A 144,179-nucleotide genomic window follows, 5' to 3' on the forward strand; every position below is an offset into this window, starting at 1 on the left:
TGAGTCAAATTGTGCGTACACAATACAAGTGATGGGTTGTGTTAATGACTCTTTGAATGATACTTTTAAATTAACGGGAGCATCGCGTACAACATCCCAAGTAGTATCATCCAATGTAGCAGTAGGGGATAGAATAAATGCATAAAGAGTGTATCCATGTGGATATTCATCATAGATAACAGTATGACCATCATCTTTATAAAATATTCCTGTACCGGAGAACAGAGTCTGGTAACTTAGAACGTATAAATTATTTGAAAAATCAGGGGTGAGGGGGTTGGGAGGAAATGATTTTGAACCAACTTGTAGTTGCAACTTGTTAACGTTAAAGTTTTGGAATTCAAAAGGATTAATTTCTGATTTCCCATTAAAGGCTGCGTTAGAGACAAATCCGATAACGATTGCTTTAGGTACATTTCCAAGGAACAGATTATCAAGATTGTAGGAATTTACTTGTTGAGGTTTTGTATATGATCGAGTTTCAACTCTTGTAAGAGGTAATTTGGCCGTTTCATGCACCATACCTGAATTTATTTCCATACCAACATGTGCAGATGTGTCAACACGTCGTGCATACAACGTAACTTCTTGAAGCACTACTTTATAAGATGTATTTGGAGCATGCATTAAACAAAACATATCTTTTGTTCGGTGTAATTTAATACGAAGACCAACTTTGTTTGGAAGCACACGACCTAAACTTGCAATATCAACATGAATACGTCCGTACATTTCAAATGGTGTACTATTCTTAACAAAAGCAGCACGTTTATTAAACCCTGTATTTGTGTCATCTAATGAATTAAATTGTTTTGCGGTATCTTTGTACCATAAAGAAGATGTAAGATGAGTTTGCGAAGCATCATTTGAATAATTTAACAAGGTTTCAATATATGCGCGATAAGGATAAGATCCAGATGATGAACTAATTAATTTATCATTTAATGAAATATCAACTTGACTAAATAATGAATGTAAAAAGTTATTTACTGGTGCAACTACATCGTTTGCATCTAAATTATTGCCATTTGATTTTGTAATTTTACAACGTACATAAAGATAAAGATAAGCAGGATGAATAAATTCACCTGTTTCACCAGGAATAACAAATTCAATAGGTCCTTCTGAAGTTAGTGTAGAAATAGGACGATATTCCACATGAGAAGTTGCTTCTATAGCAGTTTGTGTCATTGGAACGGAAAATAAGTCAAATTCTGAAGTACAACACTCATGGCTATTTGAATTAAGTAAAGCCATTATGAATATATATCTTTAGTCTTCCTTCTTTTTGTTTTACGTTTAACAGTACGAGAACGTTTACGTTTGATTGGTGGTCCAATTCGTATTCCAGGAGCTTTACGTTTTCGTGGCCGTCTCTTACCGCTACCAGATAGTAACTGACCAACTTTATTAACAGCTTTTGTCTTTAATGTTTCACCAGCCTCTTTTACACGTGCGCGAACGGATTCTTTTATTGGACGATTTTCTAATACATCCCCTGCAACTTGTATACCTGTTTGTAATGCTTGACGACCTAATGCTTTGGCACCTTGTTTAAGGAATGGTAATGCAATACGTGCTAAACCTTTAAAGAAACTACCGATACCGTGTCCACGTTGATAAACTGGTCCTGAAAAATAAGGTATTCCACGACCACGTTGATAACATATACGTCTAGATTTCATTTCTTTTATTTAGGAGCAGCGCGTTTAAAATGAAGTGTTACCGTCAATGTCCCGGAACGAAATGGCAAATTTCGCCCTGCATGGTCCTTTAGTAGTACTTCGATATTGTTAAAACAAAATTTTGAAACTGGTAAATAATGAATATCTTGAAATGTAATTGTTTGCACTTTTCCGTATTTCACATTGCAAATTGTTGCAATACGTAATAATGGTGCCTTGGTATCACCTAAATATTGATATTGTACAATATCACTATACACAAAAATTTGATGTGGATAACCAATATCAACGTAAGGTTGTTTAAATCCACGTTTATGTAAAACAAGATCTTTATTTTCAGGAAATCCTAATTGTAAAGACAATGTTGGTCACAATGTAAGTGATTTAACGCGTTGATCACATTCTACGAATACTGTATTTGACACATTAAATCTTATGAATTTGGAAACTTTATTTAATTCTTCAATTAAATGGTACACGGTTGAATAATATCCCGGTGTAATTTTACTTTTCTGAGGTTCCCCATCTTTTAATGTAAACCAAACAACATTTTCACCATCGATAACATTATGACATGTTAGCGGAATGTGTATTTCACTTGTTTAATGCTGTACGTTGTTGAGAAAGAACTCGCAAGATCTTTTTATGTCTACGTAATCGTTGCTTCTGACGAGAATTTAAAGGAATGTTCCCTTTTATTGTATTTTTAGCAACTTGTGAAATGGTTCGTATTAAATCACCCGAAGCATTTTTCAAAATATGTTTACGTTTTGCCGCTTTGCATTTACACAGAGCACGGAGTGTGCTAAAGTGTTGTTTCACCTTCAACATCTTGATAACAACTAAACATAAACTACGATTTCATCGTCTTTTACGCTTGTGTACACGTACATTGTTTCATCGGGAAATATGTTTGTACGAATTCGTAATGCATCATTTGTTTTCTGTGTTAAATCAAATAATAAATAAGTATGAGGCGAACGTGTTACTTCATCAAATACATCAACGATATGTTTACTTTGACGTGGCATGATTTGTCTAGCTAAATATTGAATTTGTAATTTATCACGTGGATTTTTAAATACTATAATATAATGTGCATTTAAACTAATATCACGTGCATATTTTCCTTTTGGAAACAAATTTTGTACTATAAATATTACAGTTAATTTTTTATGATGTGCATATTTTGTAAATAAATTTGCGACATCACCATTGGTTTCAGACATTAAATCATCTAATATTAATAATGAATTTTCTTCAATGTAAAAAGTATTCATATCTGGAATTCCCTCTACGAAACGAATATTTGCATGAGAATCCAAGTGTGGTATTACTGCACCGTAACACCATACAATTTCACGAAATGTTGTAGTAAACATATGTTCACGTTCGTTAAGTAATCGATTTACAAAACAAGTTTTACCAGCCCTTGATGGACCAGCAATTAAAATCGTAGAGGGATGATTAAACTTTAACATCTCGTTATCAAATGAATGCATGGAATAGAAAGCTCACCTTTTTATACATTTGCACACACACTCTTACTCAACAATATTAAAAATGACTAACTATTTAAAATGACTAGAATATTTAAAATGACTAGAATATTAAAGTGACTAGACTATTTAAAATGACTAGAATATTAATATAATCACAATCAATAAGAGTCAATAAATAAATAAATAAATAAAGCTTCAATATGAATTTTAAGGAAGATATGCATTTGGCGTTCGTGGGTCAAACGTTAAGTCTCTTGGTAACCGTATGGTATAGTCCTAGTCTTGTGTACGTCATGTAAAAGAATATCGTCTTCGTCATCAATACGTTTACGTTTTTTGTTAACCATACGGTGTGTTTTGGTCTCACGTCTTGAAAAGATTTGGAACCCACGTTTGCGGATAATACTTGTAGGATTTTCTATTACTACAGAATCAATTTCTTCTCGCACTAACGCATAGAAGCTCTCAAAATTATTTTTTTCAGAGGTTCTATGGTTCAGTGTTATCCCCCGAATTTTGTAAATGTGCCGAAATTCCCCTGCAGCATTTCTAAGCCGCATACTATAGTTTTTGGGCCCTAAAGCTATGAGAGTGATAAATTCCCACCCTTCATCTACTTCATCAGTTAAATCCCCAAGATAATTACCCAACTGTAACACGGGTTCCTCATCTTTCCGTTGTAAAAACATAATACTGTCCGTATCACAGTAAAGTGCTCGTTCAGGTCCTACAGCAGTCAAAAGGTCATAAAGTTTAAGTCTGGCCCACGAAGTAATAAATGCTGCCAAGACGACATTGGAAAATCCTAACGGGGTGTTATCATTTTCCAAGTCCTTGTAGTTCATTAGTAAATGCCTATCACCGACTGGAATCACTGAATGAACTTCATATCTTGCCGATGAAAGGTATCTAAGACACTCTTCTGAGTTGTTGAGGATTGCACACTTCATCGTGTCCGGGCGTTGACCCCATTTCCCATACAGTGAATTAAGGTATAATTTCGCTGTAGCGCGCAATCCCGGGTTCTTCCTTATATTATCATAATTTAATTTAATGCCTTCATGGGCATAATATTCATCGATGTATTTCTTTTTGTCTTCTTCGCTTTTGCAAGAAGCAGGAAAACCTGAGGCTTCCTGTTTCATTTGAAGAAAGGAATTCACGTAATTCCCGAACAGACCACCTGAATTCCCTTCTTCTGGGTCCATGAGTTCGAACTCCCAAATTTCGTGAATATCGATGATCTTATAACCTTTTTTAAGAGCAAGGTGTAGCTCTGGAGTACAAAATGTACTTGTTATTGCACGCTCCATTCCTTCATGTGTACATTCCCCTACAACTTCAGTTCCCTCTTCTTCCATACATGACCGGCACAAGCCAAAAAGTAAGCGTCCACCTGCCACATATGGGAGAATAGGAAAATACATGTTTTTAGGAGGCATAATGGTGCATTTCACTAACCCATGAGTATTTTCTACTTCTGGAAAATCCGGCCCCCTGTGAATCTTAGGCATTCCAATCGGCATTGGTCTACGTGCCATTACCCAAGGATACAGAGACGTAATATCGAAATATTGAATGGTCTCATTATCCTTGCAATTAACGTATGATCTAAAGACTTCAGTACGTCCACCTTGATATGCCATTCTTGGAACAATAGGATCCGCTAGATGTGTACAATGTTCTTTAATGAACTTTTGTAAATCTTTATCTGTCTTCACCTTATGGTCCCAAGTACGTTCCCAGATCTCGTGTAACTTTACACCAAGATTTTGAATGTATTCTCGGCGTCTCATGGTTTGTTCGTACCTTCTTGCATACGTATCGCAAGGATCCTGAGAACCATGAATGATTTCATCACGGTTATTAGGAACACATGAAACACACCCGTGGAAATTGCATCCATAAAATTCATACACTGTATTTGTACTTGGATCATATCCATCAACCCTGTATTTACCAAAGCGTACCTCCGGACCAGTACCGCGGTACTGGATATTCCTACCAAGTTGATGCTCAACATATTTTAACCACAAGAGTGCTTTTGCACTTTGTCGCTCATTATGTTGAAATCCCTTTGGTGGAATAACAGCAATGGTATTCTCCGGTAAGTACAGAGTACGGTACGTTTTCATACTTAACCCTGCAACCGTGGAACAAGCAATAAAACATTGGAGACCATTCGTCTTCTCTTCTATGATGTTACTAAATTTGATGATAGCTTCTGTAAGAATTCTAACATCATTTTCACAGTAAGCCAACATTTCCTTTTGGAGATCATACTCCTCGCCACTAGCAGCACGTTCTTGGTGCCAGGCGATTAGTTGTTGTCTTTCTTCCGTGGATCGCGAATCAGGATCAAAATATTCAATAGCGGGAACCGGACCTACATAATTTTGATTTTCCAAAGTGTTAAATAAATATGGGAAATCTCCCTTTTTCAAATTTCCAGATAGACCTAACGTTTTCGGAAGTTTACTTAGTTTGCAACCAATGAACAAATAAGTGTCACGGAAGAAGAATCTATTTGCAATATTCATACAAAATATCTTTTGACCCTGTATTAGAACATCAGGAATAATATGTTGCTTCTCAATTAGATTTCTTAAGCAGAAGATACCATCAAAACGCCCAGAATTATGAGCCAAAATTACTATGCGTTGAAACTCTGGACGCGCCATTAACACGTGTTTAATGAAGTCATCCATTGTTTTAAAAGAAAACGATCGATTTCCATTTTTATCACCGCAAAAGTTGCAGGGATCATCCAGAGATTTACTCATACAGTATGAACATGTATGTCTGCTACAAATCAGGGCGACTTCATGTTTCCTTTCACCATTCTCATTTTCAGGCATTAACATTGTTTCTATATCATATGCAATGTACATAAACCTTTTGATATGTGTAAGCTTCAATTTTTGCACAAAGCATTGATGGTTAGGTTCAACGTGAACCTTACACGTGGCACAAAAATGTTCACCACACTTATGTGCAATTTTTCGAAGTCTACTATCAGTCATGCGATCACAATCGGGACAAACCCTTACATAATGACACTCACTAAAGCCAGCTTTATTACGTGCCAAATGATTATTAAAACATTCACCCTCAGAAAACTTTCTATTACATGCATCACACTTGATTTTTCTTAATGTTGGGTTTTGGTAGTGCTGCTTATTGCAAGCTAAACACCGCAATTCGCATTTGTGTTTATGTCGACGCTCATCGTATGCTTCCAAACACTTAGTGCAATACTTTCTATTTTCTAGGAACGATGTAATACACTTAATTGGTGCGAAATGGCCATCTGTATTACCTCTTTCATAATAAATATACATTTGTTTTGGTGCAGGAGTTCCAGGGACAAGTACCTTATATTTACGTTCATTAACGGATTCATCTCTTATATAAACAACAATTTGATACTTTCCTGAAAAATATTTCTGAAAAGTATCAACATCGCTTAGATCGCAACCATTCTTTGCTTTAACATTAACATTTGCATCATTACAAAGTCGGTCTGCTTTGCTGTTCCAAATTTTCTCATTATCTTTTTTCAAATTATACACTGTAAATTTACTTCCTTCATATTTCTCCAAATACCAAACAATACTCTTTGGCAGACAGAGCATATCAGAGCCGTTAATATAAACAATGTGACGGTTAAGCACTTTTTCCATGTCTTCATAACGGGCGGCATTACATCTTTTTGGTACACCTTGCCCGCTTACGTTTTTAACTATATAGAATCGAAATTGGAGTTCATTTCCGAGCAAGAATTCTTCATTGGAATTTAGTATATTTTCCAATGAAGTTAAAATGACCTCAGCACTTAAATCGCTCTTTTTTCTCCAAGGAATATTCGCTGGTTTTTTGTTTCTACTGTTCGAGCTATCGATACAGAGACCAACGTAATCCTCTGCTCGAGCGTCAGCGAGAACCTCGTCTAACGCAAAGTTAACTAATTTCTTAATATATCCTTCTGGATTTTCAATATTGTTTTCACCAGAAGGACGAACAGCGATTTCTCTTCCACGAAGATTAAAATTCGTGAAATCTTTTGTGCTGTCTCTTACGATTAAGAAGTTACCATCATCTGATTTTTTAAATTGTTTGTGACCAACTTGGTCGCGCATATGCAACACATTTCCGTGAGATGGTCCTGGTTGAGGAGATACTGATCCATAGCCAATAGTATCCCGTGAACATTGCGCATCTGGATGAACATTGTTTACAGGATTTGTCCCTTGAGTTATTTGAGCAGATGAAACTGCATCGATACCCAACTCTTCTTCTAAAAACTTACCCAGTATCTCCATATAATCATCATTATTATCAACGGAATTTTGATTATATTCTTGTTGTTCAGCATCATCAACAATCATTCTATTATCCATCATATTACCCAAGTTTGAATTTCCTTGAGGGGTATTGACTATGGAATTGTTACATGATGATGCTAGAACATTACGTTGGGCCAAAACAAAACGCGAGCCATACTGATAAAATTCAGATACCTCTCTATCATTCACTCTATCAAGTTGTCCTTCTCCCCTATTAAAATAATGAATAAACCTCTCGTGCGCTAAATGATACATGTTCTCCCCTCTGAAAAATCCTGCAGAAAAAAAGATCTAACACATCTGCAGAGGAAAGACATGTATTCAAAACTGCGTGTTCATCAGAAGCAAAATACTGGTGTAATAATGAAAACAAATACTCACACCTTTCACTCCCTCTATGGCCATCCTTCTGTAATTTAACAATTTTCTGCCAAGCCGCCAGGACTCTTTCAGCATTATGCAATCCCTTCAACTCTTCCTGGAAGAGGGTTTCATCGACGACGTTAAACTCCAAGTTGAAGAACTGCATCTGTAATCAGGAATTGAGTTTCTTCTTAATATAAATATAATAATAATAATAATTTGATGTTTCTGTATATCTGTTAATACAGTCACTTTAACTTCAATATATCTACTTGTTTTGTCGTTTTGTTTTTCCTTAGCACAATAATTTCTTCTTATGTCCAATTTTTATCTTGACTAATAATATACAATAAATTTAAATTTGAGGATGTAATAAAATTACGTCATGCATGTATCGTCGTCAGCATTCAAATGATTATAATTGTACAACAATACGGTATATATACAATACAAAGTATGACGTCACACAAATATAAAGTGTTAAAAACAAGTTTCAACAAGTTTTGCAATTATCCTCGAAGTTTGCAGTGCAAACGATAGGTAAAATATGAAAGGGGCGGAAATCAAAGCCATGCCGCCTACAGTGGGAGAGGAAATCAAAGCCATGCCGCCTACAGTGGGAGAGGAAATCAAAGGAGTGCCGACTGAGTGGGAGAGGAAATCAAAGCCATGCCGACTGAGTGGGAGAGGAAATCAAAGCCATGCCGACTGAGTGGGAGAGGAAAACAAAGGAATGCCGACTGAGTGGGAGGGGAGATCAAAGGAATGCCGTCTACAGTGAAATTATAAGGGTTGCGTTACATAAACATTTTTCTTGAATGTTAGTGAAAATATTAAATTAATATGATAAAATCATAATAGGAAATCCAAAAGTTAGAAAAACATAAATGAAGAAAGGAGAAAAGTGAACATGTCCGTTTGGACATTAGGAATAAAAATATTTCAACAGTATAGTGAAAATCAACATAGGGACGCCAGGACATTGGAAAAACATAAAATGAAGAAAAGGGAAAAGTGAACATGTCCGTTTGGACATTAGGAATAAGAATATTTAAACAGTATAGTGAAAATCATCATAGGGACACCAGGACATTGGAAAAACATAAAATGAATAAAAGGGATAAGTGAACATGTCCGTTTGGACATTAGGAATAAAAATATTTAAACAGTATAGTGAAAATCAACATAGGGACGCCAGGACATTGAAAAAAACATAAAATGAAGAAAAGGGAAAAGTGAACATGTCCGTTTGGACATTAGGAATAAGAATATTTAAACAGTATAGTGAAAATCATCATAGGGACACCAGGACATTGGAAAAACATAAAATGACGAAAAGGGAAAAGTGAACATGTCCGTTTGGACATTAGGAATAAGAATATTTAAACAGTATAGTGAAAATCATCATAGGGACACCAGGACATTGGAAAAACATAAAATAAAGAAAAGGGAAAAGTGAACATGTCCGTTTGGACATTAGGAATAAAAATGTTTAAACAGTATAGTGAAAATCAACATAGGGACGCCAGGACATTGGAAAAACATAAAATTACGAAAAGGGAAAAGTGAACATGTCCGTTTGGACATTAGGAATAAAAATGTTTAAACAGTATAGTGAAAATCATCATAGGGACGCCAGGACATTGGAAAAACATAAAATGACGAAAAGGGAAAAGTGAACATGTCCGTTTGGACATTAGGAATAAGAATATTTAAACAGTATAGTGAAAATCATCATAGGGACACCAGGACATTGGAAAAACATAAAATAAAGAAAAGGGAAAAGTGAACATGTCCGTTTGGACATTAGGAATAAAAATGTTTAAACAGTATAGTGAAAATCAACATAGGGACGCCAGGACATTGGAAAAACATAAAATGAAGAAAAGGGAAAAGTGAACATGTCCGTTTGGACATTAGAAATAAGAATATTTAAATAGTATAGTGAAAATCATCATAAGGACACCAAGACATTGGAAAAACATAAAATGAATAAAAGGGAAAAGTGAATATGTCCGTTTGGACATTAGGAATAAGAATATTTAAACAGTATACTTAAATTGAGTATAGGGGCTGTGGAATAGTGGAAAAACCATGTTCTAATCTTAACAAAGGAAATTTAACATTTCGGCTATCATGAAAGATACTTCCGTCAATACTTTATTATAAGTTCCCGTAAAAGTTTGTAGTTTACACTCAACTCTGTTAGCACTCTTTTCTTAGTACTGCATAATACGTAACTATATCTTCTGCACCTCCAATTTATTCATATTTAGCTTTTGCGCATAAAGAATGCTATAGTTTGTGCGTGGGGGGAAAATGTACAAGTCCATCTTAACACTGGTTGTTCACTAACATATAATATACCTACTGCGCAAGCATGTCACGTACTGTTAGCCTTCGTGCAAAAAAAATAAACAAATTTGTGCTTGGCGGAAAAATGTACACGTGCACCTGAATAGTGACTGTCAAGCTGTACACAAATCTAGCCTGTGTTATCATTTACTGAATGTGTTGTGTACAAAAAACAACAAATAGTACATATCGTACCTATATGAAAACCACTATGGATCTCTTGCGTACAGGAGTGCTGTGTATAGATACCATATGTTGTCTAAGCATTATTGATCTTCGCGTAACACGTACCTGTCCGCGCGCGTTACATTATAATGTTCGTCTTCGCATTCGCGTAGGCGTTCGGACGTGTTTTCCATTCGCGCAGCCCGCGCCGCGCCGCGTTTTCCGCTACCGGGCACCCGCGTTGCCGCAACCGGATATTAATAATTACGTATTCACATCTAAGACAGTTTCCTACTTGTGCAAGCAAATATGTCTATGCTGAAGCCATTAGGTAAGTGACAAATTGTTTGTATATTCAAATGATATTAAAATTGAAATTGTGTATAGGTATAATACATACAAGACAATAGCACATATAAATCATGTGTACCAATGCATGACACAAAACAGTGCAACAGCACAATCGTACAAAGTCATACATACGAAAAGCTACAATACACATCCACACATACAAACATATACATGTACACACACCCTAATGTTTCACCACATACAAACACATATATATGTAGATCTAGAATAATGAACTCCCACAGATAGAAACATATGTACATACAGGTAAAAGGTTGTCTACTATCAATAGGATAAGGCACAAACACACATACAGACACACATATGTACACACATGCATGTTAATATGTCACCACACACATCACATACATATGCAAAATCATAGTAATACACCAGGAAACACAAAACGGAAGCCTACCAAGGCCTACAGAGGTAGACCTATGTATATGCATGACAATGCTCCACCACACACATCATATACATAGGCAAACAGCAATAATACGGCAGCAAACACAAAAGGTAATCCTACCAAGGCCTACAGAGGCAATGCTCCACCACATACATCACATACATAGGCAAACAGCAATAATACGGCAGCAAACACAAAAGGGAATCCTACCAAGGCCTACAGAGGCAATGCTCCACCACACACATCACATACATAGGGAAAACAGCAATAATACAACAGAAAACACAAAACAAAAAAGGCTAGCAAGGCCTACAGAGGCAAACCTATGTACATGCACGGCAATGCTCATCCACACACATCACATACATAGGCAAAGCCACAATACTACATCAGGAAACACAAAGGGAAGCCTACCAAGACCTACAAAGGCATGCATTTGTACAAGCATGATAATGCAGGATGAGACACACACACACACACACACACACAGACAGACAGAGAGAGAGAAAGAGAGAGAGAGAGAGAGAGAGAGAGAGAGAAAGACACACACACAAACATACATACATACATACATACACATACAAACATGCAGAGAAAGAAAGAGAGAGTGAGAGAAAGAGAAAGAATGAAACGGATGTCTATCAACGCACAAACAAGCAACAGACAGATATACTTGTAAATAGATGCCTACATACAAACATATTTACATATAAACAGTTGTGGGCACGTACATATATACATATATACACATATACAAGCAATATATATGGCCATAAACCAAAAAACATAATCAAATACCCTCAAATAACGGATTCATATCAAAAGTTCATACAAAATATGCTACAAACTTGTCTTGATATCGTTCTCCTCCCCTTTCTCATTCTACCATTTCACTCATCATAAAGAAAACTAGAATAAAATAGCTCAACATGTGTATTCTTGGGACGTAAAACTATTAAATGTCATTTACATGTATGTAAGATACAAATATACCAGTCACCCCACCGTAAAAATGTGTTACTACACCCCTAAAATGCATATAGAACGTTTTATCCTATCTCTTTCATGAATATTTAATCTTTTTAGCCTAATTTTTTAAAAAATAAAAAGATTCCAATGAATGAATGAATACTGGTTCCATTTTATTCAGTCAAAACAAGAAAAGTCTTCCTTTTTACGGCCGACCGTCATAAAAACATCACTTGTCATTCAAGGGATTCCGGCCAGGAAGGAAGAAGAAAAAAATGTCAACAAAAACAAGTATGTTACCCAAAGCAGTTAGACTTGTCTCATTCATTGATAGTTTCGTAGCCCGGAAAAGGGAGTTCTAGGGGGAAAAGGGAGGTCTGGTTCATTCACAAGTTTTGCTACTATTTTCTTCTTCTTTTTCTATGGATGTAAACAAACCCTTATACCTATTTCATTCACAAACTTAGAGGATTACCTGAGTCTCCCAAAAAGAGAAAGTAAACCTCCTATCTGGTTAGAAGAGCCTGGTCTATAGGAACACAAAAATGCTTGTAATTCACGTATATTTTAGCATAAAATGAATAAAATTAACATGATTAATTCCATTTTTTATTCTTTTATCATTTCCAAATACTTTTCACATCGCAATGAATTGTAATAACCCAAAAATTCAAACATATATTCGTCTCATAATAGTAGTTTACTCTTATAGAAGTCCGTATTTACATTGAAAAGTCTGTTAAGATATGATTCTATCATTTATATTTTCAATACAAGAGTTCAAACACCGATACCTACAATCGATAAGTGTGTTTACTACTGCTAAAAGTGGTACGATAAGTCAGTGAAAAACGTTTACTCTGATCCCGGGTTCAATTTATGTCCATACAAAGTCATGTTGGACAACATTATGTGTAAATTTTTCTCGGAATTCATCCCGCTTTCATTAACTGCAATTTATAATCTAATCTATTATGTTAGTCTAACTGACATAATTGTGGGACGTTACACTGATTAACTTCATTTTGTTTTTTGCATTCATTATATCCACTACCATTTACTTCAAACGATTTCCAAGTCGTAGCAATTTCATTCCATTAAACATCAAGGATATCATATGAGTTCCCGCCGGCATCAAACCCGTGTCTCCCCTCATACAATCAAGTGTTGTTCCCTATAAAACATATAAACAAATACTCGTTGATTCAAAGATATGTCTGCTAAGAAAACTGTTTCCCTCCTTATGTCCACATTTCAAATGCATAAAAAATAATAAATATTCTTACCTTAATGATGAACTAATCACAGGCGTAATGAATATATCACCAGCAATGTTTCATACAAAAACAATGACAACGAGTAATATCACACAAATAATATCAATCAGCCAAGAATCACCAACTCAAAGAAACAGAGATCAACTCTGAACGGAATACTTGTTCAATAATAAAATGTTCGTTTCTCTTCTTACCAATTTTATAAACCCATCTTCCCGCCAAAACAAGTTTAGGCAACTCAGTCCCCCGCCCTTCCAGCCTTCCGTTCCAACATAGAATCCGGCGCGTCTTTCTTTTCCAGCGGTCATAAGCAATAAAAGAAAGAATGTTTCGTTTCAATACAATCTTTGCAAAAAATCGAGGAAAACAAATTCATGTAACAACCTAACTGTTACGTAAAAGGGGAACAATACATAAAGCTTTTTCAAAGTTCAATGTCAACTTTGGGTTTTATTTTCTCTTTTTTTTCTGTAAGGGAGTAAAATATTTCTTGAAGGACATTCACATTCCTAGAATGCAATCTTCACAAAGCTCTCTAAAAAGTAGACAATAATCCCTAACAGTTTCTTTTTTAACAGTAACTAGATTGCACAATTGTGTTCCAAAAATCTTTTTCAGGGGGACTCTGGTATCTATGTGAAGGTCACACTGTCTAATTAAATCTGATGGTTGTATCTAACGGTGAATCCTAATTTTTTCACGGTTCCTTTCGGCTGAAGGACAGGATCTCCTCATAAATACCAACACAGAATCACAAGTATATCCTATAACAAAATGGGTAAATCTTCAAAGAATTCTTCAAAGAATTCGTATATGGGCAATAATAAAGCGTTACTTGGCCTTGCATCAACTCTCAAAAAACCTTCAGGATTCATTTCTGAGAATTCAGGTGTCAAGGATTTTTTCCAACATCGTTTCACGTATTGTCAATAATAAATGATAAAAGAACGTATCAAAACACATCAATAAAGTTTTATTTTTCAAGATAACCTTCAGTCAAATTGTATTTTCTACGAATTTTAACTTTCACAGCCATAAATTGTCAATAAACACATATTTTCAACGCAATAAATAACATAAAAAACACTAATAAATAGCAGACACCCCTCTAATCATGCAATAAATAGCATTAACTCAATGCCAGAAGTCTCAATTTGGACCTAAAGGGTTGAACTACTTGTTGGTCCTACCCCTACTCACGTCTTAATTTGAAGAAAAAGAAATTATGTATTCTATTTCACTTGCTAAAAAATAAATGTACAAAAACATGATTCTGTGTTTTATTTCACATCCTAAAATCAAATTCTTTTCCTGTACTGCGATTTCAATTTCTTTTTTTTCTCAATCAGTTTACCGATAAAATAAAATTTCTAAAAAAATGTTTTATGAAAAAAAAATCAAACTAAATTTTTGTTTCAGAACTTTTTTCGTGTACGAAATAAAAAAAATGTGTACAAAATAAAATTCTGTTTCAGAAAATTTTTTGTGTACGAAACAAAAAACTGATTCAGAAAATTTTGTGTACGAAAAAAATGTTTTCAGAAAAATTTTTTGTGTACGAAAACAAAATTCTGTTTCAGAATTTTTTTGTGTACAAAACAAAAACTGTTTCAGAAAAAAAATTATGTACAAACAAAATTCTGTTTCAGAAAAAAAAATTGTGTACAAAACAAAAATCAGTTTTTCGTCACGAAACTGCTCCGACTAAATGAATCGATTCATTCTGATAGTGTTGGCAACACTGGAAAAATCTCGGTAAGTATCGCTCAGACACTGAGTTACAGCGAACACAACTAGATTCGAACCAACATCCTTAAATGTCTGATTCATCTCTAAATACAGCCAACTAAACAATAAGATTATGTGTATACGTTTAATGCCAATGCTTAGCACTGAGTCAGCAAGGTTTTCTTCAAGGTCAAAGTCGCACACGAAGTAAAAAGATGACAACACAGATCTTCTATCTTTCTATTTGAAACATAAACCTAGTGTAAACTGCTCGCACTGAAATGTGTAATGTAACATAATCTGCTCGTCTTCTTTTCATACGCGAAACTGTTCGTACTGAATGGAGTACGGCGGCTCAGCGCTTGTCTCTAACGAGTGAGGTTCCTGCTTCAATCCACAATGAAGTAAGTTCATGTTTCCTCCTATCATTTATCATCATCCTTTCAAGGGGACGTTAACATTTCCTGAAACTAGCACCAAGAATCAAACTCGGGACCATTGCATAGTAACCAACACACGTGTACGGTCGCTTAGCGCTTGTCTCTACTGTATGAGGTCCCTGCTTCAATCCTCAGTCAAGTAAGTTCATGTTTCGTCCTATCATTTCTCACCGTTTTCGCGGGGACGTTAAATTCAACATTTCCAAGAATCAAACTCGGGACGATTCGAAGGTATCCATGTTCACCCCTAAAGCGGAACAAAATGGCCCTCTAAAAGAGAACGAGGTGGACCACTGTATCCATGTTCACCCCTAAACCGGAACAAAATGGCCTCTAAAAGGAAACGAGGTGGACCACCCAAATTTATCATGATACATATTAGGATCCTATACTATAATACCAAATGTTTAAATTTGGCAATTTCTAAAACTTAAGGGGTGGGCCAAGATACCATTCCCAAAAAATTTCAAGGGGTGCACAAATGTACCTATGTCTTATGATAGGAAATGAACCTATATACATGACCATATAACCATATAAGATAATAAGACCACATCAAAGGGGATAAATTGGGCCAAAACCCAAACACGTGGTACAACGTACTGCTTACGTTTATATTTTTGGCAATTTTTGTACCCCTAAAAAAAACGAGGTGAACCACCCGAATTTATAGTAATACATACTAGGGTTCTATACTATTGTACCAAATGTTTAAATTGGTCAATTTCCAAAATTTAAGGGGTGAGCCAAGGTACACCTCCCAAATTTTTAAAGGTGTACACCAATATAGCCATGTCTTATGGAAGGTAATAAACCCCTGTATACGACCATATAATCATATAGGATAATAATACCTCATCAAAGGCGATAAATTATGTCAAAATCCTCCGAAATTTAAATTTTTGGCAATTTTTTACCCATGAAAGGGAACGACATAGACCCCAATACTGATAGAGGTACATACTATGATCCTAGGCTACCATACCAAATTTTTAGATTTGGCAATTTCCAAAATTTAAGGGGTGGTCCTATGTACCCCTGCCAAAATCTAGAGGGGTGGTCCTAAGTACCCCTAGGTCATTGACACGGTCCAGGGACCATGGGTCCTGGGGGGTGGTCCTATGTACCCCTGCCAAATTTTAGGGGGTGGGCCATGGTACCCCTAGGTCATTGACCCCGGGCCATGGACCATGGGTCCTGAGGCAGGGACCCAGGGGCCAAAAAGTTTCCTCAGGTGCTGCAATTACTACTGTTATATTTTAACTTTGAGTAACCATTGGCAATTAGTTATTGAAATTTTGTTAACAAAACAAACTATTTAAAAAAATGTTTGGAAGAAACTTCCTCTAAAAACTGTGAGCAGCTTTTAGACGACAAGATAAAGATTTCTTGACAATTTCCTGTTTTACCAAACAAAAGCAAACATTTGAATTCATGTTTCAACTACATACTATATGTATCCCAGTAACTACCCTTCAGTTTTGTATAAATTATCCCGATATTTGCATTTCCATCATTAATGTTCGTAAGTGCTGAAAGAAAGTTTTGGGAACTGTAAGAATAAGAGTTAATTCCTTTAGGTAATAAACCATGATGATATTCTTCTTCAGGAAGAAAGCTACGAAATTAACAAACGGGTAATCACCACGAAGAACAGTAATCACAGATCCTGTCAAATTTTTAAGTTCAAAACTACTTTAAATCAAAAATAAGAGATAATAATAATAATAATAATAATAATAATAATAATAATAATAATAATAATAATAATAATAATAATAATAATAATAATAATAAAAGTTTTTGAGTCGATAATGAATGCTAGCTGCAAGAAGTATAAATTCAATGGTGATGCGAGGTAAATTGATTTATAATTTTGTTTTCTGGCTATGGAAGTATCGAGACTGAAAAATGTGTCAAATAACTTGTATTTATTTTTTCAAGCAATCTCTCTAAATTTTCCCTGTAGTCTAATAAATTAAACTACAGCAAAATGAGTCACATATTTACTCTAAAATACAATATATTCATTGATAAGTTTTTCAAACTTTTTTTTTTCGTCTCTCATTTTAAAGACTAAGACGGAATTTCTCTGCTCTTTAACTGCTGGCTAGCCATGTGTAAGGTGTCACTGAAGCTTGATTTACAGCATCTCCTCCTCCCAAATGATCAGAAGGGAGCATTTCTTTGGATTTCACACAAACATGGCATTCACCATATACCTGGAAAATCTGAGAAAAAGTTTGCCTTTGGAGAGTAATAAACTATCGGAGTTCGGCAGTGGCTGTTATAGCGGATGCCTCGTGTCTGGTGGTGCTCCGAGAGGAAGAAGGTTAAGTGGGTCTTACTATACACAAACACTACACTTACACTTTTTGTTACATTTACACGTACATACATTCCCTTCTTTTTTATACACTTTCTTTTTTTCATTTTATACTTCTCACTTACCCTTAATTGTTTGTCCTGTTCATCTTGGCTTTTCGCCCTCTTTCCCTGTCTGAACTTCTTTCCAGATGTTGACCTTTCCCTGACTTTGACTATTTTCCTGACCTATGTCATTTCTTCCCGATTGTGTCCTGCATTTTATTCAATTTTTCTTTTGAATCATAAATCCTCTGTATGAGGTACACATTTGACCATTTAGCATTTGTAGCCCATACGACTTGAGAGCTGGTGCACCTACCTATTTGACTGATAATAGTCATAAGACAAGACAAGATAAACTATCGTAGAAGTTTTCAGAGGGCAACAACTACATCCTTCTGTTCCCCGCTTCCTCAACCGTACTTGTATTCTTCCCTGAAGGGGACATAACTTATCTACTCTATACTATAATTCTTTTGTTAAGTAATTCGCTTTTATAATTTGTTATACGCTTAATACACGTAATAACTGCCCAATGGTCTTTGCTACCTGGTACATAAAAATTGTGAAGAAGAACTTACTGTTTTCAAACTGCATTTATTATGTATTTTATTAAAATCTGATCGTACGTTTGATTGCAAGTGTAAAGTTGCTGTGAACGGTCTTATCAATCATTTCATTAACACTGGCAGCTTAAAAGTCAAGGGAAGTATAAGAACAGTGTCAAATTCTTATTACATTTGAAGTCATAATGGCTGGTGAGTCACCTGTTAAGTTGGAATTGATGTGCAAAGAAGAAATTGATTATGACTTACCTCAGGTAGATCCACTCGAAGGGAAAGGGTGGACATATGAACTGATGACTGACAACAAAGAATTAGTATTATCTACAACGGAAGGAGAGCAAACAATTGAGAAGGATGCAGCTATGTATTCTTTGGATGAGAAACTAAACGTTGATACGGTGAAATCAGAATTTGCCGTAGAACATCCTGCATTTGAAAGTGATATAGAAACGCCAAGAAAACTAGTGGTTCAAGAGACTTGCGCGTCACACTCAAAGGACTCCCAACAATTAACAACAAATAGTTTAAATTCAGTTCGGCCAGAAAGGTAATATTCAATTTTGCATAAAGTAATTGGCTCAGATTAATAATATGGATACATTGGTTCGGAAAGTTTGCAAGGTTAAAGGCAATAATTCATGAATAATATTTAGGTATGGGAGATATCTCGAATGTAGATTACTAATCTCCAATTTGGAAATGAGATGGCACACATAGACTTACTGTATACAAAATTATGATAATAAGATCGATACCATCGTTACAAATCTTATGTAGTTCGAAACATGATAAAATAATAATTCTTTATTATTAATTACGAATTTCTAACCAAATTCTTTACTCTTGTATACATTTACAATATGGGTGCTCGACGATAGTGTTTTGTATTTTTTTTTTTTTTTAGGTAAAATGACCGATCGTGAGAATGAAATTTATCTTGAAATGTTCGAAATCTTAATGCAAAATGGTTATACTGTAACAAAAACTATGGACGTTTGTTATTTTATTTAGGATTTATCTCCAATGAGTCTACCCTCTCCTTTCCGGAGGGCTTTGAAAAACATTAATAAAATGCAAGAAAAAAGAGTATTCTATCCAACAATGCATGTTCATTAGTTGTAGATGACCATACATACATAAATTCGGCAAATTTTTACTTTGAGCCAAACAGTGACTTCAACCGATTCATGTGATCCGATTCCGGGAGCAGTTTAGGAATCATTCCTAAACTGCTCCCGAAACCGGATCACATGAATCGATTACAAATACTAACACAGTGAAAGTAATGCACGATGTTAAGAATTATACTATAAGTACAAGTGCCACAATGTTACTAAACGATGTTAAGAATTATACTATAAGTACAAGGGCCACAATGTTACTAAACATCAATTCAGGTGAAGCGGTGACTATGAATTTTCAGATCTAAATGGGGGCTACCGCCCCCCAACCCCCCGCTCAAGTACCATAAAAACATCCAAAATAATAATAAATAATCACACCACTACTATAAAGCTAAGATAAGAAGGGAAAAATTAAAAAAAAACACACTCGTCTCTAATCATAAATCAGTGCATGACAAAGAAAAAAAAATACATCTCAACAAGACAATAGGACAAGCAGCAGCAAACCAAATACTTTGCCTAATACTCAAATGCAAAACAAATCAAGAATAAAAATAATATGAATTAAAAAAAGAAAACACTCACCATTTCGCCATAGGAGAACACTCATGAATAATGAACTCATAACTGCTGATTCCACACACGAAAAAATATGATACCAAGAACACATGCACAATACTCAACATTACTGAAAAATGTTCCTTTCCGCACACACGTCGTTTTATTAAACCGAGCACACTTGCTATTATTACAAACAAGAAACCAATAAACGTCCACTTTTACAATACGTCGAAAATATCTTCAGCTTAGACCACAACTATGATAGGTTTTCTCTAACTCAATTCAACCCATTCAATTACGAGCTTCGCGCATGCCACAAACAGCAGCACACACATACATGCACACAAAACATGTGATATCACACTAACCAACTACCATATGACTACACAAACACCTAGTGAGAAAAATATGAACTAAGACGTCACACCAAAGGCACGAACAGTTCCAGGAAGTAACTGAACCTATAAGAACCGATTAAAGTCACAGTTGGAGTCAAAGTAAAGACTTACCATAAATTCATTTCATACCGGTACTCATTTCTTTCAAGAAAGTCGACTTTAAATGTATTCAGCAATCATTTCTAAGATATGGACATATATTTCTCCATACAGGCTCACTTTAAGGTCCTATTGCACGTAGGCGATACAAGAATTATTGTACAGCGGTGGACACTTCTAAATGGTACAGCCATATGGAGATTTACGGCGAAGGTGTACCATTTAGAAGTGTCCACCGCTGTACAAACAACACTAACCAATATGTGCTTGATGGTCGGTAAAAGAAAAAGATTGCTATGTAAATTAGTCAAGGCTCAGGATGTTGGTCTGATTGGAAGCAAAAGGATGCGTTGGTTAGTACCAATTGGGTCAACGCAAATAAGTATACACAAAAACAAGGATAGCGCAAAACACTGTGTATAGCATAAACTTACATATCATACGTGTAGAATATGTATTTTTACTTTCCAAAAGATATTATAAGTAACATCCCGAAATGCTTTCATTGCTTGCATATTTGTGTTCCAGAGTAACACAATACATTAGGAACGTAAATATGTTACTTATGTGGATTCCTTAACTCCCAAATATTTTTTTCCGTGTCATGATTTAGCTTATTGAATTTTGTTTTTCATGTAACTTACAGTGGTTGCTTGCTACTTTGTGAATGAATTTATGTACAATACGGTATTATTTGAACTGTTATTACGAATTAGTTCTCTATCTTTTATAGTAAACATCGACCGAATAATGTTTTCATATTGGCTGGTCTTGTATAGAAATTCAAACCGTAGAGTTTGTATACTTCAAAGTACTTTTATGCAAGACATCACAGTTTTGAAGAAACTGTAGGCTATGTATCATTATTTGGTTTACCAGAACAGGGAAAATGGAAGTGTTAAAGATGATGTTAGAAATTTACTTTCTCCCTCTCTTTCATCATGTAAGAAAGGTGAAGCTCGGTTGATATACTAATTTATAACAGCAAGTTAACATGCACTTATGACTAACAATATGTAAAAGAGTACTATAGCGGTGAAAGAGCCCAAAATATTGCGAAGACTAGAGAAGAGAGATTAATCAAATAGGGCTGCAATTAGTATCGAATACATAGTTTTTAGGCTCAATAGTTCTCGCTCATTGGTATTAATTTAGCGCAATTTTTGTAATAATATTTATTATTATAATTATGACTAGAAGTGGCAATTGTATCGGCAATGGACATGGAAATTGCAAGAACGTTGGTCTTCATATTTATTCTCATCAGTTCCTTATTTCAAAATATTTTGTATATGCATTCTTTTTTTCTGAAGCTAGTGCTATTTCGCCTGCTACAGGAAAAATACAAGTTTGTGCAGTAAAGTAATTTTTACATAGACTTCTAAATATATATATATATATTAGTGTTTGAACATAGCATACAACAAGAAAAATAACTGCAAAATATACATTATTAGTAATAACCTATTGAGTAATCCAGGACAATACAGGGTTATTCCATGTGGCTAAGCGGTTAGTGTACGCGCCTTTGCCGTGGGAGACCCGGGTTCGATTCACGGCGGGAGCTCATATGATTCGGATTCCACGTTAATCAGTAGGTCCACGTCTCATATAGCTTTGCTGCTGAACGGGACGTTAAACTCAAAATCAACTCCACAGTTACTCCACTGATGTATAAAAGTATTTATAACAACTTTTAGGCATCAGTGCTCCCTACAATGTCGAAACACGTCTAAAATAAATACAAAAGTAGGAAATAATTTGTGACTCGTATTTGGGTACGTTTTCTCTTTAAGGTCTACCAAAATTTAACGTCATTTCACTTACCTTACAAAATGGCGTAATTCCAAATTGTAACTCCTATGTTTAAAAGCCGAACGCTCGCCATTAATAGATCCAGATTCAAAACATGTTACAGATAAAACGATTTGGAAGATTTTTATAGCTCATACCTAAGATATTGTTATCCTTTGTTAGATTGTAGAACATTATAGCTAATTATTTCACTCATCGAATACCGAGAACGTTATTTAAAGTAAGACCGTAGTTCCTCAGAGCGCGTAAATGTGATGTCAAAATTTTTAATAGGTAAGAAACAGAAGAAATGGATAATTTTAGTTTCTGTTATCTGCGAACATACTTGTATCCTTTATATTGTATCAGATAACAATAAATAATGCGTTTCCCTCAGTTAATACGGATAAGATAATTTCGAATTATATCCTTCGCGTTGAGAAGCGGAAAAACTAGTATCAACTACAAGATCGATGGTATTTCAAGAATAAGATTTACAAACATTTTCGTAACATGTTTCGGATTTGTACCTTTCAATTGCAACTATTCCACAACCAATCTTGAGAAAGGAATAATTTATTTCTTTTCATTTTTAGCAGTTAAGTGTAACAAATTTAGAGTTTGTTTTTTCTTAGAATTTAGACATTTGTAAGAATATCCCTAGCTGGAAGAAAGTTCTATTTCGTTCTATTTTTAGCGCTTTCCGATTCGAAATTTTTGTTTGCGTTGCTCTGAGCCTATCTTAGAATTCTGTTTTTGATATCGTGCTATTCCTACTAGAAGAGGGAATAAATCCTGAGTTTTTTTTTAATGAATGAAGGGGGAAGTGTTATAAATGAAAAAAATGAAATGAAATTTTGAGTTTTACGTCCCACGGTTATGCCGGTTAGGCTAAAGGAGACGGTGATAATGAGTAATGAATGAAATGGTGGAATGAAGAAAGTGGGAGGAAACAGGAGAACCCCGAGAAAACCCACGCACACGGTGTTTGTCCACCACAAAGTTCACTTGGCGGGAGCAGGGTTGGGAAGTGTCATAGTCCGTACTGATAAACAAGGATAGAAATCTTGATCGTAGCATCAACTTGTTTCAAACTTTTTAATCAGAACGGGTCCTACTCTGATTATAACTGCAGATAATATAATTCTGAGATCATTCATTCTTTTTAGGCGACTGAAATGAATTGAGATCTTATTTGAGAATATAAAGGAATGTAAGAATATCCCAGGCAAAAAAAGAATATGAAAAATGCCTAATCATTCTATTTGAAACATGTTTCGAACTTTAACAGCTATTGGCAGTTACTTTGCTTCTACCTGCAGAGGATGCAATTTGAGATCAGGTCTTCGTTACTAAGTGAGTGAAATAAATTTTGTTACTCTGCTTTTAGATTTTAGACACATATGAGAAAGGCCGTAGATACAAGTACCCCAGGATTTTTTTTTGTTTTTCTTTTAAGAATAGTTTTCAGAATACAAGATTAAGAATAGATTTATCAGTGCAAAAAAACTACGCATTTTTTTTTTTTTTTTTTTTTTACAAAATAGAATCCTAATACCTTTAAAAAGTGTGTCCGACGTTGGTTTCCTCTTTGTGGGTTTCCTTTAAAAGATGGTCATTATGACTAGAAATCCATTTCAAAGCAACGTTAGAGTCAATTTTTGTTAAGAGCAGCAGCATTTTCTCAGAGGATATCCTCTTAGTACATTTGAAAAGTGTATTTTTTAACGGGTTTTCTTTCTTCTATATAGTACTCCTGTAGGCTGAGATCACGATTATTATTTAGATTGATTTCAGAGCTATGTCAAGTTAATTTTATTGCGGTGTACTGTTGTACTCACAAAATGCCAGCAAAACGTTATTTATTTAATTATTTGCGTGTAAATTTGCCCTCTACAGCCCATATTAGGAATATAATCCTCAGTACAAATTTATTAAGTACATCCCGCCTTTTGAACAACGGTTTCATAGTAGAATGGAAAAATACACCTTCTAAGCAGCATTTCATTCTTGTATGCAGGCTTACGTTAGAAAAGCACAATGATGACTGTTTTAGGAAAAAAACTATTGTCTATTTTATGAGATTTCTTGCACATTGGAATATATTTTATGATCCAATCGAAAGTGCAGGAGCGTGAGAGTACAAGGAACCAAGACAGACGAAGATGTTATGGAGCCAAGGGTTTATAGTTTACTTGTATATAAGTTTTTTAAATACATTTTGTGTTTCCACGTATTTTTCCCTTTCTTTAAATTGCATAATTTCTTAACTTTTTAAATATTTTTTTTACACTATTTTTGACTGTATTCCACCAGGATCAGTTTTCTATTATCTTGTCGGTACTCGTGTATTTATAGCATTTACCCAACTTCAAACTGGCTTTTTGCACATGTCCATACTTTTTGCAATTGAAGATGTAAACTCTGAGCTATTCGATATAAAATCAGGAAATTGAAGGTGAAGCCTTAAAAATTAAAGTTAAATTTAACAACTAGCATAACCTACTCTATTTTCCTGCATATAATTAGTACTTCTGGTTTGAAAATTGATTTCCGTAGAATGAGCATTGTAAAAGCTCTCAGGAAGTGATTTTTTGCCTGGGATGAAGCATCTCAAGCATATGTTCCATCTTCTGCGTTGAAATCTTATACAAATAAAGCCTGGTTAATACTAGCCACTACCGATTTAAATTTTATCGCCAGAGAACGAAAATATAGCAAGAAGAAAAATTTCAACAAACAATTGAGTGTCAAACATAACACGATCCTTGACAATACTCTACCAAATCAAGAAGTGTCTAAATTTAATATTAATCTAGGTTTCAACAATTAATTCTACATGACAATCGCGGAATGGAATTGCATTTTTACAATGAGAGATACACTAATGGTTTAGTTTAGTACTTCCGTTGTAAGATAAGATGCCACATTTTTACACTAACCGCTATTCAACCAGAAAGATTCAAATTAACCATTGTGGTATTAATATTTGTCATCATAGGACGAAAACGGTAACAGTCAGTAGTAAACGGTTTGTACAACCGATTGAGTGTTTGGAATGGCCATATAACAACCCACAGCGCTTTATCAAGTCGGAATATTTTGAAAGTTTCTAAACGGGTAATTTCAATACTGATTTCTGTAGAGTAAAGACTATAAGAGATATCGAGATACGGTTTCGTACAATCCATTCAGCTTCTTAAGAATAGGTCTATCTCCTCTGTTAACCCTCTATTCAAACGGTAAGCATTTCAAGTTAGCCATTTCCCGTTTTAGCATTTATCCTTGCAGAGCAGAAGAGGTATCATATAGCAAAAGGCGGCTTTCTGCAAACAATTGAATGTTTAAATTGAACATATCATGATTACCCACAGAACACTACATGAAACGAACATGGTTCAAATTCACTATTATAACCGTTTTCAATATATTTTTCAACTTTTATTGCCATAGAACAGAAACGATAGCATATAACCAGAATCAGTTTTCTGCAAGCGATTGAGCGTCTCAATACAATATATAATGACAATTCCCGACACTGTCAAATAGGGAAGTTGTATAAATTAACCATTAGATTCAATTTTAATACTTATTTTCTCAGAGGAAGAATGGCAAAATCTATCAGGTTGCTGTTTCTTGTAATCGATTCTCTATTTAAATATTATGTTCACTTCCTCCGTCCCAACGATACATTCTATTTCCTTCCATAACTTTCTGTTCAAATTGGAAGTGCTTCAAATTAACGATTTTTTAGCATATCTAGTTAGCATATTGTGCTGCGGAGAGTACATTTCTGAATATAAATAAACCTTATTGGAAACGTCATGTATAACTTAGACCCCTTTTATTATGGGGTTCTCAGGTGAGCTGTGTGAAAGCAATTAAATTAATGCACTTTCGAACTATCTGTAGCCAGATTGAACTATGTAGTTTTTAATGATTTTTGATAAATTAGCGCCTTTGAAAACAGTGATAGATAAGCTCACATTAAAAGATAATGTAACAATATAGCAAATTACCTTTTTTTGTGGTATTGGAGATACTGGGTTTAAAGTTTCACTCGTACTTGTTGACACCTCGAAAATGCAGTTATGGTAGTTCAATTTGGCTTCAAACAGCTTGATTACCATTGGTGCAGTGCCACGTTATATATATATATATATATATATATATATATATATATATATATATATACCATTTAACTTTTATCACTTTGATCTGTTTACATGACAAGAAACAAGGACATTGTTACCTTAAATCATGAATATTTTCAATTCTGTACTATCATGACAGAGTTTGTTAGTTATGACACCTTAATTCACTTTGTTTAGTATATCCATTTCATACTGCATTAACAGAAACGATTCAATGTGGTCTTGACTGAGGTTCGCCCTTAATCTAGATTCAATAATCTTGAGTTTGAAAAACGCTCGTTAAAAATTTACATATGGTAGGGGGATCGTAAGGAGGAATTTGTACACTTTAAAGAGCTATGTATAACATAAGACATACATGGGACATTCGTATATAATTTTGATCGCACCCGTGAAGCAAGACGTGCTAGCCGTCTTAGAGTTGATTTTTTACATCTCTGGTTCAATATCGTCTCACCATGTTTCCTCTTCATACTCACTACTTATATATTCACTATCATATTCACTCACAAGATCTCGTTTCGGTTTTAGATCGAACCTCTGCAAATAATTTTAGTTCGTCGATAACTTTTCCTTTCTCTAGTCGATAAGTTCCCCACAGATTTGGTTCATTGCTTTTTTAGCGTAGTTCGAATTTTAAATCAGGAAGCCGCCTTGGATCGGAACACACCAATTCATGGTAAGAGATTTCGTGTTTCGAATACCAGTTAGTCATACTTTGATTTTGTCAAGGACATCATTGAAAACACACAGTGTGAAACTTTTCTCTTCTGTATTTCCTATTATTTCATGACATGCCAATTCAGTTCACACAGTTACATTCTATGGAAAGAAATGTTTCAAACTATCGCAGGGAAAGGTATGCACAGTTTTATATGAGTTGTTCACAGAGAAACTTAAGCCCCCTCATCGTGTCTTCGGCAACTTCCTCTCACCAGCTGCCACTATCCCTACAACGTCGTGCTCCGCGTGACACGCAATATGTTGCGCTCCTTGTGGCTTACAACGACATTGCTCTTGCTAAACCAGTTTTATCTTATTGTTAACACGTTGTGTGAAATGCCCCGTAGGTAATTTCTCCGTGACTAAGAACGCAGTTTCAGAACTGGAGCACACTAATGGATGCAACATAGATGTTTTCAATTTTGTATCCAACAGAATCGTCTAGGAAATTTAAATGAGATTTTTATTACTTGTTTACGGTAATGAAAAATTTGTTAATCAATTCCTTTATTTTTTAACTGAGTGTTATGTGAAAAGTAACTAAATATCAAAAGTGTATCGTGACATGTCAGCATATGATTCTGGTACTACTTTCCTAGTGTAATCATCAGCGAAACTGACACCTGCGGAACAATTTGCAATCAAGCAATGGGAGGGAAATAAATAATATATACTCAGTGCCTTCACGAATCGTACTACAAACAAATCTTGAAAGCTACGGTTTGTAACTACTCTTTACAGCTCTTATACGATACAACTTCTATACATTATTCATCTTACCATCTTCTTCCAAAACAAAACGCAGTGAACGTAACGAATATATCATAATAAGCTACAATGTTTTTAAATTTATCTTAACACAGGTACCGTAGCGAGTCATCAAAGTTGCCAGAAGGCTGTTTTATAACTTTTACGTTTGAAACCAAATGTTTAAACGAATATTTCTGATTAAGGCCTACACATCCAGGATAACAGTGTTACCAGCTTCAAATCTGAAGAATATTGCTAGACAACCAAATATTTAAACATGTACAAATTTTGGCCTGAAATTCAAATTGAAATGTCGCATCTAATACAATCCATAGAGATAATAGTGTCATACATCGATTACTTTATCTGTGTAGATTAAAACTTCACAAAACTATCATGTGTCAATCGAGTCAGCTTGCCGAGGAAACGATCTACCTTACTCGTTGAAGACCTGCTCAAACTTGAAGCGATTAAAGTTATCTGTCTCCTGTTTCAACATTTATCATTATAAAACGAAAGTGGTAACAGGATCGAGGAGCTGTTTTCTTGCAAATCATTAGTATTGTTATTATCTGATTTTCATATAGAAAAATTGTATAAGATGTCGAAAAGCTCTTCTGTGTTCGGGTCAGCGGCCCAACGATACGTTCTATTTCCTTCCGTAACTTTCCATTCAAATTGGAAGTGCTTCAAATTAAGGATTTTTTTCAACATTCATCTCTATAGAAGTGAGTTACGCATAGCTAGTAATAGTTTTTGAGCTAAATCCAGCTTCCAAGGAACAGATTCTATCTTCGATCTTCTTACTCTATATCAGCAAGTTGTTACACATGTATACTTGGAATTTAAGTATTATATTCGCATATTTCGGAAGTCTTAGTTTCACACTGTGAAACGATATTCAATTGTTTAAGGGGGCGCGGTGGCTCAGTGGTAGAGCGTTCACCTCTGGTGCTTGGGGTCCCGGGTTCGATCCCAGCCCCCCCAAGTGAACTTTGTGGTGGACAAACACCGTGCTCGTGGGTTTTCTCGGGGTTCTCCCGTTTCCTCCCACTTTCTTCATTCCACCATTTCACTCATCTCTCACCATCACCGTCTCCTTTAGCCTAACCGGCATAACCGTGGGACGTAAAACTTAAAGATTTCCTTTCATTTCAATTGTTTAAATTGGGTACAGGATAACCCTTGTAATACACCGCACCAGGTTGATACTGTTAGTTATCCATTAAAAAGTTGGGCTATGTAACAGATATTTGGGAGAAGTTATGTGAATAGTTAAAAAAAAATAATGCCGCCTTCACAGTTTATCCTTCACTGCCATCAGTTTAAACCTTTATCCTGGTTTGAAATGTTATCCTAGTACAAAGGAATGCTGTTATTTTGATCTTCAGTCAATGAGGTATGACACGGCAAGTTTTTACTATTCCGACATTTACGTTGGGATACGGCTGTTTCGGTGTAGGACGTTTTGCTGCAGGGCGTTTCGGTGTAAGGTTTTGTCTGTGTAAGGACGTTTAGGTGTGAGGCTGGTTCGGTGTAAATGTTCCAATGTTTACAACGAAACGTCCACTCTTCAAAATGAAAAATATTCGTTAGGGAGAAATAAATTCATGAAGTAGAAAATATAAATTAATAAATAAAATAAAAATTAAATGCTGCTGTAATTGACATTGGTTACTTATATATAGTGAGTCCCCTCGTTTCACTGTATGTCAGAACTTCTTATATACTCAAATGTTATAATTATGAATTGATTGGGAAAACGTTTTATGGTAATGATATATAGTAAAAAAGTGTCATGCATAAACATTGTGTACACCACACACACACCTTATTACGGCAATAACTGCACAAATCGCAAAATACTGCACAATCTTTGAAAGGAAATGTTCAAACACAGGTGGTTTTTCTTTCAAATAACCGCTTTTATATCATGCATACCCAATAAAATTAGCAAATCTAGGAAAAGAAAACTGATTATGTATCAGTGTTGAGATCTTAATTATATTATTACGGATATATTAATTTATGTTATAGTTGTAGAGGACAGTGTTAGAAAAAAGCCTCAAGAAAATTTTTAACGGCCTAAAGAACACAAGAAGAGGCTGAATTCTACCAGTCGTTCCTGAAGAAATGGTTTATATTATGAGTTACTCTTTTGTTCTTAAAATAGGTTCAAAATTGATGAATTGTGTCCACTCCACGAAGCTAATAACAAAATGGACTTTGCATTAGACGCTTGAAGAAAAATCTGTTAATGTTAATTGTCCCGGATTTGACGCTTTCACAAGGATATTTTCAAATTTAAAGAGGTTGTGTTGGACTATAAGACCAAATGTTCCATTGTTTTCCTACAAAACAATTAACAGTGGTGATAACAAAACACTATTTGCAGAAATTAAAGGCTGTATGATGTAGCTACGAGGCATAGAATGTATTGACTGTGTCACACTTTCTACTGTTTGCATCCCTGTAAATACTAGAGTACGTCCCGTCTGCAATTCCAAATTAAACCGTATTGATCAGAGTTATAAGTATATTCTTTTTCAATAACACGTGTTGCTTCACATTCGCGACAAATGCATTGGCACTGGCTTCTAACTTTTTGGGCTATAGATTTAATCAAACGTCCTTTTAAAATAAGTACAGAAAGGGTTTCAAATCAGTCTGCACCTTCTCTCAGTACTCCCTGCCAATTATAATTGTTCTTAGCTAACTGGAGAACATTTCAAACCAGAAGACTATTTGCAATGGTAATCATCATATTAGATCCGCCAATTTGAATTTTGTAATTTTAACGTCAGGTTCTGAATCAGTCCTAAAACCCCTTGGCAGTAAGCTGGCCGTATCATTTAATCTTCTATTTTAATAATTATTTTCTGTTTATGCTTGGAGGGTACCTCTAACGTTTAAAGGGTGGTTTCTACCCTTAAACCCGCACCATTACCAAAGTAAAAAAAAAAAAAAAAAAAAACGTGACGATTATTTTTTGATATTCTACAAGTATGCAAAGTTTCATTCAAATCAGTAAATTACACTTCAGTAAGTCTCCTTGCTAGTGCTGTTCAAATGGAACAAATAAGTTAATTGGCGGACATGGAGTCAGAAAAACGAAAAAAATACGCCAATGTTACGAAGAGATTGAGCAATAACAATGAGACTCAATAACAATGTTAATCAGTTTACACTATTGCAGAGTGGCTATAATATGACATTTCATGACTGTTCATTACAAGCATATGATTAATGCAATCAAATATTAGGCTATACACCGAAACGTCCTTTACAGCCAAGCGTCCTTACACCGAAACATCCGTACACCGAAACATCCTACACCAAAACGCTCTATATCGAAACATCCTAGACCCATTTACGTTGGTTATTTCACTCATTCCGCTAACACGGTACCACTTCTTCATAAATGCAAATATTTTACCAATTTTTTTATCATCTTGAATTTGATCATGGTAGTTGTCTTAGCGTAAACAGCGTGTTTCTGTGAGTTGTTAAACACTTCTTTACTTCCATTTGCAATACTTTGGCTGATTCATCCCTGTACTAACTGGCTTATAAAGAATAGCTAAGGATATTAGCTCTCTGCTAAAGCCGAGGTCTTATGATGAAAGCGTAAGTTCATGAGTTTCATTCCGGTTTGGGTCAATTTTCTGGTATATAATGATATATCCCTTAGTGCATGAATAACTGTTTCCATAAAGTTTCGTCCAGTTCATTAAAATTTATTTTGCATGCATGTCCTCTAAGTTTACTAGTTTTTAAAATATTATGGATTAATACCAGTAATATCACTTTGTGGTAGACATTTGCTTTGCATGTATAATAATGTATGTAATTGTTAGCTGTTGCTGTAATCAATGGAATAAGTTATTAGAATAGACCTATCATGCAGCCACAGTTTTACTCGCAATCGATCAGAATTGTAAAAATATCGGTTGACAAGATTTACAAAATGTCATCTCAACTGTAAACAATCCTCAAAAAAGACCAAATTGAAAAACGTATGATTTTTTCTTCTATCTCGCCTTCAATTAAACTTAATTTTACAAGTTGAGGGTATCGATTCATATCCATTTCCATTCGTACGACTTTCCTTTTTAAAAAAGAAAGGAAACAGAACAGATTTTTACTAATCTAGTATGATCTACCGATCTTCTTAAATGTGGTTTAGTTTTCTTTTTTAAACTAGTAGCTTTCGGAAAAAGTAACCTGAACAATTGTGCGTGATTTGTTGATATTGGATATACTGGCGACTTTATGTGTACAGTTGAGTACGTGAGAGCTGAAACGGTTAAACGTGCTTATTAACACGCAGGAAACAAACTCGTTAAATTTTGAATAACTTACTTAAGGTGATATGAACTAAAAGAAAGTTTACGTTGTTATATATAGTGAATATTTACAATAGGAAGACATCACATATTTTTACACATATAATTAAATCGATATGTCTATGATTGACGGGTCACGTCACTCATGTCACTAATACGCAGGGGAATTGTAAAATTCTTGTGAAGGTTAGTAGGTCAAAAAAAAAAAAAGGATAATATTATACAATACGATACTCTAAGAATGGGAATACTGATGGATGTTTGCATGGTTTAGTGTAGGATGGTATTCTGTAGAGAAGTTAAATTTATGAGGTTTGGAATTTCGGGTTTCGTTAGTCATGTGGTGAATGAATTGTTCTTTTCTTATTTTACTTCAGAAAAAATAGGGTTATTTTTATATTGACGTTAAGGCCTAAGGGCAGTGTTGGGTAAATTCCCGAGAAAATATTTATCGGGAATATTCCCGAGAAGATTTCCAAAAATGCAAACTTTCTTGGAATTTATTTACAATCAGAAATAAAATTGCATTATATTACTATATTATAATTTCGAAGTTAAATTCGTTTAAGACAGTATTTTATTACTTTTGTCCCCAGAGGAGCATTTAAAATGTATATTCTGAACGATGTTATGTTATTAACATTTTATTATAATTAGAGAGTACGCATAAATGGATATTTATTTACAATATGTTCCATGAATGTAAATATGTTTAAAAAATGATATAGTAAGTCCACATTCTTTCAAAACGCAAAAAAGTTGAAATTTACATGTAAGTGGATTTTCTAAACTTGACTCTGCTACTGAATTATACATATTAAATTTTTAAATGTTATAAACAGAATAGGTTGGGTAACTGCCAGAAGACACATGTCCCTCCATTTTGTCAACATTTGCCATAAATATGTACGTTCACAATATTTCCAAGATACTTTCTTATGTTTATAATTTAGCATTTAACATTGCCACACTCGACCTTTCTTGCTACCATTTTTCTCGAAATTTCATGCGTTATTTCACATGTAAGAGAAGTCCGAGTACCTTTTGAGAAATTCGAGTCAGAGAGAGGAGACAGACTGACGTATATTACTAACAGTGGTTCAGGGCGTATTAATAGTACTTGATCTCTATTTCTACGTAATTCTACATTACTTTACAAAATGGTTCCTGTTCATCGTTTGTATTAGTACTTTACTAATTTGGCTATTGTTTAGCTTTGGCATACTTTTTGCGTTATTCTGATCCAATGCGGTTGTTTTATGGTTTCATATGTTACATTACGTTACAAACATTAAAATCAGACAGCATTGATGAGCGAGCGTTAGCAAGTGGAGGTGGGGTAGAACCCCGCAGGGCACGTTGTTTTCGATATTGGTGTTCGATATTTTCTTTACTACTTGAACACCACTATCAACTAGTTTTGACCCCCAATACTAAACAACTGTCGTACTTTTCATTGCACATGAAAATGGAACTTAAAACTCATATTATTAGTTATATAAAGTACAGTGAAAGAATTTTAAATTTTTTAAGCTCAAAATTCTTTAATACCTAGAAGTAAATCATAATATGTTAAAATAATGTAATTAGTCATAGGGTTATTATATTTTGGAACGTAAAGTAAAGAAATGGAAATAAGCTACTTCCCGTGAATTTATAGGCCAGGAAAAAAACCGTGAACATTCCCATTTTTTAAATTCCTTCCCAGCGGGAATATTCCCATTACCCATCACTATCCATGGGGTGCCTCGGAGGCACCCTGTTCAATTTTAATCCCATTATTCTTAATAGATATTTCGTCCCGTGTCCTAAAATTCTTCTATCTCTTTGTAATGCACCCTCTGATTGCGTCTCCTAAGCAAGTTTTTACTTCAGGAAAAATAGCGTAATTTTGTATACTAATGTAAAGGCCAAAGGGGTGCCTCTGAGGCTCCTATTGAAGTATGCACTTTTCTAATTATTTGATACTGCTCGTTGTTTATTACCATTGACAAAGGATTTCATAGCAATGTAGTGACTAGTCTTTCCTATTAATGACTGAAAATACAAATGGTCGCTGTGAGTTCAGGTAGCTTGTATATGCAGCAGGGAGCCTCAGAGGCACCTCTTGTGGCTTTTAAAGTGAAAACTAGCATAGGCTTTCTTGTGTTAAATATAAATTACTTTTGTAGTTTTTATGTTGTGAAGATTTATAAATGTCCAGTGTTCATGTTAGTATTAGGCATATAGTATTATATAATTTTTGTTCCGTCGAGATTTTGTTTAAAGAAGATATATTACGTATAATGTCTTTAAAACTACGTAGACATACTTAGTGAAGAGTGCCCATAGTCTTCTCCTTTGATTATTTTATTGTAGTAACGCGGTAATGGAACATGTAATGTTAATGTAAATTCCGGAGGAAGAAGTAGTGATTCCTCGATGTTGTTCCCATGAAGTAGAATGCTCCATATAAGTAAAGAAGTACGTTCGAAAACTATAAAGGCGTTATTTGAAAAAGAAATAATGAAGATGCTTTGCTTCCCATTAGTTATTTCGTAAGTCGTATACTACAAGCTTTTTTGCTGTTTTTGAGGTTGCATGTGTTAAAACATATATATAAGTTAATTTGAAATTACATGGATTTACAGGGTAATTTCACAACATCCGCTTGAAAACATAGTTTTCTTAAAATTTTTGTATGCTAGCAAAATTGTGATCACTTAAGTGCATCAGGGAATACATTACATGATGGAGTTCTATACATTACGTATTAATTTTATATCATATGTTAAATTTATATATAAAAAAATCTACGGAAATTGCCCGTTTAAAAGTCGTAGGGCGTTAATCACATGCTCAGTGGTATTGAGTAGAGTTTTTATATGACAAATTTAACCTCCCTACCATAATCCACTCGTCAGATACATTGCTTTTCGCCTAAAATTTAAATCTGTCCTCTTACACGTAGGATCTTCTTTCTGATGACAGTAACGTATAAAAATAAGAAAAGAAGTTTTCTAGCTAAGATACATGTATGGCTAACCGCAGTACAAAATCTAATTTAAATCGGTTTACCCATTTCCGCAGCTAATGCTACATTAGCTAGATGTCGAGCTTGTTTGCTGAGATATAATATCGTCGCATGAAAACCAGAGGAACGTAACTTCAAAAATGCGGTTTTCATTTTCTTCAAGTTTGGACACAATTTTGAAAGCCCCCTTGGTGTAAAGGGAACGTAACGCCATCTGTTCTTTTTGTCGATTGTCTTCTGTAATATAGCTGAATTACCATTTGATTAAATTCACATCTTTCTAAGAAAACAATATTTTTGTCTTCTGACTTGTATCCCTTCGAAAATGGAGTTACGTACCTCTGGTTCTTGTGCGACGATATGCAGATTGTTCATCTTCTCCTTCTTGAATATTGTATTTCCCAAAACGCTAGTGCACGCGACAGTTTTTCAACCAAAAATGCTAGTGTGAAACTGTCCTCTGTCTAGAGTCCCGTCAAAATATAATTTTACACGTAAAAATTTAATTTTCTTCCCATCCTTATGATAACCATTTGAATGAACGTTACATGATAAAATGCCCGTTAAATATTGACACTCAACATATTACATATTTTATTTCATCCAGTTCAGCTTCCTGTCTTATGTAATGTGGTGCATAACATATTTCTTGCATTTTTTGCTATTCATCGTGTAGCATTTATCTTTAAACACCATTTTAACTTTTAATGATAAAAAAGACAATAATGACTAAAGTGTTTCACGATGACGTGAACACTCCCGGGCATTGTTTAAAAAAAAAGTATTAGCATGTTTACAAGCCGAGTATAGAATTTTGATTTCTCCGAATGGAATTACACCAGGTTAATAGAAATTTATTTTTTTTTTTCAGCAGAAATTTCAATAGCACTAATCCAATTAGGGTGACGAAAGTGCTAATGCTTGTCCACGTTACCTTACGTGGACTTCTGGAATCATAATATCACGTATTTCAAATAAACAGATAAAAATTACAAGAAATTGAATACTCGCCGTCTCTCAAAAATATATACATAATAAGAGGACTTAATTATGAATCAGATGTAACCGCGTTGCTATATATCAATAGACGCAAAGTTTGTATTACGTATTGAAGTTTACTATCTCAAAGGATCAGATTATATTTAAAACACACGTAGAGATTGGTGTGATGATTGAAATGACATATTTTGTGCAATATTGTAAAAGTTGTTATACCTTTCCTTTGTTTCTTTGCTATCATCACTTTTTTTTTTTTTTTTTTTTTTTTGTAGCGGCAATTGCAACAAGTTCTTCCGATTGTTAAATTTTGTGACACAAAAGTTAATGATATATAAATATCTTAGTGATAATGGATCTGATAATAATGAAATATTTATTCCATAGCATAACATATGCATATGTTCGTATGCACTTAACTCTGATATTGTATATATAAATAATTGAACAATTTGATATAGTAAAGCAAATTACACGCTTTAAATTCGAGAAAAGAGAGATATGGTATTACCTCGATACTTCTCGGTTCCATATTTGTACAATATTTCATGTAACAGAACAAAAATAAAACGTAATTTTAGCTCGAAATATAATGTTTGATTTCAGTTTTGCTTTTTACTGATTAACTCAAATTACGTTTCCTTGTTTATTGAACCTGTTCCAGGCGCTACAACGAATATGATCTTCAAAGAGAAGTGAATAGGTGTATTATGTTAAAGGAACCAATTTCTCATTCAGATGACAAATGTGATATTACGAAGCAGTTCGGCAAAGGAATTATTCTGTCACGTATAGCAGGTAATATGTTAACACATAAAAGTGAAAAGCGTCATACGTACCGGAAGAGTGATAAGCGCAATACCCAAAGTTTAACTTCGTCAAGTCGTAAGTCCATGCATACAGCTGAGAAAACCCACCTGTGCGAACAGTGTGGTAAGGGATATAGCATACGTTCAAGTTTGGATACACACATGTTAATTGACAAAGGTGAAAAGCCTCTCGCATGCAAAGAGTGTGGAAAGGGATATAGAGACCGTTCAAATTTGACTAAACACATGTTAATAAACACAGGAGAAAGATCCCACACATGGCAAGAATGTGGAAAGAAATTTAGTCAATGTTCAAACCTGGCAAGACACATGACGATACATACAAGTGAGAAATTTCACACGTGCAAAGAGTGTGGTTGGGGATTTAGTCAACGGTCATACTTGTCAAGTCACATGCTAATTCACACTGGAGAAAGACCTCATACATGCCAAGAGTGTGGGAAGAGATTTAGAGTACGCTCCAGTTTGGCTACACACATGTTAATCCACAAAGGTGAAAAACCTCACATATGCAGTGAGTGTGGAAAGAGATTTAGACAACGTTCAAGCTTGTCAAGTCACGTGTTAATCCACACAGGAGAAAAACCTCACAAGTGCAAAGAATGTGAGAAGGAATTTACTAAGCGTTCAACACTTTCAAGACACATGTTAATCCACACAGGAGAAAAACGTCACGCATGCGAACAATGTGGAAAGAGATTTAGAGTACATTCAAATTTGGCTACACACATGTTAATCCATAAAGGAGAAAGGTCTCACACATGCAATGAATGTGGTAAGGGATTTACTCAACGTTCAAGCTTATCAAATCACATGTTAATCCATACAGGAGAAAAACCTCACAAATGCAAAGAGTGTGACTTGGGATTCTCCCAACTTTCAATTCTTTCAAGACACATGTTAATCCACACAGGAGAAAAACGTCACACGTGCGAACAGTGTGGAAAGAGATTTAGAGTACGTTCAAATTTGGCTAGACACATGTCAATCCACAAAGGAGATAGGTCTCACACATGCAATGAATGTGGAAAGAGATTTAGAGTACGATCAAGTTTGGCTACACACATGTTAATCCACAAAAAAGAAAGGTCTCACATGTGCAGTGAGTGTGGAAAGAGATTTAGTCAACGTTCAAGCTTGTCAAGTCACGTGTTAATCCACACAGGAGAAAAACCTCACAAGTGCAAAGAATGTGAGAAGGAATTTACTAGGCGTTCAACACTTTCAAGACACATGTTAATCCACACAGGAGAAAAACGTCACGCATGCGAACAGTGTGAAAAGAGATTTAGAGTACGTTCAAATTTGGCTACACACATGTTAATCCACAAAGGAGAAAGGCCTCACACATGCAATGAATGTGGTAAGGGATTTACTCAACGTTCAAACTTATCAAATCACATGTTAATCCATACAGGAGAAAAACCTCACAAATGCAAAGAGTGTGACTTGGGATTCTCCCAACTTTCACATCTTTCAAGACACATGTTAATCCACACAGGAGAAAAACGTCACACGTGCGAACAGTGCGGAAAGAGCTTTAGAGTACGTTCAAATTTGACTACACACCTGAAAATCCACACAGGATTAAAGCTTCACAAGTGCAAGGAGTGTGGAAGGGGATTTACACTACGTTCATGCTTGTCAAGACATATGATAGTCCATACAGGCGAAAAACCTAACACATACCAAAATTGTTGAGAGGTATTTAGTGTACGTTGAAGTCAGGCTATAGATATGTTAATCCACACAGGAGGGAAGGGTTATACATGCGGCATCTCCCGCAAGGGATATAGAGTGCATTCAAGTTTGGCTAATCATATGTTAATTCACACAGGAGAGGAACCTCACAAATATCAATGTTGTGGCTTGATTTACTGTGCGATCGTGTTTGGCTACTAACTAACTCTATAGCCGATGGAACCCGGAGTTGAGTTCCTCGTTCACAAAAGCACTCTACTGACTTCTATCCTTAGCTAACTGCATCCAGTTTCCACTTTGTATTCCGATCTCTGCAAGATCCAACTTAATATTGTCCTTCCATCTGCGCCCAGGTCTTCCTAGTGGTCGTTTTCCGATTGACCTTCCAGTCAAGTCTGTGAGAGTGTATCTACTTTCTTCTATTCTAACTACATGACCTGCCCATCTAAGCCTCCTAGACCTGACGACCCCAACAATGTTGGGTAAACCGTATAAATAATGTAGTTCCTCGTTATGAAGCTTCCTCCATTCTCGTTCCTCTTGGGTCGGAATATTCGTCTCAGGATTTTGTTCTCAAATACCTTCAGTCTATGTTCTTCATTCGGAGTAATCTACCATGTTTCGCAACAAAACAAAATAACAGGCATGATTATCGTTTTGTATATTTTAAGCTTCAAATTCCTCGACACACTTCGCGATGACAAGACATTTTGAACCCAATAGTAACACGAGTTCCTTGCTTTCAGTCGACACTTAATTTCTTCGTGAATATGATTTTCGTATGTTAATTTTGATCCTACATATTGGAAACTATCTACTTCATCAAAAGTATTATTTAATATTTTAACGCATCCATAACTTGGTGTATTACGGTCTCGAAGCACTTCTTTGTATTTAGTTTTCTCTGCATTTACTTCTAAACCCATGTCCCTGCAACCGTTTAATAAAATCTCTGCATTTCTCTCTATTGTTCTATTATCCTCCATCAAATTTACATCATTAGCTAATGCCATAACCTGGTGAATACCGTTCAACTGTCGGCCTTGGTTGCTATCTTTGATTTTCCTTATAGCGTGTTCAAGAAAAAAGTTTATTAATAATGGCGACAACGCATTTGCTTGTTTCAGGCCATTTTGGATGTGAAAGCTCGTGGACAGAAATTGTCACTACCCGGTCGTAACTTTGGGATTCATATATCCCCTATTTTATGTCTGAAATTTTGTCGTATTCTTTTGTCTTGTTGTCTCACAGACCCGAATATCGTAGACTGTATCTATATTGAAAATTACCACTAACACTTTAATATTAAAATTTACAATGACCATCTTAGACTCTATCAATATTGAAGATGACTACTAACAATTTAGAATCAAAACTAATTGACCTTAATCTATTATCATAGACTGTATCTATGTTGAAACTAACGGCTAACAATTTACTGTTAACATTTACAATGACCTCTAACCTAACCTAACATTTTATTATTTAGCTTAATATTGATTTAAAAAGCAAATCCTCTTCTGTTTTACAATTTAATCTTTATTAAGGCACAAAATAGGGTGAAATGCACAGTTATTGGCCAGTTAAGGAAAATTTTGACTTTGGTGTTTAGTGGTACCCTTATTTCTTGCAATTTAAAACTAATCTTTTTTAAGTGGGCTTATAGGGATCTTAGCTTTCGATTTCGGTTATTCTTTTTGCTCTAAGTTATACAGCATTTTTACAGAATCTCTTTTTGTAAAAATATGCGAAAATGTACAGTAATTGGCCACATTTTTTTGTGATTGGCCGGGGTTTGTACTAGTGATTGGCCACTAAACGCAATCAAAAATTTTTGAGCTTAATTTGAGTACAATTTTGTTCTACAGGCTAGAAATTAAACACCAAGGTCACTATTATATTGACAAAGATAGTTTAGGATTGTGAAGATGAAATAATGCATTTTGTAGTTATTTTTTTAAAAAATCTATTAATTTCTAGTTAACAAAAAATTAATTTCTATGTATTATGTTTCTTTTACAGTTTTAATAGTTTACAATGTAGAAATTATGAGAAATACAAAAGTAACTTTACTTGAAAAATATTTGAATATTATATAAATTAGGCTTATATAATATAAAAATAAATAAACAGTTCCTACAGTTAGTCCTTCTTTCATATCATACTTTTTGTAACACTCTTTCAATTAGCTTTTGCAATTAGTTCCAATATTTCAGCCAATGACTCTGTATCACTGTCACCAATCTCGAAGTTGCTTTCATCATCAATGTGGAAACACTTGTGGCATACATAAATATCATCATCTGGTGAGAGTGGAATGTTTGGTTGATGATTTCTGGGGACACATGATTCATGAGTCGCATTATCACATTCGCTACAGATTAACAGATGCTTAGAATCGCTACCTTTACAAACAAAACATTTCTTACCACTTTCGAATGTGTTACTGAGATCTAATTTTCTTTTTGTTCTCTTTTTTGGGGCTAGTGACTTCATCGTTGCTTTGGATTTTCTAGTTTCCTCTCGTTCTCTCTTTTTGCGTTCTTTGTTCTAATTTAATTTAGCCTTTTCTGTTAGCTTCTTTTCACATAACATCCTGTATTTTTCTGACGTTATTGCATAAGGCATTCTTTCTATGTTCCTCTTTCCTTTTCTTTTAGGGGTTTCGGGCCAGGCCAAGTATTGAATTATTTTGGAATGCTGGGTTTCCAAAAGAGAGCTTTCTGTTTCTTAGGTGAAACTGCACTGCTAGTGCTTGATAAGGATCGATTATTCCAATGTTTTCACTCTGTTCGTGAACAATTTCATCTTGCACATAACCATCGTTCTCAATATTCGTCTGTATTTGTTGTGTTGCATTCAGGCTCTTTTCATCAGCACTATTAGTTACGCTCAAATGGTTTTGATTGAAAAATTTCCATATATTGTACAAGATGACAAAATTGTTCTCTTCATTTACATCTTTCTGTTGAAGGCCATTTCTATCGTTTTCTTCAAATTTTTGAATTTTATTTTTACCTACAATACTGCAAAATTTCTCAAATGAAAGAACGGGAGTGTTTTCTGTTAACTTTGTGCTCACTTTTGTTCCTGAATTTGTTAGACATTTAGAATAATTAACGGCATTAGGATCCCAAGGTATCAACCCACATGCTCTAAAACCGTTAATGATTACTGCAGGTCTTAAATAAGTTTGTATTACATTCTTTAATACTTCGGCAAAGGTTACCTTTGTGAGTACACAATTAGGATTTTTCCTGTACCAATCGCTAACGGCTTTCTTCCAACCAGATTTTATTGGTTTAAAAGCAGCTACATCAGCTAGTTGCAAAATACGTGTCGAATTTGGGTAAAGGGCAGTAAGTTCTATTCCTAGTTCTCTGCAAAGCTGGCTTAACTGATACTTCAAGTGAGTTTTGTGGTCATCAACAAAGAGGATGACAGGGAGCTGAATCCCTTCTTTTACAATATAAGGATAAAATATATTTGCTATATATTGATAAAACACTTCAGATTTCATCCAAACGTTTTCACTTCTGCCAATTCCCCAACCTTTAGGAACAGAGTTTATTATTGCACTTGGAATTGTTTTATATGGATAAACAATCATCGGCGGCAGCGAACCAGAACATCACTGTCAGATTTTCTTTGGAAGGGGACGTTTTTACGTCGTAAATGTTTTTATCACCTTTGAATGCAAGAACTTTACCACTCGAAGGGCAGACATGAAAATTAGTTTCATCTCCGTTGAACACTCTCCATGGCTGTGTTAGGATGTCTTGCAGTCCTGATTCCTGTAAATAACTGTATATTTCCTGTAACCAACTGCGAATGTCTTTCTCACTTATACAAGCACTGGCGTACGTTACATCTTCTGCAGTGCGCTGACTCAGTTTCGGATGTCTCTTTAGAAAAGCCTGCAATATTGTAAAAAGAAAATAAATTAGGTTCTCTAATAAACTAGAAATAAAGTTTATAAATGTAGGCCCTATCATTAAATTTTAGGTTTCCGATATAAATTTCTAATCTGACAACAACAACATAAGAAATCACGTTTAATAATGCTATGAATGTCACCAATACTAATATTGCCATCTCTTAATGGTCGACTAATGTTTGATTCCATGCAGTTTGAATTAGATTGATATTAAAGCATGCTAATTCAACTTTTATTAAATATAAACCCTGGAATATAAAAAAGATATTAATTAAAAGTAGCTAATGATTCCAATTAGTTGCTTGAGAAGAATACTATGAAAGAGTGAATGCTAATAATAATATATCGAAATATTAATGCAGTTTTCTGTATTTTCCGTTTTTGTAAGTGAATACATAGATTAGTAGACCTAAGTAGAAACATAAGTATTAATGCAGATATCAATTGGGCTTACCGAAGAATAGTCTCTTCTTCCTCTTTAGATTAAATAGGGGAAAGACCAAACCTGCTGTTGCAATCGGAGTTCTTTATCTCATATTGTAACGTAGCTCTTGTAATTCCATATTTCTTTGCTATGGATCTCTGAGATGCTTTTGTTTCATGTAACTCACTGAGAGCCTTCTCTATAATATCCTTATCGTAAGGTATTTTAGCAAATTTTGGCATTCTTGCGATTACGATTGCAAAGCCAGAAACAGAAAATCGAGAAATCAGAACTGTACATAGTGATTAGCCACCCGATATATTTAGTTATTGGCCACCATACCAACAACTGGTAAATACATTCAGATTAACGTGAGAAAAAGATATGTTTCATAAAGTGCATAATAAAGGCTCAGAATATTTTTAAATTGCCATATTTATTAAGTGCGCAAATACATAGTAATTGGCATACGTGGCCAATGACTGTAAATGAAGAGTAATCAGGTTACAGTTATTAGCCACCCCCGAAAATGAAGAAAATAAAAAAATAGATATCAGAAATTCTGTTATATAGTGCTTCAAAGCTTAAGAAATCCATTATCAATTACCACAAGAAAAACAACTTTAAATCATGAAAGCGATTGATTTATTGTTAGAAGAATCCTTAAGAATTTCATAAGACTTACCTAGATTTCAGACTGTTCCGCACATGTCTTCACTTCCGAAACTCTAGCATTACAAAGGTGCAATCTTGCGGAAGAATGACGATTTACAAACAAAGAAAAGACAATCGCCGTCCGCTTCAGCAACATAATTACGAGAAATTTCGAAGCACGTCCTTATTATTGTACTTTTAATCGCAATTTGGCCAATCACTATTTGATGGCCAATGACTGTATGCTTTACCCTACAATTTCATATTTGGTACATTTCATTATATTTCTCATTCTTACAGGAGAACTCAGCTTTTTTCACGTTTATTTACATGTTGCACAAGTAAGTGCTTGTTGCTCTGCACAGAAATGTTTGTTGCATCTTTCACAAACTAGTATACTTTTTCTGTCCTTCCTATCACAAAGATGACAACGGTTTCTTCTGTTTGCAGATGACGCTGAAATTGCTAAAGTGTTTTCAGTTTTGGAGACTCCGAAATGTTTCATTGCAGCAGTCACTGATTTTGGTAATCAAGCTGACATCTCGCATCTTCGCTGCGTGTGATTTTCTACCATGTACTCGGCAATGTTGGATAAAATTTACGCCTCGCATTGGGTTTATTCGATAAATCTGGATCTCGAAAATTATAGATGCATTATTCGCAGAAGCATCTACCATATTTGAGAACACTGCTAATGGCGACCTTCTTGTTTGCCGTTTTCTTGTGAATTCTCTCACCATTTGGTGAAATTTATCCACCATCCTTTTGGTCTTGTTATAATATAGAATTATATCTGGCTTTTTCTTATGGTGTCAGATACAGCGGTATCATGATGTTGGGTGCTGACAAAAATCACAGCTTTGCTTCTCTTAGGTGAATACCTTACGATCGTTAGGTCACCGTTGAATCCGAAGATAGATCTCAATAGGCTACGAGATTTACTAGGTTGAATAATGTCGGGGAATTCACGTTTGTTGTTCATCATCGTTCCAACGAGAATGAGATTCAGCAGGTAGCAAGTACTGAACAAGTTCAACACTTTTAAAATAAATTGTTCATAGTAATGTTCCTTCCACTTTTGAACAAATGTTATGAAAGTTTCTTCACAACATTCTGAGCGTGATTGTTCTCCACAGTACCTCCTGGTTGCTTTCCTACGTATACATAACCTTTCAGTGCAAAATAGTTTAGTGCATCACATAACTAAACTATTTTTATGCCATATTTATCTGGATTATTAGGCATAGATTGAACGACACCGCTGTGACCACGAAATGGAACCAGTTGTTCAACTGTTACATAATTACTTGGTATAAAACAATTCCTACAGTTTGCAAGAAAACATTCCCAAACAAATCTGATGGGGGCAAGTTTGTCTTCTTTCAGTCTATTTGCGCGTGTTCTTTATCATCGAATCGAAGAAACCTTAAAATTAGATGAAATCTCATCTGTGGCATAATTTCATTTCATAATAATTTCATCCGAAAAGCTAATTGTTCGGAAAACCAATTAGGCATACACTACACTACAATGATTGCTTACAAGGAGAGACGAAAACAGCGGTCGCACTAACAAATTAAGAAATTCTTAACTATTTCTTCTCAGATTGGAAGAAATTGCGATCAACTAAGATCAGTTATACACGATCAAACTTTCTGTTTACTTTGAACGCGTCAAACTCTGGATGGGCGTATTCCCAATTCGATCAAATAAATTCACCAGTGGACGCCAGGTATATTCATTTGTAGATAACACATTCCTACCTTCTAGATTGTCAATGGTTACGTCACTCGGTAAAATTCCAGTGATAATGTAGAAGGTAGGACTGTGCTACCTACAAATGAATATACCGGTGAAGATATTTAACTTGCCTAACTTAGGTACGGCCGCTTGGTCGATTTGGTGGTAAACTAACACACATAAATACGCTGAAAGAAGACAAACTTTCTCCCGCCAGCCTTATTTGGAAACATTAAGTTATTATTAGGGTAAAAGAAAAGTTAAAATGACAAATATATAAATTGCTTTTCCTAGTACTTTCCTCCTTGCAACAGACAGATCGCTATAGTCCCTTAGCACCATCAACCAGTGACGGATCTAGGAGGTAAAACTTGGGGTTGGGGGCAACCAGATTCCAGTCTATGACAGAAATATCATGAGTTCACGCAAGCCGTTTTCATTTGAAATATATATATAAATAGTAGCTTCAATTATTTTTGACGTTCAAAAATTTGGTGGGGCCTGGGCCACCCAGCTCCGGGTTAGATCCCTCACTGTCATCAACAGAAAAAGTACGAACTATTTCGAAATCATTTTACACGAGGTTAATTGTCAGAAAGTGTCGTTAATATAATTGAGCTGAGCGAAGCGAAGCTCTTATACTCGGGTTAGCCGTTTGGTTGTCCGCGAACTCCTCCTAGACCGTTTGGCCGATCTCTACCAAACTTAGCACGCTGATAGAGTATGTCGTGCTGAGTGACAACATAGGTCGAAATAAAAAATCCGATGTACCATCGAGGAATAATTACCGAAAAACGCTTGCTCCTAGACGGTTTGGCCGATCTCAACCAAACTTAGCACGCTGATAGAGTATGTGTAGATGTTGAAAAAGTCAGAATAAACTGATTACGTAGTTTAAGCTCGCTCAGCTCATTTCATTGCAATCGGGTATATCCATTGCATTCCTAGTTTAAAATTTCTTCGTAACTATTAGCAAACTGACTCCCACAGAAAAAGCAGGGTGATTTACAATTAAGTCAAATAATATGGCTTAGGGGTAAGAAAACTTGTTATAGTCATAAAATAAACTGTAAAATTGAATTTCTGAAGATGTCAGAAACGTACAGTGTTTTAACTAACAAAATGAAAAAATAATCAAGCCGTATGATTCCTTGGGGTCTGGAGACCCTACGACATAAAACTGGGGTTAAGCATATCTTAATTAGCTTTCTCGGTATTCCAAGTTCTCTAAGAACGTTGTATAATGCTTCTCTCCTAACCGAGTCGTACACCTTTCTAAAATCAATAAATAGCTGATGTACCAGGGTATTGTATTCCCACTTTTTTCGAGTATCTGGCGAATGGTAAATATTTGGTCGATAGTTAATCGATTTCGTCTAAATCCACACTGACAATCTCCAATAACTTCATCTGCATATGGGGTCAATCTTACTAATAGAATATTTGAAAGGATTTTATAGGATGTTGACAGAAGAGAAGAGCCTCACAAAAGCCTCATCTTTTGCTACACACATGTTAATACACACAGGCGAGATCCCTCACACAATCGAAGAGTGTGGTATTCTTTTAGTCATCGTTCACACTTGTCAGGTTACGTGTTAAATCACACAGGAGAAAAACATCACATTAGCCCAGAGTGCGGTATGGATTTAGTTAACATTCAAGTTTGCCAAGACACAGGTTAATCCACACAGCAGAAAAACGTTAGTAGTGTAGAAAATGGTTTACGGTACTTTCAAGTCTAGCTAATCACAAGTTAATCCTCACAGCAAGAAAACCTCACTCGTGCAATGAAGGTGGAAAGTGATTTAGTCGGCATTCAAGTTCGGTTACACATCTTGATACACACAGTTGAAAATTCTCATTCAAGTCGAGAATATGGGAAGGGATTTAGTTTGCATTCAAGGTTGGGAAGAAATACACAGTTGTGAAACTTTTATTGTGCGATGAATTTGTTTCGCATTCAAATTTGGCAGCACAAATTTTAATATACATAAGTGAAAATTTTCTCACATGCGCTGAGTGTGGAAAAGTATTTGCTCGACCTTCAAATATTCCAAGACATTTTAACATACAGATGAAAATCTCACATACGGCAGGATTCACGTGAAAAGATCGTGAATACGAAGCTCAAATTTTGCAACGCACATGTTAAAATAAACAGGGGAATTACATTACTACCGGAATTAAGAAAGTAAATCGTTCTAAAAGGGAATGGTGTATTTCATTCAAGTTCATATTTGGCAACAGTTTTATTATTACAGATCTGGAGAATTGAGCGTGTCAAAATTATGAAGAATGATTAAGTCGAAGTTTTGTATCGGAGAGACATGTTATCCCATACAGGTAAAAAATGGGTGTCAAAAGTGTGAAAAGCGTTTACTTTAATTCCATATTTTGTTAGTGGAAATATATTAAAAGATATGTGACGCGATTTACTAAAATATTATGCTTGTACTTTAGAGGATGTAGTCAGGTTACGCACATGGCAATTCATACAAGTGCGAAAAATTCGTCAATAACACGTTCCTTAAGACAAATGCTAACATAGAGATGACAGACTTTGTACGTACCAAGGGTGTGGCAGGAGGCCGCGGTGGCTCAATGGTAGAGCGTTCACCTCTGGTGCAAGGGGTCCCTGGTTCGATCCCAGCTCGCGCCAAGTGAACTTTGTGGTGGACGAACGCCGTGTGCGTGGGTTTCCTCGGGGTTATCCCGTTTCCTCCCACTTTCTTCATTCCACCATTTCATTCATTCATTTCTCACCATCACCGTCTCCTTTAGCCTAAACGGCATAATCGTGGGACGTAAAACTCAAAGATTTCATTTTTCATTTCATTTCAAGAGTGTGGCAAGATATTTTGTCGAAGTTCACAAATCTAAGAGATGATAGCATAATGCAATAATAATAGTAACAGTAGTCATAGTAGCTATAATAATAGTAATAATAATAATATGTGATTGATAAGGAGAATTATTCACAGTAGTTGACTAAAGTTTGTTTAAGTTTTTGTAAAATTATTCCTCTGTAGGAAGTTGCTAGTTATGAGATGTTCTGTAATTATGTTGATCTGTTCAGAGGTCTTGGAAGACGCATTGAATGCTTAGTGAAAGTCTTTGTATGTTCTGTGAAAGTTAGTTTTGTGTTAAAAGTAACTCCGAGAGCCTTATGTGTATTGATTCTTGAGATAGCCAAATCATTTTGTTTTATGAAGTATTTTTCTTCAGTAGTAATATTTTTCTTTACGACTGAGGTTATGTTAAGCATTTACTCTTATCGGGGTGAACTTTTAGAAGCCGTGTGTTACACCAGAAGGAAATATTATCAATGTCACTTTGAAGCAGCTCGGGGTCCTCTATTCTGTACACTTCTTTGAAGACTTTGCAGTTTTCTGGAAATAAGTGCATTTTCTTAAAATTTAAGTTGAAGCAGCTAGTCGAGTCATTCATGTTCCATATCAATAAGAGTTTTTGAATTACGCTTCCTGTGCTTCTCCGGATGTAAGAGTTAGAAATCGATCTTACCAAGACGACTCTCTATGCAACAATGATATGAATGGCCCATGAACACATAATGTATTGGAAATTTTGTAAGTTAGATAAGAATGGTTAGTGGAATCGAAGGCACTAGATAAACCGAGATAGATGGCGTTAAGTTTTGCATTCTTGCAAACACAATGTACAGCGTGATTAAATGGTGAAGCAAGAGCTATAGACATAAACCATGTTGAGCTGTGTTAAGATAGGGAGAGGTGAAATTGAAAACTCTGTCTTTGCTAATTTTCTCGCAGACGATCGATGTGTCTGAGAGAAGCGAGATCTTGCTATAGGATGACATGTGATGTTTCAATCCAGATTTAAAAATGGGAGACACGCGGTGTTTTGCAAGAAGAGGGAAACAACTTTCCCTGAAACAACTATTAAAAATGAGCGAAAGTAGAAAAGAGATAATAGATGGTGTCGAACACAGAAAGGCCTAGCTTGTATTGTCAATGCGAGAGGCTCCCTGAGGCCTCTGTAGGACTTATATTGATAAATGAGATAACGAATTAAAAATGTAGGTACGTTCATTGTGCTTTTTTAGAATTTGTTACAAAACTATTCATTAAAATTTTGTTCTTTCCTCATCTTCTGCACTTGATAGAGCTTTGTACATCAGAGGATGTATGCTAGATGTTTAGATCTAGGTCTGAGAAGAAACCATTCTTGTTTAGTGTTGTTGATGTTAGTGTCTGAATATTTTAAATCTAGTAGGTATTTACCTCTCAATAGCTTTTTCGTGTGATGTCTTATATATTGAAAAGTTTATATATATATATATATATATATATATATATATATATATATATATATATATATATATATATATATATATATATACATTTGGCAATATACGCCACAGTTCCCAAGTCTTTTTCCTATTTCGGAATGTTTCTCGAGTCTCTTTGACGTGCCATGTTGGAAATTCCATCGTTTTTACTTTTATGAACAGTGCAAACTCTTTTACTGTTCTGTGAACATCGGCAAAGGAATCCAGTGAAAGGTACATTGTTCCTTCTAGTAAATTCGTCCGCGGTAACATCTATAGAAGTTTACAAATTTCACGGAAGTTCCTTCCCCCATTCAGGTAGAAGCTTTAGTTTTGAGTTGGGTTGCTGGCTTTTGGGGATTGACTATGATAAGGTACGCGGTAGGTCACTTCTAGAGATTCGTGGTTTAAGAGATGTAACTTTTTCTATGAGATGATACATTCTGTCGAAAAAGTAGAAAAGACATAATCTAAGCTGTTATTTTTACGAGCTTTATGCATATTGTACTATCTCAAATCGAGTCCCTTAATAGAATAGTCGAAGAACGGGTCTCATTTGTGTCTGATGCTATCCGATATTTACTGTCGATCCATTCTAAGCCCAAGTTATGGTCACCAAAATGAACAACTTTATTACCTTGTGACGTTATTTGAAAGTGATTCGTGGCATGTTTCAAGTAAACTTCGATGACTGTTTCTATGTGATCTGCAGACACACTGGTTGAAGTTTGTGCTTTTGCACAGACTTTCCCCGGCTCAAATGATTTCACGCACACTTACGAGACCATTCTGCCTCTCCTGCTCCATTTATTGTAATACATAATAACACTCCGCCCCCTCTGTTCTTGCGTTCGTTCCTCTATATAGAGAATTCTTTGTGAAAAGGCATTTCACTGTTCCTTTCCGGATCATTCAACTATGATTCACTCTTCACTAACAGTCATATTCCAGCAACTAATAACACTATCTGAAGTTCGTTTTTAATGCTTTGTATATTTTGGTAGTACACTTTAAACGTTGTTTTCTGTTCACTGCACTTTGGACCAGCATTCGTCTGTACAATCACCACACAACACGATAACAAAATATGGGGCACCTGATTTGGCACACTTCTCCCGCGTGAAATGACGTTGTTCAAGTCACCCTCACTGATTTCTTGCCATCCGTGTTGAGCATTGTAAATTATATTAAGAGTACGTAATGTAGCAACAAAAAATAACGGTATTTCACAACATTTCCAGCTTGATATATAGAGCGTTGCGTTGTCAGACACAGAACTCTAGCTGTAACGTTACTACTGGGTTCACAATGGAAATGATAAAACACAGAGATAACGCAAATATTCTTCCTGAAACGGGAGCACGAACTTTACCTTTGCTACAGTTTGACTCCAACTTTTACACTACAGTTTGACTACAGTTTGCACAGAGGATCGTAAATACATACAAAGTTTTCCTACGGCCAAAGAATCTTTCCTAGGAAGATAGTAAAATCTGCCCTTGATCATAAAGTGGGTCGCTATTGTCCCAAAAGGTAATCCTTGACCTAAAATTACCTCAATTGTTTTTATCCCCACCCCTTCCCCTTACCAAGTTATCGTATCTAGGTGCTCAAAATTCAATATTTTTTTTTTAAATTTTGGTGGGGGTGATCGAAAAATTTTCGAAGTTTCACAGATTGTAGATACTATCTAGATGTAAATGTGTATTGTTTTTCAAAACCGTAGATGCGTATTTTCTTTATTTTTTTTGGGTGTTGAAAATTTCAAAAAAAATGTAGAAAAATTTTTGGGAGACACACCTCGCTGATTTTTTGTTAAAAATTTGTTATACCATTAGGTACAACATATATTTTTTTTTTCGGGACCTGAAAATGATGGAAACATTGTCGAAAATAATAAGTAAAACTTAAGACAAACTTGTTTTTCATACAGCTTCTCCACCATTTTATTGGCCTTAAGGCTAGGGTCCCTTCAAACAATCCTTTGCCAAAGTTGACAATTTTCTTTCTTCTTCTTCTTTTTTTTGCATCCTTTCCGCTTCTGTCATTCTTCGGCTATTTTTATTGTGTCCTATCTGAATTGAAACACTAAATATATCTCCGTAACAGTCCTTCCGCTTCAATTGCTCTTGCACAACAAAGTTATAAGCAGCTCGCGGTAGAGAGCGCCACTCTGTGCGTCCAATGAAGCAAGAACTAATAGATACGTTTAGCCGACGCGAAGTGTGTGTAACTTTGTTGTGCAAAAGTCGGTTAAGTTGGAAGCACTGTTATGGAGATATATTTGGTGTTTCTATCCCGAAATGGACACACTCGAAGCAGGCGAAGCGGAAGGGATGCAAAAGAAAGAAAAATTGTCAACTTTGGCAAAGGAGTGTTTGAAGAGGCCCTCTCCTTGAGGGCAACAAGATGATGGAAAAACTGCGAAAAACACGTTTGTTTTCAGTTTTATTTATATTTGATAATGTTGCCATCACTTTCAAGCCCCGAAAAATATATGTTAAACCTAAGGTTATAATAAATTTTTAACCGAAAAATCAACGAGTGTTGCCCCCCCATATTTTCCTACATTTTTTTGATTTTTTCAACACGCAAAAAAAAAAGTACGCATTAATGGTTTTGCGAAGAAAAATTCATTTACATCAAAATAGTATCTGCAATCTGTGAAACTTTCAAAATTTTTCGATAACCCACACCAAAATTTAAAAATATTCAATTTTGAGCATATCTGACACGATAATTCGGTAAGGGGAGAGGGTGTGGGTCAACATTTTTTGAGGTAGTTTTAGGTCAAGGTTAGGTTAGGATTTAGATTTGTGGGCTTTCGGCTTCTACGGCCATTTAGCCCTTCACGTTTTGAGGGACGACGTCCCTCGGCGAGCACACAATCCGGGGAAAGGAAAGGAAGAAGGAATGGGGCTTGGAAGGATTCGGCCTGGGACCTAAAAGTTAGGTACCACCTCGTCATTTGCCTAGTTTGAATGAGGAAAACTCAGGAAAACCTCATTCAGGGTGGCTGGTCTGCAAAAGCGTTTTACACTTTTTCGACGAAATGCCCCCACCGGGAATCGAACCCGGGACCGCTCGCACCAGTTGTAGGTCAAGGGCAACCTTTTGGATCAATAGCAGCCCAATTTGGATCAATTGACGATTTCACTATCTTACTAGGAAAGACGCCTTAACATACGGATTCACAGTGTGGATAACCGCGTCATCTAAATTCTATCAAAAGCTTTTGATAATCGAACAATTAATTTTCCACATAGCTTTCCGTGTCCGACTACCAAGCTAGCCCCACCATGGAGCTATACCAACGCATAACTATCTCCACATTACAGTACTATATCGAAAAACTACTCCTCACCAATATCAACAAACGTTTCCAAACCCATTTTTCTTTACTTCATACAGTATCTAATACCTTGGATTACGCCCCACTCCACATGACTATCAGCATACTCCTTGTCTCCACTCTTTACGTTCTATCAGTACACATTATCCCCGTTAGAATCATCGTTCTTAATTATATCTGAATATGTTATTCATGAGCATCTTCCACTCTTTCATCCATCATATCCTGCACCGTAAACACCTTCTACTCAATTTGGCTTCCCCTGTTTTCATCATCACATACAGATGACCATATGCAGAAGAGAGATTCATTTGTCTGATTAACAAAGCCCATGTGTTATCTTGTGCTTTGCACCTGGCTCATTCTCCATCATCGCTATCACTATCAATTTTCCATTTTTCTTTTTGATTTTTTTGTTAGTTATTATACCATATAATTGTGAAATTTCAATAGAGCACAGATCACCTTCTCATAAAGTAAGGGCGTAACCTTCTCATAAGTTGTTATCCACTTTGGCTGGCCGGTAGATAATAGTGCATGCGCATAGTTTCCCAGCTGGCGTACTGTTGGATTTGTTATGGCAACATTTGTACCGAGTTTTGTTCTTCTTTTGTTTTTCTTCTTTGCTTCTTTGCTCGCTCGTTTTGTATCAGCTGTAGTGCAAGTGCTAATGTTAGAATAAAAATAGTATTTTTGCCTTCTATAAGATAACATTAACGTTTTATTGTAACATCTGGCGACCGTGACACGACTGAAAAACGGCTTAAATAATGGAGAAGGCAAAAAGAGTGAGAACAGTGGCGAGAGCTGTATTTACAAAAATCGCAAAAAATGTGGAACAGTGTTGTAATGCCGCGAATGTGAACATTGACGAAATTAAAGTGAACTTTGAATTATTGGAGGATAAATACAGGGCGGTTGATGAAGCACACAATGAATACATTGAACTGTTATTAAAAGAAGAATTCCAAGAAGATGATTTGGTTCAGGAAACAGAAGCACAAGATAAGTATGTTCTGACATTTTATAGTCTTCGTACGAAAGTTCAAGAGCTGATCGATAAGCATGCATCAAATTCAACTCGTGATACAGACAGTGTTTCGACAGAAGGTAAGAAACGGGGTATTAAGTTACCGGTAATTGAATTGAAGAAGTTTGATGGTGACTTAAAGAATTGGTTACCGTTTTGGAGTCAGTTCAATCGAATCGATGCGGACACGAATATCGCAAACAGTGACAAATTTCAATATTTAGTTCAGGCTGCTCTACCCGGTTCAAGAGCACGCCAATTTGTTGAAAGTTTCCCGTTATGTGAAGAAAACTATCCGAAAGTGATTGAAGGTTTGAAGTCACGTTTCGGTCGTGAAGATACATTGGTAGAAGTGTATGTGAGGGAACTTTTAGAACTGGTGTTAAGCAATTTGAACATTAATAAGCAATTAGAACTCAGTGCCTTGTACGACAAAATTGAGTCACAATTACGAGCATTAAGTACATTAGGAGTAACGACAGACAAATGCGCAGCAATGGTGTACCCACTAGTGCAATCGTGTTTACCTGAGGAACTTTTTCGAGCATGGCAAAGAGGAACTACGAACTATGGAGAATCTACAGTAGAAAATAGACTCGAACATTTAATGTTGTTTGTGAGAAAAGAAGTTGAAAGTGAAGAGCGGATAGCACTTGCAGTTGCGGGCTTTGATTTGAAAGATACTTCCAGTGCGATCAAGAAAAGGAAGGATCCAAGTAGTCCCACAGAAACTGTTCCAACAGCGGCCGAGTTAGTTAATTGTAAAGGTGACCTAGAGAAATGTATTTTTGTAGTGATTTGCATGTTACCGAAGAGTGTTCGAAGGCACGTAACTGGTCTTTCGAGGAAAAAAAAGGTGTTAAAAGCAAAGGGTTGTTGTTTCAAATGCCTAAAACTGGGGCATGTTAGCAGTAAATGTAGAGTAAAATTAAAATGCGCCAAGTGCATGGGACAACATTCATACATTATGTGCGGGGGACCAAAAGGTAACAAGGAAAATGACGGTACAGTGAAACAAAGTGTAACGAAACCGGTTATTGAAAATACATTAACTAATAACGTGTATGCCGAAACGTTTTTGCAAACATTAGTTGTAAAAGTAAGGGGTCAAGAGACAGAAAGGGAGGTAAGAGCAATTATAGATACAGGTTCCCAACGATCGTACATTCGAACAGCTACCGCGTTGGAAATGGGATACGAAAGTGTTAAAAAAGAAAGTGTTACGCATGCACTCTTCGGAGGTATTTGTTCTGCACCTTATGAACATAGTTGTTATCAAGTTAGGTCGTATAGTCTGAAAGGAGGTTATGCATGCAATTTTGAAGCGCTGAACCAAGATACAATATGTAGCAATGTGACGTCAGTAGTTGAAGGTCCTTGGATACAGGAGTTAAAAAATTTTAGTGTAGAAATTTACGACAGGAACCCTGGCGCGGTAGAAATTTTAATTGGTTCTGACATTGCAGGAAAACTTTTTACTGGGAAATGAATTGTGTTGAAGTCCGGATTGGTAGCTATGGAAACATTGCTTGGTTGGGTTTTAATGGGCAAAGTTAAAGTATGTGGTGATGTTAAATTCTCGTCTATGGCAACGATGTCCATGTTTTGTAAAGAAGCATCTATAGCGGATTTATGGCGGTTAGATGTTCTTGGTATTACAGATCCTGCGCAAAAGAAGACAAAATTGGAAGTTCAGCAAGCAGTAATGGATTACTTTAATAAGACCGTAGCTATTAATGAGGAGAAGAGGTACGAAGTAATGTTACCTTGGATAGAAGGACATCCTACACTTCCTAGTAATATTGAGATGTGCAAAAGAAGATTGAATACGCTTTTTTGGTAAGTTGAAGAAGGAAAACCGCTACGAAGACTATCAACAAGTGTTGAATGAATGGATATATGATGGGGTAATAGAAGAAGTTCCAGCAGAAGAAGAGGATAGAGAAGGACATTATTTACCTCATCGCCATGTAGTCAAGCAAAGCAGTACGACGAAAATACGTACCGTTCCGACGCTTCAGCCAGGGAGAAAAATTATCCTTCATTGAATCAGTGTTTAGAGAAGGGCATTAATTTGATCGAAATGATACCCTCAATTTTGATAAAGTTTAGGTTAAAGAGAATCGGAGTTGTATCCGATATCAAGAGAGCATTTTTACAAATTAGTGTTTGTAAAAGAGACCGTGACTTTTTGAGATTTTTGTGGGTTGACCAGGAGGGAAACGAAAATATATTTCGTCACAAGCGTGTAGTTTTTGGTGTGAACTGTAGTCCATTTTTGCTGTGTGCAGTGATAGAACATCATCTTAAGTTAGAAATGGAAAAACAAAGAGAAGGAAAAGCCAATATTCCAGAGAAGTCATCGTTCAGCTTTCGAAGTTCTTTTATGTGGACAATTGCGTTACCAGCGTAAGGAATGAAGATGAGCTTCATCACTTCATTAATGAAAGCACCCAAGTAATGGCGAAAGCTGGATTTGAGCTGAGAGGGTGGGAGCACACTTCTTTTGGAGAGATGGAGCAAGACAACGGAGTACCAATCTTAGGTCTACAGTGGGAAACAAAATCTGACACTTTGGCAATAAGACCAGAATGCTGCGACGGGTTGATTCCAGAAGTTCTTACTATGAGAGTTATTTTGTCGTTTGCAAACAGGATATTTGACCCCATAGGGATTACTTCCCCAGTGACGTTGTATCCAAAGATCCTTTTGCAAGAAATTTGGCGATTGGAATTAAGTTGGGACGAAGAAGTACCAGGGGCAGTAAGGAAGAAATTTTTACAGTGGGTAGGTGAATTGCCGTTGTTGAAAGAACTTTCATTTCCTAGATGTATCCAAGGAGATTCAGAAAATTGTAGTCTACATGTGTTCTGTGATGCAAGTGAAAGAGCCTATGCTACGGCAGTTTTTCTTAGAACTGTTACTAGAGAAAACATTAATGTGCAGTTAGTACAAGCCAAGACAAGAGTTGCTCCTATAAAGAAATCAACCATAGCAAGATTAGAATTATTGGCAGCTACTATTGGTGGGAGACTAGCTACTTCTGTAATCGAGGCCTTGAATCTTGAAGGTATACAGATTTATTATTGGACAGATTCTACAACAGTTCTTGCATGGATTAAACGAGATGAGCAATGGAATACTTTTGTCTGGAATCGAGTGCAAGAAATCCGAAAATTAAGTGAAAAAGAAACTTGGCATTACGTACCAGGAACTATATGAATCCGGCGGATTTACCATCGAGAGGATGTACTTCAGAAGAACTGCTTGAGTCAAAATGGTGGGAAGGTCCTTCGTGGCTGCGACGACCCAAGGAGGAATGGCCAGATCAGAAGTATGAGTACAAAGAAGAAATCATTACACAGGGAAAGAAAAAGACGGTCTCATCAGCTATGCTTAATGCTGGAAAGGAGGACAGTGACTGGTATTATCGGTATCCTTCGAAGTACGAAAAATTAGTTGGCATAATAGGTTGGATGAAAAGATTTATTCATAATTGTCGTTCTAAGCAAAGAAGAAGCTACGAATTGTCTGTTGAAGAATTGATTTCAGCAGAGAAGACTGTTATTAGACTTGTTCAAACAGATTCCTTTGAGGGTGTTGGCAACAAGAATATGAAATCTTTGTGTCCGTTCGAAGACAATGACAAACTCATCAGAATAAAAACCAAAATTACAGAACTTTCAGAAGTTGAAATCTTCCGTTATCCAGTTGTGTTGCCAAGCACACATCCAGTAGTAAAAATGTTAGTGTACGATAAACATGTGGAAGCTTGTCACGTTGGTGTTCAAGGTTTGTTGAGTCTTCTTAGGGAACAGTTTTGGATACTCAAAGGAAGAAATACTATTCGATCTATAATAAAGCAATGTGGCATATGTAAACGATATACTGCCAAGAAGTTGGAACCAATCCCAGCAGCCCTACCCGAAGATGAATCAGAGATGCAGCAGTGTTTGAAGTAACGGGAGTGGACTTTACCGGACCAGTTAGACTACGAGATGGAGGGAAAGCTTGCATTTGTATATTTACCTGTGCAGTATATAGAGCAGTGCATTTGGAGCTTGTTTCCGGATTATCAACTAGTGACTTTCTTCAAGCCCTCGGAAGATTTATAGCGCGTCGAGGCCGTCCTTCGGTCATTTACAGTGACAATGGCACGAATTTAGTTGGCACAGAAAATTTATTGAGCAGACTGGATTGGAAATGTATAACGTCTTTTGCAACTGTTAAACGCATCAAGTGGAAATTCAATCCACCCAGGGCTGCTTGGTGGGGTGGATGGTGGGAGCGTTTAATTCGATTAATGAAAGGACTGTTAAGGAGAATACTTGGAAAGGCTTCGCTAAATTATGAAGAATTCATTACTGTGTTGTGTGACTGTGAAGCTGTCATGAATGGTCGACCGTTAACTTATGTTTCTGATGCTAGTTCGGATTTATTAGCTTTAACTCCAGCTATGTTTCTGCAGCAAGTTAGAGAAGTAGGAGTACCGGATCTCGACAACTTGGAATCCGTTAACCTACAAAAACGGTTGAGATATTGTCATAAACTCAGGGAACAGTTACGCAGTAGATTTCGCAGTGAATATTTGGGACAGTTGGTGCAGCATTGGAAATCTAGAAGGGACCATAGTGAAATAAAAATAGGGGATGTTGTACTTGTAGAAAACGAGAACTAGAAACGTTTAGAATGGCCTTTAGCAAGAGTTGTTGAAATATTACCTGGACGTGACGGTGAAGTACGACTTGTGCGCTTGAAGACACGTACCGGATTGATGATGAGACCAGTGCAACGGGTTTTCCCTTGGAAGTTCATTCAAATGAGACACCACAGGTGTTGAAAGAACCAGCAGTGTATCCCAGTGATGAACAAATGGACGGAGTGAGTGATAAAAACACAGAGACTGAGTGTGAAACAAAACTTCAAACTGTTACAACTCGAACTGGTAGAAAAGTGAAACCTCCTACCAGATTAGATCTTTTGTATATACTTAAAAATAAATAATGTTTGTTGTGGTTGAGTTACTAGTCCCCTCAACGTAACTCAAGGTGGGAGGATGTTGGATTTGTTATGGCAACATTTGTACCGAGTTTTGTTCTTCTTTTGTTTTTCTTCTTTGCTTCTTCGCTCGCTCGTTTTGTATCAGCTGTAGTGCAAGTGCTAATGTTAGAATAAAAATAGTATTTTTTTGCCTTCTATAATATAAAATTAACGTTTTATTGTAACACGTACTACAGCTCGTTTAGTGAGGCATAGTTGCCAAGTCTAGGCTGTGTTTATTGCAATCGTGTCGACGCACGGTGATCCGAACATATTAACATTCGACACGTTGCAAGAGATTGACAGTTTTCACTACTGGAAGCTTGCTTAAGTACAAAACTAATACAATTTTGATCATCATTATGATCATTTTCATTCTTACCATTATCTTCTCATCGCATAGTTGTGGAAACTGCTTCAGTTCGGTTATCTTATCGCATATGATTATTGACCATGGAAAGTTTTTACACATCTGTTCAAGATAATCAAGAAGAGGAGAAATCGACAAGGTAGAGCATACACTGAAACAACTTCTAAGCTTTCTCGTTTTTCAATCAGTGGCAACCAGCAAGCACCATACGCACCACAATCATTTAAGAAGTATATACACGCACATAGCATCTCAAGCTCCTGTCTGACTCACACCGGTTTATCCTCAGCAGCTTATCTACAGCTCAATCTATAATGTTATTTTCAAGCACATCCCAAAACAGTGATAACGTAAGAATGGGTTACTTTCCACATTAACGGTAACTTTGCTCAAAATATGAAAAGATTTACAGAGTCAGGTGCTAGTAAAACGTGAACTGGAAAGATAAAGTTTCCACTGCCACCGTAAGATAGAACATCTAACTTCATTTTGGCTATAACGTTGGCGGTTAACATCAACTCTAATTAAAAGGAGGATTTTTTTGTTGTAGAGGCAGACCCGTAGTCAAAGGGGATAAGGATGGGCTCATCCTGACTAAATTTTCTGAGGCCCCCCTAACTAAAATCGTAGTTCAAATTAACGGAGGATACAGGGGTTTCGTAAAACAATTGTCCGACGGTATGAGCTACTGCACATCAAATCAAAATCGGAAAGTAAAAAGTGTGCAAAGCAAACAAGAAACGGTAAACATACCTACGTAAACAATGCATGAGGAAAAACGCTACCCTAGACAGAAGAACAGCAAACCAAGTGGAAATAAGAAAATATTGATTTTAGGGGACAGTCACGCCAGAAACACAGCGGTTCTGTTAAAAGACGTATTAAGCAACAGTTATGAAGTGTCACGAAGCCGGGTGCCACCATGAGTTAAACAATGAGAGACTGTGGTTCACTATGCAAGGATATGAGTATGAAAGACATACTAATAATCATTGGCGGGGGAACAATGTTGCACGTGGTGAGGTTAACAAAGCTGTCGTAAATCTGTACAAGTGTCTAAATATGTTAAATAACTCTAACGTAATTGTAGCAGGTTATCCATATAGACATGACTTAGACGGTAACTCCTGTGTTAATGTACATATTTAAAACAAACAAACAGCAAAATTTTGAAAATATGCAAAGGTTATTGTAATGTAAGGTACGTTGATTTGGACTTAATGAAAAGGGATAATTTTACTAGGCACGGACTACATTTAAAAAAAAAAAAAACTGGGAAACGTTCAATGTGTAATAAATTTGCTGAAATTGTAGGATCATCATTTGTAGTCTCGACAAGTATCATACCTTTGCCATGCCAAGCATCGTTAGACAATAATGAAAATCTAGGGCCTGTAGTATGATACAGTAGCAATAATGTATGCGAGACCCTTTACTCCAATATTAACGTAGAGTGTAGTAGTATAGGAGTAGATAGTATTGACAGGATTAATTTAATACAGAGGCCAAGTAGTTCAATCTATAAAGCAGAAGATTGTAATAATTGAAAATGCTCAAGATACAGAACGACGGAAGAGAATGCGTAAGATGTTATCCAATGTTTTTTTTTTTATGGTAGGAAATACTGAATTTTTACATCTTCTTTTTCATAATGTGCAAGGTTTAGGGAACAAAATTGATCTTCTGGAGGTATTGTTGGAAAGCGACTTCTCAAATATACAGTTTCTTTGTATATGTGAGCACTGGTTAGATGCAAATATCGTTAATATGGTTAGTTTAAATGGTTTGAACATTATTACTCAGTACTCTCGTACAGTCAAAAGTAAAGGTGGTGTCGCAATTTTTGCTGGCTCTTATATACATGCAACTGAGATTGGCGTTCGGAATGTTTCCGTCCAAATGCATTTTGAGGTAGTCCCATCAAAACTTCAAGAGTTAAATATTTGTGTTGTGTTTATCTATAGGACCCCTTCTGGTGATTTAGGAATTTTCTTTAAAAAATTCGACAAACTTCTAGCGAACTTACGAACAAAATTTACTAGTGTAGTTATCTGTGGAGATATAAACTTAGATTGGTTAAATAATTCAACTGATAAATCTAAGTTTCAAGATGTGTTAAATTTATACGAACTACGAACTATTATTAATGTACCTACTCGTCAAGGAAAGACAGCTACCGACAAAATTATTATTCCAAAAAGTAATTTTAAATGTTCCTTTGAAGTTATTAAACTTGGATTTTTTGATTAGGAAGCCATTTATTGTAGAATACCTACCGGGAAACTGGCGAAGGAAAGTCCGAAAGTGATAGTGAGAACAATCAGATTATTTTCAATGGAAAACGTAAATTATTTTTGCTTTCCATTATCTCGTGAATCTTGGAACTCCTTGTACGACTTATCTAGTGCTAATGACAAACTCAATTATTTTGTTGATGTTTTCCTACATAATTTTAACATAGGGTGTACATTACAGTTACGCAAAAGTCTTAATAACATGAAAAAGTGGATCACGCAAGGAATAAAAATTTCAAAGCAAAAGCTTATATATTATAATAAACTTAAGAAAACCTCTGTTAATTTGCCAGCTGAAGTTAATTCCCATATAAAAAATAATACAAAAGAATATATCATAATGTTACTCGAGCAACCATCAGAATCCACAATGACACCATAATACACGGATACAAAAACAAAATGAAAGGTGTGTGGTACATAATAAATAATTCATCAAAGACTGTTCCAATGCGGGAAATAACACAAGCTAATTATATAAATGATTCTTTTGCTTATCCTGCTGCTATTCTTATTATTTTTTTAATACGAATTTAAAACGTGGAAAATCGAATCCCGAGCTGTGTGAAGTTGGCACGCAAAATCGATAAAATTTAGAACTATATAGAGCGATTGCCCATGTTTGTCCATAAATAAAACCTAAGTTATACGAAAAAACAATTTTAGGGCCTACATCACACTGGCACAACAAAGTGTGAAAATAAAATATTGCAACATGCAAATCAATTGCCCATCGTTTGCCCAAGAAAAATTTTTGTTTGCCCACAAACAAACAAAAATATATAAACAAAACCTGTCTTACGCCTAATAAACTTTACAAGCAAAATAAAAGATTTGTAAATATTAATATTTTTTTTTACATAAAACATTAATTGCTTATATTTCTCTATCAAAACCAACCATTTTGCGATACATAAACGAAAAATTAAAGGAACAGACTAAGCATCAAATAGTAACAATGACACAATCATATTACTGAATTTGTAGTACGCAAATTATAATATTACAGAATCTATTTTTTTCTATATGTGTAAATACAATAACTATCATTAAACAAACAAACAATTTCTGGGTTAACCAAATCATTTGCTCGAAAAATTAAGGCAATCGTTGGGCAAGTCAAAGAAGGGCAAACATAGGGCAATCAATATTTGTGATTAGAATCATAGCCCAATTGAATTATCACACGTAATCCCAAAAGCGTACGAAATCATGTTCCAGTTTCTTTTCTATCGTTGCGCAAACAAAAACTAATGCTGGGAAAACGAAATCAAGTGCTGGCCAAACATAAGGCAATCAATAATGTAATTAGAAACATAGCCCGCATAAGTCTCAAAAACGTACGAAATTAGGTTCCTGCTTTTCTATCGTTGGGCAAACAAAAACTAATGCTGGGAAAACGAAATCAAGTGCTGGCCAAACATAAGGCAATCAATAATGTAATTAGAAACATAGCCCGCTTAAGTCTCAAAAACGTACGAAATAGGGTTCCAGCTTTTCTATCGTTGGGCAAACAAAAACTAATGCTGGACAAACAAAATCAAGTGCTGGGCAAACTAGGGCAATCAATATTTGTGATTAGAAACATAGCCCGTTTAAGTCTCAAAGCGTACGAAATTAGGTTCCAGCTTTTCTATCGTTGGGCAAACAAAAACTAATGCTGGACAAACAAAATCAAGTGGTGGGCAAACAAGGGCAATCAATATTTGTGATTAGAAACATAGCCCGCATAAGTCTCAAAAACGTACGAAATTAGGTTCCAGCTTTTCTTTCGTTGGGCAAACAAAAACTAATGCTGGACAAACAAAATCAAGTGGTGGGCAAACAAGGGCAATCAATATTTGTGATTAGAAACATAGCCCGCTTAAGTCTCAAAAACCTTTGAAATTAGGTTGTAGCTTCTTTCTATCGTTGGGCAAACAAAATGAAGTGCTGGGCAAACAAGGGCAATCAATATTTGTGATTAGAAACATAGCCCGCTTAAGTCTCAAAAACGTACGAAATTAGGTTCCAGCTTTTCTGTCGTTGGGCAAACCAAAACAAATGCTGGACAAACAAAATCAAGTGGTGGGCAAACAAGGGCAATCAATATTTGCGATTAGAAACATAGCCCGCTTAAGTCTCAAAAACGTACGAAATTAGGTTCCAGCTTTTCTATCGTTGGGCAAACAAAAACTAATGCTGGACAAAGAAAATCAAGTGGTGGGCAAACAAGGGCAATCAATATTTGTGATTAGAAACATAGCCCGCTTAAGTCTCAAAAACCTTTGAAATTAGGTTGTAGCTTCTTTCTATCGTTGGGCAAACAAAATGAAGTGCTGGGCAAACAAGGGCAATCAATATTTGTGATTAGAAACATAGCCCGCTTAAGTCTCAAAAACGTACGAAATTAGGTTCCAGCTTTTCTATCGTTGGGCAAACCAAAACAAATGCTGGACAAACAAAATCAAGTGGTGGGCAAACAAGGGCAATCAATATTTGCGATTAGAAACATAGCCCGCTTAAGTCTCAAAAACGTACGAAATTAGGTTCCAGCTTTTCTATCGTTGGGCAAACAAAAACTAATGCTGGACAAACAAAATCAAGTGGTGGGCAAACAAGGGCAATCAATATTTGTGATTAGAAACATAGCCCGCTTAAGTCTCAAAAACCTTTGAAATTAGGTTGTAGCTTCTTTCTATCGTTGGGCAAACAAAATGAAGTGCTGGGCAAACAAGGGCAATCAATATTTGTGATTAGAAACATAGCCCGCTTAAGTCTCAAAAACGTACGAAATTAGGTTCCAGCTTTTCTATCGTTGGGCAAACCAAAACAAATGCTGGACAAACAAAATCAAGTGGTGGGCAAACAAGGGCAATCAATATTTGTGATTAGAAACATAGCCCGCTTAAGTCTCAAAAACGTACGAAATTAGGTTCCAGCTTTTCTATCGTTGGGCAAACAAAAACTAATGCTGGACAAACAAAATCAAGTGGTGGGCAAACAAGGGCAATCAATATTTGTGATTAGAAACATAGCCCGCTTAAGTCTCAAAAACCTTTGAAATTAGGTTGTAGCTTCTTTCTATCGTTGGGCAAACAAAATGAAGTGCTGGGCAAACAAGGGCAATCAATATTTGTGATTAGAAACATAGCCGTTTAAATCTCAAAAACCTTCGAAATTAGGTTCCAGCTTCTTTCTATCGTTGGGCAAACAAAAACTAATGCTGGGAAAACAAAATCAAGTGCTGGGCAAACGTAGGGCAATCAATTTTTGTGATTACAAACATAGCCCGCTTAAAATTTAATATGTAGTCTCGAAAACGTACGATTTAAGGCTTTTATATAGCAAAGCAAACAAAAACTAATGCTGGGCAAACGAAATCAAGTGCTAGTCAAACAAGGACAAACATAGGGCAATCAATATTTGTAATTAGATACATAGCCCGCTTAAGTCTCACAAACGTACGAAATCAGGTTCCAGGTTCTTTTCTATCGTTCGGCAAAAAAAAAACTACTGCTGGGCAAACATAGGACAAAAGTGTTTGTGATTGGAAGCTTATCCCTCTTTAATTTTCACGTCTAGTCTCGAAAACGTACGATTTAAGGCTTTTCTATCGCTGGGCAAAAACACTAATGCTGGGCAAACTAAATCAAGTGCTGGGCAGACATAGAGCAATCAATATTTGTGATTAGAAACATAGCCCGCTTATAATTTCACATGTAGTCTCGAAAACGTACGATTAAAGGCTTCTCTATCACTGGGCAAACAAAACTGTTGCTGGGCAAAAGAAATCAAGTGCTAATCGTACAAGGTCAAACATAGAGCAATCAATATTTGTGATTAGAAAATTAACCCGCTTATATTTTCTCATGTAGTCCACGTGTGCACGTTTACGAGTACTTGCTATACATTTTTCTCCTTGCGCTTTCTATTCTAATCACAAATATTGATTGCCCTATGCTTGCCCAGCACTGGATTTTGTTTGCCGAATATTAGTTTTTGTTTGCCCAACGATACAAAAAAAGCTGGAACCTAATTTCGTAAGTTTTTGAGACTTAAGCAGGCTATATTTCTAATCACAAATGTCGATTGCGCTGTGTTTGCCTAAGACTTGAATTCGTTTGCACAGCATTAGTTTTTGTTTACCCAGTAATAGAAAAGCCTTAAATCGTACTTTTCGAGACTACATGTGAAAATTTAAGCGGGCTATGTATTTAGTCGGGTCTAGGTCAAAACCCCCACAGCCAAAACCCCCACACTCAAGAAATGTCAAAACACCCACACAAACGGTCATAACCCCCACACAAATGGACAAATCTCCCAAACGCACGAACGGTCAAAACCCCCACAGCCAAAACCCCCACACTCAAGAAATGTCAAAACGCCCATACGATCGGTCATAACCCCCACACAAATGGACAAATCTCCCAAACGCACGAACGGTCAAAACCCCCACAGCCAAAACCCCCACACTCAAGAAATGTCAAAACGCCCACACAATCGGTCATAACCCCCACACAAATGGACAAAACAGCCACACATAGCAATGGTCATAATCCCCACATAAATGGACAAAACTCCCACAAAATCGGACAAATCCCCCACACTCTGAAATGATCGTCATTTCACGTCTTTGTTGCGGCTCTTTATGACGCCCAAGAAGAATAGTTGCAACATCAGTTTAAGTGGAATAAAAAATGTTATTAAAAAGTACAAGGGCAATACATGAATATGGGGGTTTTGTCAATTTGTGTGGCAGTTGTCACTATTTCTGCATGTGGGAGTTTTGTCCATTTGTGTGGGGGTTTTGTCCATTTATGTGGGGATTGTGACCGCTGCTATGTGTGGCTGTTTTGTCCATTTGTGTGGGAGTGTGACCGTTGGAGGTTATGACCGATTACCAGTGTGGGGGTTTTGGCTGTGGGGGTTATGACCGTTCGTGTATTTGGGAGATTTGTCCATTTGTGTGGGAGTTATGACCGATCGTGTGGGCGTTTTGACATTTCTTGAGTGTGGGGGTTTTGGCTGTGGGGGTTTTGACCGTTCGTGCGTTTGGGAGATTTGTCCATTTGTGTGGGGGTTATGACCGTTTGTGTGGGCGTTTTGACATTTCTTGAGTGTGGGGGTTTTGGCTATGGGGGTTTTGACCGGTTCCCATTTAATCACAAATATTGCTTGCCTTTTGTTTGCCTTTGTTGGCGCAGCGCTTGATTTCGTTAGCCCAGCATTAGTTTTCTTTTTTCGCGTAACGATAGAAAAGGAGCTGGAACCAAATTTCGAACGTTCTTTGAGACCTAAGCGGGCTATTTTTCTAATCACAAATATTGATTGCCCTATGTTTGCCCATGATTGCCCAGCACTTAATTTCGTTCCCCCAGCATTAGTTTTTTATTGCCCAGCGGTAAAAAATCCTTAAATCGTACGTTATCGAGACTACATGTGAAAACTAAAGCGGGCTAGGTTTCTAATTACAAATATTGGTTGCCCTATGTTTGCCCAGCATTTGATTTTATTTGCCTAGCATTTAGTTTTTGTTTGCTGAACGATAAAAAAGAAACTGGAACCTAATTTCGAACGTTTTTTGAGACTTAAGCCGGCTATGTTTCTAATCGCAAATATTGATTGCCCATTGTTAGCAATTATTTGCCCAGCACATAATTTCGTTTGTCCAGGACTCGATTTCGTTTACCCAGCATTACTTTTTTTTGCATTGCTATAGAAAAGCATTAAATCGTACATCTTTGAGACTACATGTGAAAATTTATGCGGGCTATGTTTCTAATCACAAGTAGTGATTGCTTTATGTTTGACCAGCACTTGATTTCGTTTGCCCAGCATTACTTTTTCTTTGCCCAACGGTAGAAAAAAAGCTGGAGCCTAATTTCGTACGTTTTTGAGACTTAAGCGGGCTATGTTTCTAATCACTAATATTGATTGCCCCATGTTTCCCCTTGTTTACTTAGCACTTGATTTCTTTTGCCTAGCATTCGTTTTTGTTTGCCCAGCGACAGAAGAGCCTTAAACCGTACGTTTTCAAGACTGCATATGAAAATATAAGCCGGCTATGTTTCAAATCACAAATATTGATTGCCCTATGTATGCCCTTGTCTGCCCAGCACTCAATTTCGTTTCTCCAGCATTAGTTTTTGTTTGCCCAACGATACAAAAGAAGCTGGAACCTAATTTCGTACGTTTTTGAGACTTAGGCGGGCTATGTTTCTAATTACAAATATTGATTGCCCCATTTTTGCCGTTGTTTCTACAGCACTTGATTTCGTTTGCCCAGCAATAGTTCTTTTTCTCTAGCGATAGAAAGGCCTTAAATCGTGCGTTTTCGAGACTACATGTGACAATTTAAGCGGGCTATGATTCTAATCACAAATATTGATTGCCCTATGTATGCCCAGCATTTGATTTTATTTGCCTAGCATTTAGTTTTTGTTTGCCGAACGATAAAAAAGAAGCTGGAACCTAATTTCGAACGTTTTTTGAGACTTAAGCGGGCTATGTTTCTAATCGCAAATATTGATTGCCCATTGTTAGCAATTATTTGCCCAGCACATAATTTCGTTTGTCCAGGACTCGATTTCGTTTACCCAGCATTACTTTTTTTTGCATTGCTATAGAAAAGCATTAAATCGTACGTCTTTGAGACTACATGTGAAAATTTATGCGGGCTATGTTTCTGATCACAAGTAGTGATTGCTTTATGTTTAACCAGCACTTGATTTCGTTTGCCCAGCATTACTTTTTCTTTGCCCAACGGTAGAAAAAAAGCTGGAGCCTAATTTCGTACGTTTTTGAGACTTAAGCGGGCTATGTTTCTAATCACTATAATTGATTGCCCCATGTTTCCCCTTGTTTACTTAGCACTTGATTTCTTTTGCCTAGCATTCGTTTTTGTTTGCCCAGCGACAGAAGAGCCTTAAACCGTACGTTTTCAAGACTGCATATGAAAATATAAGCCGGCTATGTTTCAAATCACAAATATTGATTGCCCTATGTATGCCCTTGTCTGCCCAGCACTCAATTTCGTTTCTCCAGCATTAGTTTTTGTTTGCCCAACGATACAAAAGAATCTGGAACCTAATTTCGTACGTTTTTGAGACTTAGGCGGGCTATGTTTCTAATTACAAATATTGATTGCCCCAAGTTTGCCCTTGTGTGCCCAGGACTTGATTTCGTTTGTCCAGGATTTGATTTCGTTTGCCCAGCATTAGTTTTTTGCCTTGCTATAGAAAGCATTAAATCGCACGTTTTTGAGACAAAATGTGAAAATTTATGCGGGCCATGTTTCTAATCACAAATAGTGGTTGCTTTATGTTTGCCCAGTGCTTGATTTCGTTTGCCCAGCATTAGTTTCTGTTTCACCAATGATAAAAAAGAAGCTGCAACCTGATTTCGTAGGTTATGAGACTTAAGCGGGCTATGTTTCCAATAACAAATATTGATTGCCTTATGTTTGCCCTTGTTTGCCCAGCACTTGATATCTTTTGCCCAGCATTAGTTTTTGTTTGCCAAACGATAGAAAAGAAGCTGGAACCAAATTTCGAACGATTTTTGAAACATAAGCGAGCTATGTTTCTAAACACAAATATTGATTACCTTAAGTGTGCCCATGTTTGCCCAGGACTTGATTTCGTTTGCCCAACATTAGTTTTTGTTTGCCTTGCTATAGAAAAGCATTAAATCGTACGTTTTTGAGCCTAGATGTGAAAATTTATGCGGGCTATGTTTCTAATCACTGGAAGTGATTGCTTTATGTTTGCCCAGCACTAGATTTTGTTTGCCCAGCATTACTTTTTCTTTGCCCAACGACAGAAAAGGAGCTAGAACCTTATTTCGTACGTTTTTGTAACTTAAGCGGGCTATGTTTCTAATCAGAAATATTGATACACCTATTTGGCCAGAACTTGATTTCGTTTGTCCAGCATTAGTTTTTGTTTGCCCAACGATAGAAAAGAAGATGGAAACTAATTTCTTCGGTTTTGAGACTTAAGCGGGCTATGTTTTTAATCACAAATATTGATTGCCCTATGTTTCCCATTGTTTGACCAGCAATTGTTTCCGTTTGCTCAGCATTAGTTTTTGTTTGACCAAGGATAGAAAAGAAGCTGGAATCTAATTTCGTACGTTTTTGAGACTTAAACGGACTATGTTTCTAATGACAAATATTGATAGCTCTATGTTTGCTTTTGTTTCCTTGTACTTGACTTCGTTTGCCCAGCATTAGTTTTTGTTTGCCCAACGATAGAAAAGTAGCTGGAAGCTAATTTCGTACGTTTTTCAGACTTAAGCTGGCTATGTTTCTAATAACAAATATTCATTGCCCAATGTTTTCCGTTGTTTGTCCAGCACTTGATTTCGTTTGCCCAGCAATACGTCTTGTTTCCCCAGCGATAGAAAGGCCTTAAATCGTACGTTTTCGAGACTATATGTGAAAATTTAAGCGGGCTATCTTTCTAATCACAAATATTGATTACCTTAACTGTGACCATGTTTGCCTAGGACTTGATTTCGTTTGCCCAACAAGTTTTTTTTTTCTTGCCTTGCTGTAGAAAAGCATTAAATCGTACGTTTTCGAGACTGCATGTGAAAATTTATGCTGGCTATGTTTCTAATCAAAAATAGTGGTTGCTTTATGTTTGCCCAGCGCTTGGTTCCGTTTGCCCAGCATTAGTTTTTCTTTGCCCAACGATAGAAAAAAGCCAGAACCTAATTTCGTAAGTTTCTGAGACTTAAGCGGGCTATGTTGCTAATCACAAATATTGATTGCCCTATGTTTGCCCAGCATTAGTTTTTGTTTGCCCAACGATAGAAAAGAAGCTGCAACCTAATTTTGTACGTTTTCGCGATTTAATCGGGCTATGTTTTTAATCACAAATATTGATTGCCCCATTTTTGCCGTTGTTTCTACAGCACTTGATTTCGTTTGCCCAGCAATAGTTCTTTTTCTCTAGCGATAGAAAGGCCTTAAATCGTGCGTTTTCGAGACTACATGTGACAATTTAAGCGGGCTATGATTCTAATCACAAATATTGATTGCCCTATGTATGCCCTTGTCTGCCCAGCACTTAATTTCGTTTGCCCAGCATTAGTTTTTGTTTGCCCAACGATACAAAGGAAGCTGGAACCTAATTTTGTACGTTTTTGAGAGTTAGGCGTGCTATGTTTCTAATCACAAATATTGATTACCCTAAGTTTGCCTTTGTTTCCCCAGGAATTGTTTTCGTTTGTCCAGGACTTGGTTTCGTTTGCCCAGCATTAGTTTCTGTTTGCCTTGCTATAGAAAAGCATTAAATCCTAGGTTTTTGAGACTACATGTGAAAATTTATGTGGGCTATGTTTCTAATCACAAGTAGTGATGACTTTATGTTTGCCCAGCACATGATTTCGTTTGCCCAACAGTGCTTTTTCTTTGCCCAACGATAGAAAAGAAGCTGGAGCATAATTTCATATGTTTTTGAACCTAAGCAGCCTATGTTTCTAATCACATATATTGTTTGCCCTTGTTTCGCATAACTTAGTTTCGTTTGCCCACCATTAGTTTTTTTTTGCCCAGGGATAGAACATCCTTAAATCGTACGTTTTCGAGACTACATGTGAAAATTAAAGCAGGCTAGGTTTCTAATCACAGATATTGATTGTCCTATGTTTGCCCAGGAGTGGATTTTTTTTTGCCGACGTTTTTGAGACTAAAGCGAGCTATGTTTCTAACAACAAATATTACTTGCCCTATGTTTGCCCTTGTTTGCCCAGCACTTGATTTCGTTTGCCAAACATTAGTTTTTGTTTGCCCGGCGACAGAAAAGATTTAAATCGTACGTTTTCGAGTCTATATGTGACAATTTAAGCGGGCTATGATTCTAATCACAAATATTGATTGCTCTATGTTTGCCATTGCTTGCCCAGCACTTAATTTCGTTTGCACAGAATTACTGTTTTTTGCCCAGCGAAAGAAAATCCTTAAATCGTACGTAATACAGACTACATGCGAAAATTTAAGCGGGCTGTTTCTAATCACAAATATTGATTGTCCTATGTTTGCCCTTGTTTGCCGAGCACTTGATTTCGTTTGCGCTCGGTGGGATACTATATTCATTGAGGTTCAAGAAAATTTTAATACAAATAACTGCAAAATCAAATAAACTTCAAAATAAAGATGATTGTGAACTCTCATCTTGGTATTTTTACACTAGTTCGGAAATTAAAGAATTAAAGAACTAGTTCGAAATCTTGAAATTAAGCGGAACTTTCCACAAGGATTGGAAAGTAGGAGCAGGTTTTAATAATTTTCACGCAGGGACCGAAATTAAGAGTGTTGTGTTTTCTTTTGATCGCTTTAGTTGTTTCAAAGATATTGAAGTTTGGCTCAAATACTTCCCATGTACTCATTTTGTAGTGATATGAATGGCAGCATCGAAAACAAGGGAACTTATACTGCGATTGTGTTCTTAGTGATTGTTCAATTTGTTTCTATTAGTGTGACAATATGAGGAGTGTATATATGCGTATTGTGTTTGTGTTTCTTAATCTTATGAAATTTATAAATTTGTAGAGGGCCAAAAAAACATATAATTTATTCTTTCCAACATCACAATGAAAAACTAATCAAAAATATTTAGAAGAACAAGCGTAAAATAAAACGTGTGATATTTGAGAAAATATCAAGTTTAGTATCTATGGAGACTAAATAATAATACAGGAAAGATGCTAATGTCATTTTTGCAATATGCTTATATTTGTTTAGGCCACATGTATTTCAAAATATATTGATTTAAGATTTTCAGTCCTTTATCTGTACAATCTCTTTGAAGTTAATGTTGAATATTATTACTCTCTAGATGTTATTTCTACACAAACATTTTTTCAGTCGATCAAAATTTGAAAAAAAAATGAATTTCATGTATTAATTCTTTGGTAATTTTAATGATTGGTTCGTTCTGCCAATTATTTAAAAAAAACTGTTTTTATTGCTGACATTTCCTTCAAGATGAGAAAACGGAAGGAATATTTTGTTGCTGTAACAAATAAATAATAAGGAAACACATTCTAGCTTTCTGGTACAGTTGTACTAACGATATAGGTCTACCTCTGTCTTTCCTTCTCTAAATTGCAGAGTAATGAGTTCAAATTTTAATGATAATTCATTCACACTCTAGTTTTAGTTTTAAGAGTATAATAATTAGTCATCACACACAGAGACAGATATTATATATATATATATATATATATATATATATATATATATATATATATATATATATATATCGTCTGTGTGTGAGAGATAGATAAAACATGCTAAAATTTATCCACCATAGTTTTCATTTAGCACCTCCTAAATTGGAATGTTGCTACGGACCTATGTAGAAGTATGGAAAGCAGCCATTGTAAGGGGACAAAATTTTAAAGACGTCAGCTACAAGAATTTCCGTCAATGTTAAGTCAGTTTCATAAACTACTGGTGTGTATAATGGAACTTTGAATCAATAGTTGAAATTGAAGTGTGAAACGTTTTAGAGTCATAAAAGTATTAGAATTGGCAGAATGGGTTTCAGGCTGTAATCGGGGTTACTTTGTGCAGATCCTAAATAGCTCCTGCCTTTTAATTTTGGGTAAATTTCCTATTTAAGTAGATACCGGAATGGATTTCTTATTTGAAAATAAATTACTAGCAATGGCGGATCCAGAAAAAAGTTTGAGAGGTGCTTCACTCGGAAGTGCTTCATTTCTTTAAAATTTACTAGACTCTTGAAGAGCCTTGAGTTTATCCGCATAGGCATGACTAACATTAGATTTCTTTCTTTTTTCTATGTCTTTCTTATTTTTGAAAGAAATTGGTTGGGCTTCAGCCTGAAGGCCCCAAACCCCTTAAATCTTCCACTGATTATGATTAGGATGATATTCTAGGACATAAAGACTAACCAATGCAAATCAGTTCACAGCGATTTATTTTTTTGTTCCTGAGTTGGCATTTTGTGGGACATACGCTAAACTAACAGAATTTGGTTCCTGTGCTGGTACCAGGAAATACGTAATTTTCTTTACACATATCAATAATTCATACTAAGTACTGATACCGGTATCATCATTAGGGTTTTAATATTTGTAGACAGTATGCAGTTTTGTGTAGGAAGTGAATTGTATAAATGCTGAAGGGAAAACATTGCATAGAAACTTTATGTTCATATGTTGAACATACGTTTTAGTATCTTGTGCAAAGTATCCTCACCGATGGTGTTACCTTGTAACAAAGTTTTTATTTCAATAACTAAGTTCATATTTAATGTTTACTAATGCACTCATAGCTATCATATGCACAGACAAGAATGAACAGACGAGCAACTCCCTATATGCGCTATTGAAATTAGTTTGTATCTTCTGCACGGCGAGAAAGCAATTCAACGTTTGGTGTGGAAGGGTGTTTCGTCGTAACAGGATTGGCGCTGCTATCGGTTTTCGAGCATGACGTCGTGGGTTAATTATCAACACATACGATAATTTTGTGCTCTGGTTAATATAAAATAATAATTATAAAACGTATGATAATTTGAAGATTGGATAGAATACAGGCCTACATTGTCCACTGATATTTTCTTTTTGCATAATAAAGAATAGCTGTTTCTAGAGAATTAGACAGTGACTGTAAAACGAAAGAGGAAATAAACTGACACTTTTCTTTTTAGATCCGTAACTGCTTCAGCGAAGAACCTTAGGTCACGAAGATTACCATAAAATTACAATGAAACACGGTTTTCCTTTTGGTGAGCGAGACGAACAAGTGGAAACATTGTTCTTTCTACTCTGTACCTCTACAGAAGAAACACAGCTCTGGTGAATCCAATAGAACAGCGGTACATCAAATAATGCGAATTGACGATCCTAACAGGAGAGCTGTGTTTCTATTGGATGCATTATTGTTCTCACTTTTCCTACCATTATACAGCTTAGAAATCTTATGTACAGAGTAGAGAGGGAAGAAAACAATAATGCTAATACCAATGTGGGTGTAGTCATGGTGGGAATACTTAATTCTCAAACCGAGTAACTTTTATCTTGCGCCTTATTACCCCAATTTAAAAAGATGAATGTAAAGGAAAGGGAAGTTCGAAAAAAAATCGCAATAAGGTATTCCAAGTTGTATATATACCTTGTGTCTGTATAAGAAATATAACAACATTTATGATATTTGTTAGCTTTTAGTTATTCAGACGATTAAATTTATTTCTATAGTCTGGCAACGCTGATCACTAATGCATACTTTCAGTCAGCTTCGCATGTCACCATGAGATGCAGTGCAAGATCAGATTACTAATTACTCGTACTAAATAACTGTCATAATTTTTGGGTACCTTTTATAAAAGCAAGCTCATGTATTGTGCCTGCATTTTTTCATTCTATATTTTGTACATCCTTACCGAACATTATATTAGAAGCACATGGTGCTAATGCATACCTGGACACGCCAGGCTGTCACTCACCGTGTGAAACTAGAGACGGTTACTTTCGATTTTACCAGGCTGCTGACGACAGATTGACTGGCTAGTTCCGTCATCTCATGTTAGAGGTACTACATTTGCCTTCTTTCCAGTTTCTCGCGGAGTTCTTGGTCTGCATATCCGCGGACTTCAATTAGGAACTAATATATGCAGTATCCAAAAATACATATTTCAAAATCATAATTTACTTCCGAAGCATTTTCTATAGAGGTAGTTTGGCGAATAATTTGAAGTACTCTCCAAGTAACTCTATAAAAATTGTTGCGGAAGTACTACAGGATTCTGAAACATGGATATTTGGTTGCGTTCATACAAGTTTCTAAGTGAAGGGTTCACCCGACTACGGTAGGTCCCATAGTTTTGAAGCTATGGATCTTTAAAGATCATTTTTCATGTTTTCGGGACCCTAGAACTCCGAAAGGAAGCATTTGTCTTCCCAGGATGGTCTATATTTGGTTTTGCTACCATTGTGCGTCCATACATTACGAAGATTACATTAAATGTGGCGTCCACATACATATGACATCCGTATACCGGACGCCAGATGAGAATCCTTAATATTTTTCTTCCTGTGTGTATTTCATAGAAAGTGATGCTTTTTCTGATTGTTGATTGGAAAAAAATAATATATTTTATTTACCGAAAATGTTCATCGACAAGCAATAACTTCGATATTTAAAGTTCGTCGGACGTTCAATGGATAACAGCTCTGACTAACACGTATAATTTCCATATTCATGTGTGAATTATTTATAATTTATCACGAGTTGAGAGCATCAAGGACGGATTATATAACACATTAACTTATTTTTATCTTAATCTTTTGTTTCATGTAATGCTTACACTTTTTTCATATTAATTACCACGGATGAGTTTTGCATCTATGAGGAAATTTATAGAAATTGAAATGTTTGAGTTTGCCCTAAGGCTTTGCCTGTTAGGCTAAGTGAGACGATGATTAAACAAGTGAATGATGATGGAACAATTGGTAGAATAAGAAATTGGGAAGAAACGGGAATACCCCGAGAAAACGCAAGAGCACGATGTTGTCCACCACAAATTTTCTTAGCCAGAAGTCGAACCAGAGACCCTACGCACCAGAGATAAGCGCTCTACCGTGCTTACCTCTAAATGTTTTAGAAATCTAGTTGTAGAATAAGCCATTAATATAGTCAATAAGTATTTTATTAAACTAAGTTTCATGTGGAACTAATTCCTTGAATCCACAAAGTAATGATTTTCTAAATGTAGCTCACCAGTGATATGTTGCTATGCACTTATTCATTTTATACTTAAATTATTGTAATTAATGTCAAATTTTTGTTATGATGTATTATGTACAATAGTTGTTGTACGCCATTTGAGGAAAATGGCAAATATCGAACCCGAGAAAATAGTAACGAAACATGGATCAATGGTATTTATTCATACAGGAAATGATGGGCTGACTCGACACCTAAAACTACGATATTCCAATTGGTATAATAAGTAGTTTGATTTTGTTGCTTGCTGGCATGTGAGGGCTTCATACCGATCTGTCTTCTGTTTAGATCACCAAGACAAAAGGCAACAAATATTTACGGGACGAGACGAGAGAACCTCATTTCTCGTCTCGTCTCGTCTCTTGGGCAACACTATTCTATTTCAAATCTCAAGGTTTTACTTGGCTATAGGCCTTTGCACGAAGGATAAACTATCGCAAAAATGGTAAAGAAAAACAGTAAATTAAAGTTTTGACAGTATAAGCAGAAATCGAGCCCAGTAAAGCATTTGCTGTTGATAACTTTCTGTTCTGATGCCTGTCTTCCAGTTACACTAAAGATAAAGAGTTTTTTAATTGCCTGTTAGCACAACAAGAATTTTTATTCGAAGTATGTGCAAGCAATAACTTACTATATCTTCGGAAAGCCATTGAATAAGTAGCCTAACTTCGTAAAAGTTTAATGAAAATACTTTTTAGTAGGTGGAGAAAATTAGATTTTAATCTTTTTAAAAAAAAGATTTCGAATGGTAACTTGTTATCAGTATTAGAAAATTGCGATGTCTCTCCAATAGGTGAATAAAAATACTGAAGCTGCGTACCCAACGAGCTCTCGAATTATCGGAAGCCAGCTGTTGTTGCACAAATAGTAGACGAAAACGTCCCGTAATATATAAACAAAGAAACTTGAGAACACATTGGTTTCGTTTGAGATTGTAGTTTTGTCATAATCTCAGTTTTCTCCCGCCAGTTTAACAGTATATTTATTGTTTTACTATTTGAATGCTTTTGATTAAGTTAATTTGTTGCCATCGCCCTTTTCTAACAATTAGTTTTACTCAGTTCCATCAAACCGATTTTGCTTAAAATTTTCACACAAGTTCATTGTCGATGAGATAAGTTGATTTGAGTTTAATGTCCTTTCAACAGCGAGAAAACGTGTAATCTGAACCACATGAGCTTCCGTTGGGGATCGAATCCGAGTCTCCCACGCCAAAGGCATCATTGTCCGTGACAGTACAATAATAAAATATATTCGGGTTTGCATTTCATGAGGGACAAACTTCACGGAGTATAACCTCTTTTTCTTGAAATCGATTTCACCCATCCATCAAACAGATTTTGTTCAAAGTGTACATACAAATACATTGTCAGTGTCACTACACTGGAAATTAGATGACAAAGACTACAAGAAAACTAGGTGACACAAAATTAGATGACGAAAAATTGGTGAACTGGTAATTACATTCACATTTCATCAGTCTTGAGGAGTAACAGTAATTTTTGTTGGCAAAGTACTAGAATTTATAAAATAACTAGTTACTTTTATCATAAGTACGACATTGCTTCCACGTTTTAATCATAAATACTAGTATACAACTTTGATTTTTTTCAACGTAAACTTCAGGAAAATAATGAGATGAAAATAGACAGCCAAGCGCCAAAAGGATATTCTGAACACAAAGCAGAGAGTAACGGAAGTGCGTGGATTAAGCGCATAACTTCTCAGAATACAAGGTGTGAAAAGAATTGATCTGGTTCAGCCCCTCTGGGAAATTCTTGTAGATGTTGTAAGCGATTTTACTCTGAAGTTTCGAGGTAGGAGTTGTGCATTAAGGGGATGTTATACCTTTTGCCACTGGTTTCTCAGTCCCCATAAGATAACATGTAAACTTTGTTTCATGAATATCTAACGAAATATGGTACGTAACAACTTAAAATTTTTCATATGTACACAGAAAAGCAATAGAAATGAAATGATTGTTTCAACTTCACGCTTATTGACGTAGATCAAGAGTAATGAAATTTTTAAAGTAACATTGTAATGGACTATATATTGAAGGTTGTGTGTTCCAATGTGATCTTCGCGAACAGATGTCCTGCTGACAGGCAGGTATTTCCCTCCCCCTCTTAAGTCCTTTTCCAATGGGTGTGGTAGAACGCCGCGGGGTGCCACCCTCATCCCATTTCTTTCCTCCGTTTCTGCAGAGCGGATAGATTTTCTGTAAATGTTACAAAGAAAGAATATTTGCTTCCAAGACAATTTGAAATATTTGCTTCTTGCGATTTCATGCTGTATGATGTATACTGCGAAAGCAAAGATCAGATAGAGAACGCCAATTTCTTCATTACTAGTAACTCTAGTTAGATAATTATTGCTAACCACTAATTTCATATTAGTACATTCCAACTCTTTGTAATAACACTGCCTCAAGAGTAGAAAATAGGGGAGAATATATACTTTGAAGAGGAAGATCAACAATTTGATACAGATCATGGTTGAAATTTAGCTTTCCTTTGCAGCCCTAAGTTTGTATGAGACGTTTGCATGGATACAAACTACAGAATTCCCTGTAGTAACTGGGATTTGAAATTCGTGACAGGTAGTTACTTTTACTTTCTGGCAACATTAGCTATTCAACACATATTTTTCTGGATGTAATAAAAAAAATCAACTTTACTTCAAGCTAAATTCAACAGATTGAAATGATGGATTGAACCCAATGAACCAACTTTCCCGTGAATAAACATACATAAGTAACATTCTAAAAAATACAATAACCCTTCGCTTCGTCTATCTAGTGGCTAGCTCGCGCACCTTTGGATCACAGATCTCGGGTTCGATACCCGGCGGAAGAGCCTTGAAATATCAACAGATCACTAAAGGATTCGGATTCCACTGAAGGTTCACGTCTCTTATAACATCGGTACAGAAAGGGACACTAAACTCTAAACCCACCAAATCAACCAAGCTAATGAAGAACGGACATAGTAATGTCACTATAATTTAGACCACGTGAACGATTTTTTAGTTTTCGTTATGGTAATAAGTATAAGTGGACTAGGGCCTCGAACATTTCTAGATCTTGTTACTCGAAAATAAGCAAATATAATACATTCAAATGGTGTCAGGAAATAACTTCGGGATGTGAATCCTCGGACGAAAACATGAAAAAGCCTATAGACCAACCTTGGTGCACAGTTGCGTTATTTCAGATACTTTGTCCACAGAAAATTGGTCATAACGGTACAAAAAAAAAAAAAAACAACTACTGCAATATTTTGGAGTTTTCCGAAAACGCCTTAAAGTTTTGTTGTATTTGACAGCAACATAATATGATTTAACCTAAGAAACTTAAGCGAGAATGTTTTTAGTACGGTGACCCGTAACTTTCATTTTATGTTCTCGTGCAAGGATTAATTTCCTTAAGTAAAATGATGTCGTTTTCGAACACCCTGTGAACATACATAGCGAGACCTCGGGTCACGAAGATTATACCTATTCCACTGTAGGGATGGATACGAGTGAATTTTCTTTGAAACTCGACTTGACTCGAAGCAGACATTTTTGAGCTCGGCTCGAAAAATTTCCTCCAACTCGACTCGAATTCAGGTCGAATTTCGAATCGAGTCGAGTCGTGTGTAGTTTAAATTACTATTTTTAAGTATCCAACATCGATAATAGGTCAATGATACTACTACTACTTATATTATTACTATTATTATTATTATTATAACATCATATATAACCAAGAAAGTAGGCGGGGTGTACCTGTATACTAAAAACTACAGTAGTTGACTTCCGATCTCGGTCGCCGAGAACTCTTCAGGAGGCAAGGACATTGTTCACGAGGATCTGGTTTGAGTTCCGGAGAAGCAAGTATTCATGCTCGAGCCTAAAATTGTTAAAAGTTATAGGGCGCCGGTCAAACATGTTCAAAACTGCTCGGCTCGGGTCTAAGGTTGTCAGTGGCTCGAGTGGCTTGGTTCATTGCTCATTCACTATCGAGCCGAACCGAGAAGTGAGCCAAGCCAACAGCTCACCCAACCGAGCCAACTCGAGCAATCGGCTCAGTTGAGCCGAGTCGAACCGAGGCGATGAACTCGTTTCAACGGAGCTGGCTCGAGCCGATGGCTCATCTCAGCTGAGTTGGTGAATCATCTGAGCCGAGTCAGTAGCTCATCCCAACCGAGCAAGCTCGGGCCAAAAGCTCAATTGTGCCAGTCGACGCCTCGTCTCAACCGAGATGGCTCAAGCCATTGGCTCAATTGGGCCGAGCCGATGGCTCATCTGAACCAAGCCGGCTCGAGTTGTTCGCTCAGTTGAACCGAGTGCCGAGCCGATTGACATCATTACTCGGGTTGGGCTTCTGCTTGAGCTCAAAAATTCGAACGTGCAGATCTCAGCTTTGATAGTAAGAGCTACAGTATATACTTATATTGATGCTCATGACACTTGAGGCTGTCTCGTTATCAAAAATAAAAAAATATTGTCGTCTCGTTATTGAGACGAGACGAGATGCGGGTAGTGTTCCTTATCGTGAGCAACACTAAAAGTATTCCACACTACTGCTTACATTTTTCATGGCTTTCGCTCTCCAGTCTAATCAGACCATTATTTCAAAACGAGTTAAAACGAGCTGAACGAGCGAGCCATTTATCAAACTCGACTCACTCGAAACTCGACGTCAAAAACAGTGACTCGGCTCGGAACTCCACTCGAGAAAATTACCTTTGACTCGACTCTAAACTTATCTCGAGTTTCGAGTCGAGTCGAGTTTTAGCTCGACTGGTGCTAAAGTTATCCAAAATTATCCAAAATCATTTTCCTATTGAAGTTCATAGAATTTGTATGTGTATGTTAAACAAACAATTGATTTAAACCAATAAAATAATATAAATGGTTCAGAACCAGAGTGAACTCAATTGATTCATATCTTTATTCACTTCTTATATTTATATCCAAATTAAATTAGGTTGCTAAATTTTTGACTCTGTGAACTAACTTGGAGGAATAAAGTATATTTTCTGTACTTTGTACTGATTTCACTTGTGCAGTTATTTTCTCTTCTTGTAAAGTGATTCTTAAAATATTCACAAGTACAGTACATGCAAGATCAGTACAATATATCTTTGTCAGGTGTTCTCCGTGGATGAGTCTGTAGAATTGTCACTTTTGTAATCAGGGAGGGGTCCCAGGTTTGAGCCCAGCTAGAGGACAATTTCTCTCTAATTCAAACCGAGTAATGGTTTGTAACACACTTTAAACTGTAGGTCCCGTCCTTCATAACCCCCCTGTTACACAAGAACGGGCTAGAAAAAACTTATTTCTATCCATATGTAATCTAAATAAATTAAAAGTTTTGTAGCCATGGCCCCTTCATTCGACTGATCTCGGTCTCAATCTTAAGAAGTGACCGCAAACCGGTCTAACTCGAGGTCAAAGGTCAACTAGCTGTTTTCGCTCAGAATCAAGACTTTCATTACAAAAATGTGTTTTATACTTCCCGCTTTATCCCAACTTTGGCTCTAGCCCAATCTATCTTATTCTCTTATCAATTTCTTAACTGTAACTGTGTGAACCAAATAACCTCTCAGATGTTTAAGATTTCTTATCCCTTATTACAAATCTAAAGTAGGTTTTATTCATGCAAATAATCTTATGTATTAGCTTCCCTAACCCACTCCATTGTACAGACGCGCTACTCGGTTTGGCTTATTCAATCTTGAACAGTAATGAATGGGCAGACTAGTAAATAATTTGTGCTCTACTGGTAAATCATTTGTAAAACTAGTTTACGTATGACCTTGAGTTGAACTTATTTTATTATTTAAAAAATAGAGGCAACGATTATCCACAAGATAAAGAAAATGGTTCAAAAACAAGTAGCAGTGCCATGTGTACATCACGCAAAAGAGTTTGGTATCTGTGGTACGATATTTTCACAATTAATATTGAAACTGTAAATTGTAGTAGATTTCTACCACTTCCGGTTTTAGTAGAGAGATTAGACTAGAGACGAAATATATTCTTGGAACGCCTAATAAATTGCAAAAAACCGCTTCTTATCTATTACAGTTTTTATTCTGTAGCCATCAAAGTTAAAATCGGAAGTAGTTGATTTCCACATCTTTTGGAAGACAGAATATAGTAGTTATTTTTTAGAAAGCTGAATATAAAGCGAAAACCCGCTTCATTCCTGTTCTATGGAGATCACTATTGAAACCGAGCTTTCAATTGAAGATCACAAGAGGAGATGAAAGGTACACCTGAGACGCTTGAGAGCTGCTCGATTGGAAGAAACCGTTTTCATATATTTTTAACCATTTTTGCTATATATAGATCAATATTTATTGAAAGCAGAAATTATAGTTGATTTGAACCATTGTAGGTTGTAGTAGAGTTAATAATAGAGATTAAATATATTCTTACGAAGCAGAAAACCGAATCTCACTACATATTGCCGTTTTCGATCTATGGTGATCAAAGGTCAAACCAGAAATGGTTTATTTAAATCACTTCCGCTTTGGGTAGGTGGTTTTAATGACACATACAATTCCTTACTCTTGACTATATTTTGACCAAATTTGGTGATGATCCATCAAGCAGTTCTTTAGTTTTTTCTTTTACTTTTTCTTTCTTTTTTTCACACACGTGCACACACGGGTATGGTAAATATATAAAGGAATAGGTAAACCGAATTCTAGTTATTCAAAAACCAAACAAGGAAAACTTGGTTTTTGCCACCCCTGCATACAATTAATCCATTCTAACCACAGAAACGTCGCACTGTCTGTTTTCTATGATAAATAATATAAAATGAAATGAAACCTATCCTTCCAGAAAACAAAAGATAGGTAAATAAGAAACATTTAGACTTTTCTTCGTTGTATAGTTTTGAGTGGCAGAGAGGTGAAAGCTACTGCTTGGAAGAAGAATCCATCCATTTCAAGAAAAAAAAAGATGCAGAAAAGCAATCGGAAACATATGTTCGATACTGAGGTTTCAAAGATCATTATCTTTGTTCTACCAAGTATTTTGTTGACACTTGAGTCACTCCAGTTTCCATCGAAAAGGCAAATTCAGGTAGTTGCCGTCTGGGGCGGGGAGTGGTAAGGGAAACTACTCAAGGCGTAAACGATTATGAAAATGGAGGGTTAGACATGAGTTTCGCTGTTCATATTGCCACAATGCATCCTTCCCCAGCATGTGTTCTTCAAAGAATGTCACCTGTAGTAATTTGTGAAGTATGAAAGTGGTCTTTTGATCCTTTACCTGCAATAGTGATTACCTAATTACGGAAGTAATTATTACAATTAATCTAAGTCATTAAGTTTAAAATTGAGATAATCACCTTCTTTGTATTGCTCTTTGGTATCCGTATAGAAAATTGCAAGATTCTAAGTGCAGTATTTTGTAAGATATTTCAAATTAAATTTTACATGTTACCTTATGGAGATTCTGAAGCCTCTGATGATGGGTAGACACGCCCTTAAACTGTGTTTGCCTGTGAAGTTTGTCCACCAGTGACCTTGCAGTTTAGAAATCATGGAAGAAACCCTTCTTTGGCTTGGATATCTCAAGAATTATTTCCACGCAAAAGAAATAAATGAAAATCTCTTCAAAGCGAGATGTTTATTGTGCGTTAGAAATAAATTGTTATCAACTGTTAAGAATTCTGCAAATTTAAGAAAACACTTGAAGACAAGTTATATTTTATGTTGCTAATTATGTAAACGAAATAAAATAATAATTTTTTACTTGCCTATAACCCTAATGATAAAGCTTATTGCAAACACGGACACAGTTAGTGCTATTCATTAACTCTTATTAACTAGGAAAAAAAAATAAATAACATGTGGAGATTTTGGCTTGTCATTCGTATTGGGTTTAAGAATATTGGTTTCCACAAGGTTTTGTTGTTCAAAGCAAAGCAAAAAGTTACGAAATTTAGAATAAAAACAGAAGGGGCAATGCTCCCTTAAACCTGGCTATATCTTTAAAGACTTGCATAATTTCGAAAGCAAACTTTAGAAGTTCGGTGTTTAATAATCATCTTCTAACTTTCAGATTAAATTTGAGATCCATTGAAACTATGATACTTTATTGAATGTATATTATTCATATTGATATGTTGACTATTAATAGGTTTATTTATTTACGCGTGTTTTACGTATGTACCTTTTGCTATAAAGGTGAAATGACTACCAAAACACAAATAGTGAAGTTGCGAATTACAATGTTTAAGGTTATGTTTAAGACCAAGTTTGTTCTGACTCATAGAAACTTAACGAACAAATTCCCTTTAGCCACGGCATATCCCCAAAATTTAAGTAGAAAATGAGCAGCCACATCTCAGATATCTCCGTGATTGCCATTTACGCCTCTTGAAGTATTTTGAACTGAACAATTATTTTGTTAAGTTAGGTTTCTCAGTTAGCAACCCCTACACCCAACGTGGAGATAACTGATCATAGTTATGAGTTATATTCATTCAATAAATGTAAAGAGGTTTTTCTGAATGCAGTTTAATTTTTGTATCAAAGAAACCTTCGTAATTTGTACAATGCACCCAATCACCCCCCCCCCCCCCCTCTGTCTCTCCCAGTTTTCTCCACAAGAAGTAATTTTTAAAGATGATACCTACAACCAGAGGCTGAAAACGTGATGAGAAGAAAATAGAAATCGCATTATGAGTTCACTATTTGAATGGTTTTCTTTAAAAGTAAAGGTTATCTGGTTTACTTTCATATTGAAGCAATTGAACCAGTAGTTGGATGAAAAAATTAAACGCCAAATATGGAAAATTCTATCTTTGCATGAAACGTTGCTTATTGAATAGATACCTGACAAGTTCAAAGTGAGAAATTATTTATACAATACTCAATTACTTTGTTGCCTTTGACACTGGGAATCTGTTCATTGAGAGACTTTTGGGCCTAAAAAACAACTACGGTATTGACATTCATTTTCTTCTTCCAACTACCTACTCACTTACTGTTCGATTACAGGATTCTTTCATTAAGGCTTGTAATCATGCAAAAGTCAACATTTTGTAATTGACAGAAATGGTCATGAATTGCCTCTTTCTGTTAGTTTCATAGTAAGTAGAACATAATAGTTAAATGTCTTTTCGAAGAATGTGGCGAATGTCCTCGAGTGGAAGGATAAGTGCCGCATTTTTAAATATTGATCCTGATAAAAACGAAAATGTTTCGTAGGCTAAATGGAGAAAATAATGATGTATTGAAAACATATTCTGTTTCGTATCATACGTTGCTGGCTTAACTGTTACAACAGTAACTTGTTACGACCATAAAAAGAAAAAGTTCACTGCTACAGAAAAGCGTCCTATGAAATCTCAAATTCTACCGTACTACACGACACGTAGACTTGGATGAAAATTCGACTCTAATTCACCAAAGTGAAATTCAGAAATTTCACCACTTGTCAAATCTTTTTATCTTCACGGCAAGAATATGGTAATATTATCGAAACTACTGTTAATATTACCTTCATTATCGAAACAACAGACTAGACATGACACACTCTCATTTTCACTTCTAATTATTTCAAATCGGAATTTAATTTAAATCGATCTCCCTTGCATCTCGTACCTGGATGATTAAATCACCAGTCAGGGACTAAATTAACATTCGTGTAGAATCTAATGCTACCCTTTTGACATAACGAAGTTTTCTGTACGAAACTTAACACCGTAAGGACGAAAAAATATGATACTCACGGAATCGATTTCCTCCGAACATGACCTGATTTTCAATAAAAATATCTACTATAGAGTAGCAGGGTGACGCAAAAGGTCATAATTAGAAAATGCTGCCATGTAAAATGACTGAAACAAAAGCAGTTTTAAACTTTTATGTGGACTCAACGCTCTGCAATAATTATGAATTTAGCACTCTAAATTTTAGCTTTATTTTATTATTTTTTTTTTAACTAAATGGCTAATAACATCTCTTGATCAGAAGAAGAAGCTCTACGAATGCACGGACACAAATGCACACTTTAACTATCCTTACTGTTATTTAGACAAATAGACAAATTATGTTTAGCTAAATGATGTAATCTTAGTCTGTACTATATTCTACAGGCAACGTGAATAAACGATACATCATAAATATATTATTTTCCTGCAGCACCCCCTTCCCCCCTCAAAAAAAAACTTACATGAACAGATGTTTGTTCCGACGTTGACGCCTGAAGATTCGATATGCTTCTTCTCTGCGCCGTATGTTTATCCAAAAATTGTAGTTGCCTGAAGCACCAAAGAGTAGGATGATATATTTGGTCATAACCAATACCACTAGATATGGACTTTTTCTGTTTACTTTTTTCGGCCATATACTGAGATCGAAGACCATTAATCTTTGCTTTAACCTCTTCTTTGGTTGTTCCAAGTCTGATCTGAAAGAAGATATTTTCTATACATTAGTAAGTGTATATAGTCTTGAAAAAAACAGGATATTGAAAAATAACAATGGTGATAAGTATAACAAATAACTTTAGAGAAAAGGAGTACACTTTCTTTGTTTGCATAATCAATTTGTATTAGTGTTTTCGTTTAGCTAAATGTGACTTCCTCGTGAAAATAAATCATAATACATGGCATTTAAAACAACAATCTCGTGTCTTTAAACTGTCGGCCTTTAACTTGGAGCCTTTCGGCAACATGAAGGGTTGTCCTTCTAAATATGTGACGTGTCTTAGCCGGAATTTGAATTTAACGGAAAGTCGGATATATTACTTTCCTTTTTGCACTGAATTTGAATTTATGACTTTTGGGCACCTTAAGCTTAAGCCAGGAGAGGGGAGGAGCAAGGATGTGATAAGGCGACGGTCCTGGCTTTTTAGGTGCCATCCCGGCATTAGCCTCATATAATTGGGAAAGACTACGAAAAACAGCCACAATGACCGATCGGCGCAGAGTTCGTGCTTATGCTCGACCTAGCCAATGTCGCTTGGCAGGCAGACACGCTACCCTTTCAACACTGGCTATAATATTTATGGTTTGTGTAAGCACGAATACTAAGTAGCATTTGAAAACTAAGTAAAAGATTTTTTGATCCAAAAACACAAGAAAATTCGTATGAAACCCAAAAAAGCCCAATGGAAACCGAACAAGTCCAATTAAACACGAAAAAAATCACATGGGCCCACGTGGGTTGGACTTCGAAAAAAATACCCGAGCAGTATGTCTCCAGTCTGAAGTAGCGTTCAACTTAAAACAACAAAAATTGTAAAGGTTTCAGTATTTTCAATAACACAATTACAAACAGGCTTCTGTAATATATTGTCCTGTTGGCATCTACAATTTAAATTTTACTGGAACAAGTTAAAAAGAATCACGTATTACTAACTACAGACGGAGTGCATGAGATACCCGCCACCACAGGCCAAAACTATGAAAATTTGCCAGGGATAAAGAAAGAAGTGAGTTGTTTCTGTACTCATGCAGAATACTCATGTACTCATGTCTAAGTTGTTGAATAGTATAGTACAAGAGCAAATGCTAGTCATTCTTGCAGAAGTGAATTTTTCCAACGATAGGATACCGACTGAGACTACATGACTTTCTGAGAAGATAGAGAAACATGGCGTACATTAACTTCTCTTGATATAACCCCTACCTAAAATAATTTAAAGTAGCATAAAGAAAACAAAATAACAGCAAACGTAATGATTTTCTATGTTTTGCCTGGCAAAGTAAGTGGTGGGCATCTCTTGCAAACTTTTTACTTTGGGCAAGGCAGTGTTATTCTGTCACTGTTAGTATTGTACACATAACATTGCAGAGCGAGCGTTAGCGAGTGAAGGAGGGTTATAGCTCCGAAGGGCACATTGCTTTGTGTCTTTCGTTCTTGGGATCTCTAAATGTAACTGCGGAAACCGGTTCAGACGAATCGATTATTGTCACTGCCTTGCCTAAAGTAAATACTTGCCTTTTTATGTACCTTCTATTAAATAGCATTATGAAAACTGCTCTAATAAAAGGCCTATGTTTAGCAGAAGGGGTCCAGCTACTTTTTCTTAAAAAATGTTATAATTTTGGTAATTTCTGATCACATTAGGTAAGTTTAGGTTATGTTAGTGTAGAGGTCTAGCATAATCTTCCACAAAATGATAGAATTTCTCTTAGTTCAGGTTAGCTTAGGTTACGTTAAGTCTAAGTACTTGCATCATCCACTTTTCCTGTAAATTTGGTGTTTTTTTACATGCTTCTGGACCCCTTCTGCTAAACATACTCCAAACAAAATCGGTAACTCTTTACTTTGGGTGGCACATTACAAGTACTAGTAGTAGTACAGCGGGTTAGAAGCCCCGCAGGACTCGTGTTCTCGAAATCAATTGCACTAATAGTAGAAGTAGAAGAAATATTAATAGTAGTACTAGTAGGGCGGGTTAATATCAGTGCGACCCGAAGTAAATTTGTGCCGTAAAATCTTCACCCGATGCTAACACTTTTACCTCCGGAACTACACCAATCCTAAATTATAATATGTATGATACATCTACATCCCGTCATAAAAATCATTGTACTTTCCTTTACGCACCTTGTTGTTTCCACTACGGACTTTTCAAGATAGTTTTCAAGTACACACCAGAATCTACGATAAAAATAAATGTTTAGTTACCCATCCGTTTTTTATACGAATTGCGAAACTTTACAGGAGAAATGAGGTAAGAAATGATGATTTGGAGACCTTATGTGATGTTTAGGCGTGTAAGTTCGGCAATAAAGTTATGTTTAATAGAGAAAAGATAGGTGGAAGTGGGTACTATTTCAAGACACGGAAGGTTCGATTCAGCAGCATGCCCATTTCATGTCGAGAACAGACGAACTCCTGCGGGGCTTCTACTTGTTCCTACTACTAACTATGGATCCGTATAGTAAAACTGCACGTTTTAATTTTTTTTTTGGTAGATATGAAACTGGAGAGGCCAAGCCAAGCTATTTTCCAACCTTCTAATTTGTATTTTGAACTTATAGATACATACCTCACGGAGTTTTGATGCAATGCTCTCCAGTGCTATATTTCGTTTTATCTTATTATGATAGTCCGGCGACTTCACGTTATACAAACAATCTTCACTTTCGTATAATGTTATTAATTGTAGCACAGCAGCTCTTTCCCAGACAGCCATATTACCCGCCTTCTTTTTCTTCCTTGATCTTGAATCTGATTGGTCCTAGACGGATTGAACACAGACTACCTACAAAAATATTGTCTTGAACAAGAATATTTAGAACGTGATCGAAATAAGAATTCTCGAATGGAACTCTCCCATTCAAGAGCATTCGAGAGAAAAGTGACGTCATTTCCATTCGAGACTCTCGTTCTAGACAGTTGTTCAAGATCTCTCGAATCGTGTACGGACGCCTTTAATCAAATGCAGATGAAAGGTTTATCAGATATGGTATAGCAATAGGAATGGAAACTATTAAGAAAATAGGGGCATGCGTTAAGGGCACAATTTATGTAGACTTACAAGTTTACTTTGCTCTATTTTGAAGAATCATAAGAAGACTATGTCCCAGACATCGAACCCTTAACATTCCGAACGTAATTCTAGCATTTGCTCAATCCGAATTCTACTCATAACTATGGTGTAATAACTGTTACTAATATTAACTTATAAACAGGGCTGAGGGTATTACTAATGCGTGCTTTCTTTTCAGTTATTATTATTATTAAGTATTCTGCCTTTCAGCAGGCTGGGACTAATGAGAACCCTTTTTCAGTTTTAGATTTGGGCCTGAAATGTTTCTTCCACGTTTCTCGATCTTCAGCGTCCTCTTTTAACTCCCAATATTTTTTTCCTATTTTTCAAATCATCGATCAGCTGTGTTGTTCCCATTATTATTCACTTTCCTTCTATCTTTCCTTTTATGGCAGTGTAAAGAAGACAATTTCTTCTCAAGATGTGTCCAATTCAATTGGGCCTTCTACGGAGGATGCTTGATAGAAGTGTTATCTTCTCTCCTATACACTTTAAAACGTCTTCGTTTTTTACTTTCTTTGTTAATGTAATATTCTCCATTTTCCTCCAACACCACGTTTCGAAGCTCTCCAAATATTTCTTCTCTCACTTCCTTAATGTCCAAGTCTCTGAGCCATACAGTCCAATGCTCCATATATAGCACTGGACCAACTTCTTCTTGAGTCCAATATTGAGCCTCGTAGTTAAGAACGATATTTTTATTGAATGCATCTTTAGCTATGGCAGTTCAGAACCTGATTTCTTTGGTGCAGTACGCGCCTCTTGTCAAAATACTTGTCAGATATTTGAAATTATCGACCTCTAGAAGTTCTCTTTCTTCTACTCTGATCCGCAAGGGAGTTTTTTCAAGGGATATTCTTATGACTTTCGACTTCTCGATGTTAATTTCCATTAAAAATAGTTTTGCAGTGTCAACTATTTGTCAATCATCTCCTGTAGTCCGCCTTCGGTTTTACCTATTATAACCGTATTTTCCGCATACCTGATACTGTTAATGATCTGCTCTTCAATCTTGAAATCTCCAATTACCATTAACCCTTCCCCATTAACCATTCACTATAAATATTGAATAATTGGGGTGATATACTACCTCTTGCCCGACTCCTCTTGCAATGTACACACTATCAGTTTCTACTTTATTCAGGCGTAACTTCACTCGTTGCCCTATTAACAGGTTTTGAATGAGTCGTTGATCTCTCCAGTTGACTCCGATTTGTTTAAGTATTTACACAAGTTTCGTCCAATTGACCCGGTCGAAATCTTTTCGCCGGTCGATGAAGCACAACCGCAGCTCTTCCTTTACATCAAGAATTATTTCTGATATAATTTTCATCGATCCAATAGCATCTCTTGTGCCTTTTCCTTTCTGGAATCCATATTGATCTTCTAATTTCTCATCTAGCTTACTTTCCAGCTGCCGGTTCAGTATGCGTGCACAATATTTCCAGCGTGGGAAATCAGAGTAATGGTTCTATGATCACTGCACTTTTTTTTTTTTTTGCTCCTTTCTTCTTGGGCAATGCGATCACTGTAACATCAAGAAAATCATTTGTCCATTCTCCACTCAGGTAAATCTTGCTAATAAAAAAAGTCAACATTTTCATTGCGTTGTCTCCTAATCCCTTGAGCAAATATACTGGTATGTCGTCGTCTACAGTGACCTTTCTCCTTCGCATGTCTTTGATTGCTCGTACTATTTTATATATTTTTAAAAAATAGCCTAACATTTGTTTTAGAAGAAATAAAACAACAGCACACATTTGATAAAATCTTTATTAAATAAACGTACGAACGTCTACATATTTCTTGAATTCTTTTAACACTGGTCTATTATCTATTATAGAAGTAGTGTCTGCTATTTTCTTTAATGAAGCTAATACTAATATTACTAATCTTATTATCTTTGTAATTATACATTTTACAATATTAATATTCAACTATTAATTTCAGAGTTACAGGATATTAAATATTTTCCGAATTATAATGGCGTAATTTTCGTTCTGGAGTTCCTTAATAATGATGATTATACTTATAAATAGGTATGCGCACGAATAGAGTCGAGTCGAGATTTAAGCCTTTCTCGACTCGTCTCGAGGAAATGTTGTCTCGACTCGAAAATATGATTCGGTCTCGACTCGACTCGAATTCGAGACGCCTCGAGTTCGAGTCCAGACAAAATATACGAGTCAAAATATACGCACACATCAGCCAGAACATTATGACTACCTATTTAATTGTCCGTATGTTCATCTTTGGCACGGATAACAACTGCACGCTCCTTGGCATGAACGCAATGGTCCTTGGTAGGTTTCTGTAGAGAGTTAGCACCACATGTGCACACATAGGTCACCGAATTCTCGTAAATTTCCGGGAGGGGGCGATGCTCTCTGACGTCACGCTCAATCACATCCTCAATGCGTTCGATTGGGCTCAGGTGCTGCGAGTTGGGGGACCAGCACATCACTTAGAAATCGCCTTTGTGTTCCGCTAACCACTCCATCAAACTTCTGGCCTTGTGAAATGGTGCATTATATTGTCGAAAAATACCACTACCGTTGGGAAACAGGGTCGTCATAAAGAGGTGTACGTACTCTGCAAGCAGTGTGTGATACGCCTCTGCTGTCATGCTGCCTTGCTCGAGCTAGACTATACTAGGGATGCGCAAAAATGGAGATATGTCTCGAATTTCGACCCAACTTGACTCGAATTCGAGTCTAGATTCGAGTCGAGACGCACTTTGTAAAATTCGAGACGAGTGGAGACAAACGTATTTCTCGACTTGACTTTTGGAGTCGAGATACGAGTCAAGTTGAGGCTGCTCGTAAAAATCTCGACTCGACTCGAATCACATGTCTCGAAAACCTTTCCGTAGTTCAGACGTTAATGCTGGGCAAAGTACAAGTGTGTTTGAACACACAGTGCACCGAACACTCCTAAAGATGGGCCTACGCAGCCGACGACCCATCCATGTGCGAATGTTAAGATCACGACATCCATAACTGCGACTAAAATGAACACGTGACCATCGCCACTGGACCTTGACGCAGTATCGGAGTGTTGCATTATTTGATGAATTCTGATACTTTGTTCACCATGAAGGTGGGAAAGTGCGAATCCATCGCGTTACAAGGGAACAGCACTTTGACTCCTGTACTGAGTGACCGAGACAACCTGCTGGCGGCTTAATTGTGCACTAGGGAACCTTCACATGAGCATGACGACCATGTTTCCCAACAGTAGTGTCATTCTTCGACAAGGTAATGCACCAAGTCACAAGGCCAGGAGTGTGATGGAGTGGGTCGAGGAACACAGGGGCGAGTTCCAAGTGGTGTGTTGGTCCCCCAACTCTCTGGATTCGAACTCAATCGAACACATCTGGGATGTGATTGAACGTGACGTCAGAGCGCATCGCCCCCTCCCCAAATATAACTTGTCTTCGAGTGTTTTCTTAAATTTGCAGAATTCTTAACAGTTGATAACAATTTATTTCTAACGCATAATAAACATCTCGCTTTGAAGAGATTTTCATTTATTTCTTTTGCGTGGAAATAATTCTTGAGATATCCAAGCCAAAGAAGGGTTTCTTCCATGATTTCTAAACTACAAGGTCACTGATGGACAAACTTCACAGGCAAACACAGTTTAATGCACAACTCCTACCTCGAAACTTCAGAGTAAAATCGCTTACAACATCTACAAGAATTCCCCAGAGGGGCTGAACCAGATCAATTCTTTTCACACCTTGTATTCTGAGAAGTTATGCGCTTAATCCACGCACTTCCGTTACTCTCTGCTTTGTGTTCAGAATATCCTTTTGGCGCTTGGCTGTCTATTTTCATCTCATTATTTTCCTGAATTTTACGTTGAAAAAAAATCAAAGTTGTATACTAGTATTTATGATTAAAACGTGGAAGCAATGCCGTACTTATGATAAAAGTAACTAGTTATTTTATAAATTCTAGTACTTTGCCAATAAAAATTACTGTGTTACTCCTCAAGACTGATGAAATGTGAATGTAATTACCAGTTTGTAACCGCCTGGAGTTCAAGTCGCTGTTTGGGCGAACATTTATTTGTAACCACTCCGTGTAATCTGGTCGCTGTCCGTGGCTCGTGGTCCTACCAATAAGTATATTCCTGATACTTTAACTTACCTGGACAGGACGATGAAGGACCTCTCCAAGAAAAGGTTACAAACTGTTTCCAAATCGCTCGTCGGTCTCAATAATATGAGCATTAGGCGCCGAGAGGTTCGGGTGTCTCGTCTCGAAAACCTCACGGACGATCAGACGGTCATCCAGACCATAACGCACACAAACATCACTCATACAAACAACGAAAACACACTGGATTAAATAACACTATACTTATTTATTAGAACACTATAATTTAAAAAAAATAGCAAAGAGGAATGGACACAACACTGAACACTGGGGATGTATAACAATTTTAGTCGCTGAAATCACGCTTTGCCCTTTTCGGGTAATATAGCCCTTTATATAGATATGATTATGATTCAGATATCACTAGAAATGCTTCCCTCACACCATTGACACACTTGGGGGATTAGCACAGGGGAAAAGTTGTCTGGATCGTCCCACGATGAATCCAGTTGTTACGCTGAACAGTCCCGCAGCGTAAAGATGAATCTTCAGTAAATAAACAAAAAGAAGGTCTCCACAGTTGAATACTGATATTGGAGGGCGCGTATATAACTTTTTAGCGCACTAGGTTTATGAACCTGGGACTTCACTAGTTGGGGCTAGCCGTAAGAAATCGTCCTTCACCGGCTAAATAGCTTGTGCCCCTTCACAATACGTCGTATCTGAAGCTCGACGCGATGCGCGTAGTTACGGCTTCCAGACCTGGAGTCAAACTCCTCGAGCACCCATGCTCAAGGTACGGGTTGCGATGATCAACTAAAAAAGGTTGGCAGTTCATTTCAAAAATCACTCAGTTAACTCACCTGTACGCACATACAAACAGAATACGGAAAAGAATTTATGTTAATTTTAGCCAACTGCCTATAATGCACTAGACACGGCGATAACTTTGGCGTGAGAAAGTACAGATAACGGACTGCAGAACAACGCAGTTGGTGCCACTTTGGTTGCTGGAACATCTGGTCAGCCCGTATTTCTCTAATCTATTATAATGTTTCCATAAGCGATTAAAGAAAGCACTTACTTCAGTTCCCAATAACCATAGAATATATACTGTGCATATAATAAGTCAGGGAGAAACACTGAAATGGTTAGTCATTAACTGAAATGTTCTCAGCAAAAGCAATGTTTTAAATATATATATGAAAAATGATGAAAGACTTCTTTGTCCAATTGTGTGGGAAAGAAGCAATTCCCACCGAAGAAAGAACTTATGTGCGTTGCAGAGTAAAGTATAAATCGAAAATAGTAATCCTTCTATAACCTGGCAGCGGTTATAAGTTCACCAATTTTTCGTCATCTAATTTTGTGTCACCTAGTTTTCTTGTAGTCTTTGTCATCTAATTTCCAGTGTAGTGACACTGACAATGTATTTGTATGTACACTTTGAACAAAATCTGTTTGAAGGATGGGTGAAATCGATTTCAAGAAAAAGAGGTTATACTCCGTGAAGTTTGTCCCTCATGAAATGCAAACCCGAATATATTTTATTATTGTACTGTCACGGACAATGATGCCATTGGCGTGGGAGACTCGGATTCGATCCCTAATAGAAGCTCATGTGATTCAGATTACACGTTTTCTCGCTGTTGAAAGGACATTAAACTCAAATCAACTCAAATCAAATCAACATCGACAATGAACTTGTGTGAAAATTTTAAGCAAAATCGGTTTGATGGAACTGAGTAAAACTAATTGTTAGAAAAGGGCGATGGCAACAAATTAACTTAATCAAAAGCATTCAAATAGTAAAACAATAAATATACTGTTAAACTGGCGGGAGAAAACTGAGATTATGACAAAACTACAATCTCAAACGAAACCAATGTGTTCTCAAGTTTCTTTGTTTATATATTACGGGACGTTTTCGTCTACTATTTGTGCAACAACAGCTGGCTTCCGATAATTCGAGAGCTCGTTGGGTACGCAGCTTCAGTATTTTTATTCACCTATTAGAGAGACATCGCAATTTTCTAATACTGATAACAAGTTACCATTCGAAATCTTTTTTTAAAAAAGATTAAAATCTTATTTTCTTCACCTACTAAAAAGTATTTTCATTAAACTTTTACGAAGTTAGGCTACTTATTCAATGGCTTTCCGAAGATATAGTAAGTTATTGCTTGCACATACTTCGAATAAAAATTCTTGTTGTGCTAACAGGCAATTAAAAAACTCTTTATCTTTAGTGTAACTGGAAGACAGGCATCAGAACAGAAAGTTATCAACAGCAAATGCTTTACTGGGCTCGATTTCTGCTTATACTGTCAAAACTTTAATTTACTGTTTTTCTTTACCATTTTTGCGATAGTTTATCCTTCGTGCAAAGGCCTATAGCCAAGTAAAACCTTGAGATTTGAAAGGGAATAGTGTTGCCCAAGAGACGAGACGAGACGAGAAATGAGGTTCTCTCGTCTCGTCCCGTAAATATTTGTTGTCTTTTTTCTTGGTGATCTAAACAGAAGACAGATCGGTATGAAGCCCTCACATGCCAGCAAGCAACAAAATCAAACTACTTATTACACCAATTGGAATATCGTAGTTTTAGGTGTCGAGTCAGCCCATCATTTCCTGTATGAATAAATACCATTGATCCATGTTTCGTTACTATTTTCTCGGGTTCGATATTTGCCATTTTCCTCAAATGGCGTACAACAACTATTGTACATAATACATCATAACAAAAATTTGACATTAATCACAATAATTTAAGTATAAAATGAATAAGTGCATAGCAACATATCACTGGTGAGCTACATTTAGAAAATCATTACTTTGTGGATTCAAGGAATTAGTTCCACATGAAACTTAGTTTAATAAAATACTTATTGACTATATTAATGGCTTATTCTACAACTAGATTTCTAAAACATTTAGAGGTAAGCACGGTAGAGCGCTTATCTCTGGTGCGTAGGGTCTCTGGTTCGACTTCTGGCTAAGAAAATTTGTGGTGGACAACATCGTGCTCTTGCGTTTTCTCGGGGTACTCCCGTTTCTTCCCAATTTCTTATTCTACCAATTGTTCCATCATCATTCACTTGTTTAATCATCGTCTCACTTAGCCTAACAGGCAAAGCCTTAGGGCAAACTCAAACATTTCAATTTCTATAAATTTCCTCATAGATGCAAAACTCATCCGTGGTAATTATATGAAAAGGTGTAAGCATTACATGAAACAAAAGATTAAGATAAAAATAAGTTAATGTGTTATATAATCCGTCCTTGATGCTCTCAACTCGTGATAAATTATAAATAATTCACACATGAATATGGAAATTATATCTGTTAGTCAGAGCTGAGGATGGTCAATGGGGGTGGAAGAAAGGAACTTGTTTCTCTGAAATTTCCCTAGGTACTAGAGAAATGCTATGACTATTGTGTAATCAAACATATCAGAATATCTCAATTGAGACATTTGTTTTGTAGTCATTAAAGAGAGAGAGGAAGGGCACAGGTGCTCAAGCCTAGTAGAGTGATAAGGACATTAACATTTTGGGTGCTCAAAGCATGATAATCTGTTGTGAGTTTAAAATACATAAGCAAGGAGCACGACAAGCAAACAACAACTAATACCGTTTTTCTAAAGAAAACAAGTACATTATGAGCTATTTTTTTCTTTTGTTCGAACAGCGGATTTCGTTATACTTTTGTTATGTAAAATACACTTTGTACTGAGCAATGTGATAACTTGTTGTGTGTGTTAAGCTTCAATAAAGTGTTCACCTTAAGATCGAAATGTCCTGAAATGCATAAACAAAGAAACATGACAAAATATTGGTGCATTTAAAATTGTATTTTTTTAAATAAAATATGCTATTTATATTGTGAAAGCATCGACGAAAAATTACCTTGAAGAAACGAATATCTGGGCCATTTATATGAAACATTAATTTGATCCTCCATTACTACTACTACTAGTAGTAACAATTGTAATAATAATAATAATAATAGTAATAATAATAATAATAATAATAATCCACTAAAAACTACGACTTCGTAACACTATTGGATGCCCTTTCAGTTATGAACAGTTTACTTATTTTCTGAAGATGGAATGACCGTTCTGAACAGAGTGGTTTTCTTTCAACCATTTTGTAGAAGTTATGTACAGCACTATTGTCTTTGTAAAAATCGCAATGTTTATTTTTATTATAGTTGAAAAGAAGAAGGATGCAAACCTTTTTCTTTTAACTAATAAAAGTGGGAAGGCAAACACGTACAATAAAAGTGGAGCTTGAAATATATTGGTTTAAGTAATAGATTGCAGAATTTTCAGTTTTCTCTTTTTATACACAAAAACTTACTCTTACAAATTTCAACTAAGGAAGACAAAGTTTCGGGCCCAAAAACTTCATTCGTGGGGACCGCGGTGGCTCATCGTCTCACCTCTGGTACTTCGGGTCCCTGGTTCGATTACAGCTCGTGCCAAATAAACTTTGTGGTGGACAAAAACCGTGTGCATGGGTTTTCCCCTGGTTTTCTCGTTTACTCCCACTTTCTTCATTCCACCATTTCATTCATTTATCACCATCACCGTCTCCTTTAGTCTAGCCGGTGTCACAGGGATTTTTTACCCCTGGAAACTTTTACGCCTGGAAAGTTTTACCCCCTGGAAATCTTTACCCCCTTGTCGGTTTCTGGTAATTTCAAAGGAAAAGTCGGAAGTTATTAAAAATTCATATCATTGAATGTGATCTCTCAGTGCATGCACTCACTTCGGTCAAGATGCTTTTAAATCAAAAGATATGGTAGGGGGTAAAAATTTCCTAGGAAATTATTACCTCCCTGTCGGCTATAGGTTACTTCAAAGACAAACGTAAATGTTACATTATAAATTGATACCACTCCGTAGTATCTCTTAACAGACACAATCACTTTGGGCAATATGGCTTTAAATCCAAAGATTTGGTAGGGGGGTTAAAATTTCCTAGGAAATTATTACCCCCCTGTCGGTTTCTGGTTACTTCAAAGACAAACGTAAATGTTACATTATAAATTGATACCACTCCGTAGTATCTCTTAACATACACAATCACTTTGGGCAAGATGGCTTTAAATCGAAAGATATGGTAGGGAGGTAAAAATTTCCTAAGAAACTATTACCTCCCTGTCGGTTTCTGGTTACTTCAAAGAAAAACGTAAATGTTACATTATAAATTGATACCACTCTGTAGTATTTCTTAACAGACACAATCACTTTGGTCAAGATGGCTTTAAATCAGAAGATTTTGTAAGGGGGTAAAAATTTCCTAGGAAATTATTACCTCCCTGTCGGTTTCCGGTTACTTTAAAGATAAACGTAAATGTTACATTATAAATTGATACCACTCCGTAGTATCTCTTAACAGACACAATCACTTTGGGCAAGATGGTTTAAAATCCGAAGATTTAGTAGGGGGTAAAAATTGTCTAGGAAATTATTACCTCCCTGTCGGGAATTGGTTACTTCAAAGACAAACGCAAATGTTACATTATAAATTGATACCACTCCATAGTATCTCTTAACAGACACAATCACTTTGGTCAAGATGGCTTTAAATCCAAAGATATGGTAGGAGAGTAAAAATTTTCTAGGAAATTATTACCTCCCTATCGGTTTCTGGTTACTTCATAGACAAACGTAAATGTTACATTATAAATTGATACCACTCCGTAGTATCTCTTAACAGACAAAATCACTTTGGACAACATGGCTTTAAATTCAAAGATATGGTAGGGGGGTAAAAATTTCTTAGGAAATTATTACCTTCCTGTCGGTTTCTGGTTACTTCAAAGAAAAACGTAAATGTTACATTATAAATTGATACCACTCCGTAGTATCTCTGAACAGACACAATTACTTTTGGGAAGATGGCTTTAAATCCAAAGATTTGGTAGGGGGTAAAAATTTCCTAGGAAATTATTACCTCCCTGTCGGCAATTGGTTACTTCAAAGACAAACGCAAATGTTACATTATAAATTGATACCACTCCGTAGTATCTCTTAAAAGACACAATCACTTTGGTCAAGATGGCTTTAAATCCAAAGATTTGGTAGGGGGATAAAAATTTCCTAGGAAATTATTACCTCCCTATCGGTTTCTGGTTACTTCAAAGACAAACGTAAATGTTACATTATAAATTGATACCACTCCGTAGTATCTCTTAACATACACAATCACTTTGGGCAAGATGGCTTTAAATCCAAAGATATGGTAGGGAGGTAAAAATTTCCTAGGAAACTATTACCTCCCTGTCGGTTTCTGGTTACTTCAAAGAAAAACGTAAATGTTACATTAAAAATTGATACCACTCTGTAGTATTTCTTAACAGACACAATCACTTTGGTCAAGATGGCTTTAAATCAGAAGATTTTGTAGGGGGGTAAAAATTTCCTAGGAAATTATTACCTCCCTGTCGGTTTCCGGTTGCTTCAAAGACAAACGTAAATGTTACATTATAAATTGATACCACTCCGTAGTATCTCTTAACAGACACAATCACTTTGGGCGAGATGGCTTTAAATCCAAAGATTTAGTAGGGGGTAAAAATTTCCTAGGAAATTATTACCTCCCTGTCGGCAATTGGTTACTTCAAAGACAAACGCAAATGTTACATTATAAATTGATACCACTCCGTAGTATCTCTTAACAGACACAATCACTTTGGGCGAGATGGCTTTAAATCCAAAGATTTAGTAGGGGGTAAAAATTTCCTAGGAAATTATTACCTCCCTGTCGGCAAATGGTTACTTCAAAGACAAACGCAAATGTTGCATTATAAATTGATACCACTCCGTAGTATTTCTTAACAGACACAATCACTTTTGTCAAGATGGCTTTAAATCCAAAGATTTGGTAGGGGGGTAAAAATTTCCTAGGAAATTATTACCTCCCTATCGATTTCTGGTTACTTCATAGACAAACGTAAATGTTACATTATAAATTGATACCACTCCGTAGTATCTCTTAAGAGACAAAATCACTTTGGACAACATGGCTTTAAATTTAAAAAATGTAGGGGGGTAAAAATTTCCGAGGAAATTATTACCTTCCTGTCGGTTTCTGGTTACTTCAAAGACAAACGTAAATGTTACATTATAAATTGATACCACTCCGTAGTATCTCTTAACAGACACAATCACTTTGGGCAATATGGCTTAAAATCCAAAGATTTCGTAGGCGGGTTAAAATTTCCTAGGAAATTATTGCCTCCCTGTCGGTTTCTGGTTACTTCTAAGAAAAACGAAAATGTTACATTATAAATTGATACCACTCCGTAGTATCTCTTAACAGACACAACCACTTTGGTCAAGATGGCTTTAAATCCAAAGATTTGGAAGGGGGGTAAAAATTTCCTAGGAAATTATTACCTCCCTGTCGGTTTCTGGTTACTGCAAAGACAAACGTAAATGTTACATTATAGATTGATACCACTGTGTAGTATCTCTTAACAGACACAATCACTTTGGGCAACATGGCTTCAAATTCAAAGATATGGTAGGGGTAAAAATTTCCTAGGAAATTATTACCTCCCTGTCGGTTTCTGGTTACTTCAAAGACAAACGCAAATGTTGCATTATAAATTGATACCACTCCGTAGTATCTCTTAAAAGACACAATCACTTTGGGCAATATGGCTTAAAATCCAAAGATTTCGTAGGGGGGTTAAAATTTCCTAGGAAATTATTACCTCCCTGTCGGTTTCTGGTTACTTCAAAGAAAAACGTAAATGTAACATTATAAATTGATACCACTCCGTAGTATCTCTTAACAGACACAATTACTTTTGGCTAGATGGCTTTAAATCCAAAGATTTGGTAGGGGGGTAAAAATTTCCTAGGAAATTATTACCTCCCAGTCGGTTTCTGGTTACTTCAAAGACAAACTCAAATTTTACATTATAAATTGATACCACTCCGTAGTATCTTTTAACAGACACAATCACTTTGGGCAAGATGGCTTTAAATCCAAAGATATGGTAGGGGGGGTAAAAATTTCCTAGGAAATTATTACCTCCCTGTCGGTTTCGGGTTACTTCAAAGACAAAATTAAATGTTACATTATAAATTGATATCACTGTATTGTATTATTTAACAGACAAAGTTACTTTAGGCAAGATGGCTTTAAATTCATAGATTTCGTAGGGGGGTAAAGACTTCCTAGGAAATTATTACCTCCCTGTCGGTTTCTGGTTACTTCAAAGACAAACTCAAATGTTACATTATAAATTGATACCACTTCATTGTATCACTTAACAGACAAAGTCACTTTAGGCAAGATGGCTTTAAATCCAAAGATTTGGTAGGGGGTAAAAATTTCCTAGTAAATTTTTACCCCCCTGTCAGGTGTGGTTACATCAAGACCAATTGCAATGTTACATTATAAATTTATATTATTTCGTGTTATATCTTAACAGACGCACTCACTTAGGTTAAGATTGCTTTGTATCCGAAAATTTGAGAGGGGGGTAACATTTTCTTAGGGAATTTATATCACCTTGTGCGTTCTTGGTTATTTCAAAGAAAAAAATCTAATGTTACTTTATAAATTGATATTATACCCTTTTATCTCTTAACAGACGCACTGACTGTCGGTAAGATTTCTTTATATTAGAAATTTTATAGGGGTGTTTATACTCTTGTATTGGTTCTGTGCTACTTCAAAAATAAGTTCAAATTTTTACTGTATAAATTGATGTTATACCGATTTTTGTCTTAACACACGCACTCATTTTGGGGACGATGAAGGATGGTTTTATTTTCGAAAGTTCATAGGGAGATAATATATAAAGAAAGCTAAAACTTATTTCTATTTTAAATGAGGTGTTGAAATACAAAATTTGATGACTGGGGTTTAATAGAGTCCAAAAATGTACACGTTTTTATAAGATAATTTTCACATGAATTCTTCGCTTCCGCTTTGAAATTCCAAAAATCGTTCATCTGTGATTTATCACGTCTCAGGTCCCATGTACTGACCGAGCTTTAAGTTTCCAACTTCAGCGGTTGTACATACGACTTGAGAATCTTCTTTTTACAAGCCTTGTACATTGTTCTGGTGGCTAGCTCGCACTAGCTAGCTACGCCATTTTCAACAGTGCTGACAACTTTATCAATGTTTATTATATCTCCGGTACGGTTTGAGAAATCGAAGTGTTGTAAATGGTAAAATAATTTGAACGTACATTGCAAACCACACATGTAACTGGACATAATATTTACCTAAGATTTTTTTAAAATAAAGACTTTCAAAAAATTCAAAATTTTCAACCCTTGTAACTTCGTTTCTATTCATTCGAAAAACGTCATACCATGTCCATGATATTCAGCGCTAAAGTTCTTTCGAATTGTATTATCCTGTGCATCTCTGTTGTGCTGTGTCTGCGTTAGAGGCTTCCAAACTTCGGATGTTTGTGATACCATAATATCTTTAGCTTGTAACACTGATTAATAAAAGTAGTATTTTAAGTTTACATTTGACATGGTGAGAAATGTGTAATAAACTGACGTAGTGCCATTTGAAAAAAATATAAACTTATATTGGTTGGCAACACTGTTCTGAATTTCTGTCTAAACCTGTTATAGCGGATGATCATGATAAATTGTCTACCATGTGTATATAGGGAGAGAGAGAGGAATAAATTGCAACAACGTTGTTTTTAATTGAAAGATGTGTTTTATGTTTACGATCATTTCTGTTATAAACTGTGTAATAGCAGTTATCAATATTATAAGGCAACTAATATCTAATATTTTACACTGCAAACTAGGTAATATTTTGGAATCAAACTCTGCTTTCTCAGTTGCAAATAACAAAATTTAAAGTTAGATTTACTTACCTTTGTTTCAAAAGATTGTTTATTCTCTATATATTTTCCGTCCCACGTGTTCCACACTGTCAAAAGAGTCAAATCGAGTTTCAAAATCAATATTTTCCTTTTGACGCTACTAAATCCTTAATCTCGACTACTAGTAGAACAAGTCAAGAGCTGCTTTTACGAACGAAACTATGAAATATTTTTTAACAGTGAAGTGTTTCGGAGGAAAGTTTCATCCTCCTTTTATACTAGGCCGCTAATATGTAAGATTGAAATTGTTCCTCTTGAAGAGCAGCTTATATATATCTCATTGATATAATAAGAAAACAATTAATAGAAATTAGCACTTTGACACTGCAACCATCTTAAGACACCTGGGGGGCGCGGTGGCTCAGTGGTAGAGTGTTCACCTCCGGTGTTTGGGATCACTGGTTCGATCCCAGCTCGCGCCGTGTGGAGTTTGTGGTGGACAAACATCGTGCTTGTGGGTATTCTCGAGGTTCTACCGTTTCCTCCCACTTTCTTCATTCCACCATTTCATTCATTTCTCATAATCACTGTCTCCTTTATCCTAACCGGCATAGCCATAGGACGTAAAACTAAAAGATTTCATTTCATTTTTTTCTTAAGACACCCTCGTCAGACAGCAAATCACGTGCAAAACTGCAAAAGCACGTTTGCTAGGAAAACAAATTTTTTTCAAGTTTTTGGTCATGAAACCAAATTTTCGGACATAAAGCAATCTTGACCAGAATGATTGCGTCTGTTAAGAAATAACACGGAGTAGCATCAATTTATAATATAAAATTTGATACTGTCTTTGAAGTAAACAAATAACCGACAGGCAGTATAAATACCTCAGGAAAATATTACCCACTATCAAATTTTCGGACATAAAGTCATATTGACCAAAGTGAATGCCTCCGTTAACGAACAACACAGAATGGTAATAATTTATAATGTAACATTTGATGTCTTTAGAGTAGTGCACTCAACGGGTCGGGTCGAGTCGGGTTGAAGACCGACCCGAACCGACCCGACCCGTGACCCGAATTGACTGACCCGAACCGTGATCCCACTTGATTGACCTGACCCGACAACCCGACCCGAATAACCCAACCCGACAACCCGGCCCGAATACCCCGACCCGAGTTGACCCGACCCGACCAGACTCTTAACTCGACCCGAGCTGACCCGATCCGAGTCGGGTCGGGTCGGGTCACGGGTCGGGTCGGGTGAACCCGATCCGTTTGAGAGCACTATGGTCACGACACTGGGTGAACGCCAAAATGCTCTCCTATTGGGAATTAAACCCGGACCACGTGTACCGAAGTCTTACACGTTAACCACTAGCTAGATCAAGCGGGGGATTTGTATATGCATCTTAATGAATATTTGTCACTTTGAGGTTTGGTTATTTCTTTTTATAAATGATACCAATGTCCGGCGTGGGATTTTTTTTCTTGCTTTAGTTCTATGTGACGAAATTTTTCTTCAAGGTCAGTGTTCTCACCTGCTTGGACGGCAGGGAGTCTTCTCGGAATGCAGTAGCAAGAGTCTCTTGGCGGAGACAAAAGGAAATCGTTTAACTACAATGATAAGGGTTAAGGAAACAGCAGAACACCTGTGATTTTTTCCAACCCTTCAACTTTCATTCCAAAATAGGTTCTTATGATTCCGGGACCCGTGCCACTTTAATTTTTCTTTCTCGGTAATTAAAACGTATTTTACAGTATATATAGTTGCACGTAAGAAGATACATAATATGAATTTTGTAATTTAAAATTTAACAATACAGCATGATATTTAATTATAAAGTACTAATTTTATTTCCACTTTCAGCCCAACAAATGAAATTCAAACGATTCACTCCCTGGGTCTTGGTCATCAATACTGCGTCTTATTTTTGTCTTGCACAGTCAAGTCTTGGTCCTGCATTTCGTAGTCTTGGTGGTCTTTCATGCTACACAAGAGCCAAGAATGATCGCCTCATCGGTACAAATGAAGACCAAGTGTGATTTTGATATGATGACCATGAGAAATGAATGAAATGGTGGAATGAAGAAAGTAGGAGGAAACAGGAGAACCCCGAGAAAACCCACTACACGGAGTTTCTCCACCACAAAGCCTACTTAGCGCAAGCTGGGATCGAACCATGGACACCATGCACCAGAGATGAATTCTCTACCACAGAGACACCGCAGCCCTGCTTGGGCTTGGTCGTCCATATCCAATCTTTTTTTTTTTGGCCTAACTTAAACAACTTCTAGTTTTTTTTCTAAATCCAGGCTCCATATTGGCGTAGATATTAATATTACAGTCGATTGGTAAAATCAATCTTCCACATTTAAAAATTAAAGTACACACAATTACAAAAATAAGCATTTACCATAAAGGGACTAGCTGCAAGTGTTCAAAATAGATTTATGGTTTATATAAAATCAATTGAAAATTGCTATTTTTAATTAGGCAGCTAGTGAAAAACAGCAGTTTTCGACTCCAGCCGAGTTTAAGCTCAACCTAAACTCAGTTGACCAAAGTGAACTGACCCGGCCGACCCGACCCGACAACCCGACCGAGCTGACCCGACTGACCCGACCCGAGCTAAAAAAAATTATTACCCCTTACCAAATCTTCTGATTTAAAGCCATCTTGCCTAAAGTGATTGTGTCTGTTAAGTGATACAATGGAGTGGTATCAATTTATAATGTAACATTTGAGTTTGTCTTTGAAGTAACCAAAAACGGACAGGGAGGTAATAATTTCCTAGGAAATTTTTACCCCCCCTACCAAATCTTCGGATTTAAAACCATATTGTCTAAAGTGACTTTGTCTGTTAAGTGATACTACAGAGTGGTATCAATTTATAATGTAACATTTGAGTTTGTCTTTGAAATAACCAAAAACCGACAGCGAGGTAATAATTTCCTAGGATTTTCGAATTTAAAGCCATGTTGCCTAAAATGACTTTGTCTGTTAAGTGATAAAATGGAGTGGTATCAATTTATAATTTAACATTTGAGTTTGTCTTTGAAGTAACCAGAAACAGACAGGGAAGAAATAATTCTTAGAAAATTATTACCCCCTACCAAATCTTTGGATTTAAAGAAATCTTGCCCAAAGTGACTGTGTGTGTTAAGAGATACTACGGAGTGGTATCAATTTATAATGTAATATTTGCGTTTGTCTTTGAAGTAACCAGAAACCGACAGGGAGGTAATAATTTCCTAGGAAATTTTTATCCCCCTATCAAATCTTTGGATTTAAAGCCATCTTGCCCAAAGTGATTGGATCTGATAAGAGATACTACGGAGTGCTTTCAATTTATAATGTAACATTTCAGTTTGTCTTTGAAGTAACTAATAACCGACAGGGGGGTAATAATTTCCTAGGAAATTTTTACCCCCTACCATATCTTCGGATTTAAAGCCATCTTGCCCAAAGTGACTGTGTCTGTTAAGAGATAATGCAGAGTGGTATCAACTTATAATGTAACGTTTCAGTTTGTCTTTGAAGTAACCAATAGCCGACAGGGAGGTACTAATTTCCTAGGAAATTTTTACCCCCCTACCATATCTTCGGATTTAAAGCGATCTTGGCCAAAGTCACTGTGTCTGTTAAGAGATACTACAGAGTGCTTTCAATTTATAATATAACATTTGAGTTTGTCTTTGAAGTAACCAATAGCCGACAGGGAGGTAATAATTTCCTAGGAAATTATTACCCCCTACCAAATCTTCGGATTTAAAGCCATCTTAGCCAAAGTCATTGTGTCTGTTAAGAAATACTACAGAGTGCTTTCAATTTATAATATAACATTTGAGTTTGTCTTTGAAGTAACCAATTGCCGAGAGGGAGGTAATAATTTCCTAGGAAACTTTTACCCCCTACCAAATCTTCGGATTTTAAGCCATCTTGCCCAAAGTGATTGGGTCTGTTAAAAGATACTACGGAGTGGTATCAATTTATAATGTAACATTTACGTTTGTCTTTGAAGTAACCAGAAACCGACAGGGAGGTAATAATTTCCTAGGAAATTTTTACCCCCCTACCAAATCTTTCGATTTAAAGCCATCTTGCCCAAAGTGATTGTGTCTGTTGAGAGATACTACGGAGTGGTATCAATTTGTAATGTAACATTTACGTTTGTCTTTGAAGTAACCAGAAACCGACAGGGAGGTAATAATCTCCTAGGAAATTTTTACCCCCTACAAAATCTTTGGATTTAAGGTTCCTGTAAACTCCCCCTTGTCCGAGCACTTCGCCTTTTCGCCACCAGATGCTCACTTTTTCATTTAGGAATCACTGCTGGTACCTCTACTGGGAAGAACTGAAAGATCGTACCGCTCAGTTTGAATGTGTCCAGGATATCCACACTTGAAGTGGGCGGGGAGAGGAATCCAACAGTTTTTTTTTTCGTGCACCTGCAGTCAGTCAGAGTCTATTTATACAAGCCGTGTTGTTCAGCCGCAGGGCAAAACCTCAACCATCGATGAGTAACATAAATCTTTTCTTTTTGCAGGTAGGAATAGAGTTTTGTACGAAAAACGGGAATTAGGTTGCAGAGAACGTCATTCACATCGCGTTGACAAATTATCTTTCGTACGTTTATCACATGAAACTCTTTTCTTTTTTTGATTATTACCAGAATATGAGATAAAAAGAACCTAAATGGTTCTTTGTATACAGAAAACAGACAAACAATACTAATATTTTCTTACATATCAGTATTATATGATTTTTTTTCTGAAGTGTATGATGCATGAAAAATGGACAAAATGAATTTTGACTTTTCTATTTGTCCCTATCCTTCTGAGTAGAGAGAATGATGTGGCGCAACTAAAGGGCCTGCAGGGCCCGCAACATTGAGAGGCCCAGAACAGAAAGAGGCCCATTTCAGTTTCGAAGTTAAACTTTATAATGTTAAGATGTTAAAAATTATGTTATGTTCCAACTATATCTCATTTTTACCTATGAAGACGGTAACACCTGAGCGATTATTTAGTAAATTAAATGCCAACAAAACTTTTACTGACCAGCGAAAACATTATGACCACTCGCTACTTTTTGAACGAAATCATCGGGCTGAGATAAGAGCTACAAGGCATAACACAACCGCGCGCCAGCGGTTAGCGTAAGCGCCTTTGGCGTGGGAGGCCCGGGTTCGATTCCCGGCGGGAGCTCATGTGGTTCGGATTCCACGTTAATCAGTAGGTCCACGTCTCATATAGCCTCGCTGCTGAACGGAACGTTAAACTCAAAATCAAATCAACTCAACTCAACAACCGCGCGCCAAACACGACAAGAATCTCACTCGATTAGTCAGTGTGATGCTTGTGCCTTGAATGGGGAAGGACGACGATATATCAGGGTGACTAAGTGGCTGGGAGCTTCATTTCGGAAACAACGCGACTTGTCGAGTTTTCGCGATCTGCCGTGCTTATGTATTTCAAAGATGGGAAAAGAACAGTGAAACCAGTATCGAACCAAACAACAAAAAGTGGGACGACCACACCTCATTAAAAATGTCGGATGTCGTAGACTCTCGAATTTGGTATAGCAGAATAGACGAAAACTATAGCACAATATAATAATAATAATAATAATAATAATAATAATAATAATAATAATAATAATAATAATAATAATAATGTGCATTTTTTTGCATATGAGCAAGTTGTGACTCACTAGATAGAACATAGAAAGTCAAAACTGTTCTCTGGAAATTTTACGTGACTCATGAATGTGGAAAGAGGGGGTCCGTTTAACATTTTTGCGGGGAGGCCCATTCGTCCTTACTTACGCTACTGAGAGAATGTAAGGTAAAATAATAACACCAATATATATATATATATATATATATATATATATATATATAGATAGATAGATAGATAGATAGATAGATAGATAGATAGATAGATAGATAGATAGATAATCCTGGCGCAACAGTCCCTTGTGATCTGAGCCTGCAGCGGGCTTATGTTAGTAGTAAGCACAACCACACCCAACGTCGCCGGCTGTCTAGATTGAAGTCCGCTATCTTTTAGTTTCCCAACTTTTCTCTCGATATTTGGTCAACACAGAAATGTTTGAGTGCCACACCGGGAATTAATCCCTGGACGATGCACACCGTATCACTTTCGCTAATCATTTGGTAAAATTCAGGTTAGGGTGGTACTGAATTAATTTTGGAATATGCCATTTCTCATAAGGTAAAGTTCAAAAGTATTGTGACATAATTAAAAAGCTCATTATCAACCACGTATTCTTGCCTCTAATATCTCTAAAAGTTTTCGAGTTATGTGTCAAAAATGGTTGAAACACTTGAAGTTAGTTTAGTAACTTGAAGAAGATAGTGGACTTATACATACATGATTAGAATTGCTCCAATTTTTATTTTTATTCTTCTTTCTCGTAAAGAAATACAAAATCATAATTTCAACCATTTTGGTACATTTTTCATAATTTGAAGCGCGAACAGCCGGTTTCTTTCCTTACGTTTTGAACTTGGGATTTATATTCTCCTTGTCACTTATCGTGAAAGTCATATAATAACATAGGTCACAAAGCTAGAATATCTTATGCGACAGAGGTACTGACAATTTTTGTCATTTCATCTCTCAAGATCTGTTAAATTTGACATTTATTGAATGATATCGGTTTTATAATACGAATAAATTTTTCGCAATAAGGTGCGTATAGTGGTCGTAAGAAATGGCAAAAGCTACCACTGACCTTTATAGTTTGACTCATGCTTTTTCGATCATGGTATTCCTCTTAAATTTTGCAAAGGACAGTATCATTTTAATTATCTTAACCTAATTTCCTAAAGCATCTCATTCGTACGCTAAAAGAAAGATTTCTATTTTTTATGTATAAGAATTCAAGGGATGCAAATTTATTCAAAATTCCTTTACAATTAAAGCCGCCTAAACAGATATTCCTTCGAGATTTCTGTATTTTGAAAACAATTCACGATTTCAGTTCTTTGTATTTACTTGTTTCCATGTTTATTTATATCAATACTGTATGATCAGTTCCCAGAATTATTTTAGTTCCCCGGTAAATCCATTTATAACAAGCTCCAAATATTGCTACAATTTTAATGTGGTTTCAGGAGAATCTGCATATCTCATCCTTTTGTTACTCTCTATATATTCATCTACTACGTAAACAAAGATCAGTGAAAGAAAGAGGCTGAGAGCTAACATGTGCTCCGTGAGGAACGTTGTCATACCTTGCACTGATATATCTAGAGAGTCTAGTGTTGCCACGAGACGAAACGAGACAAGACGAGACTTCTTGCTGTGTCGTCTCGTCTAGAAAAGATGTGTCCGTCTCGTCTCGTATCGAATGGTTCTGTCTCGTCTCGTGGCAACACCAGAAAGGCTGAGGCCCACAAAAGAGCTGTTAAACCAAGTGGTTAAAATTATAACTTTTAACCTAGTTTGGTTAACAGAGCACAACACAAAACACGACTGCAATCCTCCAGCAACGACTGCTTAGTTTCGACTGAACCCGTAATTACTTCGATAGGAACATTTGTCAATACCGTCAGTACAGACGAAAGGCAAGATTTCCCCATTTATTCTGATATCCTTTTTTCAGAACCCCTGGCGCCACTTCAACAAATAAGGAGGCCTATGTAACTTTCCCATTTAAAAAATGGTTTATCTTCGAATAACAGCATAAAAGGATAAAAAAGATAAATTTTATTGTCAAATCAGAATCTTTTTCGAAACTCAGTGTCGAGAAAGGCTGACACGTTTCTGTCTTGGTTCGGAACGAGAAAGACCATGAAACAATAGTTAGTTACTGATAAAATTGCCACTTCTACGCATACTTGTACTTCTATTAAAGGATTCTTATACGTAGATATCTCCACCAGCCCCCGAAATAAAATCTTCTGAAACACTGATCTCAATGAACGCTTTACATTGTATTTGAATCTGGAGCACTATCACAAAATAATTAAACTTGAATCGATTGAAAAATGGAAGTGAAAGCTGTTTGTAAGAATTATTTTTAAAAAGTGCTTTAGGTATTCCCTGTTCTTTGTAGGGTTTGAAACGTTGAATCATTTGGATCATTTGAAATAATAAAAGATGGTATATATTTCGAAGGCAAATAATTTATTCCGAGTTAATAAATTTTTAAGCAAATTCAGAAACTGTGTTTGTATTTTTCGAGACACGAGACAAGACGTTTTACGAAACGTTTCGTATTGTATCATGTCTCGCTTCAAAGAGTCCTGTCTTGTCTCGTTGCAACACTAAGAGAGTCTTACGCATTATCTTTCCAAGAAAATGAGCTAGAAACTTGAAAAGCACATTCAGTCAATTGTTATCATAGAATATACTATGGGCATAGCCGCTGATGTGTAGAAGGTGACACAGGCGGAATTTGTTTTTGGCGAGTTGGAGCCGTGGGGCTCTATTATTTGGATTGGAAACATTGGTTCAAAAATTTTACATTTAGCATACATACATATACACATATCATACGCACACACACACACATGCGTACATGTGTGTTACATACACTTTAATTAATGTGTGGATCTAAGGACAAGGTCCGGTTCGCCCACCCAAAAACCGCCTCTGGGAGGTGGATTGGAAGCGCACCCCTGAAACATAGAATTATGCTAATCGTAATCTTCTGAGATAGACTACCCCCGAGGAATAAGTAAATAAATAAAAATAGTTTATTAATGTTTATCTTCCGTATACGATTAATTGAAAAATTTTAGTGTCTCAACAATGAGAGCCATATACAGGTGATCCTGCGTTGCTGGCGGAACTTCCCTAGTTGCGGACAAAATTTCATACTATAAACTCTTTTCGGCTCTCTCCCTCACGGTATTTTTTTTTATCTATTATCTACTCCCTTGGAGTAACTGTTGCTCTGTATTTTCACGGGCTTGCAACCGTCAGAATGAATATCTTGGCTGCCTTCCCAGCTACCCAATCAGCATGCAATAGATACATGCAATAACAATCAAATCCCACACAAACTACTCTACCCATCAAATATTTTAACATGGAAAGTTCTTTTACGCAACGTATTTCGTTTGTTTAAAATGGAATAGACCTAAATACATCTTTTTTTTAAAATGTTCTTCTGGAGATTCGATAGCGAGACCACTCACATCAAAAAATGAGAGAATTAGTGCTCTGACAATCTGGTAGAAATACAACATGCCATATGTACATTACTGTGATTACATTGCTATTTATTCAATGATTATTTTGCTTAGAGTTTTCTTACTCTCCAGGGTACTCTTCAAGGATATACAATTACTCTTCACTTATGTCGCGAAAAAATATTCAGCTTGCAAATTTATTTCGAGAACTTCTCATTCCCTAATACATGTTTATACTCTCAATTTGTGCGTACAACCGACAAACTTACACAGAATCTCAACAGAGTTCAAATGTGAGGTGTCTGCTGTGAAACAAAGGTCAGTTATATGGGAGGGGATTTTAGAGTGCAGCTCTAGGAACACTGTGGGCTTTTAGAGTGTAATCCTAGGAACGCTGTAGGGGGCCATCCCGCTCCACCTGAGACAAAAAAAAAGAAAAAAAAGAATGAAAAGAAATCTGGCGGCACACAACTAATTCACACTGGTTACAAAGCAGGCACAACAAAGTTCTGAATGAAATATGTTTATTTTTTTGCACTATTCCATTTTCCGAACAATAACATTTACCGATGACTTGTTAGCCCCTCCACCACAGCCACCATGAAAACAAATTCAATCGGAATTTGGCCAGCTCGTTTGATCACGAATAATTATCATTTGATCCCAAGCATAATGACGTATTACACACAATTTGGCTAGGGCTTGTTAGCCCTTGATAATCGGCATGCACCATTCCATAGACATTTCAATCGTAAATAGGTAAGCAAAGTTTCGTTAGTTTCTGGTAGAAAGTATGACAGATAAAGTTGATTGTTTATTTAACAATGGTGGCCTCTAACAATGAAACTAACAACAACAACTGAAATCGACAAGTACCATTTCATAGATAACTCAGTGGTAATCCGATGGGTTTGCCAAGTTTGGTCAGTTTCTGGTACAAAATATAGCAAAGTTGATTCTTTGTTTAACGATGGTGGCCTTCAACAATGAAACTAACAACAATATGTGGAATAAACACGTACTATTTCCTAGATATTTCAATCTTAAATGGGTGTGCAAAGTTTGGTTAGTTTGTGGTAGAAAGTATGTAAGATAAAGTTGATTGTTTATTTAACAAAGAAGAAATCCAATGATTGTTTATTTAACAATGGTGATCTTCAACAATGAAACAAAAACAATATGTGAAATCAACACATACCATTCCATAGATATTTCAATCTTAAATGGGTATGCAAAGTTTGGCCAGTTTCTGTTAAAAAGTATGGCTGATAAAGATGATTGTTTATTTAATAATGGTTTCCTCTAACAAGAAAACTAACAACAATATGTGAAATCGACACGTACCATTCCATAGACATCTTAATCGCAAATGAGTGTGCCAATTTTGGTTAGTTTGTGGTAGAAAGTATGGCAGGTAAAGTTGTTTGTTTATTTAACAATTTAGAAATCAATCGATTGTGTATTTAACAATGGTAGTCTTCAGCAACGAAACTAACAACAATACATGAAATCGACACGTAGCATTCCCTAGATATTTAAAACTTAAATTTGTGTGCAAAATTTCGTCAGTTTCTGGTAGAACGTATGACAAAGTTGATTGTTTATTTAACAATGGTAGCCTATAACAATGAAACTAACAACAATTTGTGAAATCGGCAGGTACCATTCCCTAGATATCTCAGTTGTAATCCGATGGGTATGCCAAGTTTGGTCAGTTGGTGGTAGAAAGTGTGGCAGATAAAGTTGATTGTTTATTTAACAATGGTGGCCTTCAACAATGAAACTAACAACACTATGTGGAATCCACACGTACCATTCCCTAGATATCTCAATCTTAAATGGGTGTGCAAAGTTTCTTCACTTTCTGGTAGAAAAGAAGGCAGATAAAGTTGATTGTTTACTTAACAACGGTAGCCTCTAACAATGAAACTAACAACAATGTGTGAAATCGGCACGAACCATTCCATTGTTATCTCAATCGTAAATGAGTGTGCCAAGTTTGGTTAGTTTGTGGCAGAAAATATGACAGATAAAGTTGACTGTATATTTAATAATGGAGAAATCCAACGATTGTGTATTTAACAATGGCGGTCTTCAACAATGAAACTAACAACAATATGTGGAATCCACACGTACCATTGCCTAGATATTTCAATCTTAAATACGTGTGCCAAGTTTGGCCAGTTTGTGGTAGAAAGTATGGCAGATAAAGTTGATTGTTCATTTAACAATGGTGGCCTCTAACAATGAAAGTAACAACAATAAGTGAAATCAACATGCACCATTCCATAGATATCTCAATCGTAAATGAGTGTGCCAAGTTTGGTTAGTTTGTGGTAGAAAATATTACAGATAAAGTTGACTGTATATTTAATAATGGAGAAATCCAACCATTGTTTATATAACAATGGTGGCCTTCAATAATGAAACTAACAACAATATGTGAAATCGACACATAGTATTCCCTAGATATTTCAACTTTAAATGGGTGTGCAAAGTTTGGTCAGTTTGTGGTAGAACGTATGGCCGTTAAAGTTGATTGTGTATTTAACAATGGTGGCCTCTAACAATGAAACTATCAGCAATATGTGAAATCGACCCATATCGTTCCATAGATATCTTGATCTTAAATGAGTCTGCAAATTTTGTTTAGGTTGTTGTAGAAAGTGTGGCAGAAAAACTTGATTGTTTCTTTAACAATGGTGGCCTTCAACAATGAAACTAACAACAATATGTGAAATCGACACATACCATTCCCTAGATATTTCAATCTTAAATGGGTGTGCAAAGTTTGGTCAGTTTCTGTTAAAAAGTGTGGCACATAAAGTTGATTTTTTATTTAACAATGGTGGCCTCTAACAATGAAACTAACAAAAATAAGTGAAATCGACACGTACCGTTTCATAGATATCTCAATGGTAAATGAGTGCGCCAAATTTGATTAGTTTTTGGTAGAAAGAGTGTAAGATAAAGTTGATTGTTTATGTAACAATTTAGAAATCCAAAGATTGTTTATTTAACAGTGGCCTTCAACAATGAAAGAACAACAATATGTTAAATCGACACATACTATTCCATAGATATCTCAATCGTTCATAAGTGTGAAAAGTTTGCTTAGTTTGTGGTAGAAATTATGACAGATAAAGTTAATCGTTTATTTAACAATAGAGAAATCCAACGAATGTTTATTTAACTATGGTGATCTTCAACAATGAAACTAACAACAATATGAGAAAACGACACATATCTTTCCCTAGATATTTTAATCTTAAATGTGTGTGCAAGGTTTGGCCAGTTTCTGGTAGGAAGTGTGGCAGATAAAGTTGATTGTTCATTTAACAATGGCGGCCTCTAACAATGAAAGTAACAACAATAGGTGAAATCGACACGTACCATTCCATTGATATCTCAATCGTAAATGAGTGTGCCAAGCTTGGTTAGTTTGTGATAGAAAGTATGGCAGATAAAGTTGATTGTTTATCTAACAATGGAGAAATCCAACGATTGTTTACTTAACAATGGCGGCCTCGAACAATGAAACTAACAACAATATGTGAAATCGACTGGTACCATTCAGTAGATATCTCAGTTGTAATCCGATGGGTATGTCAAGTTTGGTCAGTTTGTATTAGAAAGTATGGCAGATAAAGTTGATTGTTTATTTAACAATGGTGGCCTTCAACAATGAAACTAACAACAATATGAGAAATCGACACATACCATTCCTTAGATATTTCAATCTTAAATGGGTGTGCAAAGTTTGGTCAGTTTCTGTTAAAAAATGTGGCACATAAAGTTGATTTTTTATTTAACAATGGTGGCCTCTAACAATGAAACTAACAAAAATAAGTGAAATCGACACGTACCGTTTCATAGATATCTCAATGGTAAATGAGTGCGCCAAATTTGATTAGTTTTTGGTAGAAAGAGTGTAAGATAAAATTGATTGTTTATGTAACAATTTAGAAATCCAAAGATTGTTTATTTAACAGTGGCCTTCAACAATGAAAGAACAACAATATATTAAATCGACACATACTATTCCATAGATATCTCAATCGTTCATAAGTGTGAAAAGTTTGCTTAGTTTGTGGTAGAAATTATGACAGATAAAGTTAATCGTTTATTTAACAATAGAGAAATCCAACGAATGTTTATTTAACAATGGTGATCTTCAACAATGAAACTAACAACAATATGAGAAAACGACACATATCTTTCCCTAGATATTTTAATCTTAAATGTGTGTGCAAGGTTTGGCCAGTTTCTGGTAGGAAGTATGGCAGATAAAGTTGATTGTTCATTTAACAATGGCAGCCTCTAACAATGAAACTAACAACAATATGTGGAATCCACACGTACCATTCCCTAGATATTTCAATCTTAAATGGTTGTGCAAAGTTTGGTCAGTTTCTGGTAGAAAGTACGGCAGATAAAGTTGATTGTTTACTTAAAAATGGTGGCCTCTAACAATGAAACTAATAACAGTATCTGAAATCGACACGTACCATTCCCTAGATTTTGTAACGTTCATTAACCAGATTATATCCGTTTTTGCTTAATTTTTGAACTGTTTATTTTATATTTGATTGTTTTAATTTTATTAGTTGTATATGTTAACATTGGTGACGGTGGCGCCATCTATCGTTTTAGACACAAACTGTTTGGACGTTCTGAATAACCTTAAAGCCATGTTGCCCAAAGTGATTGTGTCTGTTAAGAGATACTACGGAGTGGTATCAATTTATAATGTAACATTTGAATTTGTCTTTGAAGTAACCAGAAACGGACTGGGAGGTAATAATTTTCAAGGAAGTTTTTACCCCCTACCAAATCTTCGGATTTAAAGCCATCTTGGCCAAAGTGATTGTGTCTGTTAAGAGATACTACAGAGTGGTATAAATTTATAATGTAGCATTTACATTTGTCTTTGAAGTAACCAGAAACCGACAGGGAGCTAATATTTTCCTAGGAAATTTTTACCTCCCTACCAAATCTTTGTATTTAAAGCCATCTTGGCTAAAGTGACTGTGTCTGTTAAGAGATACTACAGAGTGCTTTCAATTTTTAATGTAACATTTCAGTTTGTATTTGAAGTAACTAATAACCTACAGGGGGGTAATAATTTCCTAGGAAATTTTTACCCCCTACCATATCTTCGGATTTAAAGCCATCTTGCCCAAAGTGACTGTTTCTCTTAAGAGATACTACTGAGTGGTATCATTTTATAATCTAACATATGAGGGTGTCTTTGAAGTAACCAATAACCGACAGGGAGGTAATAATTTCCTAGGAAATTTTTACCCCCCTACGAAATCTTCGGATTTAAAGCCATCTTGGTCAAAGTCACTGTGTCTGTTACGAGATACTACAGAGTGGTATCAATTTATAATGTAACATTTCAGTTTGTCTTTGAAATAACCAAGAACCGAGAGGGAGGTAATAATTTCCTAGGAAATTTTTACCCCCCTACCAAATCTTCTGATTTAAAGCCAGCTTGGCCAAAGTGACTGTGTCTGTTAAGAGATACTACAGAGTGCTTTCAATTTATAATATAACATTTCAGTTTGTCTTTGAAGTAACCAAGAACCGAGAGGGAGGTAATAATTTCCTAGGAAATTTTTACCTCCCTACCAAATCTTCTGATTTAAAGCCATCTTGGCCAAAGTGACTGTGTCTGTTAAGAGATACTACAGAGTGCTTTCAATTTATAATATAACATTTGAGTTTGTCTTTGAAGTAATCAATAGCCGACAGGGAGGTAATATTTTCCTAGGAAATTTTTACCCCCCTACCAAGTCTTCGGATTTAAAGCCATCTTGGCCAAAGTCACTGTGTCTGTTAAGAAATACTACAGAGTGCTTTCAATTTATAATATAACATTTGAGTTTGTCTTTGAAGTAACCAATAGCCGACAGGGAGATAATAACTTCCTAGGAAATTTTTACCCCCCTACGAAATCTTCGGATTTAAAGCCATCTTGGCCAAAGTCACTGTGTCTGTTAAGAGATACTACAGTGTGTTTTCAATTTATAATATAACATTTGAATTTGTCTTTGAAGTAACCAATAACCGAGAGGGAGGTAATAATTTCCTAGGAAATTTTTACCCCCCTACCAAATCTTCGGATTTAAAGCCATCTTGGCCAAAGTCACTGTGTCTGTTAAGAGATACTACAGAGTGCTTTCAATTTATAATGTAACATTTCAGTTTGTCTTTGAAGTAACCAAGAACCGAGAGGGAGGTAATAATTTCCTAGGAAATTTTTACCCCCCTACCAAATCTTCTGATTTAAAGCCATCTTGGCCAAAGTGATTGGGTCTGTTAAGAGATACTACAGAGTGCTTTCAATTTATAATATAACATTTAAGTTTGTCTTTGAAGTAACCAAGAACCGAGAGGGAGGTAATAATTTCCTAGGAAATTTTTACCTCCCTACCAAATCTTCTGATTTAAAGCCATCTTGGCCAAATTGACTGTGTCTGTTGAGAGATACTACAGAGTGCTCTCAATTTATAATATAACATTTGAGTTTGTATTTGAAGTAACCAATAGCCGACAGGGAGGTAATAATTTCCTAGGAAGTTTTTACCCCCTTACCAAGTCTTCGGATTTAAAGCCATCTTGGCCAAAGTCACTGTGTCTGTTAAGAAATACTACAGAGTGCTTTCAATTTATAATATAACATTTGAGTTTGTCTTTGAAGTAACCAATAGTCGACAGGGAGGTAATAATTTCCTAGGAAATTTTTACCCCCCTTCCAAATCTTCGGATTTAAAGCCATCTTGACCAAAGTGAGTGCATATACTGAGAAATCACATTTAATTATATGAATTTTTAATGTAACTTTTTACTTTTCCTTTGAAGTTACCAGAAACCGACAAGGGGGTAAAGATTTCCAGGAGGTAAAACTTTCCAGGGGGTAAAAGTTTCCCGGGGGTAAAAAATCCCTGTGACACCGGCATAACCTGGGACGTAAGTGTTACAAATTTTATTTTTCATTTCCAAAGGCTTCATAACGCTTTGAAGAGTGCAATCGGCGCTAATTTTTGATTTTGTACCTTTCAAAATATAAACAAAACTATATCATTGTTGAAATAAGTGTTAAACATATGTATGCGTTCACTGAACATTTTTTGCGGGGTGCAAAAAATACATGGGATATATGTTAGAATTCTGATTCCATTAGTCGATACAGGCCCGCAACCTTAGGCATGTTTCTATACATCACTGAAATATAAACACTTTTATATTCAGTAAAATACAAGTATGTTCCCTGAAACATAATGTACGTCTTCCACCAAGAAACAGATGTGTAAACACACTAAATACAAATGCTCTCGTAGCATCGTAAAATATGTCTATATAAGACAAAATACTTCAGACCTATTAAAATAAAAACATGAGATACAAACACAAAAATATAGTCAACGACATTACAAATTTCTGGTCGCCCTGAAACATCAAAATTACATTCCCTACATAACAGTTATGTCATTCCACGACAGTTTAATTTTGTTAGGCATCCTCGCTAAAAAAAATACTCAAAATGGTCTTATTAACACATTAAAATTCAGTCATCGAACATATGAAATAATTGACAGAAAGTATTTTTGATAAAACTTTGTGGCTTCATGCTGATCGAAAGAAAAAAAAATAAGTTTATTTTAAGGGACCTATATCGATATCTCTAAGATGGCTGAAACCTCATAAATAATGGGCCATGTCGATGTTTGAAGAAAATCATCCGTCCTTGGGAGTATGGCTGAAACCTAAAGGTTTGCATTCCAAAATCTTTTGCCATGTTGATTTCTGAAGGAAATCCTCCATTCTGTTTGTTATGGCTGAAACCTAAAGACTCGTATTAAGAGACCTTCGGCCATATTGATTTATAAATATCCTCCATAACGATGGCAATTTAGCTAATAAATTCCAAATACTTTTGGGACAAACTGTGATAAAATATAACTTTCTCAAAGTTAATATAAAAAAAAACATTACAACACATTAGCATACAAGTACACAATATAGTTACGATTCATAAACACTAAACTCTTTTCTGGGATATTACTAGACGATAAAATATACTGAAAAAATAACCTAAGAATATACATGCTTAGTTACGGGTTACAAGGAAGGAAGAAAAAACGATATTAAATTTTGATATTCTACACATGAGATTACATACTAAATTTCATTTACAAATATACAATGTATATATAATTCACAACTAAAAATTTTCTCATCCTGGGCATCTCGATATATCTTTTTTGTAAAAAAAAGAAGGATTCTAAAAGGAAAATCAAACATTAATTATGAATCATGCGCATGATAACATGTTTAAGAATTTGGAAAGTGTGAAAGGAGTATAAAAAGAATTTTTAAAATTTTAAAACACAATAAATAAAAATATATTATAACGCCAAAATATCTTCCCACTGGCTGAGGTACGGAACTGCTCTACTAGTTCAAACCGTTTTTAGATAAATACGGTTCCCCTACGTATATAGAATGCGTTAATCTTTTCTAAAATTCCTAATTTCAAACATCTGAAATGAAAAAAAAAAACTTAGTTGCATTAAACTAAAAGTAAATTATTAATAAAGTTTGCAACATTGACAGATAGTTGGATGTATGGGATACGGCACTGAGCAAAGACAGAAAAAAGCAAAGAAAAAGAATCAATTAGCTGTGTGTCGCTCGTTATTCGTAACCATAAACCCAAGTGGTTGAAAATCCAGCGGCTATTTTTATCAAAACAAGAAAACGAAAGAAAAACACAGTAGCTGCCCTTCTCTGAACAGTTAAAAGCTAGAAGTAAAACGAACTTTAAAAAAACAATGCGTAGTTCTATTTTCATTTCTTCCGTGAGTCATCGAAACTAAAAGCAAAAAGGAAGAAAAATGAATACATGTTTATCACCTAGCAGTTGAAAGAAAGATTGAGAGAAATAAGTCGCATCCCTATAAGAAAAATTTCTATCAACATACAAAGTCTTAGTTACTTTTTCTAATGGTTACTATTTCTACTGTTATTATTCCTCCTTCCATTACTGCCACTATTGTTTCGCCGATTCCTAGCATTATTATTCTTTCGTTCAGGTCTAGTGTTAGAATTATCGCGCGAGTTGCGATTCCTAGGGATGCGCTCGAGTCGAGACATGTCTCGAATCTCGACTCGACTCGACTCGAATTCGAGTCGAGATTCGAGTCGAGACACACTTTGTAAAATTCGAGACGAGTCGAGACAAACGTATTTCTCGACTCGAATTTTCGAGTCGAGACACGAGTCGAGTCGAGACGGCTCTTAAAAATCTCGACTCGACTCGAATGTCTCGAAAATCTTTCTATAATGTTTAATATTATTTTGAAGAAAGTATTCACTCAGAAACAACCTTGAAACCAATTCCAGCTTTTATTCCTTCAGAAAGGTACAGAACGCATAAAATTAATAGTTAATCTTTAAAGATCAAGATTTAATTTTCAGCTCAATTCAGTTAATAGAACTAATAGTTAATGTCGTTTTATTTGGTTGTACTGCAAATATAATGATAATAATAATAATAATTGATTATCTAGTTTGTATAAAACTATTGCGATAAAGTGAACTTCATAAATTCTCTGAATGAGCAGTTGGTAGTCTATAGTAATTTAGCATAGTTATAATTATTGTGTTTTCGTTCCCATGAACGCAATAGGGTTACGTAACTTCTGGATTATTCGCTTGCCCAACTATTCTGAGGCTTTAATATGTTGCAGCATATCACGAGCTACGGATAATATATAATGTAACATTTGTTGTACATCACATATTATGATACGAGACTATTTTACATAGTATATCTTATCTAATATAAATAAAATAAAGAGTTTGTTTGTGTGTTTGTCTGTCTGTCTGTGTGCGACCTGGGGACCAGACGAGTGGACCGAGAGTTCCCAAAATTTGGTCACGGGTACCTTAGTCCAGGCCCCAGATCAAGACGAAGCGTTTTTTTTTTTTTAATTTCGAACCAGGGGGTCTCGGCGGGGACGTTTACTGGGACCGACCTGGGGACCAGACAAGTTGACCGAGAGTTACCAAATTTTGGTCACGGATACCTTGGTCCAGGTCCCAGTCTAAGGCGAAGCGTTTTTGTCAAAATTGGAACCAGGGGGTCTCAGGGGGGCGTTTAGCGAGACATGTATTAAAATTAATCCAAATTGATCGACATTAGTGTCAAATCCATAGTTTTCACGGTCGCTGAGATCAATGGTGAGACTTCCATCAGCGATGACTTGCAAATTCAGCTACTAGACCTACTGTATGCGGGCCGGGTGTCAGCGGGTGAGGAATACCGAGACATGTATAAATAGCCCATATTGATTGATACTAGTGTCAAATCCATAGTTTTTGCGGTCACTGAAATGAATGGTGATACTTCCACAGGTGTTGACTTCCAAATACAGCCCCCATGCGAAGAATGGGTATATTAAGCTAGTATTACAATAAATGGACTGATTGGATGCCAAGAACTAGTACAGATGAGTACCATTCACTTCTATGAATAGGTATTTTTTTAAATGATTTTTGTAAACACTAAGTTATAAAACAATGAACTACATACAGTAGTTATGGTTTTGGTTCCCAACATAAAAGAAATATGGATTGTTCATGAGATATTGAACTTCAACTTTCACTCCTGGAAAATTTCAATTTTGGAGTTAGGCCACTTGGCATCAAAGCAGTTCACTGTAAGATAAATACATTCCGCACATTAGTAACATAGTTGTTCAGGGGCCTTTGATTTCCATCCTCTCAAATGAAAGCTGAACGATTGCTTGATACATGCTGACTATATAGGAGAAATAGTGTATTAAGTTTTCGAGCTTTGGTGCGTATCCGTATTTACACTCTGATATAACTTTAAGTTCACACTCAAATCGAGCTAATTGTTTAATGCATTTCGAAAGCTTTTGTTTTTATGCAGCTCATTAAGGAAAATCTATTTCATAATCGTAACATTTATGTACTAAGAAACTATGAACTTAAAGTGGACTCGACCTAGCCCCGTGGCCGCTGTGACTCAGTGGCATAGCTCTCACCCTTGGTGTGTGAGGACTCTGATTCTGTGTGTGTGTGTGTGAACTCCGCGTCTAGTGTACGTGTCTTTGCCGTGGAAGACTCGGGTTCAATTCCCGGCGCGAGCTCATGTAGTTCGGATTCCACGTTAATCAGTAGGTCTACATTTCATATATCCTCGCTGCTGAAAGAGACGGTAAAGTCAAAATCAACTCAACAATATATATGTGTGGGTGCTTATGTGAATTTCCTCGTGGCTGTATGGTTAACACATACGCCTTGATCGCGGGAGACTCTGGTTCGATTTACGGTGGAAGCTCATGAAGTTGTTACCGGTATCCCACTTTAAACTGTAGATCCATGCCTCATATAACCATAGATATAATATATATGCCTTTGACACACTTATTTTCCGACTTGGAAGCCATCGAAAATTTCCGGACACAGAGTCCCGTAGACCGAAAATGAGAAACATGGGTACAGAGTAAAACAGCCATAGAAATTTAAGCTTTTTAGGCTAAATTAATCCTTACATATAATGCAACTAGCTTGGCCAAGTTATAATGGAGGAAATGCTATCATTGCAACACTCTGAGAATAGAAAATGTTCGTCAGGTATTACTATCCCCCCCCTCTCCTGCAGAATGAAAACCCTGACTAAAACTCAATATATATATAAAAAAACTATTTTGTGTAATGTAACAAACAGTGGCGGATAGTATTCATGTTTCCTTGCAGAGGTCCTTACGAGGGTTCGCTTCCATCTTCCTCTCCCCAAGAACTAAAATAAATTAAAAAATTTCTATTACTTGTTAATCTTGTACAAAGGACGCAATTAAAGTCCCAGTGTAACACCCCTTCACATTTAGATTTTTCCCCTGGAAGAAAACCAGTTATTATTGTTTCTTGATTTCTCAGTCTCACCTACATAAACATACGAATAGAATTACAGGATAGGACATGTTTAGAGTGCTTGCACGTGACATCTAACTATATTTCTCATCAAATGTGTCACAGATGAAAATTTCCGTTTGTACTGCCTCTATTTTTTGGTACATATGTTTCATTTATGTTATGTTGCTAAAATTCGTTAGGAAACAAGTACAGACTGCGCCTGTGTGCCTGACAAAACGTAAATGTACTGGATAATTATTTCTTCACTTTCTTCCAGAAAAAAGTAACCCATCTCATGTCGGGTAACAAAAGGAGGTAGCGGACCAAAGATAGCCGTTGTTTACCTAAGGTCGTTACACAGCAGGGGTTTCATTCAGTCAGAGGGAAAAGAAAAAATAATTTAAGGTTTCTACATTTGTTTTGAACTGCAATATACTTCTTCCTTTTATTTTAAGAACCATTTCCTTCTCATTTGTCTGCATCAGAAAAAAAAATGCAAAAAAATCACTAGAATGTGCCTATTTACCCAAAGTACGCACTAGATCACTAGTTCAATAGTAAAATCACCCTTTCTCCCTTCCCTTTTTCGAATACAATGAACCGACTCTTTTGCTGAAGAAAGATGCTAAAAGAAAATTGAAACATCTGTGTCTAAACTTTCTTTAAAGCGCAGTCTTTTGTATTTGTAAGGTTTTGCGAGTGTTTTCGAGATAGCCAAATCTTTTACCATGGACTCCTGCTGCGAACTGACCGTGAGTAAACACCCGATCTCGCTGTGCTCAAATTCTCTCGCACACGTGAAATGGGTTTGTTGTTTCCTAAACAAATAGGAAGTTACCTTGTGCTTTTGCATTTCTGCACGCACACAGGTACCATTGTTGTTTTAATGATCAGAAGAAATATCAAAACCATCCGATATATATGATACGAAACAGCTAACAGAGGGAGGCAAAGATAAAAGTAGGCCTATACCAAGTTTTCCGCGTGGTACCATTATGGAGAATAAATATTTGATAAAGTCACGTAGATGCGCTTAAACCTATTCCATCTGTCCTTATAACTTTTCTGGTCTCATCAATTTCTCAGGAGAATACGTACAACATATGTCCAAATTCCATATATACTCTTTCTAAACTAATGAGTAAACTCATTAAGAACACCAACTGATATCAATAAACAGGAAAGAAAACAATACTTTATACTTCTATCATTTGGTACACATCTCTATGAAGCACAGCTTGTTTCTTTTCGAAATAGCTCCTTCGTGTCACAGCTGTGGTTAGTTTTGTTTTGTGTTAGGATGAAAGAGAGAAATGCAACATTTGCTTTGCGGTGAAGTTATATATATTATTAAGATGAGCGGTGATAAGCGAGGTTTAACAAAGAGAGCCTTTCGGATGCACAATTTAACGGGAAGTTGCAGTCCGTGTTGAGAATCGAACCAAAGCTATGTAAGACATGTTATGACAAATCCAAAAGGTATGTTGTATCGGTGCAGTACCAGTTTTTCACGTTTTTCAAAATGTTCCAAAACCCAAAGAATAATCTTTAATTTCTGATATTTTAGTCGTCACAAATTACAATTTTATAATGTAGTCAATATTTATAATTACTGGGCAGTTGGGCGTTTAAACCAATGACATCATAATCAAGTCAAAACCATAATTTTGAGTTGAATTGATTCTGAGTTTAACGTCCCGTTCAGCAGCGAGGCTATGTGAGACGTGGACCTACTGATTAACGTGGAATCCGAACCACATGAACTCCCACCGGGAATCAAGCCCAGGTTTCCCACGCCAAAGGCAAGTATGCTAACCGTTAGCCACGAAGGAGCTCCACCATAATTTTAGTGGGCGATAAGAAATATCTCGCCAGTGCTTTTACAATAAATAAAATTTTATAAGTATTAAAGAATAGTGGTAAGAGATTTTATAATAGCTCTTTTATTTATAAGATATGAGTATTTTGAAAAAAAAAACAACTAAAGAATAGGTTGGCGGAACCACAAAAGACTCGTAAAATAAACTTTCTTATAAATACATACGCACCTTACTCACCTTTTATAATTGCTATGCTTACGTTCTCCATAAAAACAGAAATTCCCTTTTAGTGATACTTTACACAAGATCATGAAGTGGGTTCAAATTTAATTAAAGGCAAAATACAATACAATAATCCACAAATATTGCCTCAAGTGAGTTTAAAGATTTCTAAACACTAGTGCGAAACCGGGCTCTGCCGTTGCGATCGATTTACAGGTCTTGAGACGAAAGTAAGAAGGGACTTACGCACACAGTAAGTAAAAACAATTAATATGCCTGTAACTTTCCCCCAAATGGGTGTATCTTAAAACTAACCTTACCATTATTTTTCTAATTAAAGTCTAGCCCGAAATTATGTATCATATTACCCTATTCCCATTTTGAAAACTTGACCTTAATTCAAAATGGCGGATTTCAAGATGGCTGCCATCAAGGTCATATCTACCATACGACTTCCCCCAGGACTTATATGTATCCACATGCGTGTTTTCTTCACTTTTCTTCATTAACGCTCCGTTTACAAAGGGTAGTAAGGGACTTCTGTAGTAATCTCTAATAACCACATCACAACTCTTAAAAGTTATTAAAAAAAAAATAGAAAACATGCACCATGGCAAAAATTTGTCATCACAAGTAATGATGCATACATGCCTTCTATCAGCAAAAAAAAGTTTCATTGAAATTGGAGCCGGACATTTGAGTGATGTCCCTTGTGGGATGTGATTGAACGTGACGTCAGAACACATCGCCCCCCTTCCCGGAATTTACGGAAATTAGGTGACCTGAGTGAGCACATGTGGTGCCAGCTCTCTCCAGCGACCTATCAAGGATCATTGCGTGTATGCCAAGACGTGTCGCCGTTTTTATCCATGCCAAAAGTCGACATACTGACAATTAGGTAGATAGTCATGATGGTCTGGCTGATGTGTGCGTATATTTTAACTCGTACATTTTGTCTCGACTCGAATTTCGAGACGTCTCGACTCGAATTCGAGTCGAGTCGAGACAGAGACTGTCGAGTCGAGACACGAGTCGAGACAGAAACATATTTTCGAGTCGAGACACGAGTCGAGACAACATTTTCTCGAGACGAGTCGAGACAGGCTTAAATCTCGACTCGACTCGACTCGAATGCATCCCTAGCGATTCCTGTTTCGTTCCTCATTATTGCTCTAATCACGTGATCGCGAGGGTCGATTCCTATTGTTTGTACTATTATCATGTCGCGTTCGACCTTGGTTCGGTTCCCTGTTAATTCTCAGGTTTTTTACATGTTGATCTTGGTATATTTTATCGTTACCCTTATTATACGGAAAATTTCGTTAGTTACCTTAGAAATTGGAATTTTGATTACCATAATAATTATTATTCTGTTTGTTTCTTTCCTCTCTACGACATTGTTGAGCATTTAAAGTTTCTAATCTTTGAATTGCGGCAAAAAAAATTACCTGATATTGTTACATGAATGAAGGAAGAGTTCAGTTTTAGATCTATTATGCATAGTCTGGATCATGTCTGTAAGTATGAGAAATTCAGGCAATTGTGGTGTCAATTCACGAAGTTTATTGAATTGATCAAGCCCGAAATCATGTACGGAACTATGTACCTTGTGATAGAAACGAGTACTCTTACAGGTTGATAGCCTGTGTTGTACTCTAAATTTTCGAGCAAAAGCTTCAATGAGTGCTTGCTTGATTTGCTCATAGTTGGTGAATTCATCCTTTCTGATATTATACCAACTTAATGAAACTCCTTGCAATAAATGTGGAATGAGCTTAAACAGAGCTTTATCAGAAAAGTTAGCTAGTTGAGCTGTAAGATCTAGCTTTTGCAAATAATTGTGGATTGATTCACTGGAAGAATCACTCTGAAATTTAGGAAAACACTGAATTTTCTTAAGCATGACATCATCTTTTAATTTCGTATTTCTTCTCTGGCGATTTGTTAAAGTAACATTTTGTCGCGCTTGCGCCTTCGGTCGTATACAACCCTGATTTCTGAATCATTATTTGCACTGTCACTACTACTGGTCTTACATTCCGAATAAGCCGAACCACTATAGTGCTTATTTCTAACTTGTCTAGGAATATCTGTCTCTACCAGGGGTTCGGATTTCGGTGTTGTAATATCTGTACTTTCTATGCTCTGAGCGAGCTCTACCATATCACGCCTAATTTCTTTTATGTTTATATCTATTGCCTGTATTCAGCGCAACATTTTGTGTTGGATTCATTTTTACCTTCATATTGTAATACAGTTAGTTTCGCCTCTTCGTATACCATTTTAATGTATTTTCCTTGCTTTTCTACGCGTTCAGAAATTTCCTCAATACGGTCATGCATCTCATCTAATTTATCGACTGTATCAAAATAATCGGTCTTGGGTGCGGTTATGAGGAACACTTAAAAATCACCACCGAAAATTTTAACAAAGTTCAAAAGTACTTAATTTCTTTAAAAATCGATATTTTGCTTATTTTTGACCGCTGTGAGCTGTGGTTTTCATGAACGTATTCAACACAACGTATATTTAAAAAATAATTGGGCTTGGGTGCGATTATAAGGAACACTTAAAAATTCGCATCGAAAATTTTGACAATGTTCAAAAACACTTAATTTCTTTAAAAATCGATATTTTGCTTATTTTTGACCGCTGTGACCTCGGGTTTTCACGAACGTATTCAACGCATCGTATATTTCAAAAAATAATCGGTCTTGGGTGCGGTTATGAGTAACACTTAAAAATCACCTCCGAAAATTTTAACGAAGTTCAAAAGTACTTAATTTCTTTAAAAATCGATATTTTGCTTATATTTGACCGCTGTGACCTCGGGTTTTCATGAACGTATTCAACACAACGTATATTTCAAAAAATAATCGCTCTTGGGTGCGGTTATGAGGAACACTTAAAAACCACCACCGAAAATTTTGACAAAGTTAAAAAATACTTACCCTTAAAATTCACTTCAATGTTCTCACACACTGCACACGATGTTGTATTTTTACAAGCCAACGAATAACTGACTGAGAATTGCTTCGAACCTCAGCCCTTATATAGTTGTTCTGCTTTCCTCTGATTGGTTAAAATAAAACTCTTTTTCATTGGAGCAAAATCTGTAAGTCAAGTACCCCATTGGCTAAAATAAAACTATTTACTATTGGCTCCAAACAAAAACGACTAAGATATGTGCTAAATATTTTCTAAGTCCATTTGAGCGTCCAAAATTCATAAAATGGCCCATATCTCGAAAACGGTCAAAAATATCAAAAAAATAATCGAAAAAATCTCCCCGTATTTCACCCCTTGCCGATTTTACACATGAAGAACCCATGGTACCATGTTTCAATCTTGTACGACAAGGGTGGGCCAAGGTGCCAAAAAAAACTTCGGATCGTCATATCTTGAAAACTGTAAGAGATAGAGCAAACATAACATATTGAAGCAGTGTTTCTCGTCTTTCAGGGCGCTATTGCAAGAAATACTCCAAACAAATCATCTAAGTTCATTTTTGTGTGTCCAAAATTCATAAAATGGCCCATATCTCGAAAACGGTCAAAAATATAAAAAAAAAATAATCGAAAAAATTTCCCCTTTACAAAACCCGTTGCCGTTTTTACACATGAAGAACCCATGGAACCATGTTTCAATGTTGTACGACAAGGGTGGGCCAAGTTGCCAAAAAAAAAAAAAAATTAGGATCGTCATATCTCGAAAAGGGTGAGAGATAGAAATAAAATTTTAACGGCATTCGATTTTGGATCATCAAATGTATAATCTGCCCACATTTGGTAAACATCGCCCAACTTTCAACTTTTTTCGAAAATCGCAATTTTTGACACTGCTTTGTTCATACAAAAGAACAAGTTTTCAATGTGTTAGATTGTCCACCACTTTCTGTTCTCATCTGAACCCTGCTATGTTATATTAAAATAGTGGTTGAATGAATACACTCCCTTATTATAGGGGTTGGAAAATAAGCCAGTCTTTTATTAATTATGCTATGTTTAAATAGGGGTTGGAAAATATGCCATACTCTTTTATTAGCTCTGCTATATTATATGTGCTATGTTAAATAGGTGGATGGAGAATGTGTTATCGGCTCTGCTATGTGTTCGTAAAGTGTTCATAAAAGGGAACGAGTACACCCCATTATTCTTTGCTATGTAAGATAGGCGGATGGAGAATGTGTTATTGATCTGCTCTGTGTTCGTAAAGTACTCATAAAAGGGAACGAATCTTATGTGACGGGGATCCGGCGCCGGCCGGCCAATCAGAGTCAAGGGGGGTCCGACGCCAGCCAATCAGCATAAAGGGGGCGGGTTCTGCGCCAGCCAATCGGTGGGGATCAGCTGCCAGCCAGTCAGCGCAGTAGATACTCCTAAAATGGAGGTCATAAAAGAGTGTGACCAATCAGCGTTAGGGGGCGTGGCCGGTACCAGCCAATCAGCGTTAAGGGGCGTGGCCGGCGCTAGCCAATCAGCTTCAAGGGGCGTGGCCAGCAAATCAGCGTCAAGGGCGTGGCCAAGGGGGCGGGGTCACGTGACCTGCGCCAGCCAATCAGCGTAAAGGGTTTGCGCATGCGCAGTAGGAAAAAAAACAGCGCCAAGTGACAACACCCTACTCGCGATCATGCAACTTGGACCCTTGAGGAATGGAAACGTGTCGGATGAGTCATCCTTCACCCTATTCCCAACCACAGGCCGTGTTTATGTGTGGAGAACGCCCAAAGAAGCTTATGATCTGCAGTGTCTCCGCCCAACTGTGAAACATGGCGGCGGCTAGTTGATGCTGTGGGCCGACATATCATGGTTTTCATTTGGTCGTGTGGTCACACTTAGTGGAAGAATCACTGCCAACGATTATGTCGCAATTTTAGGAGACTACTTGCATGCTATGGTCCGGATGTTGTTCCCGGACAATGACGCCATCTTCCAGGATGATAATGCACCCATTCTCACAGCTGGCGTTGTTGCAGCGTGGTTTGAGGAACATCGGGATGAAGTTCAACATCTCCCCTGGCCTGCCCAATCCCCAGATCTCAACATAATTGAACATCTGTGGTCCGTCTTGGAAACACGACTCCGGCGACGATTCCCACCTCCATCCTCTCTCACAGAACTGGCCGATGCCCTGCACGAGGAATGGTGTAAAATTCCACTTGCTACTATTCACCATCGCTATTCCTCCATGCCACGTAGCATCAAGGCTGTTCTGAAGGCGAAAGGTGGCCCGACACCATATTAATCTGGTAAGTTACAATTTCCTTCAGGTGTTTCCATTTTTCTGATCACCATCTGTACATTCTAATAAACCCAATAGGTAGCTTAGGTCATACCTTCAATTCCAGATTACTAATTCAAACTGAACAAAAGGAAAGGATGAAAGAAAGAAAAGAAATGAAAAATTAAGAAAGAGAAATTGAAAGAATGCTACTTTAGTGCTATATTTCTATCAGAAACACCCTATATTAAAATCCCAAAGTGTATCATAATGAAAAGTTACAAATGTTCAAAAGGAAAATTGAATGTTCTTTATAGATGTATCAGACCTTGCATGTTTCAAATTTCAAATGTAAGTAAAACACATTGAATTATAGGATGGAAACAAATTTTGTGTCAAACTAATAGAAATAAAATGTTGTTTTCAAATAACCAAAGAGGGTGACATTTTCTAGTCATCTCCGAAGATTTATCTGTTTCGAACGATTTCATCTACTGCGGATACAACGTTGTAATTCCCACAGTTGGAGCCATTATTTTATGCGAAAAGACTGCATTACCTGGCGGGGAATCGAATTGAGATTTTCCGCGTGGAAGTCTTGTACGATAACCATTACTCCAACGTTTGCTGTACCCAAACTTTGCTTTACAATTGGTGTGATATTTCTTTCTGAGAACGATAACACGAGAAGTGCTGCAGATCAATGAAGTGTTTCGAATGTCCTGATAATTTCCTTGCCCTTTCCCAACCAACATTCGTAAATCGTCTCTATCATGATACAGGTGTTTGCTTCCACATTCTGAAGGATTGCTCATCCAGTATGAGAAGTCGATTGTTCACGATCACTTTGTTATAAAGTAGCAACTTGCGCGTGAGCAGGCTCGAACCCAGTTTAGATAAGTGTACTGCTGGTAGATTTGCTACGTTACTAATACACTAGCATGTCACATGAAGCTGAAATCCAAATATTACTAACTTCAGCTACGGAAAGAACGGTTTCTAATTGTAAGGTTACTTACACCAAAATGTATCGGCCCGGAAGAATTTTTTCGGGTCTCAAACATTTCAGTATTCGCGCGCTGCCCTGTATTATCTTAGGCCCGCTACGCTAGCCCAGTGTTTTATGTTTTTCATGTAAAAGCTACCGAAAAATGCAAGTCCTTAATTTGCGTATTTGATGTCGAGAAAGGAGCCCAACCAACCCCTGTGGGGCTTCTAATCCGTTCCTACTACTACTACTACTATTACTATTGCTATTTTAAATACTACTGCTAATGCTCTTACTATGGATCCGTATAATAAAACTGCAAGTTAATTTTAATAAAAAAAGTGTTATATGAATTTTTTAAAAATCAGTAAATCATTTTCTTGAGTATTATTTTCAATCTTATTTTAACGTAAATTGTGTTATGAAAATTTAAGAAAAAATAAACAGATTTTTTTCTGCCGGGTTTGAACCCATGCATAAAACAATTTTCATTACTAACACGTTTCGCTAGCACGGTCTGCTACGAAGGCCGACAGCATTTTGCATTTAGTTTCTGCTATATTTAGGCCGTTTCCGAAAGATATAAATTGACATTTAAAGAACGGTTATTTCCGGAACTGACCTCACCTAGTGTGCGTCAAAGGTCCAAATTCACAACTCTGCGAGAGGATAGTGCGTAGTGGGCGAATGTTTAGACTACGTTCGTATACTTGTGTGCTTAACATGGCGATTTCTAGTAAAATAACTTAATATATTTTTAAAATGCATATTCTTAATACTTCTGCTGAGGTGAATTTATTTGTGAGCTGATCTAATAATATTTGACTTGAGAAATATGCAAATTAGTGATATTACAAGTGAAACATAAAAATGTTACACAAATAAGAAACCTGTTTACGTTGTTCATAGCATGCAAAGGGAAATCAACAAAATAGTTTCTTTAACAATGCTGTAAAGACATTTGTTTTTAAATATTACATAATTTATGTAGCTTAATTGAAATAATTCGACTATCGGTAATGAAGCTATTTGCACGTAAATAACAAATTTTAATTGCATAAGAATTAAAGTATTAAGCTCTAGCATAGAACAATGGATACTTAGATTATTCATTTCTCTATAGCTACAGCTACAACTGCAGCTGCAAATATTAATACGTAGGTAGATAGGCCCAATTTTCTAGTTTTGATTATAAACAAATTCCGTTCAAAGCTACCATATTCCCTTGCACTTGAGAAGGACTGTAATATGCCAATTACCGTATATTTTTTTTATTTTTGACTGCTGCCCCAAGGTGAAATACAGATCAAAAATATCATTCTCCGCATTTATCAAATATTTCAATAGTTCCTCTTGGTAAGTCTTTACTTTGGCCATTTCATTCTTTTTTTTTTTTTTTTTTTTGATTCTGCGACTCAGTGATTTGATCCTTCGGTTCCGGTTTTGAGAACTTGCCTGTTAGCCCATATATAGAGATTAGAAGCTCGGTTACTTCCTTTCTGTACCAAAGTTCAATATTTAATTTATATAGTATTGCCGAACGAGCGTTAGCGAGTTAGCGGTTGGAGCTCCACAGAGCACGTTGTTTTCTGTCTTCGTTACAAATCGGTTCAGTGGACGATTCATACAATAAAATGGCCAAAGTAAAGACTTGCCTTCCTCTTAATTCATATAATCCCATTAGTGTACCCACTATAAAACGATTATAACCAAACAATTCCTTTCATATAGTTGAACAATGAGAGCCATTACAGAGCATACATACTGTATTTTTTCATAAAAACGTCTCTTAATTTTCATACAATCCTTATTATATTAGCAGTAGTTTTTTATGGTTATACTTGGACGGGGGAATTTGTTTCGTAACTGAGTAAACATTTTCGCAGTGAGAAGCTATGAAGCAGAGACAGCGGATGTATAACAAGAGAGATGTAGGGCGCCGAAAGCATAGTGAAATGCATATAATGTAGAGGACTCTCCATTTAAGCGGGCTCATAAGATAGTAATCTTCCATTTTTTGTTATTTTTACTATATTACTTTAATTAGGGCTATCCACCTTGAGTATATGTGATAATTATAAATTAGTATTTCATAGCGACATAATAGCATTTGTCTTGTAAATTTTGGTCTTCATGTTGTTCAACTCCACCACTTCTTTCCTTGTCATCCTTGCAAGTGTTAACTTTTGCTGTAGGTTAAGAATATAGAGACACTATTTCGAAGATTTACGGGTAAAATTTATAGATTCACCAAGAAAGAGTAACATCTAAGGAACTTCATTACTAGCAAAATGGTAGAAATAGTCCAATCAGTATACCTGTAACTGAAGGAATAGAGTAGAATTACGACAACTAAAGTGTCATTCAGGCGAGTTTTCATGTGTCTTTTACCTCCGCGAGTTGCGAGCGATTGTGCTAAACAGCCAATGAAATCACGCATCGGAGATGGCGCGCTACACTCGCGTCATAGTAGAAATTTGTTCAATTCTGACGGAAGTAGCGCGCGTACACTGCGTAAAATTTATCCGGATCGGATTTTAATTCAAAGAAAAGGTTCCTGTATATTCCGTATTCTCGTCGAAGCTGGAAAATGGGGTGAACCCACCACATTTTCCTAACATACTTTCGACGGCAGCATTTTGAAATACAATATATTCCAGCTAAAACGATAGCTCTCCTTCGGGAATCCATTATCACAAACAGAAGTCGCAAACTTTCTATTTTACGCATGCGCATTACCTAGCGAGTAGTAATTTGGCACAATACACGCACGGATGTATGAAAACGAAAATAATTTACGGTGAATACGCTACATGTGATGCTTCCGTTCTAACGCGGGCATGAAAATCCGCCTTAACTTACCGTGCAGGAAGTAATGGGAGCAGGAAAATTCGGTGTAGGAAATTTCGGTGTAGGAAAATTCGGTTTAAGAAAACTCGGTGTAGGAAAATTCGGTGTACAGAAAATCCGGTGTACGTAAAACTCGGTGTGGGGAATGTTAGGTGTAAAGAAAGATCCGTTGTAGTAGAGCGTAGGATTTATTAAAAACTCAACTGAGGATAAATGAGCGTATTAGTTTTAAGTTCAAACTTTATGTAGAACGTACTTTTACTGTCTACTATACCAAATTTTAAAAAAATTGTGATCGTGAAATAATTTGAATTTTAGATTTCGGTGGATTTTAACATTTCATGGAGCTTACATGACGAGAAATTTGTTTTTTGATGTCCGTTCGTGTGATTTAGCGAAGCGACCATCGCTACCAATCGACATTTAATTTAAAACTTAAGTTTTTATGTGGTTTTGGAGGATGTCTCCTAGAATTTTCTACTTCAAAAAGAAAAAAAAGTAGGTTACAGAACGGGTAAATTTGAAAATTGTAGATTTTTCAAAAATATTCTGACGAATTTATGTATATTTTATAAATAAATATTTAAATCAAAATTCTTCAAAAACGACATGGTTTATTTATGTTACTCAAAGGTGTAAAAATAAATGCCTCAACTAAAGTACCTACGCCTGATTGGAGGAGAAGTCAATAAGGAGTCAATAGGGTTGCAGTGCTTGTTTACCTTAACTTAAGGCATACAAACTAAAGTGTCTGATTGGAGGAGAAGTCAACTATTTGTACAAATATTATCTGATAAAACCATCCTGCTTTATATTTCCCTTTCCACTAAGGCTTTTTTGATCAATATATATTTGCATCTTACGTATGTATATGCAGAGTGATTCTTTCAAAACTCACGGATTTCATTTGGCTCTAGAATTTCTAACTGAAGTCCGGTTTTCATGCGGTTTGTTGCAAATCATCAAGCGAGGAGGGGAAATTTATGGGACTATGTTTACTGGTTTAAATTCATCCGGGGTAATATCGAGCAGGCCGCAAGAAAAACAGCAAATATCCGCCATTGTACGTTACAGTTCGAATGAGATATTGGATATTTGAAGCGAAATTGAAAAATACAAATTAAGTGTTAGTGAGAATACAAATTAAGTGTTAGTGGTAACACACATAAATCACATGTTGAATAGCCGGTTTCTCGCTACAAACGACAGAGAGATTTCTTGGGTGACTTAAAGAGTCGGTAACTGATATCTTCCACAACATCCGCCAGCGGGATCCGATGCTTCCCTGTCTTACTCAGAAGGATCCTGTTTCTTGCAATTTATTCACTAACGACCATATTATGTTCCTGTCTGGGGCAGAACGTGAGGCAAAGTTGCCCTTTGCGTAGCAACAACAGATCCCGGTCTCCAAAATATTTTTCACGATAAAATCACGCTGCTCCAAAGAGTACATTATTGTAACTGTGTCCTGATGATATTGGTACAGTAGCACAGCATAATTCTCAATACAACGGCCCAGTTTCCTGTTTCTTATTCACCGCCGCGAGTTTGCCATCTAACGAAGAAACTCAAATTTCCACACCGCACCTAATCTAATTCCAATTCGGTACAGTGGCGAATATTTGCTGCTGCTCTAGAGGCGTGGCCGATATTACCCCAAATGAATTTAAACCAGTAAACATAGTTCCATAAATCTCCCAACGTTCCTTGATCATTTGCCACAAACCGATGAAAATCGGACTTCACTTAGAAATTCTAGACCGAAATGAAATCCGTGAGTTTTAAAAGAATCACCTTGTATATGTTCTATGATATACTATATTTGAAAGGTGTTTTTAGTTGTTCCTATAACTATTCTCTGAACTTATAGTTGTAATTGTTTTATTTCTGACAAAAAGTGTCAGCTTCATTGTGTGATGAAAAGTAGTTTATAGTAATACCCCGCAAAAGACATGCAAGAGGTATTGGACTCAAGGCAAAAAAATAAATTTGTTTTTCTTGAAATAGGTAATAACATTTTATTCGTTACATTATATGGTTTTCGTTTTCACAATATGAAGTTTCGTAAGTTATCGCAAGTGGTAATATTCAATATGTATACACCGAATCTACCTTACACCTAAATTTCCCCACACCGAGTTTTCCGTACACCGAATTTTCTGTACACCGAATTTTCTTACACCAAATTTTCCTAGACCCGGAAGTAATTATGCCCAATATGAATTTTCTTCCAAAGTAGTTTTGAGCCATATTATTGTAAATAGCGCTCCCCTCAGTACCTTCGGTGTCCTAACGCTCTTGCTAGTTACCTACTTTCGCTCGCAATCAAATTCCTAAACTACTTCGCAACAGCGCCCTAACCACCATTGCTACTGTTTTTCCGGGGGATTAACAAATAGAACATCGCCAATAGTTTAGTGCTGTTAGGGCTTTATTGTGCACATAAGAAAACACACAAAATTATATATATATATATATATATATATATATATATATATATATATATATATATATATATATATATATATATATATATATATATATATATATATATATATATATAGGTATTGCATTTACGCTCCGCTTTTGCTAATCTGAGAGTGAAAGATCCGAAATGACAAATATTTGCAAGTAAAGCTGAAGCTGTTTGCATACATGAAAGAAACTCTTAAGTCATTTTATGGTTACCCCATATCGTCAATCTGTAGGATATATTTATCTTTAATATAACTGGAAACACATTCATCTAAAAAAAATATTTATTTTTTCTAGTACGCGAAATTTTCCCTTCTTTATTTATCAATGTTTAATGTTCTACCACGTGAGGCTTTAGAATGATGTGTGGATCAAAAGCTAATTTGACGAGGTGAACACTATTTAGTGTGCACTCCATTTGTAGACCTCGAGTGTGCATCCTCGAAGTGTGCGCTATGCACTTTTGGACACGGCTTTAGATCATGACTCTTGATATCCTATTTGTATCGGCCAATAAGATCAGGTTATAAATGAAACGTATGGTATCTGCAAATATGCGTGCCGGATATAAGTCCTTGACCAGGTAATGCCAACTTCTTCAGAGCCAAATGCAGAGTATAAGAATTAAATCTGTCATATATGTAGTTTGGTGTGTAGAAGAAACTAAATTGTGAACGAAAGGTTTAAGAACAACCACATTATTGATTTATTGCATTATAAAAGAAATACGAAAGACGCTTTGAAACGAAGAAAAATAACATTATAATTGGAGACAAAGATACCTGATGTAAACACAGCAAAGACGAATCTTTCATCGCGCAGTGATCGTGGGTCAGTGGTCAAGGCTCTTTGCCAGTAATCTCGAGGTTCTCGGTTGGGATCCACGTCAAGAAGTAGTTTTTCTTTATTATTTTTGGTGACAATTGAATTGCGATGACACGTTTTATTATCTTCAGATATTTGAATACTTGGATGTTTCAATACTTGAACTATAAAACCTTCAGACATAATAATAGTAACAATAATAAACTAATAAAAATAATTATTATATCGGAGAAGATTAAAAGTTAGAAGCTTATTATCACTCAGTTCAGACCATTATAAGCAGAAGTGTGACTTTTTGCTAGAATATTTCGGTCTTGTTTAATGTTGCCAGCGGGAAGATTAATTTCTCATCTTGTTTCTAAAGCAAAACAAGCAAACTCGAGACAAGAATTTACATTTAACGTTTGAAACGGGACAAGTCTAACTCAAAATATCGTCTCGCTTTTAGATATGAATCGAGACGAGACGAAAAGTATCGTAGACATCTCTCGTCTTTTCTCGATTCTCGAAATAGTGTATGTCCATTCTTTAAGTAACAAATGATTTGTAGACTGAAGAGGTGTATCTTGGAGGTAAGGACCTCCCTCCCCGAAATCTCGACTTTTCTGTAAGTTTTGCCTAGTTTTAGGTCAACATTAATTTTTTTCCATTATTATTATTATTATTATTATTATTATTATTATTATTATTATTATTATTATTATTATTATTATTATTATTATTATTATTACCATCACTGACGTTTGTGAATTTAATGGTTCAACCTCTTTCACCCAGCTCCCACCCAGTGGACAATGTGCTAAAGAAACGCCGTGTGTGTAGGTTTTCTCGGGTTCTTGTTTCTTCCACTTTTTAATTCCACTATTTCTTTCATTATCATTATCGACATTTTCTTTAGCTTAGCCGGGATAACCATGTAACGTAAAACTTAAAAGCAATTTTTCTTACGGCTCTTGTGAGTTCAGTAGCCCTACTTTCTACATGAAATTTCCCTGGAAGCCTTTCGTTTAACATCTAGCTAGTTGTAGGGACGTACGCAGAGGGTATGTTCACGTGGTCCGGATACTTATTTGAAATTCCGACTATGTTGTAACTTTTGCCTACTGTTAGGGGTGATTTTACAGATTTTAATACAATCTGTCCTCATACGGAATTTGTCTTCTATATTATTATTATTATTATTATTATTATTATTATTATTATTATTACTGAAGAATTGACACCTCAATATTACGTCCTATTCCGATTCCAATATTTTATTAACGATGACAAACTCTGATTTTGGTCATGTTAAATACAACCTTGTAGATAATTCAAATTTAAACTAAAGAAAGACACACGAACACGCAAAAACATGAAGGAGAAAGTGATCTTAAGAGTAATTCCAACTCTTAACTGGAACCTGGTGCCTTGAACCACTTGTTTTTCTGATTCACCGAAAGTATCTCCGTAACTTGTATATATTATACTCAGTTATACTCGTTTTACAGTTATTTCCTGTAACCTTGAACGACAGGGATACGAACACAGATACATTGAGGACATTTAAACTTTCCAAGGCTCTCCCACCGGGAATCGACACCGAGACCCAAACCAATGAAGTATCTGATGGGTGAGTACCTGGTTCGTTCCGAAGGCATGTAAGCTAGAGGTGAACAACTCGTGCATTTGGGTTTTATTGAGACACTTCCTTTTTCCTCCCACTTTTTCATTCCACCAATTCGTCGATCATAATTCTCTGGCTTCAATCATGGTCTCCATCAATCTAACAGGTATAATCTTCAGACTCTAAACGCAAAGATTTCATTTCATTTCATTTTCAAACGGTTAACCAATCCGAACCAAACCGAGAAAGTTGTATTTTCTATTGCTCATTAGCATGTTTTCACAAAAATATATATAGAGAAAAAATATGGAGTATCGTAATTCCATTCAAAAGTGAAACTGCAAATTCTTAATAGTTTAACTTAGAACGAAACCATTTCATATCTTCCTTAACTTTTCCAAAATAAGTATGGATATTCTGAAAAAAAATGCAATATAGTGTCGGTTTCCAAACAAAACTGAACCCAATTTCGGTTCGGTTTCTGAAATAAACCGACACGTTGTTTTCAATTTTAAATCGAACCTAAATCGGTTAACTAAGTTTTAGAACACGGCTAGTGGCTAGTCTGTTGTTGATGTTTCTATCAGGGTTGTTTTGTTGAAAACAAATGATTAAAACGTGTTTTAAACAATTTACTTTGTTTTAAACACATTTTATATACGTTTTAAACATTTTGTTTTAAACACGTGTACTTATTTAAAGATTTGTTTTAAACATATGTTTATTCTCGTTTTATTTTATTTTTGTAAAAAAAAAAATCTGCCAGAAAAAGAAAATTGTCACAAAGGGCTTCTGATTCTGGATACTATTTTCTTCCCATCTGAATGTTTGCTTTCTGTTGGCTACAGTAGGTCAATTTGGTGATATACAATTTATGTTCTCTCTTTTTTCCCTTGATTTTAGCGTTTATTGTATTGTTGAAATGCTTCTCAGTTAACGTGCGAGAATGTGTCGTAGTCGAAGGTTGGACTAGTTGCAGAAACTGATAGCAAAAAGTAAACCAAAGAATTATCATGGAAAAGGTTTTTGTGTTGTACCCAGAAAACAAACAAAGGGTTCTTTGCTAAATTACGGTTCTGAAATTAAAATAGTGCAGCCATTTGTTGTTACAGTATAAGCTTCTTCTGTTTCTTTACACATACTTTAGAGAAAGAAAAAAATGGAAATGAAAGAAAGAAAAACTACACGACAAATTGCAATCTAGAGTTTTATATGATTGCGCTAGAGAGGAGCGTCCGTTTAGAAGTCATCCTCCCTCTAGACTGAATTTCAGATTTTGGGAGCGGTTATTGCAAATTTAAAAACGTTTTGCAGAGCAAAGTTCAGATAAAAAAAAAATGAAGTCCTTACGTCGAATACATACGAAATTTGGTAAGTTATAATGCATTTATATTGTCCGTAAGGAACTATAGGCCTATTGTATATTTTTAATTTTTTTTTTTTTTTTGCTCAAGAACTCAAAGATGGCTCTACTTTCGAGTTTGCTATGGTCTGCTTAACATTCTGGAAATTGGGCCTAAGCAGCTTTCCAGTTTTGATCAGTATTTGCTCCGTAATTATTCGGTGTAAGAACCTCAAACTTTTTTTTTTGGACTTTCTTTATTTAAGGTTTCTAAAACTGCCTTGTCGCCCCCAAAACCTGAAATTCATAATGGAGGTATAGGCGGCTGCCCTCCTGCCGCAATGAAGCGGGGCTGTCAAATGAAACTATGCTACGCCCTTTCACGAGATTTTTTTTTATATTTATGTCGAACTTTTGACTGAGAATATATTACGTTTTGAGATATAATCCATTTGCTGAGTAAAATTGATCCTTATTGAAAATGGACTTGGATCCATTATACTCTGAACGCCTCAAATATTATTTTTCATCAACAAATAATTGACTTTTAAAAAAACAACCAATTACATAGGCTAGCAGAAAATATTCTAAAAAGTTAGCACAACACAAAGCATGTTTCTAACAATACTTTTCGAAAATGTACTTTTTAAAATCAAGTTTATTAGCATCACTGTCCTGAAATAGTAATCAACTTTTGCAACTAAAATCTCACCGATCTCCATGAAACGCGAGTTTACGCTGTAAGGGCATAATTAGAAAACTTTCAGAGGCAGTAACTCCGAAATGATTTGTTTTAGGACTAACATAACCACACAAGCTTAGTTCTGGTAAACTTCTAGCCTTACAACATCTAACATGTTCCGTTTATTTTAATTCCACTAACTCACATAGTAAATTACTCACTAACTCAAGGTTGTTTTCCAGAACTGTGGAAGCGAGCGAAGGTGGTTCCACTGCCCAAGAAGACAGTTGTACAGTCGCTTGATGAGCTTCGTCCCATCAGTATACTTCCAATTATCTCCAAAGTACTAGAAAAGGTAGCATTTCAGCAATTAACAACTTTTATCAATAAAAATGAAATATTGCCTGTTACTCAATCCGGCTTCCGTAAAGAACATAGCACAACCACAGCCCTTTTAGAAATTACAGATTCAATTTTGAATTCAATAGAAAATTCAATGGTAACAGTTTTGGTCTTGTTGGATCTTTCGAAGGCTTTTGATCTAGTAAATCATGAACTCCTACTGGCCAAAATGAAATATTACAACTTCTCGGAATCAGGTATTAAATGGTTCCACAGCTATCTCTCTTGTAGACAGCAACAAGTAATATTAAGAGGAGAAAAGACTC

General features: G+C 36.0%; 2 protein-coding genes across 2 annotated transcripts; one reads left to right on the forward strand and one right to left on the reverse strand.

The window, feature by feature from the left end:
• Positions 1-18,285: 18,285 nt before the first annotated feature.
• LOC145674574 (uncharacterized) lies at positions 18,286-41,075 on the forward strand. The gene is made up of 2 exons (XM_081744761.1): positions 18,286-19,070; positions 37,146-41,075. Exons 1-2 carry the CDS (start codon positions 18,709-18,711, stop codon positions 39,010-39,012), a joined length of 2,229 nt encoding a protein of 742 aa, XP_081600887.1. The 5' UTR covers positions 18,286-18,708; the 3' UTR covers positions 39,013-41,075.
• Positions 41,076-41,241: 166 nt separating this feature from the next.
• Positions 41,242-90,182, reverse strand: LOC145674575 (uncharacterized). The gene is made up of 3 exons (XM_081744762.1): positions 89,923-90,182; positions 87,094-87,330; positions 41,242-42,929 (listed from the first exon to the last, which is right to left on the reverse strand). The coding sequence occupies exons 1-3, from the start codon at positions 90,067-90,069 to the stop codon at positions 42,603-42,605; spliced, it is 711 nt and encodes a 236-aa protein (XP_081600888.1). The 5' UTR covers positions 90,070-90,182; the 3' UTR covers positions 41,242-42,602.
• Between the last annotated feature and the right edge of the window lie 53,997 nt (positions 90,183-144,179).

This window comes from Thermobia domestica, chromosome 17 (genome assembly GCF_964235325.1).
Source record: "Thermobia domestica chromosome 17, izTheDome1.hap1.1, whole genome shotgun sequence".
In the NCBI taxonomy this organism is placed as follows: domain Eukaryota; kingdom Metazoa; phylum Arthropoda; class Insecta; order Zygentoma; family Lepismatidae; genus Thermobia; species Thermobia domestica.

Coding starts and splice junctions, on each gene's coding strand:
- LOC145674575 (XM_081744762.1), bottom strand. CDS start 90,069: ATGGCTGTCTGGGAAAGAGCTGCTGTGCTACAATTAATAACATTATAC. Junction 87,331..89,922: donor TTGCATCAAAACTCCGTGAG/GTATGTATCTAT, acceptor ATCTTCTTTCAG/ATCAGACTTGGAACAACCAA. Junction 42,930..87,093: donor CGGAACAAACATCTGTTCAT/GTAAGTTTTTTT, acceptor ACAATATTGCAG/GCTTTTCTAAAGAGACATCC.
- LOC145674574 (XM_081744761.1), top strand. CDS start 18,709: ATGGCTGGTGAGTCACCTGTTAAGTTGGAATTGATGTGCAAAGAAGAA. Junction 19,071..37,145: donor AATTCAGTTCGGCCAGAAAG/GTAATATTCAAT, acceptor AACCTGTTCCAG/GCGCTACAACGAATATGATC.